At 33.6% G+C, this 120,278-nt stretch overlaps 2 protein-coding genes across 11 annotated transcripts in view; both read right to left on the reverse strand.

Moving 5' to 3' along the window:
• The window catches only part of LOC118198104 (alpha-tocopherol transfer protein-like), a 14,565-nt gene extending 3,517 nt beyond the window's left edge, over window positions 1-11,048 (reverse strand). The window contains exons 1-4 of one of the 4 annotated variants that reach the window (XM_035369703.2): window positions 10,877-11,048; window positions 5,861-6,016; window positions 4,342-4,584; window positions 702-895 (exon numbers count right to left, since the gene is read on the reverse strand). In XM_035369703.2, coding sequence (XP_035225594.1) covers window positions 702-895; window positions 4,342-4,584; window positions 5,861-6,014 — 591 coding nt within the window. In that variant the 5' untranslated portion in view covers window positions 6,015-6,016; window positions 10,877-11,048. Of the gene's footprint in view, window positions 1-701; window positions 896-4,341; window positions 4,585-5,860; window positions 6,017-6,187; window positions 6,346-10,876 lie in introns of those variants that run through there. The other 3 variants (XM_035369702.2, XM_035369700.2, XM_035369701.2) reach the window with 3 other exon arrangements.
• Window positions 11,049-32,998: 21,950 nt separating this feature from the next.
• LOC118188446 (alpha-tocopherol transfer protein-like) lies at window positions 32,999-107,333 on the reverse strand. Of its 7 annotated transcripts, XM_035358882.2 has the most exons (7): window positions 77,467-77,593; window positions 74,664-74,858; window positions 70,067-70,257; window positions 61,515-61,757; window positions 55,741-55,934; window positions 38,678-38,788; window positions 32,999-33,727 (listed from the first exon to the last, which is right to left on the reverse strand). In XM_035358882.2, exons 3-7 carry the CDS (start codon window positions 70,218-70,220, stop codon window positions 33,545-33,547), a joined length of 885 nt encoding a protein of 294 aa, XP_035214773.1. In that variant the 5' UTR covers window positions 70,221-70,257; window positions 74,664-74,858; window positions 77,467-77,593; the 3' UTR covers window positions 32,999-33,544. The 7 variants fall into 7 exon arrangements, with proteins under 7 accessions (XP_035214773.1, XP_085679718.1, XP_035214774.1 ...); XM_085823592.1 differs by lacking the exons at window positions 74,664-74,858; window positions 77,467-77,593 and adding an exon at window positions 107,223-107,333; XM_035358883.2 differs by lacking the exon at window positions 74,664-74,858 and having other exon boundaries at window positions 55,843-55,934; window positions 77,467-77,618.
• Between the last annotated feature and the right edge of the window lie 12,945 nt (window positions 107,334-120,278).

The raw sequence follows: 120,278 nt of genomic DNA on the forward strand, positions 1-120,278 counted from the left end.
ATAAGATAATATTTAAAGTTACGTTACGCTGTCATTATTTTTACATTCTATTAATATTACCGAATTTATAAGAGAGGCCGTAACTAGTAATATTTTTAGTTTCTTTACAGTATCTTGATAGAAAGAAGGGGCAAACCATAACTGGATGTTACATCTCGCTATTCGCAAAGGCTAAACTTCGTAATTTAATAATTTAAAAACCTTTCAAAAGATATTTTAATATTTTGCGATGAATAAGTTTAACATACTGTTACGATTTTATATTTTTAATACCTCAAAAAAGTATTGCCAAATATGTTAATTTTTTTAGTATTTAAATTTAATTTTCAGGTTTATAACGCAAATTTTACATAAATGTGTAGTTGAAAGAATTTATATTTATATCTTGCTTCGTTGTCTTCTGTTCATGTCTACGTTTTATTTTTTTAGCTAAATAAGGCAGAGCACAGAAGACCATTAGCCTAAAGGGAGGGAGACCATCTAAAGAATTTCTTCAAGGTAAATTTGTTCATCTTTAGATTATACGTACGGGGACAATCATCAAAATGCCCATGCTATTAGATCGTTTGACGGATTTTACCATTTATGCCTAAAAAGCAAACTAAATAAGTTAATTATCATTTATGCGGGGACTGTCAATTTACTAAGAGTTGAAGGAAATTAGAGTTAAGTTAAACTAATTACAAAGAAAGGGATTTTACCTGAACTGTATTAACAAAGCATTTGATATCGTGAATGGTAACTTGAAAAATGTGAGACCAAGAAAATCCTTTCATATCTGCCAGAGTAATCTGACCACACACTTGCGTTATGGGGTTTGTCATCTCTTTTTCCAAGCAAATCAAACCAAATCTTGTTACTTCTTCAGAAGAGAAAACACTAGTATCCCAACTACCTTCAGATAATAAATAAGATTAATATAATAGATTATTTTAAGTAATAAAATACTTGAAACTTTAGAATGCTCTATTATTTATTCATTTCATTGTTACCTATAATAAAGTTTCTATACGTTTATTTTTTTAAGGGAAGAGTGTTCCGAAAATACACTATTTTCAGCTTATGTAGAAGCTACATGATTTTCAGATGTAGAATTTGAGTTTACAAATGTAACTTTTTTTGTAATTTAAATTTGGTTATTGCATTATGAGCTGTATCTATACATTTAAAAGAAACACTGACAACGTTGAATGAGTCCACAAAAAAGTCGATTTATTCAAAAAAATTCGAACTTTTACTGATTTCTGTAGTTAGATAGTTATCAACCACGGTATTGATAAATGAATTATGTTGAAGGTAAAAGTTTCCTTTGATACATCATTGTCTTTTATGAATAAAGTTATCGAAAATTTAAAATTGTTGTTTTTATTAAATTCAAGGAGCTCAATCTAATAATTCAGTTTTGTTTTATCGCAAAACAATGTTTGATAATCATCAAAAGACGATGGCTTCAGATTTTCCGGCTAATGCATTTAAAGTATCTAATGCCATTCTTCTGTGATGTAGTACTATGAACTAAGAATTGACTGAATTCTTACTTCAAGTGTTAAAAATAAGAAATGGTTTTGTTTATAGTAAATAACTAATATTTTCTCATTTCTCTAAAATATGTGACTGCTAGTCGTGATACTGATACATAGTGTTCGTAAAATGTTCAGGCGTTTGATTCAGTCATTAGAAAAAGTGCGACAATTACTGAAGATGCAAATTACTGCAGTTATCGAATGCATTTTATGTGTCCACTGTGTAGTGGAAATATCTTCGGTCACTGAAGCAAGTATTTGTCTGATGAAAATGAGGTTATACAGTTATTTTTCAAGAGTTTGAAAATAAGTTTATATTACACACGTCATTTTACTTAGTACATATATTTTCATCAAATGAAGAACAGGAATAACAATAAAACAAAAAACAAAAAAAAAAAAAAAAAAAAAAAGTATATGAATGAAAAGGTATCTAATGAACAGAATTCTATTAAATGACAATATTCTGACATTCTGGAGATTTAAGGATGTTTAAATAACTGAATAACAATTTAGTTAAGAATTTTAGATTAGTTTAAGAATGTTTATGTTACTGTACAGAAATAAGAAAGGGATCCAGCGACTTCAGAATTTTACAGAATGTCCGAAAGTGTCATCTACAGCCTTCATTTTCTTAAATATTGTTCTTAAACACATATCTACAATAACAAAGTTTCTCAAAATAAATAAGCAATTTTATGTGTACATTTTCATCACTGGAGATAGAATAATTCTAAAAATACAAAGTTTAACGTTTGATACAAATTCCGGAAAGAAAAGAGTCTAGTTAGCAAACTGTATTAAACTCTAGTGTGTGTGTGTGATTATGGCAAAACCTCGAGGGCTATCTGCCTAAGGAAAGGGATGCCTTCACGGAGGACTTTCTAAGGGAAACTGGCTTGTATATACGTTACACATGGGGAAAGCCACGAAAACGCCCATGCAGCCAGCCCATTCGCGGGATTGAAACTCGCACCGAACTGCCAGTGTTCAGGGACTTTACCGCTCGGCCACTGGTGAGCGTATTAAGTTCTAGAGAAAAACGGTACCTTTTTTTTGAAAAAATTGGAAAGATATCTGTAAAACAAATTGTTTGTTTTAGATCACTTTCCGATGCATGTCCTCATCCGAAATTAAATATTCCCGAAACTGCATGGAAAAAAACCTCAGATTTTCTATAAACTTAACTAAAGAACTGCAAAATGAAAATAGCTCCTATTGGCGATTAATAATTTTTCATTCTGTAAAAAACATTAAATATTAATTTTGTAGCTGGTGCTGACAAAATATTGATTACTGGTATCTCTCTAAATATTGCACTTAACGCTGAAGAATATTTTTCATTTAATTTATTACCGAAATTTTATTACCAAATCAGAATTTTAGCTGTACGGGGATCATACAAAAGTAAATTGCATACTAACAAAGCTGTATTATACTCAAAAGCTGAAATGTTTTCTTATTAAATTTTTTATTTTGTTTTGGGAAACTTTGTGGTTGGAAGTATATATCTGAGATCATTTAATTTACATTTTGATAACATGTTGTGTAACTATACCATTGCAAAGTCGATATTGCTAGATTATAATATAGCTGTTATAACTTAAAATGAATTCTGCTAGCTATTGTAAATGTAAAAAATCTTAATATCAGAATAATTCGCATACGTTCTGAATACGTACGTTGGTTCGAGAGGAAAGATTAAGAACTGTGATTCCAGTAGTAAAATATTGTTGCGTGCGTACGGGTTCGTTATGAAATGAATGCACAAGTCCGATGAAAAATGAACAAGAAATTTATTATTATCTCAAAATGCTTAAATTCCCTGAGATATTCTTTCAGTTTTACAATATCTCACAGTAGTTATCTTTTAACTACTCAACCGTTCAACAGAAGTTAATTCAAAACAGCTAAAGAAAGCTAATCCGCGAATTCGCTACAATCAACAAGAGCAGTTTTCTAAACAAACTCTTAAAACAACAACAAACTAACTAAAATCACTGACTAACTGAATTTAGAGGTTTTCCTCCTTTTTATAACATGTTTAAATCACGCGCGAGAACTTTCTGGAACTCTCTCGAAATCAAAAAGAGATATTTATTTATTAAATGTTAAATGCACGCGCTCTTGTATTTTTAATCTTCCGGCTTAGCTTTCTTTTAATATTCGTCCCGCGCCGCACTGCGCGGGAAATAAAACCATTTAATTTTTAATTTACAATTCATATAACGTTAATTATTTAATGCCAAATTCGTAACAATATTAATTCAAAGGAAAATATCGTTACTTTACCTTACTTACGTGTTTTAAACATTACGCGAAAATATTAAGCATAATGCTGTTTAAATATAATTTTTTCAAAGTTTAATTTGTTTAAGTCTTAAAAAAAGAATATGCCTAAAATATTGTCATTTATTACTGAACATCGCCAGAATTTGAGACCCGATCAAACTTTGTTCAAGGATCTTATCCGTTCCGCCATTGGAAGGGGCCTAAATTTAAGGTAAAAAAAAAAAAAATTAAAATTTTCTATATTTAGCGAAATTGTTTAAACTGATTTGAGCTTTTGTCTTTAAAAAGCTATAATCATTAAGCCATTTGTTTTCTATCGAGCATTTGCATAATGCTCCATAGGAAACAATGGATAATTTTTAAAAGAAATTTAATAATTTTTACTTCAAAATTTTAATTAATTTACTGAACGTCTTGTAATAGATCCCAAAATTGCAAATAATCTGACTTTGCAAATACTGAGCTACAAATATAGTAAAGAGTTTAGAAAGATATCATGTAAACTACAACAGACTAAGATACTTACCCAACCGAGGGGCCCAGACAGCAGCTCCTTCAGCTGTTCGTAAAGGCAAGTAATTCATGAAATTTGCCTTCAGAATTTTATGACAGTGACTGGGAGTAAAATTCTGATACAGACTTGGATAAATTTGCCTGTTTGAATAATAGTTCTTCAGAAGTTTAAACGCTGCATCAAGTCTGAATTTTTTAACCCGTAGGAAGCCCAGAAGGAAATTGTCAGAAATATCAGCATTCAGGTTCTTTTCTTCTGCAAGAAAAATTCTTCTTGAAAATTATTAGCAAAAATTTATTTGTTTAAAAGTTGTTATAAATACCAGGTATGAAATAAAAATGTAATTGTTTTACCTCTCAAGAAAATCAAAAACTCAGTTCTTAAAAATTGATTTTGATGTACTGTTTTAAATGTATTTGTAAAATCTTTGGCTGTAAAATTTGGGAAAGTACCGATTTTAATATTTTCCCAGTTAGTAGAAGAGCTTTATTTCAAAAGTTATTGATTGATTCACTTAAATTATACTGTATTATAATATGCTCACTGATTTTTCAAAAAACCATTCATGAAGTATGGAAACAAACTACGAAGCCCATTTTGGAAAACTCATTCAAGGATATATTTCACAAGATATTTCGGAAAAAAGTATATGCTCTTTTCAGTAGAACAGAAAATGAACTATAAACAAATATTGATATCACTTGAATTCCCTTGGTAAACTAAATTCAAACTTTTCAACGCAGAATAATACTTAAAATTAAATGTTCAGAAAATATTTAAACCAATATTTTCTTAACAGTTACTTGGAAGCAGTTATTGACCTACATAAGTCGTCTTTGTTCCGATATTTAAATATTTACGAAGTTTTACTTTTAAGAAGTATAATGATGTATTTTAATATAAAAGTATTTTTAGGGCATCATCTTCTATTATAGGCTATTAAACACAATTTCTAATAGAAGTTTGTCAGTAATATAATCGGAAGATTGAGAAATGGATATTTATTATTGGTAGAAAACTTATACTTGAGTCTCAAGATTAAAGGGATAAAAACACTGAAATACAAATCCTTATGACAGAAACCAGCTTAATATTTTTAAGCAATAGTTAATGTATTATTGTATTTATTAATTGTTGAACTTGAAAAACTATTCAAATTAATAAATAGCTAAATAACTATAAACACAATTATTTTTATCATTTTAAAGTGATTATAATATTATAACATAATTATAATTATTACAATAATGTATAGTGTCATTTTTTAAGATTATTGCATATTCCTAAAATTTTTAGAAAACCTTAAGAGTTTACCAAACTTGTTTCTGTACCTTACATCTATTAAAGACGAGAGCATTGCTAATGTAAAGATTTGAAAACTGATCAATTTTAACTACATCTATCTCCTGCGAATAAAACAAACTCATATAAAACTGGATGTTTTAAGATTTGAAGCAACTAAGAGTTCGGTTTCAAAGTCAAAATAATTTTCCTAACGCGTGCAATAACTTTCTTAGACAGAAATACTTACTTTTAATCAAATTTTTAAATTCCTGCAGATATTCTTTTCGCTTTTGTTCTGTCTCTCCCAATTCTTCTTCAGCTCTGTGGAGAATGTTTTCCGTTAGTACTGCACTTTCCAATGAAATAAAGCTTGAGTCTTTATTTAGAAATCTGGACTCCATTACTAAACAAAATAACAGTTAAAGACAATAATATTAACTAAAAATATAGAAATTCTCTGAATAAATAAAATCGTATTTTAAGAAAATTAAAGTTGTGATAATCAAGAGGTTGAGTTACGTCTCATGACTAGATTTATTTATAAGAGATTGAACATTTTTTCCGCACGTCGTACCTTTACATGTTTGTTCTCTTGCTTCCTTATTTCTTCTGTTATTAAAGTTGCAATTTTGAAACTAGCATGTCGAAACTTTCGACATTTTTTCTTTGCTAAGCAATTAGACTTCTGTCAAAGCTCTTCCTCCCGCTCTGTGGTATTTTCTTTTTGTATAGATTTCTCAAGGCCTCAAGACAGACCAGGATGTCACAAATTTTCCGAAAAATGAAAACCGTAATGATTCGTACCTTGCTACTAAGCTGGCCATTCAAAAGTTGGCATGCTTTCAGTTCAGTAAATATTTACGTTTTTGGTTCAGTAAATACTTATGTCAGATGTTAAATTGCACCGAAGCCCTAAATAAAAAGGCTGCAGTTCTAATTTTATGTAAGCGAAACACAGTTTCAGTACACAAATTTTATTTTAAAAATAAGTATACTTTTAAAATCGATTATAACTTTTGAATTCATACCAGTTTTTCTCTGGGGAACAAATACTTTGACGGAGGTTAAGACTTTTAAGGAAAGAAAAGCCCCATCCACATGTCAATTTATTATTCAGGTAGTGCAATAAATTTATGAAAGCGGATAAAATATTTTGTTTCCCAGAGTAGTAACAGTGATTACTTGGTTTTCCACGTCCAATGCTAGTGCTAGTCACTACAGAGCTCCTGCAGACTTGAACTATATAACCAAACACGAGGAAAAAATTGTCACGAATACAGACCTTACATTTATTCTCATGTTGTCATCGGATCGGATTCAGGGAGAAATTTTCTGCCCAGTCGCATTCTGCCTCCCAGCTGTAATTATATTGGCAGGGCATCGCGCTCAGAAAGAGTTGTAATCTTTCCTCTTTATTTCCGAAGGTACAATTCATCATTATAATTTCTTTCCATACTCTCATACTGTTTTTAGCATTGTCTTTGCTTTTATTAGTGACGCTTAACATTTTACTTTTCCAATGGTGTGCTAGAAAATGAATGGAAAAGAATAGTGGTTCCCCACCCCTGCCATTGAGATGGTATGTTTAGCATCTAAATTCAATCGGAGGCCGGCTGAGCAATTTCTTTTTTTTTTTTTTTTATGAAATTAGAAGTCCAATCGGAGCCTCAAATAAGACGAGGTCCGATATTTTATTTCTTTTATTTAACTATTTATCATTAATTTATTAAATTTTTATTTTTATCTTTATATTTATTGAACTTCAATTTTGGTTTAATTATTAGTTATTTTATTTATTCATCTTCCCCTTTCTTCGAAATGGCCTTCCAGAGAGCTCCGGCACTTCTCATTTTAAAAATTAAGCCCTGCCTCTAAGGGCAAACTAAATCTTTTTAAACGCAAATGAATTTTGATTAAAATCTTCATTTTTTTAGAAATCAGCATCCATCAATACTTTATCAGTTAGTCTTCTTATTTTTAGCACCTTTCTAAAATGCATAAAAAGATGCATTCCATTACAGCCGATAGTTGATTTTTAAGATCCTCTTTCTTATTACTCCTCTAAATTTTTTACATAATTTATGCTCCCTTTGAATGGTAATGCCCCTTAAACCGCTGGCAAAGAATGCTCATTCTCACCCTTTTGCCCCAAATATGAAGCCTTGACCTCGACAGTCTGAGGGTTTATTTTTATTTTGTTTCGTTTTTCATTTGTACTCTATCTTACTTAACCACTAAAGGGAATTCTTTTGGTGCATCTTACCTCTTAGCTAGGATACTTCACACGCTTCCAATGAGTTTTTAGATTGCAGTTCAATTCTATTTGTTCTCTTCTGTCCTCTGGAGCTCGGAAAGTTTTATAAATTGGTTAGTGACACTATCTTTAGTCTTTATTCTAATTCATTCTTAATTTCTATATGGAATCTTCCGAAAGGAAGCTTCGTTTTTTTTCCTTATTTTAACATCAAGATTCAGAACAGTCATGTTAATAAAAAAGCCGTTTTTAGTGCGGTTGGAGAATTTTTGCTATCTTTAAATTTTCTAATAATTCCAACCAGTATGCACATTTACTTTTGAGGCAAATGAAAAGCAAAAATTGTTTGCTAGTTTACAGATTCCCAAATTGCAGGATTTCTAACTGCGATCCTCCAATAGACTCTACAATTAAGCCTATACATATTGATGTATTCTAAACTTTCTATCTTGTCGTCTTCTTCTCACAAAGCTTTGGTTATCAACATTCTGGTGTGCGAAGTTCTTCGTAATTGTGGTTCTCGCTTTATTCCATGGCTTAACTGAGCTAGTACAAATCAACGTGCCCTTTAGAATCTGCTAATAATAATGTTTGCAATTCAGTGTTCTGCTCATCTGGTTCCGTTTGTTTTCTATTTAACTCGTACCGATTTATCATACTCTTCTAAAACCGTTTTGTGCTACATAATCGGCATATCTGAATCTACGGCTCTCGCATCTGGTGTTTTCCACCCATAGCTGGGATTTTTGATTGTCATCTGAGATGATAGGGTTTTTTTTCACAAAAATACTTCTTGTTATCTGGATTTTTTTGGAAATTCTTCTAAAACCGTATTGTGCTACATAATCGGCATATCTGCTAATCGGCTAATACGGCTCTCGCATCTGTTGTTTTCCACCCATAGCTGGGATTTTTAATTGTCATCTGAGATGATAGGGTTTTTTTTCACAAAAAAAGTTCTTGTTATCTGGATTTTTTTGGTAATTTTAAGTCAAACCTTACTTTTATATCTTGAAAATACAATTAAATTTAATACATTTAATAAAAGTTTGAAATTTTCTTAATTGTATATTCTATCAATACTGCTGGTTGTTTGCAATATTTCAAGTGATTGTACAAAATACTAAAAATGTAAAAGGATTAAAGTGATTATAAACTTATATGAATATTGCTAATATAATGATTTGTCAACTGACAACTTTTAACTACCATCTAGCTCCTGTGAATAAAAGAAACTGATATAAAATTGAGTTTTTGAAGAGTTAAAGCAACTAAGACATTGATTTCAAAGGAAAAATTTAATTTTACGCGAAGACTGATGTGCATTGTAATGCCATATTGCAGTATCATAAAAATTTAAAACATGTACTTCAGTATGAGTAAAATTTCATTTTTATGACCCAAATGATATAAATATGTTATCTCCCCTAATTATCTGTATGATTATAGTATCAAATGGAATTCTTAAAAACACAAAATTAAATTTCTAAAATCACCAAAACAAAATACAGAATTATTTTCATAACTTTCTCTAAAGATAGCAACAAGTTCATTTCCATCGATATCCAACCTCACAAACAATAGGGAAGAAATATTCAAACAGATCAATCAATCAGTTCCTTAATAATAAAAAATCAATAAATTCACTTAAAATTTAGTTACTACATCGGGAACCTTTATTAATCAATAATTATCTCAATTTATGGCTAGTACTAAGATTTAAATTGTATTTTCTCAAATAAACCTAAAATCTCGTAGGACTCCCTGTTTTTAGAACCTTCCCATTAAACAAATGGAAGGACTATGGTAAACTACAAAATAATAGTAATACATGCAAGAATTTAACAATTAAACTCTTTTATTAATTTTCTCTAGTTTACATAAGCATTCTGATGACTGGGATAACTGGATCCAGGTTTCTACATGATCTCTTAAAAGACTCACATTCTAAAGGCACATTTTTTTTTCTGGATACTGAACACTTTTATACTTTTGAATACCTTAACAAATTTATGTATATTTAATATGTATTTAATTTAATATATGTACAGGTATATTTAAGTCATTATGTCAGTAAAATTTTTAATTTTTACATATTCCTCTTTCCACAAATTTAAGGCAGTTCAAACATTAAATTTATATTCCTTTCATTAATATTTAAAACTATTTAAGCACTCTCAGTTCTTATATTAACTACAAAATTTGGAATTCTTCTGTACAAATCAATTTTAAATAAAAGTGAACTATCCTCCCTTAATAAGGAAAAACAAATACAATAGTATGGGAAAAGGCACAGATCAACTTATAGGAGGTTGATGAACTCAACTAACGTCAAAGATCAACTAATGTCAATGATGTCAAAGAATTCGAGAGGGAAAGGGGAATTTAACTAAATCATAGAAGCGTCCGAAATCTTCATTGCTACCAAGGGCCGTCTGATGATTGCCTCCTCTTTGCTATCAATTAATAAATTCAATTACACTTTAGCATTCGCTCACGACAGTTTGTTGAGTCGTAATGATAGTTTCAGCTGCCTCACATTGCTTCAGCACTCAACGAGGTCCAGCTTTTCATGAAGATCCCAAAGCATGAAAATTTTAGTCCCTGAACTTGAACTCAAACTAAACCTGAACTCAAAGCTAACTACGACGAACTACGCTAGAAAACCGTAAACATTCGCAGTAAACCTACTGTTACTATGATTACTATGAATTTAAATTTAAAAAAAGAACTTAATGTTACGTGATAAGAATATCAATTGCTCACATTAGACTTTGATCAAAGTTTGTGAGCGATACGTTCCTTAGATATTTTTTTTTTTTTTTGCTGATTTCAGTGTTTTTCATTTTGCGCTTAAAAGCGATTGTTAAAAATGATTATGTGTGCATTAGAATTATTAAGATTTTATGAAAAGTTATGAATATTTTAGAAATCGATATTTTTATGAAAATATGCAATATTTCATGCCTACTCGAAAGAAAATTAATTACGCTATAATAACATACATACCTCTTTCTCATTAATAATCTATTTGTGGGCGTGCGAATTATAAAAATATCTCGTTTTTCTTTTCCAAATTAACTTTTGATGCGTTGGCACTCGTTAACGTAACGTTACTTAAAGCCTTCCATTCTTATGGCATCAGTCCAATAACTGTGATGTTTTCCTTCTCTTTCACTTCGATATCATTCCCCCCCCCCCACACACACACATACAAACGTCGCACGGAAGAAGCGGAAGTTGAAAGACAGGCATATGAATTCAAGGTTCAAGAAAGACCAGACGCAAATGAAAGCAAAATTTAGGCAAAACAGCAACCTCGTGTTTGGCGTACATTTTTATTGTTTCCAAATGGAAACCGCACACGAGATTACTGTATTGCCTACTTTTAAGTACAAGGTTATTTCAAATAAATACGTTTTCTTTCCTATTTTCGTTTTTCAAATTTTTACAATATCTGTATGCGTACTTTTTCGATTTTTGTTCTTATAATTTTGATCTTAAATCTGGAAACATTCGAAAAACATTTAGATAAATTAATTATATTTAAATAATGCGTAATAAACCATTTATTTCATTTATTGTACGTCAGGGACTGATTTTTTTAAATAACGTTTATCAGCGAATAAAAAGGGTTGTACAATGATTTTAACAACGTTTTTGAAAATCCTCAATTCTGTTTAATTATTGGTGTGGAAATTACAGAAACTGAAAATAATAAAATAAAAATTCAATACAAAATATTGCTTAATGGCGTTTCAGAGATTATAACTTTATGTACGAGCAGTACAAAGGAAGCAAATAGTCAAACACAGCTGTTGGTAATAGAAATTTCCAAATGAGAAAGTGAAGAAACGTGTAAAAACGTGTTTTACGTTCTTAGTAGTCTGAAATGGTAACTTCTGATTGTGGTCTGTCATAATGAGAAGAGCTATAAAAGTACTTTTGAGTGGAAAGTTACAGAAGTGTGAAGAGTTTTCGGTGAATATTTTTAGCGTCAGAAGTGCGACTGAATGCCGGTGCAAAAAGCGATCGAAAAGCAACTAAAACAGCTGGTGATAGCCTTTTCTGCATTCCAAGAAAAGATGGAAAGGGTCGTCAAGTCCTCTAAAGAAGAGATTAAAGTGAGCTGAGAAATAATGGAAGAGGCCGTCTAAGTTACAGAAAAGGCATATTGAAGCAGGTCAAGAGGAAATGAAAAAGAAATTGCTTCCGTAACAGAAAACATATTCGAGGCTATAGAAGGCAGAATAGATACATTTGAAAATAAAGCTGGAGAAAACGAAGAAAGAGTTTCTACTTTCGAGCAGCAAACCGATAACAGAGTTTCTGCTGCTGTCGCCAAGGTAGTTAACAGCTTGAAGAAATCCATAGTAAGAACTGGAAACGACGGCTTTAAATCCTGACTATGTTTTCTCGACCCTATTTAGAGCTATCCACGTATTATGGAAAGACCTCCTGGCAAGTGTACAAAACTGAATTTTCGATAATGGCAGACGTAAAATGGGCTGGGTTCCGACACTAAGGCTCGACATCTTGTCACTTCTCTGAGAGCATACGCAATAGATATCCTTCATACTCCGCTCGAAAGCGGGAGGCTCGACTTCGAAACTCTAACCGACGCGTTGGAGCCTTTGCTGCATCTGGCGAGAAGCATTTAAAAGATTATTGCAAACTTCAATTGAAATCTTGCCATTTAGAGAACCACGGAGACACTCCAGGAAGTTAATAGCATCCGGGATCCTAAGATGCAAAAAGACCAGCGAATAATGGATGTCAAAGATCTGAAAAGCGTTTTAGTGTAGCCCATGAAATTCAAGGCAGGCCAGCAAGCAACACGCAGAGACGGATCCACTCAGAGTTGCTTATGTTCAGGAGCCAGTAGGTCAAGCTTCTGCTCATTCAGACATTTTAAGCCGGCAGATCAATGTTTTGAGAAGAAATATGAATGACGATGATAAAGTTCTTGAACCGCGGCAGTGAAGGCTACATACGAAGGAAAAGTCGTAAGCAGTGTTGACTCGTAAAGTTTACTTACCACATGGTTATGAAAAACCTTTTATAAATTACAGGGGAACCGCAAAGATTTGAGAAAAAATTTTATTAGCTATATCACGAGTTAAATGCATTTTATTTAAATCAATCAGATAAAAGAGTAGAAAACATATTGTTACGAAATGTACAGCCGCGGTAAGATGGCTTCCCGGCAAAGCAGTTTAGCGTTGCCATAAAATGGAAAGGGAAAGGAGAGAGGCCACATTTGGCGAGAAATCGCCCATTTGGCGAAAAAATTGGTGATATGCCATGGACGGATGGAGAACCATTTGGAACGAATTCTTACCGGCTTAGCCCAGAATGTTCTCGAACACAATCCGAAAGCTATATAAACTCTTTGCTGGCCCGCAGTCAGTGTGTGTGTGTGCCTCGTCTAGATTGTGAGATAGTGTGTCTCATCTAGTCAGTCCGTGTGGAGATGATCCAGTTGACAGCCGGGCAGCGAGTGCCGAGTGGGTCGCCGAGTGCATCGAAAGAGTCTCTTTGTATATCGCGGTTAGTGCATCGTCGAGAGAGCCTGTTCAGCTCCCGGAACGACTGAACCAAAGCGTCGGGAGCTGTGCTCTGTGTGTCGTCGAGTGCATCGTGAGTTGTAGCGTGGAGAGTACGTGGACTTCCGAGAACGACCGAGTAGAGTCGGGAGCTGTACTCTGGTGCTTTACAGTGAAGCTGTCTCCACCATTATTGCCTGACAGTGTGAAGACGGTGTCGCTAATTGTTCCAGCGTGTATATTGTAGATCTTCGACGTCTCTAAGAGTGTCTTGGAGCAGTCTTGATTAATATTGGTAAATAAAATGTGTTTCGATACTTCATCAAGTGTCATCGTTGTTCACTCCAAATCCACACGAACCCCATACGAACGTGAAGGAAGAAAATAACGTAACAACTGGTGTCAGAAGAAAAAACGTAACAATATAGCAATCAGTAGTTGCGTTTATTGCTTGCAAATAATTTAATTTTTTAATCAAAATTAGTTACCTTAAATTTGAATAACAAGTTAAATACTTTATGCTTATTGAATGATACCACCTGTAGTGTAGAACATAAAAAGAAGTATTTTATTTCGGGAAATTGAAACATATTGCTTTTAAATCGCTTTTTTAATTGACTAAATTTGAAAGAAAAATATCTTAAGGATGAATTTGCTAGTTAAATGTTCATTATGTTTTAAAAAACATAAAATATAATATTAAAAAAATCTGAAGTTCAAACTTCGCTCTTCGAAGTGCACATGTTCGAGTGCAGACTATGTGTGTTAAAAATTGCTTGGCTCTAAATATCCCCGTCTTTCCACAGTGCGATAAAAACATACAGATTTTTCATTTTTCAATATGCAAGCCGACCACAAAAACAAAGAAAAACAAAGAAAAAATATGCCGATTTTAAAGTGTTCAAGTAACGTAATTTCCCGGGTCCAGCAAGTAATTAATAATAAAAGAAATGAATAACTGCTTTTATTGCTTTTAAATCGCTTAATTTGTTTAAAAGTAATGGATCAAATTAAGAAAAAGATTATATATCATTCGTTTTGACGAATGCCAACACATTGGCACGTGGAAGTTTAAAACAATTTTATTGCGAGTCAGGGAAAGACGTTTCTTCTAAATTATTGCTGAATTTGAAAGCAAATGTTATACGTCTTGTTGAGTGATAAGACATTTAATTTAAATCGCTGGTTTTTCCTAATCTTCTCGGTTTTCTGTTTAAATTTAAAATATGTATAGCTTACACCGAATGGTAACGCATTGCTTTTAAAATGCTGAATTTGTCAATCGGAATTTCATTAAATTAGCACAAAAAATATAAAATCAAAAAAGAATCAAAATTCAAATTTCAGGTTATGAGATGCAGATGTTCGGATGGAAGACTTCTTTATGTGCTCTAAATCTGATGTAGATGTAAGTACCGTTTTTTCATAATCCGAGGAACATATACAAATGTATACATACAGATTCATCATTATTAAATAATAGAGACAGAAATTAGAATACATATTTTCCATTTTATTTCATGAAAATTTGATTTGAGAATTAGAATTAGTTTCATTTTATTTCATGAGGGTAAGAAGAAAAACAAATGGATTAATACAAGAAAACATTTATAAATAAACAAATGATATAATGACAGAACAAACGTCATGATAAGACTACATATTTTCACATTAAAATAATGATTCTTTAACATTACAGGAGAACAGAAGAAGTTAAAAAATTTATTCTTCGACTAACCATTAAAGCCATAAAATACTTTAATAAATATATTTATAAAAATATTTTATCATCTTTGTTATAATAAATACTTCTTCAACTTCTGTTATGCAGTACACATCTACGATGTACTCGAATGCTATAAAAATAGGTTATTTGTATTACAAGCAGAACCGTAGAAAATGTAATAGTTAGGGTCGAAAATTTTATTGCGAATATAAAGACATATCTTAATAGACAGATAAAGGATTTATCTCAGGTTGAAAGTGCGAAGTTGGGCTTAAAATGACAGATTCTTATCAGAGATGAGTGTAAGACGGGATTCAATAAATTTAATTGATAATATTGTTATTTTTCATATAACAATATTATCAATTAAATTTATTGCCAATACTGATAAATGCATTTTTATCATTTCATAAGCATATTTATATGTTTAGAAGTGCTTTCAATCTGGTGATTTCTGAAACAGTAGCTGAATACTTTGAAACTTAAAACAGTTAAATGTGTTAAACGGATGCATCATAATTATATATCCAGAATGAAAATAATATAATAAACATATTTTCGAGAGCTAGGAATTTATTAACAACCCTTCGCTGAATTAAAAAAAATACGAATACTGATACAAAACGATTGTTTCCCATTTTCTTTAAATCAAATACCTGAGGCTGTTGTTAAACACTTCTGAAAGAAATCTCTGAAAGAAATACATGTATACTCTTTTCGATTCTTTCGATATCCTAAATGCTATTACTAAGGAATAATGTTATGCTGGTTTATAAGAAAACATATGCAGTTTAAATATATCACTCTGGTATTTAAATTTCCAAACTAGTGTGAAATGTGCGTAATCATAATATTTTACCCATTTTTAACATTGTTTCTTGTTTCACACTCTCTTTTACACTTCTTTAATAGTATTTAAATTTCAAATTTAGTGACATACTGATTTAAAAAAAAGGAATCAAACATATGTACAGTGCGTTACTTAGCTGCCATGCTATACCTAAAAAATCAACAATCGATATTTATTTTTAATTACTTGCTCCACCGTTAGGAACTATACGGAAAGGATTTTTTTTGGATTATTCAATTATGGCAAAGTACACGAGGGCTATCTGCTTAAAGAGAGGGACGCCTTCGTGGAGGACTTTCTTAGGAACACTGGCTCGTATACACGTTACACATGGGAAAACCACGAAAACGCCCATGCAGCCAGCCCGTTCGCGGGATTCGAACCTCGAACCGAGATACCAGTGCTTAGCGTCTTTACCGTTCGGCCGCTGGTGGGCCTAAACGGAAAGGAGGAATGAGCCGTGGAGGATTTTTTAAGGGAAATTGGTTCATATCCACTTTGCACATGGGAGAAACCACGAAAATGTCCATGCAACCAACTTGTTCTCGGCAGGACTCGAATCCCGGAAGGAACTACCACTATTCAGCGTCTATTATCGCTCGGCTGCTGGTGGTCATCAATCGAGATTATTCATTACTGTTGATTTCGTTGACTTCATGTCAAAAAACAAGCATTAAAAAAATAGAAGTTGAAAATTCCAATAATTCCTTTTTCCTCTCCTCGTTTCCAATAAATTTTAAACTTTTAAAGTTTATAATCAATATAAATTCATGCTTGACGATATTTGCATTTCAGGTAGGTCAAAAAACAGACATCTTATAAATATGAAAGAAGTTGAAAATCGTAGCATTTTTTCTTTCGTTCACATTTCAGAATTTTTGTTAAGTCTGCACAGTTTTTTTTTTTTTTCGGGATAGGGGGCGGGACGGTTTTTATATCAAAATTAAATGCATTTTCATTGTCGGTATCTTAGGTCAGAAAGATTTTGCTAAAGCTTATATTTAATGTATGGGCTTTCTTTCAAGCTACATAAGTTTTGCTTTTCAGCGATGAAATAGCAGGTAAGTTCATAATTGAAATGAAGGTAAAAATCTCTTACAAAATTGTGACATACATAATCGTGATAAATATAATGAACTAAATGTAAAGTTATTTACCAGTTATTATTTTAGAAGTGGCGTTTCTAAAAATTTGCATCATATTAATGATATAAAAAAACTCTTTTAACAGATCTTAAATGCTTAAACAAACCAAAATATTTATAAGAATAAAGGTGTTTTCTTTATAAAAAAAAGGGAAGGAAAAAAAAAGTATTTTGACTTTATTTTAACGAAATTTTATCTTGGAAAATACCTCTCGAGCATGCAAATGCTTAAAAACTTGCAAATGATTAACTTTTCCAAATCTATGTATGAATAAATGGAGTTACAGAGCATCGCAACTGATTATCCAGCTAGAATACAAAAAGAAGAAATTTCAATTTCTAAGATATTCCATTCGAAATTGATTCCGCCTATTCACTTCGACTGTAATCGTTTCTCGCAAAGGGTCATACGCACAGTATGAGCATATGCTATCAATTAAAAAGGGACGTGTAAATGGACTTAAAAAGTCAAATTGAAAGCTCTTTCGACATTTTGGGTGAGAAAGTGATTGACCCATGGCAGAGCAAAGCGTCAAGAAAGAAGCGGTCGATCTAGGTAGAAGAAAAAAGGTGAAGAAACAGCGATTATGAGAACGGCTCCTGAAGTACTGGATTCACCATCAAAAACGATAAACGTTCTTAGACGTATTGTTGTACTAACAGTTCGTGCAGGGACCATTGAAAGCGACTCAGGAAACAGAATCTTTGTTCACGACGCGCATTGCATCGATTATCTTTCATCTGTGTACACCGACTAAAGGTTTTGCAGTGATGCTGGACTATTTTGACCTATGAGCTCTCTGACTGGAGTCAAATTGTCTTCAACGATGAGTTCCGTTTTTAGGTGAACCATGACGACCAGAGAAGATTTATCTGGAGGCGTCCAGGACAGTGGTGCTATACTTACCTGTCTGTCCCTGTCACATAACCCGACAACAAAGAGTATGATCTTGAATGCCATTTAATTTCATGCTAGGACCCCTATGATTATAAGAGACACGCTTGCACTATGGCAGAAATCGGCAATATTTTGTACCCTATTGTGTTGCTCTTCTTTTTGAGGCATGGCGTACTTACATTTCAGCTGCATAATATCCAGGCATACAGCATTTATTTCGACTCATTGTCTTCGTGCTTGCCAAACTTTTCCATGGTCAGCTAGGTTCGCAGATTACTGCTTAATAGAGTACGTTTTCGGGTCCGATGAGCAGGCAGCTCTGACCATCTCATGATGTTGCCGATTTTAGAATTAAAAGGAGTTTGACAAGAAATGCCACAGGAAGTCATCCTCCAAATCTACGACAAGCCTGATAACAGTTCACTTAAGAACAAGAGGTGGCATAGTGCTTTATTGATTTATTTACTATACGTAGTTGTATCTGTTGAATAAAAATTTAAATTTGTGAAATATTAATCGCTCCTTATTCCATACATGTACGGAATTTCGTTCCATTCGGATTACCGTTCTTTTTGTGCATCGTTTTTGGTCTTAGAGTGACTCAGAGTGTATCATGCAAACAAATTTATGCCCTCTAAAATGTTGCAAAAATTAATTATATTAATCGTAATTGTTTGATGAATTTAGCATCATCAATGATTACGGCATTAACAACAAGAATGAAAAAATATATATTGCTCGCACTTTGCACGTTAATTTATTACACATAGTTTTGCATATTTTTCATTAGAAAGATATTAAGAACTTCGAAGCATCATTCGCTTCGATATCTTGACGTCGTGAGATAACTTTTACTAGAACGGTAAATTTTTTCAAGGTGATAACAAATTCGCATTTTTAAATTTTAGTATTAGTTTTTCTGTACGTTTATTTGAATGTAAACGAACTGCAGCTTTCCATGGCAAAACAGCATTTTCTTTAATGTGAAAGACAGAAATTGTTATACAGGCTAGGTAAGCGATTAGCAGTTGTTACTAATTAGGCAAAACTTCGGACAAATCAACGTATTTTACTCCTTGAAAATTTCAATGAAGTAAGTAAATTCTGATAGAATATTAAAACTACTCTCTTTTCAGCTTATTTAATTTTTCTCATTTATGATACAAACTTGAATTAATTCTTTTGAAAATCTTGCCATTTGTATATTTTTACTTGATTTTAGTATACAAAAATTAAAAATTTGACTAGCTCATGAAAATGCTGCGAATGTAAGTATCTTTTTTTTTAACAAGAATTCATAATACATGAGAATGAAAAGAATAAAATAACTTCTGAATTTATGATATGCAGTGTTTGAATTAATTTTGCAAAAATGTGTTGAAATACGCCATTAATATGTTTTGTCTTTATTTATCTAAATGCTATGCTAATATTTTCCCAATATATGAAGAATCTGGAATGAAAGTACATAGCCTTTATAAAATTTGATAAAATCAAAAATCTGAAAATACATTGAGTTTAATACCGATCTAGTGATCCTGGCGATTGAGTACATACAAATGCTTTAGGTGCAAATATTCAATATAACAAAATTTTCTCATTTTTACCATTCTTGTAAAAAGTTGCATTGTAAGGATCTTAAGTTTTACTAACGTTTATTTTATTTTAAATCTTTACTATCACTTCTTATTTTCTACTTCCGGCCAGAATTAAAAAAAGCGTTAACTTATTTATGCAAAATTTGTCTGGCGAACGCCAAGTATTTAAGTTGTGGCTTTTTGCCAAGCGAGAGAGAGGAAGGAGTTAGTCGAAGCAGGCTGCTTACCTTAGAAGTTTTACTCAGTTGCTGGTTGCCTTCCAGGCCAGAGGTTTAATCCTCTTGATAATTTTAAACGTATTGTAGTGTTAACAGTTCTCTGTACTACATACGGCTTCCTGTTAGTATAAGGCCAATCTTCCACGTTTATTATTTCAAAGTTAAGTTAGAGTTTATTTATAATTTTATATTCTTACGTTTAGACCACAAGTAGTGGGTCTTTGTATTCCGAAGTACGGAAATTATTGTAAAGAGAGAAAAATAAAGGGTTTTGTATACCCTTCTTGTGTATCCTGTCTACTTCCCACAGTTATTGAACATAGCTTTAGTAAGCTCTCTGTTCCGAGTCAGGTCCTTGCATGTTCCCAAATAAAGTAAGACGGAACATTGAACCTGATAGTGGCGCCCAACGAAGAAGAATAACCATGGCCGAGTTTCAAGAAGAACCTGTGCTGCCTGCAGAAGCGGCTCAGAATCCAGAAATGCCAGCTGCCGCCCTGGAAGGATTTGGTTACATCGTCCAGACCATGCGCGCTTCGATGAAACCAGAAGCAACATTTAATGGAAACTCACCGGTAACCAGTTTTTTGGAAAAATTGGATGACCACTTCATGCTCTACCCCGTGCACGAATTTCAAAAAGTTACCTTAGCTACCAGCGCTGTGAGGGACCAAGCGCTTAACTGGTTCAAATGTATAGGCAGAAGTCTCTTGGGTCAAGCAGGAAGTCCCACCTATACTTACGAGAATTTCAAGACTGCCCTAGTAAAAGCCTTCCCTGTTGTAAGGGATCGTGCGAAATTAGAAACGGAACATTTCAGTATATATCAGCAAAGAATCGAAAATCTCTCAAGCTTTATTTTAAGAAAAATTCACGTCTTCAAACTCTTGTATGGAAACCGTCCGGATCCTGAGATAATTCAAGTGATTTTGCCGAGGTTACTGTCCCAAGTGCAAGACTTTATTGAATTAAGAAATCCGACTACACTGGAAAAGTTATTTGAGCTAGCAATCCAGTTTGAAAGTAGAAGAACGGCGGACATTGAAAGAAGACGCCAATATCAACAGCGAAACCAATTTGGTGCGCCAAGACTACAGCAAACTCAAGCACACGGCTACGGAAGCAAAGCGAATCAGTGGGCAAGGAAACCCGAGCATTCAAAAACAGCCGGCGAACGTCGACAGTTCAATAGCAATCCAGGAAAAAAGTCTCAAGGCCAGTGGAAAAAGAAGGAAAGCACGGAAATGAAAAATAATTTAAACTAAAACGGATTTCTGCTGACGGGAGGGTGCGGAAATCCGAAGGCCACGAAAACCCTCTTCCTTCAAGTTAAATACAGTAATGGTGAAAAATTTGACTCTTCCGAAGATTGAAGTGATGGTGAATAGTATCCCAGCCACCGCACTCCTGGATACAGGCGCGCAGTGTTCCTGTGTGGCAGAAGATTTTTTTAGGAAGTATTTTCGTAAATATCGTATATATAATTCGGATAATACGACAGTGTTAGCTGCGCAAGGAGAAAGATGTAAGTGTATAGGTAAATTACCGCTGTATGTCCGTATCAAGGACGAACAAGTAAAGGTTATGTTTTTCATAGTAAAGAATCTGCAAGCACATATTATCTTAGGAATAGATTTTCTTTCAGAGGCACAAGCAACGCTAGATTTTAATGAAGCGTCCGTTAAGCTGACAATGAAACCAGTTCGAGAAGAAAAGGCTGAACCGCCGATGTTAAACCTTGACCACCTGCCTAATGAAGAGCAACGAAGAATCCGACAAGTGGTAAGTGAATTTGCTTCGTTATTTAGTGATATTCCAGGATTTACTCAGGTTACTAACCATAGTATTGACACCGGAGATTTAATGCCAGTTCGCCACAAAGCATACCGGTATGATAAGAATAAGGAAAAAATTATAGAATGGCATATCACCGATATGCTACGTAAAAAGATCATAACGCCCATCTCAAGCAGTTATGCTAGCCCGGTGGTTTTATGTAAGAAAAATAATGACTATCCATTGACTCATCCAAAAAGGTGGAGATTCGCAATTGACTACCGTAAATTAAACTCCATAACTAAATATGCGGTATATCCGTTACCTATTATTGAAGAAATTCTAAGGAACATAACATCCACCAAATATATGACTACTTTAGACTTAACGACTGGTTATTTTCAAATAGGGGTTAGGCCTGAGGACGTGCCTGAGACTGCTTTAATAACCAAGTCTGGCACTTATGCATTTCTGCGTATGCCGTTTGGCCTTTCAGGGGCACCGGCAACATTTCAGCGATGTATGGACATTGTGTTAAGGCCTGTTCTTGGAAAGTCCACATTTATCTATTTAGACGATATCATTATTACTAGTGATAATCTCGACCAACATGTACAGGATTTAAGACAGGTGTTTTCTTTATTAAATGAGGCCGGTCTAAAAGTTAATGTCGAAAAGTGCAAATTTTCAGCCCCTGAATTAAAATATTTAGGTTACAAAATATCTCAGAAAGGAATCGAGACAGACGAATCAAAAATAATCGCTGTACAAAAGTATCCGACTCCAAACACGGCGAAGAAGCTCTCTTCTTTTCTAGGACATTGTTCATATTATAGGTCCTTTATAAAAGATTTTGCAGCTATTGCTGAACCTTTGTTAAAATTAAAAAGGAAAAAGGCAAGATTCTCGTGGACGGCCGAAGTCAATAGTGCTTTCGAAAAATTAAAACAAGCATTAACGCAAGCCCCTGTGTTGGAATTTCCTGAAAAGGATGAGAATTTAGAAATTTCAGCGGATGCTTCGGATTATGCGGTAAGAGCGGTACTTTCGCAAAATCAGCAGCCCGTGGCATTTTTTAGCCGAACTTTAAATCAAACACAAAGAAACTATTCCGCGACCGAGAGAGAGAGGCACTTGCAGTTCTGTTAGCAGTGCAAAAGTTCCGAGTCTATTTTGGAAAGGCGCCAATAACAGTATACTCTGATCATGCGGCGGTAACTAGATTGTACTCAGGGAAAAACTTATCCCCAAGGTTAATAAGATGGGCACTCAAGCTACAAGAATATAATCTGGTAATCAAGCATACCCCCGGAAAGGAAAATATCGTAGCAGATGCCCTATCCAGAATTAAAATAGATGAAGAAGGTAATACTGTAAAGGTGGCAATGCTCTCAGCATGTACAATAAATTCCCGAGAAACTGTAATAACCGAACTGGGTAAGGATCCTGAGTTTGAAAGCATTTATGAATATTTAAAGGATCCTGAAAATTTTAGCCACCAAGATATTGTGGCGATAAGAAATAGGGCGGCCCATTACGAACTAATAGATGGTCTATTATTTTATACAAAAACTACGAATTCCAACAACGAATTTCGACCTGTTATCCCAGCTAGTCTTAGATTAAATATCCTGCAGGAGCTCCATGACAGCCCTTTAGCTTCTCATGCTGGTATTCGAAAAACTATCTAACGCGTACGCGAGGCAGTCTATTTTCCTGAACTGCAAAAGTTAACAAGGGCGTATGTCCAGTCCTGCCCAACATGTCAAGCAGTTAATTATATTAATTTCCGCCCGGCCGGGTTTCTAAATAGTATTAAATCCGAATTTCCAAATGAAATAATTGGCATCGATTTATTGGGTCCTTTCCCAAAAAGTCAGTTAAATAAAAGTCGTTATCTCCTTGTTATGGTTGATCATTTTAGTAAGTGGACCGAAATTTTTCCCTTAAAACGAGCCTCCGCGAAATTAGTTACTGATTCTATTTTAAATAAATATATTTTAAAATACGGGGCGCCCCTAAAAGTTATATCGGATAATGGTCCTCAATTTGTAAGTAATGTATTTGAAGACATGTGCCAAAAACTGGGCATACGTCATTTAAAAATGGTCCCGTATCGGCCGCAATCAAATATAGCGGAACGGGTCAATAGAAATATAGTGAAAATTATCCGTAGTTATGTTAAAAATTTTCATAAAAGCTGGCATAACTATGTCAATGAATTTGCTTTCGCCCTTAGGACCGCAAAACATGATACAACGGGCAAAACTCTTGCTGAGTTATTTTTAGGCAGAAAGATTATGACGCCGTTAGATAAATTATTTTATGTGCAACAAAGAGCCCCAGAATTTAAAATGGGTGATATAGAAAAACTAATTAAAGAAGCAAAAAAGAATACTGAAGTAGCACAGAGAAAACAAAAGCTGTATTATGACTTGAAACGACGGGGAGTAACTTATAAAGTAGGGGATGAAGTATTAAAAATTAAGCATTCACTTTCTTCAGCACCAGAAGATAAAACTGCCAAACATTTTCCACGATTTGAAGGACCATATGTCATAGAAAAAATAACTCACGCTGTAGTAGTGTTAAAAGCCAGGAATGGTGAAACCTGCTCCGCAAACATTGATCAAATCAAACCCTACTATGATCGTAATAAAATGCAAATATTTACAGATCTTTTGCAGGATCCGGCACGGCAGACACGGCAGGCACAAGCTCCAGAGGTGGAACAACGACAAGTACAAGGGCAAGCCATTAAGAGGCAGGAGCAAGTGAAAAGAAAGTTTCCCCGCGGGAAAATTGAAGGTAACAAGAAAAAGAAGCCGTTCCACCGTCCAGAAAAGAGAGCTCACGAACACGCCCAGAATGAAGAAGGGAGAAGGACGACGTATGCAAAGAGAGCCAGGAGAAATGACGGCAACTATAACCCGGCTCTAAAACGGAAGATCTACTCATCCGACAGGACTCTCCGCAGCAAATGTCGCCGAACTGCGGAAGGGCCACAGCGGCGGAGCAAAAGTTACAAGGAAAATTTGAACGGCCAGCAACGAGGTCCAAGCAGGAACGCGAAAGAAGTTTCCCGGTTCCGCCAAGACCAGCTGCCATCAAACGGCCAAGACCACAGGCAGAGGCGAAAAAGAAGGTATTCAAGGGGGACCGAACTGGAGAAAAAAGAAAGCTTCTAGAGGAAGGCACTGAAGGGCGAGCCCGCACACGAAGGAGGATAAATCAAACGAGAATCTACGCTACCTTCCAAGACTGGGCTCAGAAAAGAATGTCCGAATATCACAAAGATAAGTAAAATTATATGTTACTTTGCAAACTTAAGTTAATCTTTCATTCTTACTGCAAGTGGCAGATTTCAAGAAGTTTTACCTCATGCGAGGTCTACCTTTATCGCCAAAAAGGCGAGAAATGAGTTGTTACCGATTTTGGTATTATGTTTTTCAATTACTCGCGCGTAAAACTAAAGTTGATGTATAATAGCGATGTGTAAATACTTAAATATTGTAAAAGTTATTGTATAAATTTTATTTAAAACATTCTGGCAAGAAAGAAGTTTTAGTCTGAAAGACTTTTTGAAATGTAGTATTTCAATGTAGAAGAATTGGCACTTGCTTTGAAAAGAATAGAAGTTAACAATGTACTACTAATGTATGTTTTCAAATGCGTAAAATTAACGGCATGTTAATATGTTCGTATATACAATGTGAACTGTTATTTTAAATGTTAAGAAATACCGTGATATGGTAAAAGTGAAAGTAATGTTAAAATTTTTTTTTTATTCGTGTGACTGTAAAAAGACCAAATCATGGTGAATATGTGTTAAAGGTTGAATGAATGTAGTTAGGCTCTCTGACGCTACACTTCAGAGTTAGCCACTTTCAGAATAGTAGGGTTTAGAGTTGAAGTGTTACGAGGTCTTGGTATGTTGAATTTTAACACGTTAGTGTTTTGATTGTAGGAGGAAGTGTTGAACACGTATACATAAACACATTCGTGTTTTGAGTTCTTTTACAACACACGTCACGGAGCACGGGGAGAGATAATTAAAATAGTCATGAATGAAATAAGAATGTTAAGAGAAATACAAATATGCATGTTACTTGCCATTTCATTGTGTAACATTTCATTAAACTAGTTTTCCTTCCAGATCTCTGGTAGGAACCAGATTTGAATAAAAGCTCCTGTTTAGATGCAGTACAGATGAAAAATTGCGTGTCCTTGGAGCTGCTATTGTAAAAACAAATTTCTTTTTTTTAAATTTCTAGTTTCTAGTGAGAGATGTTTGTAAAAGATTGGCCTCGCGTTAGATTCTAGTGCTAAAAGTTTTCAACAAGGTCGTTTTAGACCTCAGTTTCAAACTAATTAACCCTGGCGGGAAGTATGTAAGGATCTTAAGTTTTACTAACGTTTATTTTATTTTAAATCTTTACTATCACTTCTTATTTTCTACTTCCGGCCAGAATTAAAGGCGTTAACTTATTTATGCAAAATTTGTCTGGCGAACGCCAAGTATTTAAGTTGTGGCTTTTTGCCAAGCGAGAGAGAGGAAGGAGTTAGTCGAAGCAGGCCGCTTACCTTAGAAGTTTTACTCAGTTGCTGGTTGCCTTCCAGGCCAGAGGTTTAATCCTCTTGATAATTTTAAACGTATTGTAGTGTTAACAGTTCTCTGTACTACATACGTCTTCCTGTTAGTATAAGGCCAATCTTCCACGTTTATTATTTCAAAGTTAAGTTAGAGTTTATTTATAATTTTATATTCTTACGTTTAGACCACAAGTAGTGGGTCTTTGTATTCCGAAGTACGGAAATTATTGTAAAGAGAGAAAAATAAAGGGTTTTGTATACCCTTCTTGTGTATCCTGTCTACTTCCCACAGTTATTGAACATAGCTTTAGTAAGCTCTCTGTTCCGAGTCAGGTCCTTGCATGTTCCCAAATAAAGTAAGACGGAACATTGAACCTGATAGTGGCGCCCAACGAAGAAGAATAACCATGGCTGAGTTTCAAGAAGAACCTGTGCTGCCTGCAGAAGCGGCTCAGAATCCAGAAATGCCAGCTGCCGCCCTGGAAGGATTTGGTTACATCGTCCAGACCATGCGCGCTTCGATGAAACCAGAAGCAACATTTAATGGAAACTCACCGGTAACCAGTTTTTTGGAAACATTGGATGACCACTTCATGCTCTACCCCGTGCACGAATTTCAAAAAGTTACCTTAGCTACCAGCGCTGTGAGGGACCAAGCGCTTAACTGGTTCAAATGTATAGGCAGAAGTCTCTTGGGTCAAGCAGGAAGTCCCACCTATACTTACGAGAATTTCAAGACTGCCCTAGTAAAAGCCTTCCCTGTTGTAAGGGATCGTGCGAAATTAGAAACGGAACATTTCAGTATATATCAGCAAAGAATCGAAAATCTCTCAAGCTTTATTTTAAGAAAAATTCACGTCTTCAAACTCTTGTATGGAAACCGTCCGGATCCTGAGATAATTCAAGTGATTTTGCCGAGGTTACTGCCCCAAGTGCAAGACTTTATTGAATTAAGAAATCCGACTACACTGGAAAAGTTATTTGAGCTAGCAATCCAGTTTGAAAGTAGAAGAACGGCGGACATTGAAAGAAGACGCCAATATCAACAGCGAAACCAATTTGGTGCGCCAAGACTACAGCAAACTCAAGCACACGGCTACGGAAGCAAAGCGAATCAGTGGGCAAGGAAACCCGAGCATTCAAAAACAGCCGGCGAACGTCGACAGTTCAATAGCAATCCAGGAAAAAAGTCTCAAGGCCAGTGGAAAAAGAAGGAAAGCACGGAAATGAAAAATAATTTAAACTAAAACGGATTTCTGCTGACGGGAGGGTGCGGAAATCCGAAGGCCACGAAAACCCTCTTCCTTCAAGTTAAATACAGTAATGGTGAAAAATTTGACTCTTCCGAAGATTGAAGTGATGGTGAATAATATCCCAGCCACCGCACTCCTGGATACAGGCGCGCAGTGTTCCTGTGTGGCAGAAGATTTTTTTAGGAAGTATTTTCGTAAATATCGTATATATAATTCGGATAATACGACAGTGTTAGCTGCGCAAGGAGAAAGATGTAAGTGTATAGGTAAATTACCGCTGTATGTCCGTATCAAGGACGAACAAGTAAAGGTTATGTTTTTCATAGTAAAGAATCTGCAAGCACATATTATCTTAGGAATAGATTTTCTTTCAGAGGCACAAGCAACGCTAGATTTTAATGAAGCGTCCGTTAAGCTGACAATGAAGCCAGTTCGAGAAGAAAAGGCTGAACCGCCGATGTTAAACCTTGACTACCTGCCTAATGAAGAGCAACGAAGAATCCGACAAGTGGTAAGTGAATTTGCTTCGTTATTTAGTGATATTCCAGGATTTACTCAGGTTACTAACCATAGTATTGACACCGGAGATTCAATGCCAGTTCGCCACAAAGCATACCGGTATGATAAGAATAAGGAAAAAATTATAGAATGGCATATCACCGATATGCTACGTAAAAAGATCATAACGCCCATCTCAAGCAGTTATGCTAGCCCGGTGGTTTTATGTAAGAAAAATAATGACTATCCATTGACTCATCCAAAAAGGTGGAGATTCGCAATTGACTACCGTAAATTAAACTCCATAACTAAATATGCGGTATATCCGTTACCTATTATTGAAGAAATTCTAAGGAACATAACATCCACCAAATATATGACTACTTTAGACTTAACGACTGGTTATTTTCAAATAGGGGTTAGGCCTGAGGACGTGCCTGAGACTGCTTTAATAACCAAGTCTGGCACTTATGCATTTCTGCGTATGCCGTTTGGCCTTTCAGGGGCACCGGCAACATTTCAGCGATGTATGGACATTGTGTTAAGGCCTGTTCTTGGAAAGTCCACATTTATCTATTTAGACGATATCATTATTACTAGTGATAATCTCGACCAACATGTACAGGATTTAAGACAGGTGTTTTCTTTATTAAATGAGGCCGGTCTAAAAGTTAATGTCGAAAAGTGCAAATTTTCAGCCCCTGAATTAAAATATTTAGGTTACAAAATATCTCAGAAAGGAATCGAGACAGACGAATCAAAAATAATCGCTGTACAAAAGTATCCGACTCCAAACACGGCGAAGAAGCTCTCTTCTTTTCTAGGACATTGTTCATATTATAGGTCCTTTATAAAAGATTTTGCAGCTATTGCTGAACCTTTGTTAAAATTAAAAAGGAAAAAGGCAAGATTCTCGTGGACGGCCGAAGTCAATAGTGCTTTCGAAAAATTAAAACAAGCATTAACGCAAGCCCCTGTGTTGGAATTTCCTGAAAAGGATGAGAATTTAGAAATTTCAGCGGATGCTTCGGATTATGCGGTAAGAGCGGTACTTTCGCAAAATCAGCAGCCCGTGGCATTTTTTAGCCGAACCTTAAATCAAACACAAAGAAACTATTCCGCGACCGAGAGAGAGAGGCACTTGCAGTTCTGTTAGCAGTGCAAAAGTTCCGAGTCTATTTTGGAAAGGCGCCAATAACAGTGTACTCTGATCATGCGGCGGTAACTAGATTGTACTCAGGGAAAAACTTATCCCCAAGGTTAATAAGATGGGCACTCAAGCTACAAGAATATAATCTGGTAATCAAGCATACCCCCGGAAAGGAAAATATCGTAGCAGATGCCCTATCCAGAATTAAAATAGATGAAGAAGGTAATACTGTAAAGGTGGCAATGCTCTCAGCATGTACAATAAATTCCCGAGAAACTGTAATAACCGAACTGGGTAAGGATCCTGAGTTTGAAAGCATTTATGAATATTTAAAGGATCCTGAAAATTTTAGCCACCAAGATATTGTGGCGATAAGAAATAGGGCGGCCCATTACGAACTAATAGATGGTCTATTATTTTATACAAAAACTACGAATTCCAACAACGAATTTCGACCTGTTATCCCAGCTAGTCTTAGATTAAATATCCTGCAGGAGCTCCATGACAGCCCTTTAGCTTCTCATGCTGGTATTCGAAAAACTATCTAACGCGTACGCGAGGCAGTCTATTTTCCTGAACTGCAAAAGTTAACAAGGGCGTATGTCCAGTCCTGCCCAACATGTCAAGCAGTTAATTATATTAATTTCCGCCCGGCCGGGTTTCTAAATAGTATTAAATCCGAATTTCCAAATGAAATAATTGGCATCGTTTTATTGGGTCCTTTCCCAAAAAGTCAGTTAAATAAAAGTCGTTATCTCCTTGTTATGGTTGATCATTTTAGTAAGTGGACCGAAATTTTTCCCTTAAAACGAGCCTCCGCGAAATTAGTTACTGATTCTATTTTAAATAAATATATTTTAAAATACGGGGCGCCCCTAAAAGTTATATCGGATAATGGTCCTCAATTTGTAAGTAATGTATTTGAAGACATGTGCCAAAAACTGGGCATACGTCATTTAAAAATGGTCCCGTATCGGCCGCAATCAAATATAGCGGAACGGGTCAATAGAAATATAATGAAAATTATCCGTAGTTATGTTAAAAATTTTCATAAAAGCTGGCATAACTATGTCAATGAATTTGCTTTCGCCCTTAGGACCGCAAAACATGATACAACGGGCAAAACTCTTGCTGAGTTATTTTTAGGCAGAAAGATTATGACGCCGTTAGATAAATTATTTTATGTGCAACAAAGAGCCCCAGAATTTAAAATGGGTGATATAGAAAAACTAATTAAAGAAGCAAAAAAGAATACTGAAGTAGCACAGAGAAAACAAAAGCTGTATTATGACTTGAAACGACGGGGAGTAACTTATAAAGTAGGGGATGAAGTATTAAAAATTAAGCATTCACTTTCTTCAGCACCAGAAGATAAAACTGCCAAACATTTTCCACGATTTGAAGGACCATATGTCATAGAAAAAATAACTCACGCTGTAGTAGTGTTAAAAGCCAGGAATGGTGAAACCTGCTCCGCAAACATTGATCAAATCAAACCCTACTATGATCGTAATAAAATGCAAATATTTACAGATCTTTTGCAGGATCCGGCACGGCAGACACGGCAGGCACAAGCTCCAGAGGTGGAACAACGACAAGTACAAGGGCAAGCCATTAAGAGGCAGGAGCAAGTGAAAAGAAAGTTTCCCCGCGGGAAAATTGAAGGTAACAAGAAAAAGAAGCCGTTCCACCGTCCAGAAAAGAGAGCTCACGAACACGCCCAGAATGAAGAAGGGAGAAGGACGACGTATGCAAAGAGAGCCAGGAGAAATGACGGCAACTATAACCCGGCTCTAAAACGGAAGATCTACTCATCCGACAGGACTCTCCGCAGCAAATGTCGCCGAACTGCGGAAGGGCCACAGCGGCGGAGCAAAAGTTACAAGGAAAATTTGAACGGCCAGCAACGAGGTCCAAGCAGGAACGCGAAAGAAGTTTCCCGGTTCCGCCAAGACCAGCTGCCATCAAACGGCCAAGACCACAGGCAGAGGCGAAAAAGAAGGTATTCAAGGGGGACCGAACTGGAGAAAAAAGAAAGCTTCTAGAGGAAGGCACTGAAGGGCGAGCCCGCACACGAAGGAGGATAAATCAAACGAGAATCTACGCTACCTTCCAAGACTGGGCTCAGAAAAGAATGTCCGAATATCACAAAGATAAGTAAAATTATATGTTACTTTGCAAACTTAAGTTAATCTTTCATTCTTACTGCAAGTGGCAGATTTCAAGAAGTTTTACCTCATGCGAGGTCTACCTTTATCGCCAAAAAGGCGAGAAATGAGTTGTTACCGATTTTGGTATTATGTTTTTCAATTACTCGCGCGTAAAACTAAAGTTGATGTATAATAGCGATGTGTAAATACTTAAATATTGTAAAAGTTATTGTATAAATTTTATTTAAAACATTCTGGCAAGAAAGAAGTTTTAGTCTGAAAGACTTTTTGAAATGTAGTATTTCAATGTAGAAGAATTGGCACTTGCTTTGAAAAGAATAGAAGTTAACAATGTACTACTAATGTATGTTTTCAAATGCGTAAAATTAACGGCATGTTAATATGTTCGTATATACAATGTGAACTGTTATTTTAAATGTTAAGAAATACCGTGATATGGTAAAAGTGAAAGTAATGTTAAAATTTTTTTTTTATTCGTGTGACTGTAAAAAGACCAAATCATGGTGAATATGTGTTAAAGGTTGAATGAATGTAGTTAGGCTCTCTGACGCTACACTTCAGAGTTAGCCACTTTCAGAATAGTAGGGTTTAGAGTTGAAGTGTTACGAGGTCTTGGTATGTTGAATTTTAACACGTTAGTGTTTTGATTGTAGGAGGAAGTGTTGAACACGTATACATAAACACATTCGTGTTTTGAGTTCTTTTACAACACACGTCACGGAGCACGGGGAGAGATAATTAAAATAGTCATGAATGAAATAAGAATGTTAAGAGAAATATAAATATGCATGTTACTTGCCATTTCATTGTGTAACATTTCATTAAACTAGTTTTCCTTCCAGATCTCTGGAAGGAACCAGATTTGAATAAAAGCTCCTGTTTAGATGCAGTACAGATGAAAAATTGCGTGTCCTTGGAGCTGCTATTGTAAAAACAAATTTCTTTTTTTTTAAATTTCTAGTTTCTAGTGAGAGATGTTTGTAAAAGATTGGCCTCGCGTTAGATTCTAGTGCTAAAAGTTTTCAACAAGGTCGTTTTAGACCTCAGTTTCAAACTAATTAACCCTGGCGGGAAGTATGTAAGGATCTTAAGTTTTACTAACGTTTATTTTATTTTAAATCTTTACTATCACTTCTTATTTTCTACTTCCGGCCAGAATTAAAAAAAGCGTTAACTTATTTATGCAAAATTTGTCTGGCGAACGCCAAGTATTTAAGTTGTGGCTTTTTGCCAAGCGAGAGAGAGGAAGGAGTTAGTCGAAGCAGGCCGCTTACCTTAGAAGTTTTACTCAGTTGCTGGTTGCCTTCCAGGCCAGGGGTTTAATCCTCTTGATAATTTTAAACATATTGTAGTGTTAACAGTTCTCTGTACTACATACGGCTTCCTGTTAATATAAGGCCAATGTTCCACGTTTATTATTTCAAAGTTAAGTTAGAGTTTATTTATATTTTTATATTCTTACGTTTAGACCACAAGTAGTGGGTCTTTGTATTCCGAAGTACGGAAATTATTGTAAAGAGAGAAAAATAAAGGGTTTTGTATACCCTTCTTGTGTATCCTGTCTACTTCCCACAGTTATTGAACATAGCTTTAGTAAGCTCTCTGTTCCGAGTCAGGTCCTTGCATGTTCCCAAATAAAGTAAGACGGAACATTGAACCTGATAGCATAAATATTAAATAAAGCTTTTAAAATTGAAAATATTCTAAAAATAAAAAAACAACAATTACTTTTATTTCTTACAAACCTTTTAAGATATAAATATTTAATATCCAGGAGACGAATCTAATGCCAAGCCACTTGGAAACCACTAAGATTAATTAGTAACTTGATTAGTTATCCATTCTAAACATTATTGTCAGATTCTTTACATTTCGAAAAAATGTCCATCATAATTTCTTTCCAAAACGTTTCATGCAGAAAATTCAGCATACTGCAGCAATCAACTCGAACTACACTCACAAAATAATTTAACAGATGACTATAGTTATAATCAAACTAATATCAGTTTTCTACCTATTTCCAACCGCAGCATAGTTGCTCAAAGTCTTTGCTTATATTTTATGAACGTAATTGATTCCGTGTGGTAGTAAGTACACAAGATATCACTTTGCTGAGTAAAATTTATCCATCAGTCATCAATTTATATAGTAACATGATATAATACTGTCAGAGAGTCAGATATTCACTATCACTTTTAATTTGTTCATATTCAAGTACGGCAAGTTTCACACATACGTAAAATGCTGTAACATTTCTCAGTTTTTAGAACTAAAATATCCAAATTTCTGGTATTGTTGAAATTCTTCTTCATTGGCCAGTAAGCATTCATAAAATTGTTCATTTTCGAACGAGCCCTGTGTTCCACCAAATTCCTCAGGCAGCATTTGAGGTGGAAGAAACTGATGTAAGCTACTCAAGTTGTCTCCATGAAAATATATCTAAAAAGAAAGGAAATGATTAAAGAATTAACTTATTTTTTTAAACCAGATTTAGAGTTTTTGTGAAGCAATTGTCTATTTATACTCATGTAATTGATGAAAACTAAAGCAGCAGGAAAGAGCAAAAATATGGAATTAAAATTTAAGAATTATTTGTAACAGCCTAATAGAGATAAAAATGCTAAAAAATAATTATACTTTAATCTGAAAGTTTCGAAGGTCTACTATGAATAAGCAAGTGTAGGTGATGTTTTCTATGTGGCTTTCCAATATGTTAAACAAACAACAACAAAATATAATCTCGAAAATAGATATCTGAAGTTTATTTCAAAACATGACTAGAGATTTTAAAGATGCATATATAGAAAATTCATTTAAAACTGTGACAGTTCTTTAAACATACTTCATAGCTCCAACTGAATCTCTCCAATCAATTATCCCATCTCGTATAAATAATTAAGCGCCTATGAATGAAAAAATGTTTCGATATAGGGATATTTATAAAATAGGTGATAATTCTCTTAATTCCTTCTTCCCTGTTAGATAAAGAATGCAATTCTTTTTCTAAATTTAATTTATAACAATTTCTTAACAACTTTTCTAACTGCAATTCTTTTTCTTAAGAATGCAGCGCTTTCTAAAGAATGCAATTCCTGCAACCGATAAAGGTTCCAGGAATGAGAAAATAAATATTAATGTGTTCAAATGTTGCCAAAAATTAACTTTTCTTTCTCATCACACTTAGTATTCATTTCAAATAAAATGTTTAATTGCATTTCAAGAGACTAATGAGAAGTCTTCGTATTTCAGCGCTTGTTCCCTAACTCATTTAAGTATGTTGACTACAAATTTTTAATAAAATACAATTAAAAAATATTTTAATACATTAAGCTTGGATTTAAAATGGCTATAATAATTAATTCACGAAAAGGAAAAAAGTAATTTATTGTACTGTTTAATGGAAATAATATATTAAATAATTCTGTTTACAAAATTTATCTACAACTAGCGGGCAAGTCCGCCAAATGAGCGGGCTTTTCAAGGAAACAACGGATTCGTAAATACATTTAATTGTTGCCAATATAACGTTTTCATAGTTTTTAATTAGTATCTCGGCTGAATAAAATCGTACGAAGATGATAATTGTCGAAATGCCTTTCCACGAACGTTTGGAATTTGGGGGGGGGGGAGGGAGTACCTCTCTCAAAACTCAAGTCCTCGTCGTAGTGGAGGAGATGATGTTACAAGTAAAGGAACAGAGAGACATGCACAGATTTTTATAGATGAGCGGTCGGTGAAAACTTTTTGATGGTCCGCAAAAAAACTGAGACATTATTTATATCTTTATTAAGATTCAGTTTAAAAAATGAGGAGTAACAAAACCTATTGTGGAATATGGATTATACTTTTTGTTTTAAATTTTAGCTACTACTTTTAGAGAAATTCCTTCTGAATTTAGCGACTTTTTAGCTACTTTTATAGGTGTATCTAGCGACATTTGAAAGTGAGAGTTGGCATCCATGGATATGATGCTGTTATCAATAACAGCGCGAACTGGAATTCTATTTCTTTTTGAATTACAAACATATACTACTGTAGTCGTTAACAATACAGTTTTTCTCCGCGTCAATAGGCAACTTGATGGATTTTTATGAGAACCATCTGCGTTCTTGTTTAATGCTGCTGAACACCAAAAGCTTCGAAATTTATATTAACAAATAAAAATTAGAATTATATATATTCGTATTACTATGTTGTTTTTAAGGTCTGATTTAAGGTTTCTTCCTTTTTTTTTTAATTCATGTTAGTGGTCCGCCAAATATAAAATTATATATGTAATGGTCCATGAAGCTCTAAGGGTTGACATCCGCTGGTATATATTTTATATCGCAAATAATAAAAGTTTTGCGAGTCCATAATAAATTAAACGATAATGGCTTATGCATTTTACGGGGAAAGTGCAGAATCGTCCACCGCTTGGCGTGTTTTTAATAATTGCACATACTCGGTATCCATGTATATAAACATGTATATCACTTAAAAAAAACCTCTCAGAACTGCGCAAAAATGGCATTGTGCACTCCATTGACTTTCGTCAATGTACACATCGACCTATTTTCACTTAAGAAGTCAAAGAAAATTGACAAAATTCCAATTCTTCTTACTCTTGTAAAAAGCGCCAAACAAACGCCAAATAAATAAGTGGACGATTCTGCTCTTTAGACCATTTTGCAGTACAATTTAAAAAATCCTATTATTTAGGCGTTGTATGCTTTTATTATTCGCGATGTAAAATTATAGATGAATCCTTTAAATATTGTTATTTAATCTATATATTATTCCTATTAAAATGTATGATAAATTATTTTTCTGTTTTAGCGCATTATTTATCATATTCATTTTAAATAAAAGTTTATTGTATAAAAACACTTTTTAATTGTATTTTATTTCCTCTTTTTTTTTTCAGTCTACATTTCACGTTATTTTCAGTGATTTTTATAATACAATCAATATATTATAAGAAAATTATGAAATAAAGGAAAATAAAGTTATTCAGATAATCAAGAAACCACTTTGGATATTCAGTTTGGGAAATTGGGATATAATAACAGTACCGCTTATTGAGCATTTTACTTGAAGCTATAATGAGGAAATGAACATAGCCATCTCGTAATAATATAGAAGAAAAATTAAATTATAGAATTTGCTTCAACATATTTATTTTAAATATAAATACTTAATTTTCTTTAATTAAAATCCAATCAAATGTTATGTTATTCAGCTGTCAATAAAATACAGTTTTTAATAAAAGAAATAAAGCGACAAATATTTGGTCACGTTAGTATAAAGTGCGTATGGCTGATTATATCTTATAAAATAAAATAGAAAATTTTATATCACAGGACTCTCTGTTTATTGGAACAACAAATTAGACCTTTATTAAAAACTATCAACGGAAAGTGATACTTTGCTTAAAGATCGCTGCTGTTTAAAACATGCAATTTGCGGTAGGTTAGGTGGCAGCCATATCAGTTTTTTTATCACTGGGCTTATGATCTACTTAATGATTATGTACAGATCAAGCTGATTCTGTCTTTGGGTTTAGTTATCTTTATCTGTAATCATTATAATGAAATACTTTTAAAGAATAAGTACACTTTTGATGCGGAATTGATAATCGTGTCATCACGAAGTCTGTACAATACTGTCTTCAAATCCACAATAGTATATTCAAATACGTATAAGAACAAGAAGCTCTGTGTAAATTATCAAGTAATTACTAATGCAAATTTCTTTATTATACGTTATAGCTGTAGCATTTAAGTTGTCAATGGCCAAGTTATAAACATATATATTTAATAATTTTGGAATGTCTGAAAAGAAAAATTTCACATATACTATTGCTGAATTGACAACATGAGCAAATTGGTTTCATAATAAAAAAATGACATAATAAGACTATATTTAACGAAGTGAATACGCGTATGTTTAAATATCTCTGAAATGTGACATCAGTCTACCATACAATTAGCTGCTTGTTTTTAGCCATTTCAAACCTCATGGAATTTTCATTCCGTAACTATGCGGTTCGAAGGACATGAAGATCTTACTACAAATACAAATACAAATTCTATTTCAAAATAAATTGATGAAATCAAATTTATAAGGATTAAGTTAATTTTTAACTAATTTCGACTTAACCGACCACGCCAGTGGGGAGTACTGCGTTATTGAGTGAACACGGGCAACTGCATTCTGCTGAAAAAATGTCTAATGTAAAAACCGAACAGCGAATCAACATCAAGTTTCTTGTGAAACTTAAGAAATCAGCCACGGAGGAAACATTTCAAATGTTAACGGAGGCTTATGGAGATGAAACTTTGTCTCATGCACGTGTGTTTGGATGGCATAAGCGGTTTTCAGGGGGAAAGGACAGTGTGGAAGATGATGAACGTGCTGGGTACTCCCATGGGCTCCCAGCACGTTCATCATGATTTAACGGGTTCCCAGTGGTCAGACTGTTACTCAACACTACTACATTGAAGTACTAAAAATACTCCATGAAAAAATTAGGGGGAAAAAAGCCACAGTTGTGGTGTGATGGATGGCTGTTACACCACGGCAATGCACCTGCTCACACGGCCCTATCTGTCAAGCGGTTTCTGAGCAGCAAAAACAGCTGTGATGGGGCATCCTACGTATTTACCTGATTTGGCTCCATGCGACGTTTTTTCATTTCCTAAAGTTAAAACCTACTTAAAGGGAACCCATTTTACCTCAGTTGAAAAGATTCAGGCAAAAAAGGAGAATTTCCTGAAGGGCCTTCCAAAAACCTCGTTCCAGAACTCTTACCATCAATGACAGCATCAAACCCAGAAATGTATGAATGCTGAAGGGGACTATTTTGAAGGTGATAATGTTACAGAGAACTGATTCTGTAACTACAATGACTTTATTGTACCAGTCTCGTTTTTTTGTGTCACGCCTTGTATCTTGTTCAAATTTTCAATCGATAATAAAATACTTCTTAGTCATCCACTCAAGTTCAAACACATTTTTTAAACTTGTAGGGGATGACACTTGATGTTAATACAGTTTTTTCACATATTAAAAATTAAAAAAAAATTTTATTATTATTATTATTATTATTATTTTTTGGTATTTAAAAATTTTTCTTTTTTGACCTAAGTAGGAATTTAAAGTTTTTTTTTAATATTACTTGTTAGTAAATAAAATACTTTTGTAATAGATATTTCTTAATGAGTTGATATACACTATATAAGATAAAATTTACTGAAATAAGATGTAGTTCTATAATTTTAGGATTAGACATTCTAAATAATGGCTACAAAAACTGAGACAAAAAATTTTGGAAAAAAATAATGTATGCATGGATTCCATGCGTAAATATTCATATTCATGCATGTTTAGTATGCATTTATTACTCACCCTGTTTCTCAATTTTTTACTTAAAAAAGGTTTCATGATGTCGAATAATATGCTAAAAATGCCGGGGTTATTTATAACATGCACTGCTTTATTCCGTACAGGTATTCCATCCTGTAATTACAAGATTAATAGTTAAAAACCAATACAGCATTAATATTTTTCAGATATTACATTTATCACTTTTCACTTCCTTTTGAGTAATGAAATATGTTTTTTATGTGTATTATGTTATAGTTACATCTGCATTCTATACAGTTTAAAGAAGTTTAATTAAATAATAAAGAAATAATCTAAGATATATATTGTTATAGATAATAACAAATAATTAATCAAAATAAAAAAAAACTGTCTTATTAGTCTTTATTAAAAATGTCGTACAAATAAGAGTTTGCTTACAATTATGATACTATAGTATACATAACAGTAGTAATCAAGTACTATTAGAAAATATAATTAATTAAAAAATTTGAAAGCTTTTAAATTTTATATTACACTTTTTGTTTTCCTTTACACGCACACACACGTTTCGAGAGCATTTGGGCTAATGTTTCTCTGGTTAAAAATGCTTAAAAGAACATATCTTTTACAATTTCCGATAAACAGTCTCGCGCACTGGAGATTTTTTTTTTTTTTTTTTTTCCGTAGAGTGTTGCCATTGCTCGCTTTGAAATTGTTGAGCTGGTTCATCAAAAATGCGTTAAAGTTTTACAAACTATGAAATAGACAATAAAAAAATTCGATATTCAAAATTTGGGCCTTCTAGGTACCCACATTCTGGTGGAGGACAAAGTTACTCAAAATTTAATGGCTCTGGATACCGTTGTTTTTTCACAGTACGAGTAACATATATATATTCATGCAGGTTCTTCATTATTTAATTTCTTTAACTGTAAATACAGGGCGATAATATTTGGTGGCAACAATTTGAAAAGTGAAACGGACATTTATATTGAACGGACGCAAAATGCCATTTCGAGATTAACAGGTCTTCCGGGCTAACGCCCCTTTATGCTAAAAATAAACTAAACATTATGAAGAGTAATAAGAATAATAGCCATTTGTTATATTTGTAAAACTGATCCTTACAAAATACGATTAAGAAAGGTAACTATTCTCACGAAGAAATTCGATTTAATTTTCACAGTAACTCATTTCTAGAAACAGAAGGAAGCTTATGTAATGCAGTGTAAATAGTTAAGTTCATAATTTATTTCCAGATGCATTTCGATAAAACACAGAGAGAAATTCTTTAACAAAGAAAGGAATATTTTCTTTCTTAAAAGAAGTCTGAAGCTTGATAAAAGCGCTTGTCTTACCTGCAAGATTTAGAATTATCAGCTTCAAAAAGCAGAGGCAATATTAACAGGCTATTTGCAACCAATCAGCCTATTACCGTAGATTACAGAAATTCCGTATGAATAAATATTAAAATCTCTGCTCATAGAAGCAAAAGTTTTGAATCCTTTAATATAAACGTTTGATCCAAATAGAAACTATTTTCAGCTGTTTGTCAAATTAATAAGCTTGGTGAGAAAATACATGTTCCCTCTGAAAAGTATTTCTGTGTTTCAGTTTTCGTTGGTGTTCAATCTTTTATAATCGATTCGAACACACTTTTAAGCACTTGGAAATTCTTGATTAATATTATTTTAATTGGTGAAATAATTTTGTTTTAAGAGCTATAATCAATAACGCTGTTGTCAGCATTACTCTAGTCAGTTACTTCTACGAAGTAAAGAAGGTATTGTAACCACGAAAAATTCCGAGTGTCATATTTCAACGAAAATATCCATTTTGACCGCTATCGAATGCAACTTAACAATGTTTTTGCTTGGCATAAGGACATAAGAAAAAACTCTTTTTCTCAAACAGATTATAAAATTGATTTAAAATGGATTCAGAAGAGATTTTTCCGTGACGTCTGTCTGTATGTATGTATGTATGCATGTATTTTGCATAACTCAAAAAGAAGTAACCTGAGAACGTTCAAAATTTGTCTATAGGACTGATAAGATGTAGTTCCTGCACTTCCCTTTTTGGTTGAAATCGGCCGAACCAAATTTATATAAATATATATATATATATATTTTAACAAACATGTATATATGTAAAAAGCAAAAGTTAAAATAATTAAAAAAATTTCAAATATATAAAAGATTTCTTTTTGATTGATATGCATATTCGTGTCGGGGAGGTTTCTGTAGACAAAGGTTTCTAAAATGTATTGGTTTCTAAATTAATTTTTCTGGAAAATTTAATTTTTTAAAAATTTAATACTAGACTTTACCTTGCTTATTTCTTAAAATACTTCATTATTGGTATTTTCCTTTTAGAACTTTAATTTTTAATTGCTAATTTCTCAAGGTACCACTTTATTGGTATTTCTTTTTGGACATTCTTCACTATGTATTTACTTTTGGTTTTGACTTTTACCCTTGTCTGCATGAATGACGAAACACGAATTGAATGATTGAAGAGTTAGGTTTGGAGGCAACTTCCCCTTGATAAGTCTGTCTCCTGCCTGCTCAACAGTCGTTCACTTATGCATTTTTTTTAAAAAAAAATTTAGATTAATTTTAATTTGCTAAATTGGTGAATTTATTTTCATGGTTTGGTTTTGCACTTGATTTACTTATGATATCTGAATTTAAATGATGTTGTAGATTAGTTCGAAAATTAAATTTTTTATATCTTTGCACATTTTTTTAATTATTTTAACTTTAAATTTGCTTTTTACATATATAAATGTTTGTTAAAATTTAAATTTCATTCCTTGCAGAAATGGCGCAAAGAATTAATTAAATTTGTATTTAAATTCAATTTATTCTTGTATCAAAAGAATAAATTGAATAAAGAATAAATTGAATATATATATATATATACCCACTCTGTTACTCGGCTCGGTGAGATCAGTTTTTTAGTCTTATATGATGGTAAATTGTGCAGTTTTTGCTTTAGAATCATCGAATTATTTTATTCTTATCTTCCGGTTAAGGTTTTTATGCCTTTACTTAATCTGTATACAATAATTGTAGAATTAACAACAGTTTAAAAGTTGTTTAACTGCGGCAAAGCCTAATTTTTGTTTAGCATAGCAGCCATAGTTTCCATATTTAAAACTCAGCAGAATAATGAATTAAGTCATTTTCTGAACTAACTTCAGTGCCTTTTTGCCGGATGCGACCAAAAGTAAACTTTCAGTTTTGTGCACCGAAAAGTCTGCCTTGTTGCCCACTATCCGAATTGCTTGTTTTTGAGTAGAAACGTTAAATTTAATTGTAAAAATTATTTTTTAATTGTTTTAACAGTATTTGGTGTTTTATTGTTTTTTCTATATTATTAAACTTTTAATGAAGATATTTTGAGGCTTTATGTATTTTTGCATTACCGCGAAGTGAGAACTGAATTAACTGAATGGGAAATCTATCTGTAGTGAAATTCAAGGAAATAAATTTAAATTAAATGCAGTAAAAATGTGTAAAATTTAATATTTCCTATAAGGAAGTCATGTAGTGTCCACATCAGATTTTTTTTAATGATCGTTGACTGTTGAAATTTCCTTAAAGACGACAGTTTTTCTGTCGAAACGCAAACAATATGATTTTTTGACTAACGTTACTCTAGCACAAGTTTTTAAAAATACTTTTCCTCTCAAAAGGGAATTTTTTTTATCATTATTACTCCAGTGTTTATTACCACTGCAATATTTTCTCCTTGATTTATTTGGTGTGCTTTTCTGCACTTTTATATTTCATTACAATAGGATCAAATGGCTCCTATTGTAATATATTGCATTAAGAGCAAATAATTCAATAGACACAGGATTTTCAATATGCTCTGTATATACAGTTTTCTGGTATAAGAATATGGACTGTATGTATAAGATGCTCTGATTCCAAAAAGCTTACAAACACCTAATTTCAGAATTTAAATGTTACAAGAACTATTATTATTATTAGGTCTCGGGCAGTCTAGTTAAATTGTGTCGACATTGTGTATAAACTCAATTAAAATGACGCATCGAAAATTATGATACTTTAAAATGTACAGCAATATTTTACAGTTTTAGATAGTCATGAATGGTTGATTCGTATCATCTATTCTTCTAGGCAAAATCTACAATTGAAATGATGAATATACAATTGAAAAATTTGAAAAGAATAATTTTCAGTTATGAAATTTGTAGGGTTTATATTTATTTTAACTAACATTTATTTTAAGTTTAAACTATCTTTCCTGTCAAGCCTTACTTTCCTTTCCCCTGGAACTGCCAATGCCAGAATATGTAAATTTGAGTAGAACGCGCAAGGATTCAAATTATCAGCGGAAGTATTCTGATTTAAATAGAAGGAAACGAGTTCGGTGTGATATTCTTACTGCACGAGCGCGGAGGTAGTTATCGAGAATTGAAGAACCCCGCGTTGCGGCCTATGTGCTTGGCGGGAAGTAGTGGTAATCGTTCCAGTGAGCTTCAAGTCTGCTGAATTAGCAGCGGTATTGTAAAACGCGGTGAGTTAGTTATTTTAGAGAGCCTCGTAGTTAGAATCTTGTCTTTACTTTCTTTTCAGGTTATTATTTTTATTTGACTGCCAAGTTGGCACAGTCTGTGAGCGTCAAGAGCACGCAATTGTAATTTTATTACGTTGAATAAAAAGGGACTTAACCCCTTCACAAGGCTCTATCTTTTATACAAGTTTTCACAGTCACCTCTTGGTTGCGTGCAAGTTGGAGGCGCGCAACGTTATATTGGCGCCCGAACAATTATCGAACTGAAATGGCCGAAAATTGGATGGAAGCCGCTGGACAACACCAAGAAATGACAACTCAGTTAGAAGGATTTGGATACCTGGTCCAGACTTTGAGAGCATCAATCAAGCCAAACGTCCATTTCGACGGAAAAAATTCGGTGGCGGTATTTTTAGAAGGTCTAGAAAACCACTTTCAGCTCTACCCTGTGCCTGAAAGACAAAAAGTTGCCATCGTCACATCAGCACTAAGAGGACAGGCCGCGCTATGGTAGAAAAACATAGGAAAATTTCTACTAGGTGAATTTGGAATCCCGACATATATATTTGACAATTTCAAAAAATCGTTAGTAAAGGCCTTCCCCATAGTGAAAGATCGCGCACGGCTGGAAGCCGAACTATATAGTTTCTACCAACGGGATACAGCAGAATTGACGGACTTTATTTTACGAAAAATCAAGCTAACGGATATGCTGTATGGAAAAAAACCCGATGCGGAGATTATTGAAATAATATTACCAAGATTGTTACCCGCTGTCCAAGACTACTTTGAAATTAGAAACCCAAGCACATTGCAGGAACTTTTCGAATTGGCGGTGAAGTTTCAAAATCGCAGAATAGCGGAAAAAGCGAGAGGGGAAACATATTCTCAACATACCCGAAGGAAGGAGGAAACCAGAAATGGAAATCGCTCATATGGGGGAAAGAACTATCAAGCTAACGCATCGAAACTCGAAGGTCAAGGCCCAAAAAGAAAATTTGAAAATAAGCATCCGCGTACCCAGAAGACACAGATTGAAAGGAAAGCTTTAAACGACTAGAGGGGCCTGTGAGAGGGAGGGTCCAGACCCCGGAAGTTTTAAAAAAACCCTCAAATAGACATTTAAACACGGTCATCGTAAAAAACTCACAGCTACCAATTATACAAGTCCTGGTTGGCGATGTACCAGTAGAAGCCCTCATCGATACAGGAGCAGAAGGAAATTTTATGAGTGAAAAGTTCTTCAAAAAGAATTTTTATAGGATACGACTATTTAAAACCAGAAATACGGAAATTATAGCGGCGCAAGGAAAAACATGTCACTGCATCGGGAAATTATCATTAAACTTACAGGTAAAAGAGGAAAATCTCAAAGTATTAATTTTTGTGGTGAAAGACCTACAACACTCTCTTATTTTAGGTATGGACTTTTTAAGGGCCGCGAGGGCCAAATTAAATTTTCAAGATAGTTCCGTGGTGTTGGAGATGGACCAGAGGGTGGTGGAACCTGTGGAGACACCTGAAGTGGATCTTAGCCATCTGAATGACCATGAAAGTAAAGCAATACAGCAAGTGGTGAGTAATTTTTCTCATTTGTTTTCAGAAAAACCAGGAAACTGCCAGATAGTAACTCACAAGATTCAATTAAATGCCGAAAAACCTTGTAGGACTAAACCGTATCGTTATGATAAACAAAAAGACCTAATCATCGAAGAACATATTCAGGAGATGTTAAAGAATAAAATAATAACGCCCATAAATAGTGAGTACGCGAGTCCAGTCGTACTATGTAGGAAAAAGAACGAGTTTCCTCCTTCGGATAAAAGGGCTTGGAGGTTTGCTATTGATTACAGAAAACTAAATAGTATTACTAAATTTCCAGTTTACCCTTTGCCGGTTATAGACGAGATCATTAGACAGATCAAATCGACAAGATATATGTCTACTTTGGACTTAACGTCTGGCTACTATCAAATAGCTATGAGACCCGAAGATATACACAAAACCGCGTTTATAACAAAATCGGGCACTTATGCATTTTTACGCATGCCCTTTGGGTTGTGTGGGGCCCCATCAACATTCCAGAGAGCTATGGACATTGTTCTAAAGCCTGTCCTAGGAAAATCAACTTTAATTTATCTAGATGATATAATTATAACGAGTAGTACGTTGGAACAACACATTAATGACCTCGAACAAGTTTTTAAATTATTAAAAGAGGCCGGTCTTACAATTAACGCCTCAAAATGCAAGTTCGCAACTAAAGAACTTAAATATCTGGGTTATAAAATTTCGCAAAAGGGTATAGAAACGCAAGATTCAAAAATAAAAGCTATTAAGAATTTCCCACCGCCCAACACCGCCAAGAAACTTTCATCTTTCCTTGGGTTATGTTCTTACTATCGATCTTTCATAAAAGATTTCGCTAATATTGTTGAACCACTCTTAGTAATCAAAAGAAAAAAGAGTAAATTTACGTGGACAGCGGAAGCTAACACAGCTTTTGAAAGATTAAAAGAAGCGCTTATTAATGCCCCTGTTTTAAAATTCCCTGAGGGGGACGAAAACCTGGAAATTGCAGCAGATGCGTCAGACTATGCGGTGGGTGCGGTTCTTATGCAAAATAACCATCCGCTGGCATTTTTTAGTAAAACATTGAATCAGACACAAAGGAATTATACAGCTACAGAAAGAGAAACATTAGCCGTATTAATGGCTGTACACAAATTTCGAGTTTATTTCGGTAAATCGCCAGTAACAGTCTTTTCGGATCATGTGGCTGTTGGTAGACTTTACTCGGGAAAAAACCTAACGCCGAGGTTAATAAGATGGGCTTTAAAACTCCAAGAATATAATATCACAATAAAATATAAACCGGGTAAGGAAAACAATGTAGCTGACGCACTTTCTCGTATAAAACTGGACGATGAAGGAAATGAACTTAAATGCGCTGTGTTGACTTCAAAAATTTTAGATTCTAGAGATACGGTTATTACTGAACTGAAAGCTGATCCTGAATTTGGAAATATCTATGCTTATTTGAAAGACCCCGAAAGCTTTGAGCATACAGATATCGATGCGATAAGAAATAGAGCAAAAACTATGAAATAATAGATAATTTATTATTCTATACGAAAACAACAAACGAAAATCTTGAGTATAAGCCAGTCATCCCAGCCTCGCTTCCATTAAGCATTTTGAAGGAGTTGCACGAAGAAAAAACAGCGGGCCACCTCGGGGTCAGAAAGACTATAAAAAGGGTACGCGAGGCGGTATATTTCCCGCAATTATGCAAAATAGTAACGGCGTATGTCAGGTCCTGCAATCAATGTCAGTTAATAAATGATATTAATTACAGCCCGGCCGGTTACTTAAATAGCATTCGCGCTACATTTCCGAATGAAATTTTAGGCATAGATCTTCTTGGTCCCTTCCCCCAGAGCGAGTTAAATAAAAATCGTTTTCTTTTAGTAATAGTAGATCATTTTTCAAAATGGATAGAAATTGTTCCACTTAAACGCGCGTCAGCCAAAACAGTCGCAGATGCATTCTTACACAGATACATTTTAAAATACGGTGCACCGATAAAAGTCATTAGCGATAACGGAAAACAATTCATTAGTCAAATATTTGAAAACATATGCAATGGACTTGGCATACGCCATATCAAAATGGTTCCGTATAGACCACAGGCTAACATAGCAGAAAGAGTTAATAAAAACATAGTAATAATAATTCGCAGTTACATTAGCACACATCACAAGCGCTGGGATGGCTACATAAATGAATTAGCTTATGCTTTAAGAACGGCACATCATGATACTACGGGAAAAACTCCAGCAGAATTATTCTTAGGCCGAAAATTAATTACGCCTTTAGATAAATTATTCTTTGTGCAACAAAGAGAGCAGGAGTTTAAACAAAAAGATGTGCAAAAGCTAATTGATCAGGCACTTAAAACCTCGGATACGGCAAGAAATAGGCAGAAACTATATTACGATAGAAAACGCCGTGAAGCAGATTTTAAAGTTGGGGATAAAGTATTGAAGCGGAAATTTTCTTTATCAAGTGCCCCAGACAATTTTATGGCAAAGCTAGCTCCAAAGTTTGAAGGCCCCTATGTAATTCAGGAAATCAAAGGAGTAGTCTTATATCTTAAGAACGAGAGAGGGGAAATCTGTAAAGCAAGTCCCGACCAGGTGAAAAAATACTATAATCCAAATGATTTTGAAATCCTTAAAAGTTTCTTGCAGGACTCAAGTCTAAACGAAGTAGAACATCCAGAGACTACAACAACTATTCCACCACCCAAGAAACAGAGAACTGAAGAGAGACCTAGCACTTCTACAACCCGGACGTCGGTATCAAAAAGAAAAAATAATTTTCAAACTCCAGCGTTTAAGAAAAACAAAAATACAGATGCACCGGGTAAAGAAACCGTGGTAAAGAGAAAAACACCACCTACAAAGGATGGCAGGAGAAATTACACATCAAGGAGAACGCGCACACGGCCACAGAGTCAGGTGCCAGCAAGGCCGCCGTTCCGGAAACTGAAACGCCAACAGGAGGCACAAAAATACGAGGAACAGAAGAAATTCAAGAAGGACTCCAGACCGGAGGACGTCAAGACCAGCCGTCCCAGGGATAAACGGAAATGCCAACAACCAGACGATTACTCCGCCAAGAGGCCAGCATGTAGAGGACGCAAAAGAAAAAGTCAGGTGGACGACACTCGGAGGGCAGTAAGGAGAAGATTAACATCCATGAAACCTCTAACTTGGGTCCAATTCTGCCAAAAACGAATGACGGAGTTTCAAGCATCGAAAACTCAAAGATAAGTTAAAACCTTCTATAATTTTTTTTTCTCTTTTGTTCCGAAATGTTATGCATAAGTACGAAGTTCTATGTTTTGACGAAAAGTCAATATGTCTCGGTTGAGACTTAGTTTTGTTTTACTTTATTTAGCTAAGGCAAAAGTATTATTTTCTTTAAGTGTAAAAGCTAAAAACAAGCATTTTCTGTTGGTTGAAAGACTAATTCTGTTATGTTAAAGCCAAAATTTGGCCGAAGATAAAAATAACTTCGTATTCTTGTATTAATAAGAATTTTACTTTCAGTGCCGCCAGCTTGGCGAAGAATGAGTAAAGTAAAAATTTATTTTCTCTTATTCATTTTATGGTAAATTGTAAAAAGCATATGTATTAAAAATTTGTAAATGTATGTAAATACTTGAAGGTTATGTAAAAGCATAAAATTGTAGATGCTAAAAGTGAATGCTTAAAAGCAATGAAGTCAAAATTTAAGTATTAAACTGTAAAGTCATGCTTTAGAGCGAAAGCCTGCATGTTTAAAGATGAATGAGGGGGAAGTTAGAATGAATGTGTTTTGTAGGGTTCTCCACCTACATTTGAATTTTTAAGACTATTGAAGTAGCTCATTGAGTTGTAGAATGTCGAGTAAGGTGTGTCTATTTGGTCGTTGAAATCTAACAAATCATGGTGGTTAGGGGAAGTGTTGTAAGACTAAAACACGAATATTCCCGTTTGACACCACACACGGTGGAGAGCCAGGGTAAAGTTAAATTAATGCTTGAAAAATTGAATGAATGTGAAGTAAGCAATAACTAAGAAAAACGAATCGTTAAAAACAAAAATTTATTGTGTCAAGAAAGTGTAAATTATAATGTATGTAGAAAGATACTGATACTTATTCCTTCCAGATGCTGGAAGGAAAGACCAAGATTGATTGATGAAGTCCAGGAAAAGTTGCTGTAAGAAGAAAGCTTTGTAACGATCAACAGAATTTTAGTATACAAATGGTTACATAAGATATTTTTTTTTTTTTTTTGTGTAAACGAGGTTCTCGCCAATTAGTTCAGAATTAGAGAAACTTACAACAGGTCGTTTGTAGGACCTGCTTCCAAGTTTTCCAAATTCTGGCAGCGGCAAATGTAGGGTTTATATTTATTTTAACTAACATTTATTTTAAGTTTAAACTATCTTTCCTGTCAAGCCTTACTTTCCCCTGGAACTGCCAATGCCAGAATATGTAAATTTGAGTAGAACGCGCAAGGATTCAAATTATCAGCGGAAGTATTCTGATTTAAATAGAAGGAAACGAGTTCGGTGTGATATTCTTACTGCACGAGCGCGGAGGTAGTTATCGAGAATTGAAGAACCCCGCGTTGCGGCCTATGTGCTTGGCGGGAAGTAGTGGTAATCGTTCCAGTGAGCTTCAAGTCTGCTGAATTAGCAGCGGTATTGTAAAACGCGGTGAGTTAGTTATTTTAGAGAGCCTCGTAGTTAGAATCTTGTCTTTACTTTCTTTTCAGGTTATTATTTTTATTTGACTGCCAAGTTGGCACAGTCTGTGAGCGTCAAGAGCACGCAATTGTAATTTTATTACGTTGAATAAAAAGGGACTTAACCCCTTCACAAGGCTCTATCTTTTATACAAGTTTTCACAGTCACCTCTTGGTTGCGTGCAAGTTGGAGGCGCGCAACGTTATAAATTTAAAAAATAAAACTTGCAAAAAATTTGTTATGCAATTTTAAAAATAAACGTGCTTAAAAAATTGTTATATATCAACTTAAAATTTTCCACTAGGAAGTACAGAATTGCTGAAAAACAAACTCTTTTCCTTTAAGCCGTTAAGATAACAATTCTTAGCTATTCATTAAAATCCATCAAATTTTTGTAATTTTAAATCTAGGCCTAGCTATCCAGCAGGGATTGCCGAGGTGGACTCAAATATAAATCACAAATTTATGATTTATGATTGAATTTTTCTCAATAAATCGTGAAAAATATTCGCTGCTTTATAATTTAGGAGCCTTGATTAGCATGCTGGTATAAAATAATTTGCTTTTGTAGATGGACGATCGAATACAAAACATTTTAAAATTAAAGCTCATCAAAAGTTGCATTTTATAAATTATACGCAAGTGCGTTAAAATCTTTGGTAAAATGAAGTAAGAAACAATTTCAAGGCATTTCGTTATGTTATTAATTTAATTTTATATTAAATGTTTTCTATTTTTTTTTTCAAGTATAGTACACTCATGGGCAATATTTATGTGTCATATTTCATACGGAGTATTTATTAACATATTGCTCCAAATGTAAGACCGATATATTCCAAATACGGCGGAGATAACATAATGTTTCCGTAACTAAAAAGCCACTTGAATATATATTGCATAACTGTTATCACACTCTTGCCTGCAGTGCTATGACAAAACATATGACGAAAAAGTTACTTTCATTGAAAAATTAGGAAATTCTACTCTTCATATGTATATATATATATATATATATATATATATAATATGAGATTAAACAAGGATTATTTTATCCTCAATTCTTTGTCGTAACGATAAACTTGCTAAAATACAAAAAATCATTTGCTTTAAACTTGCATAAAAGATCTTCTTTTTATTATTCGGAAATTATTATGCCTATAATTCACTATCTTTTGAGTCTTGATCTTTCCTTCTAACTTCGGCCTCATTACTCATCGATCAGGCTATCAGGAAAAAAGGACAGATAATAATATTTTTAAGTAACCTGTTGCTCTCCTCACTTGAGGAAATATTCTTCACGCATTTTAATGGCGAAATATTATCTTTAATTTCTCAAGGTTGCCGATTCTTACATTTCCGGTTTTCAGTTATGTAACGTTCCGGTGCAACATATTTAGACGCTAAAAACGCCTTTCGTAAAATACAGTGTGCTGATATACCTGTAAATTATAATGTCCTCCATCTTGATGTGAAGCAGAGGAAGAATATAAAAATTTAGAGACATTCAGATATAGAAAGTAAGAAACTGGAAATACTAACTGGACCATATAGATTACAAATAGGTCGAGAATTTAAGTTTGAATATCTTCAAAGAAATATTTTATTAACATAATTAAACTCAATAGTTGACACTCTACGCGTTCATTTACATCACATTTGCTGAACTCTTAAACAACATACCACAAAACTGAATTTTAGTTCTAAAGATACTGTGAAAATTTACTTCTGAATTCGGAGCGTGTGCGGCCATGTACAGGTTTCTGTGAAGCTCTTTAAGCAATTAATGTATTGCTAATTGTGGGACACCAGAATACCAAATATTCATGGTCATCCAAATAATAACAATAATAATGTTAATAGTAACAGTAATAAAAAGCAAATGCAACAAGAGTTAATAAAATATTGATCTCAAATTGGATTCAGATTAGTTTAAAGAAATTTACTGTAAATTCACATTTTTCACTAATCGAATATTAATATTAATGTGGATTTCGTCTTCACTGAAATTTAGCAGCATACTACAGCTTTAAAATCAGTATGAAAATATTGAATTAAGAAGTAGATGGAGGTGATCTCTGGTCCCCAATCTGAGGCCACAGACGGATTAATTTTCACCTCGCAGTCCCCTTCTTTTATCGGTCCATGTCCGCTTCTTTGCTACATTGGGATGCTTTGGGCGTCGCTGATATTCTCGAGAATAATTTTGGTGTTTTTAAAATTAAAAGGATACGATGTTTTATTGTTTTTTTGTGATGTTATTGTTCTAAAAGAGTAATAAAATATTGTTCAGAAAGAGCATCATGAAACAAGTGTTTAAGCATACGTCGTTTTTAGGCGTCCGCCGAAAACATGGCGAGCGAAAACGTCGCGGAGAAAACAACGAAAAGCGAAAATGTCATTGTAAAAGGAATCGTGGGAGAAAAGAAAGAAGGAGAAAATATGGCAGTTCTTTGAATTATCATAGTAATAAAACATCGTCGTCGAAAAAAAAAAAAAAAAAAAAAAAGGTTTAAAAAAATCACAGTTTTAGAACATCGTAGTGGGAAATCGCTACATATAGCGTATAATAAAAGAAAGAGTCTGTGTCTTTCGTTCGTGCTTGCGCGTAAGCTAATAGACACAGGGCTACGAAATTTAGTATATAGGTGCATGTAGACAATAGCCAGTGCACCTGGAAGCGATTTTTTGAAAATTCGAATCAGATTTTTTAAAATTTTATCTTTTCGTTTTTATAGCATCATTTTGAATAGTTTCATTTTTCTAGAAATGTGGTTTTGGCAACAGTTTTTCATTCAGTTGTGTACTGGACTGCTTACTGTTGAAAATCAGCACTGTTGCCACTTGAAAAATGAGGGCGATAATTCTGTGCTGTTTTTAAATTTAATGTTTCTTTTGGATACTGGACTTTTGTTGAGAGAAGGCAACGGAAAGTTTTTTAATTTATTTATTAGGATAATTAATATTTATATTAAGGAATATTGCTTATTTCATTGTAATTTTGTTATATGTAATACATTATTTATTTATTTATTTGATGAAGTTGTTCTGCAGAGTAAAATTCTGCGCATTTTTTAAATTTAACGTTTGGAATTTTCCGGTACATTTAAAAGCCAGACGAAGGCTGGCTGCGTAGCTGCTAGTATCTTAATAAAAAAAAAAGCATCTACAGATCATCGCATTACGATAACATCGAGGACATGTGCTTTTCAAGCTTTAAAAGCTATAAATGTATAGTCGCATGTGAGCGCAAGAAGGAATAAGGAAAACAACAAAAAACTCATGCAATCATATTATTCACAGATCTAATTACTAGAATTCAGCGATTTTACCGCTCGGAAGATAGTATTAACGGAAACTGGTTTGTTTTTACATCAGTCAATGAGAAGACTGAAATTTAAAATTACACGCAGAAAATTTAAGTGAAGATTTTTTTTTTTTTTTTTTTTTTCAGAAACAATACATAATTTCAGTGAACTGTCGACGACGATGTCCTTCTGACGACCACCAGAGTTTCTGAGAACATCGTGTTCTGCCTGCTTGAAGGCCGCATTGCTAACTTTAATTCTTTCGATTGGAATTCTACGGCGCTGAGTTATTATTGTCATTAGGCTTGTTTACGGCAACTGCGGTCAGAGCCAACTTGCGCGCTAGTTATACTATGAAGCCGTTAGGCTGTATTTAAACTTCATTAAATTTAGTTTATTTTAGTTTCCTTCAATAATTCTGTTGATTTTGAGAACGATCAGATACAATTCTCTATTCTTTAGGCATAAAAAAAATTCTGCTGAAGTTTGTTTTCCCCTTGAAAACAAAATTCTTTTGAAAACATCTGAGCGAAATCATGGTCACTTTTTCATCTAATTTTAAATTTTACATTGGCAAGTTCTCTTCCAATGACGGCTATCCTTCGAATATTAAGGATAAGGGCACAATATCGTTCAAATAGTTTCCAGACACATCATGAACAGCTCATAAATTAAATTTTGTATTTAAGATACCGTGAACAATTCATAAACAAACTTTCTCTTTTTCCTAATTAAAATTTTGTGGAAGTACCTATACACGTGTTTCCAGTTATATTTATATTAAATTAGTTAAATTCCATTTCTATTTTTCTCATCCTTTTATGTTATCATTCGGTTAATATTTCCATGGACAAACGTAATCACATTAAGCGTCGCCTATTGTAGCTGTAGAGATGCAACGAGATAGATGCACGGATAAAAAAAAACCACTGGAATCATAGAATGGAATCGTCTCCAATTTTATCGGAAGAAGCGAATAATTTTATATCAATTAAACTTTCAAAGAAACAAACAAATAAAAATCAAAGGGTTGTCGAGAGCTGGAACTTTCCAAAGTAATTATTAAGCTGTGTATTTCTGGACTGCTCTTGTGTACAATGACAATTTAATGGACAACGTGGATCAAGGAAAGGGATTTTGACGAAGGGCACTCGGTATTTAGGCAAATGTAATTAGAACGTAACCTTATGCAGTTTCAAAGAACGTTGGAACAAAGTAACACTGGAACAAAACATCTGAATATACATAAAATTTAGATAATACAATATCAAGCCATTTGCTCTAACTTTTCGTTCAATCCATTCCTCTTCTTCTAAAGAATGCTTGTAAAGATATTTAACGAAATCGATGCTCCCACTAAATTTACGATTAGGTCTGTTTTACAGGCCTTAATTTCTAACAGTAGAAGTGCAGCAGCCTTATTGGAAGGCGATCAAGAAAGAGGTATAAATATAAATAAATAACATAGCTAATAAAATAATTTAAAATTAAAATAGCTAAATAATTAAAGTTAATGTCCAATAAAATGTAAGCAGATAAATAAAATTTAATAAATTATAAAATTAATGATGAATAGTTAAGGAATAAAATAAAATATTGTACCTTGTCTTGTCTTATTTGAGTTTCCTGAATATACAATATAATATACTATTTGAAGGCATTATGGAGACTAAAAACGTTCTTTCTTGCAGTATACCAATGAAAAAAGGTAAACTGTTTAAAGCTTCACTGATGAGAATAAAGAGAATGTTAGAAACAGTACGAGGAAACAGAAGCGAGTTTTAACGGAGATGTGTAGGCATAAAAATTAAGAAAGAAGAATCCGACACCTTCTGACTGCTATCTCCTTCTGACATAATTCTAGCCGTCAACTAGAGCATGACAAGGGGTAAAAATTTGTCTTTAATCAGAGGCTTGATCTGTAAAATGAGATCAAACACAAGATTGTAACAAGAGCGCAAGAACAAGTAACAATTATGTGAGAGCAAACGCAAGTAACAATTTTAACTCCCCCTCCCCGAATTTGGTTAAAATCGTTTCCAAAAGTCTGCATGTGCTCTTTCCCTGTGGGAATTCAATAACGTTGGATGGGCATGACCAGGATGACCGTACTTTCAGGAACGAACAATTTATTTTCTGTCATAAATTCATTGCACTTCTCAAAGAATAAACCTTCCACATGTGGGTGGAGATTTTTCTTTCTTTAAAAGTTTGAACCTCCATATAAGAGTTTGCTTCATAGAAAAAGACAGGGATGCATTCAGAAGTTAGAATCAATATCTAAGCCTTATTTATTATTAAAATCAAATTTTTAAGCTCAAAAGAATTTTCTGCTGAAATTGTGGTTCAGTTACCTAAGAGAAATGCCCGAGCCTTTTAATTAGGGCTAAGGTATCCTCTGGCTACATTTACGATTTATCACAAAAACTGAGGAGTATTTCTCGGGCTATGGTACAATTTAAGCTCGGTTATATTTCTTCAAGCTGAAGCAAAACTTTGCTGTGGATTCATTAAATTGCATAACTATGTATAAATGATGCCTGGAATTTCAAGAAAAATGTGCATGATGATATAGAATGGAGAAGAATCTGGAGGTTTCTCTCAAGTTGCTCAAGTTAACAAGGCGACAATAAGTCAAGGTCATGCAGAAACTGGTAACGCGTTATGACAAAAAATTTAAAGCATGAAAGCAAGTGCGTCGAAAAATAAAATTAGTAATCATCTAACTTCTGCATAAATTGCAACATTTTTCTTTATTTCCATTAAAAAAGTTATTTACTTATTTATTTTCTAGGTATATGCAACTTGAATCTTACACGAAATTTTACCTGAAGTAAACTACAGTTACGAATCAGAGGTTTCCTATCATTTTTTAATATCTTAATACTGTGCACAAAACATTGCATTTGAATTATTCGCTGTTTGTAGTTTAAATGAAATTTGTTCTTACTTGAACTGTATCCACAAAGCATTTTATTTTAGGTATAGTAATCTGAAAAAAATGGGACCAAGAAAATCCTTTCATATCTGCCAGAGTTATCAGTCCACATACTTGAGTTATGGGATTTCTCATTTCCTTTTCTGCACAAAGCAAACCAAATTTTGTAACTTCTTCAGGGGAGAAAATATCAGTATCCCAAATCCCTGCAAAGATTAAACAACGCCATTAGAACGGTTACGTATCTACAAATGCATTGGTTATTTTCAGTCATTTCGTTATTATACACTGCAGAGACATTAGGTATTTTTTTGGAAGCAGGAAAGATGAAAAAATTAGCAAACGCCTCCCCGGGAATCGAACCACGGACCTCTCAAACGTACTGAGCGTGCAGACCACCCCACCACGAAGGCATGCCAAGAAGGCCGGAGAAATACCTTATAGAGTTCCACTTTTAAAGGCCGATTGGGGTTTTAGGAGATCCAATCGCCAAATCCTGGTTGAGGAAAATCATCATCCAACACCCTTTTAGTTCGGGCGCCACTGTAGAGACATTAATTTTTTTGAAGCAGGAGAAGTGAAAAATGAGCAACACGCCTTCGCCGGGAATCGAACCACGGACCTCTCAATTACACCAAGAAGGCGGGAGAAATACCTTATAACACAATAAAATATCTGTTATACACAAATTTAAATAATTTACTTAGTCCCTTTCATTGTTATGCACAAAAAATTTCTATGCTTTAATAAAATGATTTCGTGCGATAATTATTTTATCAGCAAACTTACTTATAACAAAATCTGATGTGTACACCACACGACTTCCTTGTACAGAACATTAAATTATACGCATTTTTTCATGCACTTAATTTAAACTTATTTCCTCGAAATTCATTAGAGATGTAATTCTTATTCAATTAATTTTGTTTTCACTTCGCGATAAGGCAAAAATACATAAAACCTCAAAATATCTTTAATTAAAATTTAAAAATATAAAATACCAAATGCATTTAAAACAATTAAAAAAGCAATTTTTACAATTAAAATTACATTTTCTAAGCAAGAACAAGCAATTTTCGGCCAGCGGGCAAAAAAAAAAAAAAAAAAAAAAAAAAAAAACAGATTTTTCGGTGCACAAAACTGAAAGTTTACATTTGGCGCCACTCGACAAAACAGCACGTAAGTTGGTGCAGAAACTGACTTAATTCAATTCACTATTCTACTAAGTTTCAAATGTAAACAAATATGGCTGCTAAAAAAAATTACTCTTAGCCGTACTTAAACAACTTTTAAATTGTTGATAGTTCTACAACTGTTACTTGCAGATTAACTAAAGGTATAAATACCTTAAGGCCTGTCTACACGAGTACGCTCGCGACGTAATTGCAGCTTTTATTTTTTATTTATTTTTTTTTTTCGCTGGCGTAAATTCGCATTACGCAGAGGACGTAAAACTGAGTTCGCTAATGCTCATTTTTCTTGCCTGCGACGTGAACGAACACCCAGTAGCTAACTGGGTTCTTATCACTGGCCATAGTCGGGAAAAACTTCTTATTTACACTTTTCAGTATGGCGTCTGAACCACATAGTGGCGAGTTTTTTTTTTTTTTTTTTTTTCCAAAGAGATCGTAACTGTCCACAGGAATAAAATAATCAGCATTGTTTACGGCATCCTCAATTCTTTCAAACCATATAGATTGGTATAAATTTCAAATTCTCATTAAGGGGGGAAAAACTGTATATTTATAAAACAATGATCTGACCAGTATATCCGTATGCTTCACCTCTATGTAACACGGTAAGTAATAAGAACTTAAATAAATTACAGTTTCTAAGAATCAAATTTTCTGCCTTACAAAATTCTCCTTAATTATTACAAATGTTCGTTATTTCATGTGTTACAAGAAGCTTGTATAACTATCCCAATATTAATACACCCAAATACTGACTTCAAAAATGTAACAACTTTTAAAATAAAGCAGTTGACCATGAAAGAATATTCATTAAAATAGTTTCGAAACACCATCCATTTTCGAGGACAGATACAATTTAAGTCATACGGCACTCATTTATTGAATATTAATTAAATTATCTTTGCGGTAACTTCTACTTGTTACATACATGGTGGATGGTGTTGTCTATAAAAATAACCAAGTGTAATATTCTTTTGACCAGATTACGAAACAGAAGATAAAACACTTTAAACTTGCAGCCTTCTATGAGTGTCACATGATTTTTTTCTGCAATACTTCTATTGGTTAAACGCAGACCTCGCTCGCGTCCTCGTTTGGACGACTTTTCGCCAGCGACCTGCGTTTTGTTGTGTCATTTACGTCGCTAGCGTGATCGTGTGGACGCACCTTTAACCGGAAGATAAGAAAAATATAATTCAATCATTTTTAAAGCAAAAAATTGCTCAATTTACCAACATATAAGAATAAAAAAATACCAAGCTCACACAGCCGAGTAACTGAGTGAGTATATATATATATATATATATATATATTTGGGTCGACCGATATCACCGAAAAAGGGAGGTGCACAACTATATGTTGTAGCAGTCCATACAGAATAGCAACGCTCTGAGGCTACTCGTTTTTGAGTTGTGCGAGATACATGCATACAGACATACATACACACATGTACCATAACTCATCAGATATCACGAAATAATGTCTTCTGAATCTATTTAAAATCCTTTTTGCAACCCGTTTGGGGTAAAAGGGTCCTTTACTCTGTCCTTACGTACAGATGTCACGTAAACACATCATTAAATTGCACCCGATAGCGATCAAAATGGTTATTTTCGATTAAATATGATACCCGAAAACTTTCGCGATTACAATACTTCCTTACTTCGTACAAGCAAGTAATAAGCAGGGAAACCGTATGTTGAGAAGAAAGTGCATTTATAAATAATAAATATATTCTCTGCATAATAACGTCTGCCCATTAATGAAGCACAGGATCTTATATTTCAAATAATTCACATCATTTACGAAAAATGGACTCGGAAGAAACTAAACAATTTAGAATTTTAAATTATTGGAAATTCAGCTTCAAATTTATAAATTTCAGAAAATATACCACAAATCTTTTTATTTAAAAAAAAATGCAAAAATTTTCTTTATATTTTGAGAGAATATGATAAAAATTTCTGTTCTTCAAAGAGCAAAAGCAAAATCATTTTCGTAAATTTTAGAAAAACTGTTTCTTGAAGAAGACAGACATGCACAAAGCATTTCTCTAAAAACTAAGTAATTCTAATTCTGAATTTTGCATAATTTTAAAATAACCAATGGCATTTAAAGTATCTATAATTTTGGCGTATCTGAAAATATAGACTAAGCTACTGTCATACCTGAAAATATAGACAATGATAAAGTAAATTAAAACCGTAACTTAGCTGATTATTGTGGCTCGTAATTAAAAATTTCCTTACCTAGAATTTAAAAAAATTCTCAGAGATTCTAAATATTTAATAATATTTTTGTTTAAAATTGAGCGGTTTAAACCCTCCCCCCCCAAATTCAATTTGCATTAATTAGTGTTCCATCTTTTAACAGATTCCAGAACTTTAATGGGCATCTTTAAACAATTGTTATATACATAGCAATGATGAATTATCACCTGCAGGAGATCCCACTTCAAGATCCCACTTTTTATGCAAACGAAATTAAGCTTCTAATATCATTCAATGTGCTATGATGCTTCAGGTTTACAGATTGCAATGATTCTTAAAGTCAAGTCAATGGCATTAAAAGAATATTTTGGAAAAAATTGTAAATGGAATCGGAAGCTAAAAAAAAAAAAAAAAAAAAAAAAAAAACTGGAAACATTTAGGTATCAAATTGCAAGGAGATTCCGCGGAGCGGCTGTTGATTATGTCCAACATTCGTCTACCGCGTTGTTTTTCAGCGGAGTCTTGCTCGTGGCGACCTCTATGAGTCGAATCAGAAAGTGATGCGGTAGTCTCGCGTTGACCTTGAAAGACAGTCAAGGACAGAGTTTGAGTCCATGACATGAGAGCGAAATAGTTTAATCTCATTATGTGAGTAGATTGCCTCAAGAGCTCTCAACCATTCTTTAAGAACTTTTATCATTTCCTCTTTAATTTGATAATGCTGTAGAAAATAAAGAGCGAGAACTAAGTAATTCAGTAAAATTTGCAATCTGTGTCTCCCAAATAAATAGATTACTTTCCTCGTATTCTGTTTCCTTCTGTGTTTGAATAAATCATGTTAATTTGAATTTGTTTTTAAATGCCTGACAATAACTGTTTACAGAATTCGTGCATCTACATTCATTTAGAAAAGGGTCGGCAACTATTTTTGGCTGCAAATCAAAATCAGCCAAAATACGCGGATAACACATTTCTTGGAATGTGATTAAGTACTGGTATTTAACGCATCTCTTTAAGGCGACCACCTTCATAGAAAGTTAAAATCATCTCTAACGCCTTCATAGGAGAATAAAATTGTTTGGTAAACGACGATAGGGACATTTTATGGCGGTTTTACTGTATGTTTTTATTTAAACTTAATTTTCTAGGCTATTAAATTAAAAAAAGAATAGGCTACTGAATAAAAAAAAAACTTTTAGGATATTGAATTAAAAATTACTGTTATTTCAAATAAAAAAACTTGTTTATTTTCAGCCATGTATCGTTGGTTAAAGCTACGTGTGTAAGCAAAATGCTTAAAATGGCAATTAAAGAATATGATTATTGTTTAATATCTCTTGTTAAAAAATAAAATTTATTGTATTATTAAAGAATTTAGAATAGGCAGTTATATTGTCATGTTTTTATAATGTTAATTTGGCTAATATGCTGCTTCTTTTTTGGTACTGAAAGACGTTTTCAATGATTGTGTTGCGGTTTTAAAATTTTAGTTCAATATTTTATGAAAGTAAATAGAAAAAATTGCAAATGCATAAAAATTGTAACATTTTCGTAGCAGTACCCTGATATAAAATTGCTGGCACTCATATGCTGGTTAATAGGTGGTGTTCATCAAGGCCGAAATCTTTACAACAGTTCATGACATAAAAATGGTAGTATCTTTATGAAAATAAGTTTTTAATTTGAAAAATACAACCTCCTTTAAGGTATAAGGTTTATTTGTAATTATTTAAATGTAACCGATTGACTATACTCAGATCATATCATTTTCAAGTCTAACAGTTTGACTATAATTCAATAAAAAATGTATCATTAAAATAAATCTTAAAAGATTATTCAACAACGTATAGAGTCTTAAGTTCTAAAAACATACAAATATATCTTACGTTTGTGAGGAGTGTGTATATTGGTGAAATAAATGAAATAAGCCATAAAACTTGAATTTAACACAGTAATCAGAAAACTGTAATTTCTAACTTTCTCTGAATAACTCTCGCTAATTCTTAAAAAATCTCCAATCTAATTTTTAAAAAATATCGGACAAGCAAAATATGCATTCACCAAACTGAAAGTATTTTACTTCCTTCAGTAAACTGCAAAAGCAGCTGAAGGACAGTCTTAATCACTGGATAAGCACATTGTTAATGGAAGATAAATAAATATTTACTACGTGTTGTCTTATTTAACTTGAACTCTTGTGAAGGCAGATTAAAAAAAATCGAAGGTTACAAAGGAATTAACTTGAAAGCAACTGATTACTTTAAATAAAATCTTACAAAAGTACGATCATCTTTGCTGTCCTAGAAATGGGTCACCATTATGCAATGGTCCCATAAAAATTTTCAAAACAGGTATAATGAAATAACAGAAACAAGACACTTACCTAGTCGAGGCACCCAGACAGCAGCTCCTTCAGGGCTTCTTAAAGGCAAAAAATTCAAAAAATTTGCCTTCAATATTTTATGACAGTGTTTCGGTGTAAAGTTGCGGTAGACATTCGGATAAATTTGCCTATTTAGGTAATATTTCTTCAGTAGTTTAAACGCTGCATCAACACTGAACTTTCTAACTCGTAAAAAACCCAAGAGGAACTCTTCAGAAATGTCTGCATTCAAATCCTTTTCCTCTGTAAGAAGTACATAAATATTGTTGAGAAGTTACATTTTAAAGAAAATGTTTGAAAATCGTTAAGAGGGTAAAATGATAGAGATGAAAAATTGTCAGAAAGAGAAGAAAAGCAATCTCTTGATTTGTTTAATACACAGGAAAGGCGAAAAGCGAGAGTGAGGTCAGGTGAATAATTAGAAGGGATGCCATTTAAGCAACGAAAAGTCAGAAATTTCTCTTAAAAAATTATGATTACTAACTTTACACTTCGAAACACTTCAAGATGTATCAGAATACATTTTAAATAACATAATTTTTCTAGTATTATTTATAATAATTTAAAAGCGTTACATTTATAGTACTGCTTTTATTATTCATGCTTTAATGACTGATTGTTTCATTTCCATTAATCTTGATATGTATTTCTCTTCTCGCTTTTCATTTTATGTTGACGCAGCGTAGTGTCAATAAACGTAGTGTCAATAAAATTGCTTAAATGTAAATTAAGTGATTTATGTTTATTGCCTTATCGCAATCATATCGCTTTGGTGCTTTTGAAAGTCTACGAACTGGATATGAATGAACACACAGTTGCCTGCGTTTTGATGCAGCAAATATAAAACATAAAGATCCACCGAAATAGCATCCGAAGACTAATGAAGGATGCTTGAAAATAAAATCTTCCGTATTTTCAATTTCATTTTGTATTCAATTTGTTATGTAAAAGTTGCCACGCATTAGGGATTTTGTCTTGTTGTTTACGTAGGTTATTTGCATCGGAGCTTTGTACAGTGGTTTTATTGCGGTTATTTCTGGAACAGCTACATATGCAGCACAGAATAAAGAAGAGACGACACTTCAGTCTATTATCTTATTCTTTGTTACGACTGGAATGTAAATATATACGACAAAACATTACTTTCTTTTCTGAGTAGTTGTATTGCTTATAATGAATGAAACAATTATATAAATTATTTAATTTGAAAGACATTAAAGAAGGTTTAGCGTTTTGAACTTTTTGTGGAAGATTTAAGACTAGGGGGGTTGTTTAAGACAGTTATGGGTAAAAATAATAGCATTTAAAACAAATCAGTTTTAAATTATCATGTATGTTATCTGCGCGAAATTCAATACTGCATGAAAATGAAAAAGTTTGTAAAGTCTTGCAATAAAGACCTATATGTAAATGCCTACAAAATTGTCGCTTAATAGAGAATTTACAACAGATGAGAGAACATTTTTCAAAATTTCAATTTTTGCTTATGAAATATTTATTATGAAAACGAGTTAGCTTGCTTATGAAATAACAAGCATTCGCTTGTTATTTCATATTCGCTTGTTATTTCTTATGAAATAACAAGCATTCGCTTGTTATTTCATAAGAAAGCTAACTTCCGATATTTAATACTATACTTAATGGTACCTGTACTTAATGGTACTTAATACCCTATACTTAATGGTACCCTATACTTAATGATAGTACTGAACAAGAATATCAATTTAGTGATTTATTTAAAATGGTGATAGTGGATAATGACAATAGTGATAATAATGATCGTGACAATAGTGATAGTGGATAATGGTGATAGTGGGTGTATAAAACCTTGTAATATTTAAAATGTTCTTTGAACGAAATCACAGTGAAATGGGCTAAGAATTGTTTAGTGTTTAACTATTTATGAGAGGAGTTTTGAAATCGCGTGGAATTTACTGTTTCAAAGATTTACTTATAGGAGAGAACCAAAGATTTTCTTTTATCATTGTTAAAGAAAATCTTATATTTATCAAATTTTCAAACTGAAAATCCCCGTCAGATATTCACTTTTATAGATACCGTGAAAGAATATGTATGTTCTTTTGAGATGTTGGGTTTCAAGTAGAATAATTAGTCGGTACTATTTTGATGTTAACAGTACAATTTAAACCAAATTCTTCTTCCAGAGGAGGATGGGGGAAATTCTTTAAAGCGAAAGGAAATACCAGTACTTAATGACCTGTTACAATTCGTAAAATCTCATGCTAGAAGTCTAGAAACTGGTAAACATCAAGAAGTTATAAACAAAATACGAGAATTCGTTGGCTTCACAGAAACACGTACAGTGCACATATTGTAAAACCAGTCATTCAGTAATGTAATGTAATATGTTTCTAAATCTGAACGATCAGGATAGTGTTAATTTTGCCGAGAGACACAATATTTGTTTTAACTTTTAGTTCCAAATCGAAAAGTTTCGGAACTAAAAGTTAAACGAGTGCAGAAGTATCCATAAATGTAAAAAGTTCTTTAAAATCACCACACACATTATTGCATTTCGAAGGAGTTTCGAATCAGCCAAAAATTTCAACAAACAAAGGAATTTCGGTCGAGATTAGGAGTCTGTGATTTCTTTTAAGCTCTACTGAAGGTGTACTACAGTAAATCTACAGAATACAGGCGATTTAATACCACCGACGTAACATACACTCGCATTAAAGCAATGGTGTTATGCAGTAAACATTTGTAGGATGTTAAGTTGAAGCTTTGTGATATTCTGTGCGAAATTTCAAAACACTTGTTTTATTCTTTGTTGCTTTAAAGTGGAAAATGAAGTGCCAGAGAAAAGAGCAGCTGAAGTGCTGGTAATTAAACATATACTCAACATATTTGATATATAAAATATCCTAAAAGGTGGTTAATTTTTTTTCCAATGGCGGGGTCTAGTCGTTCATAGGCGTTGGCCACTACTAAGCCCGGAAGCAGTGGTCCCTTTATTATAGAGGCACGTGATAGGTGGGCCACCGTTGCCTCCTATGAAGGGACGTACAGATTACATCCTTACCTTCTCCGGGATTTGAATCAGGGTCTTTCAGTACGGCGGTTAGAGTCATGAACCAATTTTCCGTCTACGCGGTAAGTTAGTTAATACCAAATATCCTAAAAAGGGATTATTCGAGACCTTTGTTCTCTTTATTCAATATTTATCGACATAACAAGAAAAAACACATTTACAGATCAGATTTTCGTGTGGAAAAGATTTAAATTACCCTTATCAACACAAAAAAAGAAACAATTTTCTTGTTTATAGTACAGTAATTTAACTATGAAGTTCGATAGTAACAATGAATAAAAGGGTTAAGAAGTTGTCGTTTTGCTGTTTATAAGGCAGAATTTTCTGGAAAATGAACGATTGTAACAAAATAAGGCTTAATTTAGATAAAAGAAAGGCAATTTCAGAAGTTATCTTAAATATTACCGAAATTTTGATCAGATTTCGAGAACAATATACATTTGAATATTTCCATGTTAGTTACTTTATCAGTCTTTTTATATGAGAATGCTTATCTCCGCCAAAGGCATTGAAAATCTAATACGCAGAGCACTTTAGATTGTAGTGATTGGGTTCTACGAAACGTTAGTTTTGAGATCTTGAAAGGTTTTCCTTTGTTTAGGACATTTCTTTTGAACTGTATCATAATTTGCTAAATTATTTCTTATGCAATATTTAATTTACAAACAAAATATTAGCATAAATTTTTTTTTCTGAAAAACCATAGAGAACTGATAATGCAATAGAATTCGATTTATCAAGACCAGATTTTAGGTATCAATGTTAAAATTATCCAGACCTTTTTTTCAAGGTAAAATAAAATAATATTTTCTGTTAATTTATTTAAGTGTTCCATCGTGTTATTTTAGAGATTTAGCCGTATCCTTATATTTCATATCCTGTTGTTAGCTTTTTCGTTAGTTTGAAAAATACAAAAATGACAGCACTATACAAGACGTAAGGTCAATTGATCTCTAGAGACATATTATTTTTTAATTTACTTGAACCTCGAGATCGATCAAAAATTCTTACAACAAACACTTATATTCTTGAACAGAATACAAAAAGAGTATCTGCTTAAAGATCTCGTGGCAAGTTGTCTCGAGGATTTTAATTTTTCGTCCTTCGCGATTCTTGAAATACGTATTCAGAAAGCTCAATAGTTTAAAAAAATCCTTTCATCTGACAAATTATGTTTTCCCAAATTTTACATTAATTTCTCGTTCTCTGCTAGTGAACTACAGGCTCTTGATATGGGATATTAATTAAATCACTTGAAGTGAAATGTAAGAAAAATATTGGAGTATTTAGAAACGAAATATGATATTTTAAAATTCTGTGTTTTGCAATGTATTTCATTGCAGTATTCCCATCTAACACCATAACTTTCGTAGCAAGTTCAATGCAAATGTTTTACGGGTGTTTCAGAAACTCTCGATAACATTCACAGACGTAAAATACAAGGAAGCATTTCGTGTCAGGAACGTTCAGGCGAAACGTTGTGAACCACGTCTATATGTTACAATTCTAAAATGGACAATTACATGTCCAAAACCAGGGTTAGTTCCACTCTCATGTAACATGTAAAGAACATCATTACACATCTTTACATAAAAATAATAAATAATTTGATGTTTGCCGGAAAATTAAACAACTGTTGTAATTGTATCATAAGTAAAACGTACTTTATAGCACATGCTGCAAAAATGTTGCAAAAATAACCATGTTTTTCTTTCACATATGCTAAGTACTCGGTTATAACATGCAATAATTTAACAAGACATGAAAAGCATTTTTATAGCATATGTTTTCATAATACAGCATATTATGAATGTTTCGAAAAGTATCCTTTTGTACACTGAAATGTACGTCCTAAGTGTAAAATTATAACAGGCACAGCTTTAGTTTATCATGTAGAATGTACTTTATGGTACATATTGGAAACGTTTCAAAAGGTAACAGTGTTGCAAGTTGAAATGTGTTTTCTAAGCATACGGATGTCACTTAAGAACTTCTTGGAGAACGTTCTAAATGCACATCACTTTGTCACAGAAAGAAGGCAGGCTCACTGACTATGCAGTTAACGTTCTCGTGCTGCTTAGGCTTTGAAAGCAATCTTGAAGTGTCATTGTACACCGTAAATAAATAATTGCTTAACAAATTCTGGGAGGATTCAGATTTTAACATTGCACCATAAGGTTTGTTAAGATTTTTCATGCTTTCGCTGACTTCGCAGCTTACCACTCTATTCTTGGACTCAGACTTGCTAACACGACGCTTTTTGTCTTTTCAACTTTGTTATTAAACATCATTCTGCACACTTGCACCACATAAGATTCAATAGCAAAATCATAACACTTTTAAAAGCAACATATGTTTAGGTTTCCCGATATTGTGTTAACTGCCGAATTACTACTTTTTTTGGGTGGGGGGGCTTTTCTCAGTTTATCATACTAATGTTCAACTTGTGGGGTTTTCCTTATTTTGCATAAGAAATTTATTTTAAGTGTGATTTCCTGTTCTAAACTTTTCAACTTCCCCTCACTAAAGTTAACTGAAGTGCTATTTAAACGTGTGAATATCTTAGTTTGTTCAGAGTGTGTTTCGCTTGCCAAGCGCACGATTCGTTGTTATTTTGCGGTCACGCTCGTACATCTCTTGGCCTTAATTCTATTAGATCACGCCGGTTAGATTTCTGTGAGTCCACCTCTTAGGCGTAAACTTAAGTGCGCTCTTGCATTATTTATTTCAGGTTTGACTTGTATTATATTCTACGTTTTAGTTCCCACCGCAAGTAGACGGTGTTTTTGTAACCCACGAAGTCCGTGCCTTTCTGTTAAATTAGTTTGGATTAATAAAGGGCTATTTTTCACCCTTCTTCTGTGCTGGTAATTTATTCATGCTTGTGCGAGAATTCGCCAGATTCATTGTAAGATCTAATTTAGTTTATGTGGAATAACAGAGATAGGTCTTACAAACTTTCTTAGTAAGACGGCTTTACTTACCTTTTTGTTACTAGGCCGAAACAGCTAATAATCTCGAACTTCAATTTTTCGTCACTTTCTATGTCCATATAACGTTTTATATAAAGAGATACCATGACAATGGTTAACTGAAGAGGACAACCATTTTTCACGTGAAAAACGACTGAGAATACGTAACAACAATAAAATGAAATCAGAACGAAGAAGACTATCGGTTCAGAAACCAAAAACGACCTAAAAATGCATAGTTCGAACGTTTATTGTCAAATGAAGAATTGTCATCGCTGATAAACAAGCTCTCTTGCGTGACGTAAAATATGAATCATTTCAGATTTTTTTTTAAATTAGATTTAATTTTTGTAATCTTTGTTTTACTATAAGTTTATTTATTACACATAATTTTCTTTGCATCTTCGCCACATAAAATTCAACCGCAAAATCACAAAATATTTAAAAAAACATAATATCTTTAGAATTCCCAACAAAGAGTTAAGTGCTGCCATATATTTATTAATGTTTGATATTTCATTTCCTTAAAAAAAAAAAAACATAGCAATGACATTTGGCGACGCCATTTGAAATGTAATACGAAACTAAATTGATACGGACAGTAAAGTGAGGTTCCACATTAACAGTCTCCTCCGGGGCTAAAATAAAAATTGGACTTTTACTACAAAGTGTAACCGAATAACATATGATAGGCTATCTGTGACAATGAAACGGGAAGAAGATATTGTTCAAAGATGAACGTAACTAATTATTAATTACATGTAGAGCAATTTAAAAATGTTTGTATTGTTGGAGGGTATTATAATAACAATTAAGGCTCCGTTTTCGATATCTCAGAAGCATAAAAAATCAAATGTAAATATATATGCATTATATAGACTAGAAGAGAAACACGCTAATGTGACAATCAAAATCGTACGAAATTAACAAGTCTTCAATAGCGTATCATAGTTGGATATTTAACCATAATTTTGACTTTGGGTCTGCAAAAATTATCCAAAAGGCTTCTTCCATATGTGAATTGGATTTTCTTGAGGTTTTTTATATTCACAAAGATTTAGCATGTTTAGTTAATGATTTTAAGTCCAATCCAGTCCTTCCTAATGCCTTTAAAATTCTACTATCTTAATTCAGTTATTTTTGCCGATAGATGGCGTTACCTCCTCGCGTTTGGAACTACCAGAGGGTATAAAAATCCGTTTAGTGGTTGCTTTCCATTATTCGAAGTTCAGATTTTGAGCGTGAAGGTGCAGTTGCCCCTCGCTCCCTATTTTTAACTTCGCTAATTTTTCTTGTCCTTTGTGTTACATGTTTGATCAGATAGCCTGGCTCAGTAAAAGTAGGCGGCCAGTGTAACTCTGATTAGAAATCCGGTTATAACCACGTGCAATGCTGATAAGGACCACGTGTTTCTGAGACTCCTTCCCCTTTATTTTTCTTCTTTCTAGGTATTTCTTTCTCCTGATGAGGAGGGACCTTTAGCTGCCCTCGAAATCGATTGAGTATTTCAATATACTTACGCTAAATACAAGGTTGTTTTTACGATTTTTATATGCATTATATGCTGCAAACTCACATTTTGTGCATTGCTGCATATCATTCACATTTTTTTCTACAATATACATCGTGCAAATATCGATTTATCAGATTCTTCCATCTTGCAGCTTTAATGCCCAGAAGTGTTGACAACAAAATGCATATCCAGTGAATTTATATTTGATTGTTATAATTAATGTTTGAAAGCAAGATGAAATCAGTGAAATAAGCAGTATTTGCAAGCATAGACTAGAAGAGAAACACGCTAATGTAACAATCAAAATCGTAAAATCAACCTTGTATTTAGCGTAAGTATATAGAAACACTTAATCGATTTCGAGGGCAGCTATCGATTGAGTGTTTCTATATACTTACGCTAAATACAAGGTTGTTTTTACGATTTTTTGATCTGCAAGCATATTCAAGAACTTATTAAAAATTAACTATCTTGCTTCTGTTGAAAAAAGTAGAGTTAATAATAATTCACAGACTTTTACTCTGATATCTTTTCTTGTGGGTTTTACCTACTGTTGACGTTATTGTGGGTCCATTTTATCAGATAAACTTGAATTTTTATAATAAAATTGAATGGTAAATTTAATACTTAGAATTCATAGAGATTTCGAGCAGTTACCAGAAATGCATAGGAAGATTTTAAAACTCCGTAGTATTTATTTGCGATATTGTTTGAATTCAGAAATAAAGTAAAATACTTAGACAGTTTTTTACAACTTAAAATAATAATTAAAGTTTGAAGTTGATTTAAATTTTGTTGCGTCCGATGGATTGCGAAAAAGCATTGCACGGAAAGACTATACATTTTTCAGAATATAGTACCGCAAATTATATACTAGACAATATGTAAAATTTACCTGTAAGTAAACGAAACTACAGGTATTTCAGGCTTATTTCTAAGTGATGTAGTTTTATTCTTGTTATATTACATACTATTATTGAAATGAATTTTAGTGAAATTTTTATAAATTACTTACCTTCAATCATTATTTTAAGTTCTTGAAGACATACTTTCCGTTTTTGTTCAGTCTCCCCTAATTCTTCTTCAGCTTTACGGATAATGATTTCGTTTAGAATTGTATTTTCCAAGGGCATAAACTGTGATTCTTGCATTAATGTTTTGCAGTCCATTACTCGAAAAAAGAAGATCTAGAACCAATGATGCTACCTAAAATTATAGAAATAAATCCTAATGATATTTGAAGGTAAGTAACCAAGTAGAAGGTAAGATAAGAAAATGTGATCTATATACAAAAGAAATTAAAATGTTTTAATGAAAAGATCAAACCGTAACTTTTTCTCATGTCCAGATGTTTCAGATTCGCAGAAGAAAACAAACATATGTTTTCTATATTCTATTCTACATAAAACAATTTTAGCCACTTGTATTAATGAGATAATGAGAGTATAATCAGACGCATCTCAAAGTAAAATGTCTTAACATTTTCTTCAAATTTAATATACTGTTAGAGAGGTAGATACAACAAATTATTGGGAAAATTAAATGGTGTTTGTCTCTGTAAACAATTTCTGGCAAATACATTAGGCAAGTAATAAAACCCACAGTAAAAAAGTAATTAAAAAATATCAGTCTTTAATCAGTTTTTAAAATAAAATTATGAAAAATATTTTATATCCGTCAAAAAACATTCATTTCCTTTTTAAGAAGCGATCGATTCGACTTAAGTCTAGCACATATTTTCTTTCAGCAAATTTGATACTCGATTGATAAAACTTAATATATTTATTAAGTTGTTAAGTTGCAATTGAGCTGGAGATAGAAATCAAGTCTTACAACCCCACTATGACAAAGACTGCTCAAAATTTTAAATAACCTTTATATTTAATCTTTAACATTTAACGTATAAAGCGCGACTCATGCCAGCAGACAAGAACCACTACTCGTAGCGATGTAAATAAACAATATCAGTCAAGTAACTTTAAACCTTGATAAAGTAGTATATGATTAGACAAACAAATAAAATACCGGCGCTGAAGCTAAAAGTATCGGCTGCGAGAGAATTCGAAGACGAGGTAATTACGCTTAGATAAAGTTGGCAAAATTCTAACAACGCGAGTGTTAGAAACTCTCTGACTAAGATTTAAAAAAAAAGTCAGCTTTCGTACATTAAAAGATAATTTGCATTCTGGTGAGACATAATGAAGGAAGAAAGCATTGTAGAGATCAAAATCATAATAACTGATTTATTAACATAAAGTAGGTTATAAACTTAGATCTCTCTAAGGAAAAAAGCTTAAGGAGATTAAGAATAATAAAAAGGTTCAAGTTATAAAATTTAGTTCTTTTTGCTATTATAAATTGTAACAAACTCTGTTAGATAGACTAACAGACAATTATCTTATTTTTTTCTGAAAAATGTATAGTCTTTCCGTGCAATGCTTTTTCGCAATCCATCGGACGCAACAAAATTTAAATCAACTATCTAGTCTAAAATAACAACTGAGCCTTGAGAAAAGTGTTAAATGACTCTTTATTTAAAACTAAATAAGAACAGAAGCCACACCTGGTGCTTACAACTCAACCAGAACTTATGGCCAGATAAATTAAATAACAGTAAGTTCATATTTAAAATAAGTTAATAGTCAAAGGGTGCACAATTCAATTTAACGCGAAGTTGGCTCGCAAACTTAACCGGCTTAAATATTAAACTATCAGCAATTATAATGCAAGGCCAAGTACTGCGAATATAAATGAGCTAGCTGTAACTTACGAACGTGATCGTGAGAGGCAGAATAAACTGTCTTCTAATCTAAAAACCTCAGTTTCAATCTACGCGAACTGACTTTTATTCTCGCTTGGAAACGGAAGGAAGACCTAACACTAAAGTTTTAAATCATAAAATAATCAGTTAATTATCGTAAAGGAACACCACAAAGTAGTGGCTTCTTTAACATCTAGGAAGGGAATGTATGTGCCTGAAACTTTCTCTTTTACTTTCATTTTCTAGGTATCTAACGTATTTCAGAGGTTTTTTTTTTTTTTCCCATTAAATTATCTTTCTTTTATTTTCTGCCAAAAGTTTCCTGTTTTTCCTTCTCATAATGTTTTCTTCTGTACAATAAAAAGATTTTATTATTTCTTTGTCCACGTAAATAACGCGATATCTTCATATTACAATTGTTCGCACAAAATCGTATTACTATAATTGCGCTTTTTTCATTCTGTTCACACTTCAGTATAAAGATTGCATTGTTAAACAGCATACAAACATTACTAGTGGTTTATACATCAATAAGAAATATGTGTATTTTTAGCATAGCAGTTATCTAGGCATCCGTTCCTATATACACAAAACAAGAATCAGCGAGGAATAAAGTAAATTTCAAATCTTTAAAATATGATAGGTTAGAATATATATATATATGATATGATAGGTTAGGAGCTTTCTAAATGAGAACAGTAAATATTTTCTAAGACAGTTTTCTAAATTTTGTTCAGTTTCATTTTATTCTTTATTTTTCTTTATTATTATTATTATTATTATTACTATTATTAAGTTGAATTGATTTTCAAATTAATGACAATTCATCTTGAGTACACGTGTTAGAAAATGGCAATGAAATTTCATTTAAGAACTAGCTCTTATCTGTGATATAGGCCGAAAAAGTGATAAAACAGAAAACAATAGTTTGTATCTCCCAAGGATAATAACCTTGCTTCAGAGATTAAGGTGGCAACTGTTTACACGTGAGCATATTTTTATTCCATGCGAGTATATGCTGTGATTAACTAAATGAGAAATTTCTATAAAAAATATACTGTTGCCGACAGTGAATGATATTTTCTTTCTGAGAAAAGCCGTTTAGAAATATTTGAAGGAAAATTAATTTGAGAGAAAAATTAGAGTGACAGCTTTGCTAACATAGTACCTCTTTTTTTAAAGAATTAATGTAAATAAAATCATAAAAGAATTTCTCTGTTTTTTTTTATTTTTATTAATAACATTAATCTTTTAAATTTTACTCAGGGAACCTGCAACTTAAATTTAAAAGGCATTTAGAAAGTTTAAAGAAACGTCTTTTGAAATTCAATCTCTGAAGTTAATTTGTAAAGTCTTTCAACTGATATCAAACGAGTGATATTGAACATTAATCTGTAAGACAAAAATGCGTACATCATGATACATCAATGCTTAAATTGATGCAATATTTTCCAACGATATATACCACAAAGATATAAAATTCTAAAAATAACGTTGCAAAACTTTTATCACAAATAAAAAATCAAAATATGCAAAAATAAACTACTAACAAAAATAACGATATTTATTCCAGGGTTTTAAAATAATACGTCTTGGCTAAGTCTAGACAAAAGCAACTAACTGATAAAATACTTAATCTCTTAACCATAATTTGAAAGATAATTAATCACATATACTTTCATGTAATTATCTTGACATAGACATGAAAAACTACATAAACTATCTAACTAATAGGATTATGATGATCCTCTATCCAGTTAATTAATTGACAGGTAATTTGATATATAGAGTTTGCAATATTGTTTTAGTTTATTAAATTAATTAAAAATTAATTATAAATTAAAAATTAATTATAATTAAAAATTAATTATAAAACTAATTTTTTTCTGTAATTTTTGTACATTTTAGAATGAAACAAAAAGAATTCAATTAAGTATTAATAACAAGCAAATATTTTCTTTTAGGAATTATTAGCCCAAAGGGCAATTTGTCCGGAAGGGCTATTAATTTGGTTTTGGCATTTTGCTTTGATTCACTTTAAACTGCGAAACATTTTTTAAATTGTTGTTACCAAATATTAGAACCCTGTATTATATTTAAAGAAATTAATGAAGAATCTGCATAAATGTACGTATATTTCTCGAACTGTGATAAAACAACAATACCTAGAGCCATCAGATTTTGAATAACGCACGTCTCTACCCGAATATGGGCATTTGGAAGCCCAAATTTGGAATTTGGAATTTGTTTTATTATCTTCATATTTTATAAAGTATTTATGAGTTTTTAATTAAGAAACTCAACGATTTCAAAGTGAGAAATTGCAATACTGTACAGAAAAAAATTGTTTATATGCAGCGCGCGGGACTGTATATCAGAAATTCTAAAGCTGTGCTCTTTTAAATATTTTGTGATATTGCTGTTGAACTGAGTTTCATGCTTTAAGTGCGAAGAATATGATATTTAATAAATATAGGTGACACATAAAACGTTAAAAAAACGTCCCTTAGGGCGTAATATAAAATCTGAAATCTTTCAAATTTCTTTTTTTATTCGTTAATTTTATTATGGAATATTTAAAGTTTGGAACGAGAATTACAGAGAGCTTCAAATTCTGATTAGTTTCGTAGAATTATTGAAAAAAAATGATATAATCGTTACTGCGTTAAAATCGAATTGAAACTATGGAAAAAAAAACCCTTAAATTGTGCTGAAGTTCTTAAATTGCTGAAATTCTAATAAAATATGCATTTTTTCCTTTTAAACACGTTTCCTTTTACCCTCAATCTTGAGTTACTCGAAATTAAACAACATAAATATACGATTAATCAAATTATAAAAACATACATACATTTATAAATCATACATCATACATTATTATAATGAATGATGTATTGATGTTAGAAACATCTGCAATGTAGCCTTTCTAATGTTCGCATTATGGTATCCTTCTGTAGCAATCTTCATTCGCATAGCCTGGCATATTAACCATTTTCATTTCAGTTTCTTACCCTGGCTACAAAACTTCCTTTGTTTTAATCATAAGCTATAAATTAAGACTTTATTAAGTACTGGGGAAGAACATTTTAAATTTAATTTTCAAATTACATAAATATGTTGCATATAACGTAGCTCATTGAGCAACTTTATGCATATCTGTTATTGATTTTACCTTATTTAAATTTTTAAAAGATATCTACTTTTTATTGTACGCAGGAACTTAAAATAATTTAAACAGGGTTTTAAAATAAACTTCCTTTTGATGGGAAATAAAATCGTACATAGTCGAATAGCTTCATAACAATATATGAAATTTCATTTCGATTGGTTAAGCGAATAGGCCGCTAACGGCTCATATATCGGGGATATATCTTGCAATGTTGAGCCCTAATGACTACAGTGTTGTTTGAATGCATCGAAGGGACTCTCCAGTGTTCACTTTCATTGTAACTTTGCTACAACTGTAAATAAGAAGGATTTTATCAGTGAATACCTAAGACAGTTGGCTTTAGAGGTAACAAATACCATTCTCAAAAATGCTATTGAGATCGTCACAGACGACAGCAAAATTGCTGACATTTATATTGAGACTCCTAGGGAAAAAATGACTGTGTCATCGTAGCCCAGATCACTATTCTGTCTTTGCGAATGAACTGATAGCAATCAATTCGAGGCTGGAGGCTATACTAACAGAAAAAGAATATTGGTGATTTATGGATTTAATCTGATAGTCGTAGCTTACAGCATATTGACAATTGGATCCTTGTAGGCAACAAAATCCTACAAACGCTGCAGTTAATTTCCCAGCCCTATGATATTCATTTACAGTGGGTTCCCCCTTATGTGCAACGAAAGGCGGACAACCCTTTAAGGTAACGAAATGGCGGACAAATTAACAAAGGAGGGCTATGATCTTTCAACTCCCTCGTTTTCTGCCCTCATCTATCTGGAACTGCACTATGTGAAAAAAAATCACAAATCATGGTGGAATGGCTTGTGCCCTTACCCATCACTGGTACTTAGTTAGCAAGCCTGGTTGAACTCTAAACACTGAGTGTGACAGGAGCTCCCAGCTCTCTAAAGTATTGACAGCTCTTACATAAAATGTCTCTCTTTCAAAGAGGGCATGAAAATCCTTTTCACATGCACCAAGTGCCGAGAACATCAGGCTTTTTATTGGTCTCTTTGGACCTCTCTAGGGAGAATTTTCATACCAGTCTCCTCCTTATGCTCGACTTTCTAAGAGTCAACGGTCTTTTGGACCTTGTCTGATCTCGTCACAATCTGTAGATAAAGCAACAACAGCAACATATCGAGAAAGACTTTTTATGACCACCCTGATATGAACTTGTTTATCTAGGAATGCATTAAAGTAACTTTTCCAGGATTAAAATTGCATATTAAAGGAATTTTCTCTAAAGAACTTTTAGCAGAAAAGAGAACAGTTTAGCATACGGAACTTTCTTTATGGAGGATGAGTATGAAATTTTGCCCATTTTCATTAAAAGCTATCGCAGGATCAACCTATCGAATCATGTCACAGTTGGAATGCCAAACTTATTTCGTTAACTTCCTTAAACATAAGTTCTATGATCGAGATTAAGTCTATGAATTATAGAACACTTAATCGGAGTTTAGCTGGAACATTAGTATCGACTATTCGAGAGATAATTGCTGAATCGTTTATGAAATACCCTCTATTACTATAAAAAATGGACATGCAGTAAAAAATGGATGAGTTCACTGATGAAATAAACATGTATACTTTAAATCAAAATTTTTCAGATTTTGACTTGCATTATAATCGTTTCTGCCATCGGTACTCTTTACTCTGAAGCATGTGGAAAGGATTTTTCCTCAGAAATATATCTCAAAATTCCTCCCTTTAAATATATTATTATTATTCACTTGCATTAATATTTAATTTTGTCATAATTTAACTTTTCTTCTTCTATATTTAAAGAAATTTTATTAATTTTCTGTTTAAAGAAATTGACTTACTTGTCCCACCTTCTACTCAGTGTTATAACCTAAAGAAATAAATTAACCGTGTTCGAATGAATATGAATGCACTATGAAAAATTACAATGCTTCAATAGCAAGTATTAGGTAACATTTTAAAGGAGGTATTGTACGCAATATGCAAGTCTCATATAACAACAAGGACATATACATATTCAGAGAGACATATGCATAAATATATATTAAAGGATGCGACATACGTTACAAAAATAAATTAAACAAAAATTTCAACAACGCTTTAAAAGCTTTTAAAAGTACTTATAGTTAGATTATAAGATATGCGAGTGTAACAATTATTTACACGATTAGCTGCCACTTATTTATTAAAGAAATACGTAAAGGCTTTACTAAAAGTATATGTAATTCGGCTCGAAATATTATTAGAAAAGCAAATTTAACTAAAACTTTATTTAAAAAACTTAAGATGCTTTATTATTAGTTACAAACAAAGAATAAAGAATTCGGCGGCGTAAGGAATAAAATTATACATAAAATACAAGGCATCGAAATGGATATTTAATTTCAATTTGAATGGAATTATACGATGCACGATACGACCATAAGATATCTATTTTGACAAACGTAAAAGAATATTATCCTCAGTAAGTAATAGTTATGAAATTACTACTTACATTTAACATTTCTTTGAATATTCTGAATTACGTATTGTTATGTTTTGACAAAAGATACTACCACTCAAATTAAAATCAAAGAACAGGTTTGCGAAAACTGAAAACACCGGAGTGGTGTAAATGTGTTATCACACAGAAAAGTTATAGCTAGAAAAATAATCTAAAATAACTCGATAACGACATTTATCAGCTGAGACGCACGAACCTTTGATCAAAGTCTAGAGTACATATGTTAATTTATTTCAACAAATTTAGAAATTCATTGCCAGTTCTTCGCTTTTATTTAGCATCGAGGGAAAGAAAACGGATTTCATAGGAACACTTTCTAAGTATGCGGCTAAAATTATATTTTCCTGTCTATATATTTACATTTATTATTACTTTTTTTAAAATGTCATTTCTAAATTTAGTCACCTAGGTTCAACTTTAAATAGTGAACACAGATTTCGTAACTAACATTTAAAGAATCAAAAGGTCTTCTGAGAAAGTACAGTATTTCCTGTTTATCCGTGAAGGATAATAGTATGTTATCAGAATACGTTTATTCCGTTAATGAAATCGCGGATGATGGAAGTTAGAATGCGTATATAATAATAAGTTTATAAAGTTCTAGCTAAAGTACGTGTCCTTGCCTACTAGAACTTTACTGAAGAGTCTAGCGACTATTCGTTGGTCTTACAACTATAAGGATAAAGTCCAAAGAAGGGTTAAAATACCCTTCTATTCACTCAAAGAAATAATAACAGTCGGCCCTTCTCGGGCTTACAGGAAAGGTCTCCACTTGGGCTTTAACTTAAGATAGAAAATAAGGAACTAATTCTAACTAAACTTTAACCGAAACTGTACAAAAATAACTAACCGAGTTAGCCCATAATTAAACCTCACCCGCGATTACTGACAGGCACGTGAAAGTCGAACGTAGTAAGATGGGCTTAAAGTAACGACGTGGCCCGAAGGCAGAATACGCTCTACTGAGAACTTCTGAGCTCTTCTACGGAAGTGACTGAACTTCCGATTAAATTCTGGTACTAATTCATTTTTATAAAACGTGATATTAAAAACTCATTGTGGTAGGAAGATGTAGGTGAGAAACAAGAATCTAAAGGAAAAGGTTTCAAAATTAAAAATAACTATTAGAAAAAGTAATCCTTATAAGTTTGTTGCAAAATATACATTCATCCGGAATTTAAATAATTTGTATTGAAATGATTATAAAAATAAATGCGATAATTAAGTCTTCTTTGTAAAGAAAAGATTTCGTTTAATAATTTTAGTGGTAATGCCAATTTTACTTAATTTTTATTTTAACGTCATCTTTTAAAACTACCTATTTAATACCGATTTTTATTTTAAACTACCTATTTAATACCGATTAAGGTATTACGATGAACCCTTAGCCAATCCGTCATTTATTAATTGCCATTCTGCCATAATTTAATCTATCAAGCATTTATTTTATAAGATTTAGTGTCTCTACTATAACAGATTTTTGTATAATGATGAGACATCTGCGATGTCAGAGTTTTTTCAGCCGTGAATCTCAGTAATGATTAGTTTTGACTTTTGTTCAATAAATTTAGAAAGTTCTTAACAAGGACTAAATAGTTGTGATCACTATTATATATAGTTATTAGCAAAGATAAGAAATATATCTGAGGGTAAAACCTAGGATCTCAGCATTCATATGATTAAATTTGAAGGGCTAAGTGTGGTCTGAAGAATTAACGAGAAAAGTTTAAAGATAATGATTTCAGTTTCAAGTAGTTTGCCAGTTTTTTAGCAAAACTCTTTTTCACTAGATTACCTGCACTCTATACCGGAGGTCTCAAGCTGGTGGACCGCGTGCGGCCTCTGATGCAGTTTTATGTGGCCCGATAAGATATTTCAATTATGGATTTTTTTTTTTTTTTTTTTTTTGCAAATACAACATTACAAAATTGTCAAGATTTTAAAACTAACGTAAATAAAGGATCAAAGAAATCTATAAATTGAGCTGACTACTTTATAATATAAAAAACATGAATCTTATTCAGAGATTTGGAAATCCAGATCTTATTAACTTTTATTCGTACTTCACAAAAAATAAATCAGTTATTAATTTTTACACTAAGAAGAATCTTTTTGTTCGAGAATACATTCATATATGAACACCTTTTTCCTTTCTTGTACGAATTAAAAGAAGTATTGTAATTACGAAAAATTCTAAGTATCATATTTCAACGAAAATATACATTTTGGCCGCTATCGAATGCAATTTAGCGATGTTTTTGCGTGACATCTGTACGTAAGAGCAGAATAAAGGATTCTTTTTTCTCAAACAAATCATAAACCTGATTTAAAATAGATTCACAACAGATTTTTTTATGTACGTACGTATGTATGTATCTCTCATAAATCAAAACCGAGTAGCCTCAGAACGTTGACATTTTGTATATAGGACTGCTATAACATATAGATGTGCACCTCCCATTTTGGTTGCAAACGGCAGCACCAAAAGTGTATAAATATATATACATATACATATCATTTTGTTACTCGGCTCAGTGAGTTCAGTTTCTTTATTCTTATATGTTTGTAAATTGTGCATTTTTTGCTTTAAACATCACTGAATTATGTTAACCTGATTAAGATTTTTATGTTAACCTTTAGTTAACCTGCATGCAACAACTGTGGAATTACCAACAATTTAAAAGATTTTTTAAGTGAGGGTAAGCCTAATTTTTGATTAACATAGCAGCCATATTTGTTTACATTTGAAACTTAGCAGAATAGTGGATTTGTTGCCAATCTAGAGAAACTAAGCTTCGCAACAACAAAGTAACGTCTTCTTTCATTATTGCAAATTAAATTATGCTTAATTCATTCTGGAATTATCATTTAAGTTATTAGGTTTTTAACGTATAAACTGCAATTTTCATTGTATAATATTTTAAAAATTGTTTTAACTGTACTTGGTGTTTTATGTTTTTTTATATCTTTCAATTTTTAATGAAAATATTTTGAATTTTTATGTATTTTTGCCTTGCCGTAACGTGAGAACTGAATTACTTAGTAGCGCATGCGCATTAGGTAAGCGGTGCTGAATTGTCTGTGAAAAACCGTTTCTTTTTTATTTGTTTAATTCCTTTTATACATCGTTTTAGATTTATTATAGTATTTGAATAGAACTTGTGGTAATTCTTCAGATGATATAATTTTTGTTCACTCAGTTATAAAATGAATGAGATGTAACGCTGTTGAGTAAACCTAGCACCGAAGTGTTACTATGGTAAATAAATATAGTGAATTTTAAAAAGCACATTTATTCTAGTGTGGTTTATGCGCTATCGACACAGTAAATTTAATTCAATTCAACAAGTTTAAATGAAATGCAGGAAAAAATGCGTATAATTTAATATTCCGTACAAGAAAGTCATGTGGTGTACCCATCCGAATTCTTTTTATACCATACCAGCCGTAATTCTTTACCTTTGAAACTTAGCAGAATACTGAATCTTTCTGCGCCTTCAGTGTCTTTTTGCTGAGTGGGACCAATAGGAAAATTTTAGTTTTGTGCACCGAAAAATCTTCTTTCTTTCCTGCTGGCCAAATTGCTTGTTTTTGCGTAGAAACTGTAGTTTTAATTGTGAAAATTGTTTTCTTAATTTCTTTAACTGTATTTGGTGTTTTATGCCTTTCAATTTTTAATGAAGATATTTTGAGTTTTTATGTATTTTTGCCTTACCGCGAAGTGAAAACTAAATTAATTGAATGAGAAATATATCTCTCATAAAATTTGAGGAAATAAGTTTAAATGAAATTCAGAAAATGTGCGTATAATTTAATATTCCGTACAAGGAAGTTATGTGGTGTATACATCAGATTTTTATTTGAGCCGAAGAAAAATTTAATATATAAGAGAAAGATACTAAGTTGTCATTATTTTTCCTTAATTTTTGCCCCACGTGGAAAATTTTGTTATGAAAAGTTAAAAAGTTTCCGTAATTACTTTCAATATTATTTAAATAAGTTATTGTAAGATTAATTAAACATGTTAGGTTATTTTAAATAAACATAAAACTGAAAATTAATATTTAGCTGTCAATATATGCAAATTACAGAGTGTAACTAACAAAAATGTCTTGCAGGCACGAAATTTTAAATTTCAGATAGAATTGCGAAATCATTAGTATTGCTTATGAAAGCTTTAAAAAACACTTAGTAAGTGAAATGTAAAATGCATTAGCCCAAAGGGCATTAGCCTAGAAGGCATATTAATTTCGTTCTGGCATTTTGCGTCGGAAACTTTAAAAGTCTGGAACACTTTTCAAAGTTTTGCCACCAAATATTGGAGCTCTGCATTATATTTGAAGAAATTAACTAATGAAGAATCTGCGTAAATGTATGCATTTTTCTCACATTTTGATAAAACAACGGTACCTCGAGCCATCAAATTTTGAATAATGTGCGTCTACACCCGAATATGGGCATCTGGAAGCCCAGTTTTGGAATTTGTTTTATTATCTATTTCATATTTTGTAAAGCGTTTATGAGTTTTTGAGTAAAATTGTGCGCGGAAGTTTTTGTTTTTTGAGTTTCTTTCATGTTATTTTTTGCTTATTTCACTGTTTGTAAGATATTGAAAAGTTTTGCATGATTTTTTTTTCTTCAACGGAAAGTTGGTTAATTTTTTTATTAGAATAACTAATATTAAGGGATATAGCTTATTTCATTGCAATTTGTTTTCTCTTGAAAATATAAGATAAAATATAATTAATTATACTTTGCTTTTCACACTTTTTTGTATTCTTTTATGTTATTTATTGCTCATTTCACTGTTTTTAAGATATTGAAAAGTTTTGAGTGATTTTTAGGAAACAATGTACTTAACCTCCTTTATACCATTTGAGTTCTTAAGATTTTGCAAAGGAAAGTTGGTTAATTTATTTATTAGGATAATTAATATTTGTAATGACGGATATTGCTTATTTCATTGTAATTTTGTTATACGTAATAACGTTTTTTTATAAAGTTGTTCTGCAGAGTAAAATTCTACGCATTTTTTAAATTTAAATTAATTTGGTGTTCCCTTCAGCCATTTTCCGGTACATTTAAAAGCCAGACGAAGGCTGGCAGCGAAGCTGCTAGTAATTTATAAAGCATTTATGAGTTTTTGATTAAGAAGCAGTTCATGTGTGCTAGGCATTTGTGAGTTGTTTCGAGGTCATTGGCAGTCAACGTATCGTGTGTATTACTTGTGTGTTTTTCATTTACGCCGTAGACTTCTACTGTACCTGCGAATTGGAATTGGAATTGTAATTATTTTGCGTAAAAAAGGCCTTAGTGCGTTTTACTGTATGGTAAGAAATTTCTTGATTCGGGATGCCGGCACCTTACTTAGGTTAGGGCTAGCTTTTCGAAGTTAAGGAGTTATGGATAAAGTAGCAAAGTTATTAGATTTGAAATCAATTGAGAGCACTATTTGTCAGTTAGGAAATGATAAAGATTCTGCACGCGCACTTAAGCAACTGCTAGAGAAAGAGCACGCAAAGCTTTTTGCTGTAACTGATAAAGATGAGGATACGATTGCTAGAATAACCTTCTTAGAAATTTCACTGCTTAAAATAAATACGCTGATTGCAAATGAAAACATGGAAAATTTAACTGTAAATTCTGATAAACCGAAAAAGCAAGTCACTAGAACTGCAAGCATTAAATTGCGGAAAAAGAAAAATGAAACTGATGAGGAAGGTTATATTTCGCCGAGAATAACGCATAAGCGTACTCGGTCGAACACTGATTATGAAGCCACAACGCAAAAGAATAAGTTTGAAAATCTTAACCCAGATGATGAAATGGACCAAGAAAATGTAAGCACAAGTGATTTTGTTCAACCAAAAAAGACTGCAGGACATATTCCCCCTATAGTCTTGGATGATTTTAATGCAAACTGGGAAAAGCTCAAAGAGGAAATTGAGGCGAAAGGAATTAAAAAAGTTAAGGGTAATATGACCGGAGATACCCTCAAAATTAAAGTGTTCGATTCGGACGACTACAGAGCCGTCACGAAAATGCTAAAAGAACGTGGAATTCCTTTTCACACTTTTCAGATAAACTCCGAAAAGCCCATAAAGGCTCTTATCAGGAAGCTCCCCAGAAATACTAACACGCAATTAGTCCTAAATGAGATAAAGGATCAAGGGATCTCTATTGAGAAAATTCGACAGCTCAAAAGCTATAAAGACGGAAATGTGACTCCGCTTCCACTATTTGTGGCTGAATGCAAGAGAAACTCTCTAGGTAAGCAGATTTACCAAATTAAAACTTTGAGAGGACTTGATGTACCTATTGAGACTTACAAATCTAGACCGGGGCCCGTGCAGTGCCATAAGTGTCAGCGCTATGGTCACACACGGCCCCTGTGTAATTATAAAGCGCGCTGCTTGAAATGCGCTGAATTTCACGAAACGCATACATGTAAATTAACTAAAGAACAAAAGCCTGCGATTTGTGCCCTTTGCGGTGGACCGCACGTTTCTTTTTATAAGGGGTGTTCTCAGCATCCAGAAAATATACAGAAAAGCATTGAAAATCGTAAAAAACTGTAGGAAGCTAAAGCGAAAGGTTTCGAGCTCAAAAATGATGAATTTCCCGCGCTACCCAGCGTTAACCCTAATGCGAAAGTGTCGGCTTGGATCAAACAGTCTGAAAACCCTCCCACTTTCTTTGATTGGATTAAAACGCAAATCCAAAAAGCGAAGGAACTGTTTAATGAATTTAAAAAGGCTAAAAATATATTAGCTAAATTGGAAGTAGGCATGAAAGCCTTCGAATACTTTACTAGTCTAGACTATGAATTTTAAAACGTCACAAAATATAAATACAGTGATCGCAGCCAATGCAGGCTTTATGAAAATTGCTTACCTCAATGCTAATGGCATAAAACATCAACTCCATGGAATTGGAAACTTCCTTGGTAAATTTCAAATTAATATCATGCTCATCAATGAGACTAAACTCCGAGTTAATGACAAGATCAAACTTCCAGGATATGCTATCGCCAGAAATGAAAGAAGGCACAATAGTGGTGGTGGTACCGCTATTTTAATCAGGAATCACATCAAGCATTCAGTTTTCCACCTCCCTGCTACTAGCTTTATTGAACATACAGCTGTTTTAGTGTATAGCACCACAAATGAGGCCTATCTCTTCATAGCAGTTTACAACCCTCCCAATAGACTTCTTCAGGTACAGGATCTTAATATTTTGACGTCCACGAATTACCGCACGATCATTGCGGGTGATCTGAATGCGAAATTTCATACTTGGCACACTAGGAAGGATAACCCGAATGGAAGAATTCTAAATAATTATCTGCTTAGGAACGATGTGAGACTAATTGCCCCTCACTTACCTACTCACATCCATAATAATGGAATGGGAGATATCTTGGACATTGTCTTACTCAAGAACATTAGTACGACTCCACTACTTGAAGTGCACAAAGAATTGTCATCTGACCACTTCCCGGTCACGTTTGATTTTTATGGAATTTATCCGCCTTTAAAAAAGATCTCCTATAAAATAAATTGGAACTCCTTCACAGAGCAGCTCAGAGATTACCCCTGTAATTGCAGATTTAACCATTGCGGTGGCATCGAAAATTAAATAATAACCTTTTTACTCACAAAATGCAGAATGCCATTAAAAAAGCTTCCTCGCCGAGGAATTCTGAAAGTCATCTCCCCCTTCCGACAAAAATTAAGGACATTATTAAGCGGAGAAATCGCATTAGAAAGCAGTGGCAATTATCCCGTAATCCCAGAGATAAGAGATTTGTTAATTATCTTAACAGGAATATCAAACGCGAAATTCAGGATTTCCACTCTGAAAAATGGAATTCTTTGCTGGAAAATATTGACTTGCAGCCAGGGACGGTCTGGAGAATCGCACGCTCGCTTCGAACCACAAGGACCAATAGCATTACTCCAATTCATCACATGGGTAACATACACCATTCTGAGACTGAAATTGCGAACTTAATGGCAGAAGAATTAAGTAAAGTTTTCCAGCCCCCCAGAAGAGGATACCGAGCATGAAAGAGAAATTCAATACTCCGTTACCTCGCTTAAATGCAGCACTCCATCTAACTATTTCGATCTCACCACCCCCAGAGAAGTTCGACAGATTATCAAAAATCTTAAAGTTCGCAAGGCCAGAGGTTTTGATGAAATCAGTAATGACGCCCTCACTGCTGTCCCAAGAAAGTGTATTGTGCTTCTCGTGAAAATCTTTAATGCCTACATACGACATAGATATTTTCCCCAGCAATGGAAGCACAGCATCATCATTACAATTCCGAAGCCGGGTAAAGACCCGAAATTAATAACTAGTTACAGGCCGATTAGTCTGCTTCCTGCTTTGGGAAAGGTTTTTGAAAGAGTTCTAAAAATCAGACTTACCAATCACCTTGAGAGACTTGACCTCATCGACAGTTCGCAGTTTGGATTTCGAAGCAGTCATTCCACTACGCATCAAATTTTAAATCTGGTTGAATATATTGCAGGCAACTTTCAAAAAAAGAAGGCAGTCGCTGCGTGCTTCCTCGATTTCGAAAAGGTATTCGATCGAGTGTGGCACGCAGGACTTATCCATAAGATCAGCAATTTCCTGCTCCCGGTCAGCTTTATTCAACTTATGATCTCATATCTTTACCGTAGAACATTCCAAGTAAAGTGTGGAAATGCAATTTCCATGAAAAAGATAATTTACAGTGGTGTCCCGCAAGGAGCAGTCCTCGCTCCCTGTCTTTTCAATATATTTATAAATGACCTCCCAAATCCCTTGGATTCCAAGATTCTAAAATACGCCGACGACACGGTCGTACTTACGGATTCTGTCAGCCCGCCTCTTGCAATGGAAAAACTGCAATTCAAAGTAAATATCGTTACGAAATGGTGCGAGGATTGGAAAATCAGTTTAAATTCTAGTAAATGCTGTGTTGTGCTTTACAGACGCTACAGGCAGAATGTAATTGTTAATACGGATATCAAAATTAAAAGCAATACAGTTCCGATGGCTGACTCCTATAAGTATTTAGGAGTTATTATAGATAGCATGCTTACCTTTAAATACCATGTTACAGCCGTAGCGGAAAAAGCGAATGCTGCGTTCTGTGCCCTTTACAGCTTGATTGGCAGGAAGTCTAATTTATCGATAAAAATCAAAAGAACACTGTATCTGTCCTTAATGAGACCGATTATGTTATACGCAGTGCCAGCATGGGCGACAGCCAACAAGACTGAGCGTGCTAAACTAGACATAATACAAAATAAAAGACTTAGAGCGATTGTGAACTCCCCGTGGTTTGTGAGGAACTCTCAAATTCAGGAGGATCTGAATGTGAAAGCCATGCATGAACAAATTTTGATCACTTCACATAATTTCTTTGAAAGCCTTAGAACCTCTTCCCACGCTTCTATTAGAAGCCTGTGCGACTATGACCCTACTGTTGAATATGTGGTCAAAAGACCCCGCACCATACATCACAACCCGTCTTGGTAGTTGTATTTATGTAAATAGTTTTCAGCTTTTTTCTATGTTTTATAATTACGACTTTTGTTATTTTTGAATGCAACTTTTGCCACCACGACCGGGAATGCCAGTCCCAAGCTCTGAAAGTTTTTACGCCTCCGGGTGACAGATGTACCTAAAGTACATCTCTTTTATTTTACTACCGTGATTGGCCTTTGGCAACTCTGAACTTTTGGTAATAACTCTGTGTAGTTGAAACCAAGTGCGAGCGAAAGGAATTGGAATTGGATTGATTAAGAAACTCAATGATTTCAAAGCGAGCAATGGCGACATTGGGTGGAAAAGAAAACATTTTGATCTCTAATGCACGAGAATGTATCAGAGCATCTAAAGACATGCTCTTTTTAAATTATTTTGCCATATTGCTGTTAAATTGAATTTTGCGGTTTATGTGCGAAGAACATGATATTTAATAAATAAAGGTAACACACAAAACGTTAAAAAATGCCTTTTTAGACGTAATATAAAATCTGAAAGCATTCAGATTTTTTTAACATTTTTTAATAAAAAATTTTAATTTGTTAAAAAAAGCTCTGGCATGTCAACTGTTTTCAGATTGTGCAGTGCACCGCAGGCAATTTGAGTTTAAGACCAGTGCTCTGCACAATGCCGTTCTAAGCTTCCAAAACACTAACTTCTACAGAGATAATTATTTAATTGATTTTTTAATTATTTATTAAAACAAACGCCAAATCTGACGACTTCCCTTCATGCAAAAACTTCAGTCTTAAGTTGCGTAATTTATTTTAACTTTCTTTTGAACTTGGATTTAATTTGAAATGAAAATAGCCTTTAAATCAATAAAAGAATAGGTATGGCCAGAAAACTGTGATATTAAATAATAAATTTAATAATTTAACTAAATGTCTGTGCCAATTAAGATTGCAATTTTAAGCAATTTTAATTTTTTATTTTTGCTATGAAAATGCTGTCCAATAATATGGGATGTTTTTCAGCATGAGATAAATCAGAAAATTGTAGTCGACCACCACGAAGTATAATATTGTTCTTGAAAAAAGGGTTAAATTGTTTTATCCTTGATTTCTTAGGGAGTGATTTTCCTGTCAACAGAGCTTCATATTCTGAAGGAAAGGATTCTTTCTGAAAGGTCTGTATCTAATAAATACGAGCTTGATTCAGTTCTGTGGCATGTAACTCATCCACTAACTTTTCTTGTTTCCTACAGTTGTGAATAAAGCGAAGAATCCAAGATGTTACACGTAACAATCGAACGTAAGAACTGCAGTTTCCAATTTTTATGATTGGTTGAGTAGATACGATGTGAAAGGTTTGAACTTTTTCTTTCTTTGCCTCGAAGTTATGACTGTAATCTTTAGAAATAGTATCAGAATGAGGAGAATATTCTAGAGATTTGACAAACCATGGAGGGCCGTTCCACCAAATTTCCAGGTTTTTTAGTGTTGATGGTGAAACACCTCGAAAAAGTTTGTCAGCTGGGTTGTCTTTGCCAGAGCAATGTCTCCATTTTGATGGATTGGTATAAGAAATAATTTCTGTTACTCTGTTGCTAACACGTTTTCTATTTGTTGGGGTCACTGCGTATCCACCCTAAGACAACTTGAGAATCACTCCGCAATGTTGCATTTGACGAACAGATGTTTGTTTCAGCACAGATATATTGCAATAATCGTGCTCCCATCAGGGCCGCCAAGAGCTCCAAACGAGGTAAGGTAACTTTCTTTATAAGAGCTAGTTTGTTGCGACTACACACTAAATTCACATTCGATTGGTCACCCTTAAAGGTAACAATGTACAGAACTGAACCATAGGCACGTTCAGATGCGTCACAAAACACATGAATAGCTAAAGGAACATGTGATTAAATGCCTATGCATTGAGGAATTTGAAGGGAGCAAATGTCATCAAGTTCTTTCACAGCTGCATACCATAAAGTTGATAAATTAGCAGGTAGTAATTCATCCCACTTGATTCCAAGAATCCATGTATCTTGGAATAAGATTTTCCCAATAATAGTAAACGGTGACATAAGGCCTAAGGGATCATAAAAACTAGCAATGCAGCGGAGTAACCATCTCTTTATAAGTGGTTTGTCTGTAGAAACACAGAGGGAAGTCTTGAATGCATGCTTCAAAGTATCAGAAGTTATATTCCAGCCAATACCTAAGACAGTTGTTTCCGTTTTGTGAGATTCTTCATGTGTTTGTAGTACATATTTGAGTTTCAAAGAGTTTGTAGCCCATTTTTCCATAAGCAATTTTATTAGAGCCATTAAATTCTTGATCTCGTGATATAGCATTATAATGCGTGATTCAGTTTCCATACTAGCAAGAAAGTCATCCATATAGAGATGTTTATCTATCATTGGTGCAGCAATTGGAAATTCTGCGATATGTTTTGCAGCCAATTCTCGTGTCGCAGCACAGAATAAAAACGGACTGGTAAACGAGTAAATCTGTAAACAGTTATTTCATCTGTAAAAGTAGTAGGTTGAGATGAATCAGATTTTAATTTGTACCAGAAAACATTTGTGACGTCCCTATCTTCTTTATGTAGTGACAACTGTAAAAAGGCTTGCTTACCATCACATGTAACAGCGAATTCATGCAATCGAAATCTTAGTAGACAACCAATAAATTCAGGAAGAAGATTCGGGCAAGCTTCCAAGGTATCATTTAGTGAAATCATTCCTGGAGCATGCGAGGAAGCGTCAAGCACAATTCTCCACTTGGTTTGAGATTGCGTTTTCTTTCGTACAGCATGATGGGGAAGGTAATATACTGGCTTCTCATTGGATTCATCTATGGAACAAACTTCAACATGCTTTTGTTCAATGTAATTCAGCATGCATTTGTCATATTGTGTCTTTAACACGTCACTAGATGCAAGTGTTTTTTGAAGAGAACGAAATCTGTTTTCCGCTATAATTTTGTTTGTAGGCAAAGGTGTGACCAATGGTTTTCTAGGCAGAGACACAATTCTTCGATTGCCTTCAGTGCTGTAAGTTTTGTGAAATTCTGATAAAATTTCTCCATCTCGAGTAGTCATTCTTCGTTTCTGCGCATCTTGTATCCCTATGGAGTCTAATTCCCAGAAGCGACGTACCTGATCATTTAAACAATCAGTTTTAACTTGCACACAATCTGGATGGACAGAAGTCTTCTCAGCGATTGTAGTATTTGTTCTTGTTTCACTAAGAACCCATCCGAACAGTGACGGTACCATAACAAAAGATTCTGAAAGCTTGATTGGAGATTCTGCGGAAGCAATTTGCCAATAATGATCACCACCAATAAGTATTTCTATGGGCAGTGAAGCGTCATCCGGAGGATCATCAATTCTCAATCTTTTCTTCTGAGCAAAGTGAACTATTTCTGGTGGAGCAGTAGGATGTGTAGTATAGGAATTGGAGCTTTCAAATGCGGAAATCAAAAATGCTTGGTTGCTTCACAAACTTGAAAGTGACAGTTGAACACATCTACGTTGTTCTTGTGAAGTAAAAGATTCAAATGCTTGAACTGAAAGTGAGGCAGAACTGACAACTTTAAGCTTAAGTTTTTCAATGAGGTTTGTGTGAACAAAACTTGCTTGGCTATCACCATCTAAAATGCAGCGTGTTGATTTAGTAATGCCTGTGGGGCCAGTAACACACACACGAGAAGTTTGCAAATGTGTGAAAATTGTTTTAGGAAAGGTTATGTGATTTACAGCACTGTTAGTTATCCGCAGTTGATTGTTTTCAACAGGGGGACAAATAGAAACATGATGCCTTTTCTTGCATTTAGTGCACCGTGCAGTATTTTTTCTTGGGCAGTTTGAAATTCTATGACCACGGTTAGTACACAGAAAGCACGATATGAAGTTTAAGTTTCTGAACACGAGTATCATAGTCTGTAACAGCTTCACAATATTGACGCCAATGTCCTGTAGTATCACAAAATGAACATAATGGTGAAATTTTCTTACGTTTGTTTACTGTTTTGGAATTGATATTAAAATTTTCTACAGTGCACTTTACGGTGTGATCAGAAAAAGATGTACCCTTAACTCTTTGTGCTGCAACTACACCTTCCACTTCTTCTGCCAAGAACTGCATCAATCTAGTAATATTACCTTTGTTTAGTTTTTCACGTTTGGCATAGATAATCCAGCGGCAACAAATATCATTGGGGAATGCACAAATAATTTTTGGGCACTAGGATTCTACCGATTCTGGGGCACTAGGATTCTATCTAAATATTTTCACCCACAGCAGTTAAAGCTTGAATTTTTCTATTACATTCTATGTAAAGATCATTTAGATGCGTAGGAGATGAGTCTTGAATAACATTTTACTGTTCTAAGTAATGTAAGTGTGATTGGATACTTCTATCTTTATTTCATATCTTTACTCCAACAATTTTTTGGTGTTTCATAGGTGTCTCCTATTACACTAATTCCATAAACAAGGCGTTTAGCTTCACCATCTAAATAACCTCTGAGGAAAACATGTTTATCAACAACATGTTTTCTTCAGAGGTAATAACATGTTTTCTTCAGAGAATAACATGTTTTCATCAGAGAATAACAGAAAGATGTGGATTGGCATCTATAGAAGATTTAAACTGTTCTCAAAAACATTGCCACTGTTCAATTTCTCCTGTAAATGATTGTAGTTTAATTGTTGGCAATTTAACTGGGTGAAAATGTGCTTTAGCCACTGCTTGGCGATTTTCAGTAGCGGCGATTTTTTGAAAATCGCCAGTAAAATCTCAGAATACGTTGCATAAACAAAGTTGCGAAGGCGGAGCTATGTAACGTTCATAGATGGGTGGGATAAGATTGTGACGTCACAATGTATTCTCTACAGATGTAGAAATAAGTATACTATATTTTTTGTATTTCAAACTAATTTAATGCGGTAAGTGAATTGTAATAGTTACTAAAACTGTAAACAACGTCGCAGTCTCTCATACAGGGTGAATATTTTTAAGCTTTATTATTTATACAAATAAAAACAGATTTTTTAAAATTTTAATTTCATATTGCGGAACATTTTAACTTTATCATCTTTACAAAATTACCTTATTGCTACGCAACGACAGCATCTCTTACATACTAGTAAGTAAACAATCTTCATTATTTTCTAAAAATTTTTAAGCTTTATATTAATAAAAAAGAAAAATATTTATTATTGAATATCAACATCATACACAGCTTTCATTTCCCTGTTTCTTAAATTCCTAAACCACGTTCTATACTTTCGTATTAGAATTTTTCACATTAATAAATTAAAAAAATCTAATTTCTCACAATGAAAGAAAATATAAAAAATAAGCAATTTTAAAAAGAAAAAATATTTTCACATACTTACCCTTTTCAGGAAAATAAAAAGTCTTTTTTTTTTTTTTTTTTTTAATGTCGTGGGAAAACCTCCCTAGACCCCGTCTTTAAGAAAATTTACTCCGTTTTATCGTCCGTTTCCGGCGGATAAATCTTTATGATTGCCGCTAAAAAAGGCACGATAATGTTCATCACTTAGTGAGTGGTTGTGCTATTTTCGCTAAAATATGAATCAAATTCGCCATCTACGTGGTTTGTATTTCGACGTAAATGACGTTTGATTCCAGACCAAGTATCCTCTATGGAATTAGTGTGCGCATTCGACTCGGGATCACGGAAGTACAGACTGTGGATGACAGTCAGATGGCCATAACCTAAATTTTTTAGTCCACCATATGCCTTCCAGCAGTTTGAAACCACAGTTGATCCCGGCAACACCCATTCAACTATCACTCTCTCCAAACTCTCCTTTGATCTATTGTCAACCTCTCTAAAAAAACATCTGTTCGTTCCTCTTTCTATACCACCAATTACCCAATGACCGTACACAGACTTTCCTCTTCCATACTTCATTTTCCCGAATTTGCTCTCATCCACTTCAACTATCACTCCTCCACCACAAATTGGAACCCTATCATTTATCACAGTCGTCATACACACTTCTCTGCAAAACATAAATCAATCAACAACAGCATGTTCATGCACTTTCACTTCTTGAATCACAGATTCATTTCCCATTTTCAAAAACCAACACCTCGTAATTCTCAAAATATCAAATATATTCAAATGGCTATGACTAAACCATGAACCTTTCCTTATACTCCTACAAACATCATGCGCATTCACTTTTCCTTGCTTTCTACATCGCCATTCAAATCCATCTATACCTCCCTGGTACTTTTCCGTTTCGCCGGCGCAAATCTCGCCAAGCAGACTTTATTGGCGACAACATACAGTATACACCAAGGAGGTTTACACATAAAAAATGTTAACCAATGTTAGTTCTAAGAATTTTTTATTTTGAAGGCATAAGCATTTTAATATGGTTTAAAATTTTGCAAAAAAAAAAAAAAAAAAAAAAAACAATAAATAAAGACAGTAAATGAGTAAAAAGACATTAATTTAAGAATTTACTACGCTTTCATCCTGATTCGCCGGTGCATATCACGTGACCCCAAGTGATCTTATCTCATGTAAACTACGCTACAAAAATATAATTCTCTCAGTAATTATCTACATTAATTTCAAGTTAAATCTTATGGAATACAAGTTTAAATGCAAGAATTATTTTAATTCGTACGAATAGCTTACTCAGAAATTATGTAAAACCGCAGTGCTTTACTTCGCTCCCTTGATTTTGCCTTTTCTATATCTTTGTCTTCAGGTGAGTGGTGTGATTGCATCCTAATTAATTACCGCGAATGGTCTTAGGGCAAAAAATTTAACTATCTTGTAAAAATTCTATGTAATTGTATGTCAGTATTGAAAGAAACAATCAATCTGATAAGAAATGGCTGCGACTTGTTTTGAAAATGAAGGGTAAAAGGTTGCCAGCGAAGATATTCCGTTTGGCATCAGTTATACCATTATTGGCGACTTTATCGTTTGCGCCGGCAAAACGGAAAGTACCATTTCCCTTTCTCTCACAAAAACGCATATTTTCACCACATTTCGAACAAACAAAAAAAGTAGCAATCAAACCAACTTTCATACACCATTCAATGACGGCATGTTTCCCTTGTACTTCCAATAAAGTAATAAATTTACATGTACATTCACTCACCTCTCTCAGCATCACAGATAAATCCATAGCGACTGTTTATTTAACGAAATATATGCAGAAAAATGGCAAAAACACACAGATAAAACCACTCGATTGATAACTACCACATAAGAACATACAAACGGCAACTGAATTCACTGCTCAAATTACGAAGTAAAAATTCCAAAAGAAATCGTTTGCTTGGAAATTCTTTTTAACTGCAAGTATAGTTTTGAAAGCATAAATTATCGTCTGCTACTTAACAATTTGTCTTCAGACATTTGCGCTCTCTCCGAAGAAATTTATTCATATCTAGTTATTAGAAAACGCTGTGAAAGCTATGGCTTTTCGATATTTAAAGCTACGACAGGTAATATTATCAACGATAAGAAATCTAAAAAAAGACAACAAATATAATGAAATTAAAAAACAAAATAAAATCTGAAATTTAAGATTTTACAGTACGCCCCAAAGGTGCGTTTTTTTTAACACTTTGCGTGTTACCTTTATTAATTAAAAATCATGTTCTTCGCACTTAAACCGTAAAATTCAGTTCAACAGCAATATCACAAAATAATTTTAAAATAAGCATATCTTTAGATTTTCCGATACACAGTCTGATATACACGCTGGAGATAAAATTTTTTTTTTGTAGAGCATTGTCATTGCTTGCTTTGAAATTCCTCAGTATGTTAATCAAAAATTCGTTAAAGTTTTACAAAATATGAAAACGATAATAAAACAGATTCCAAATTTCAAATTTGGGCTTCCAGATGCCCATATTCGCAGGAGGATTACGTTATTCAAAATTTTATGTTTCTAGGTACCGTTTTTTTATCAAAATGCGGGAAACATGCATACATTTATGAAGATTTGTAATCGTTTAATTCCTTTAAATATAATACAGGGCGATAATATTTGTTGGCCACAATTTGAAAAGTGAAAAAACGTTTATAGTGAATCATCGCAAAATGCCGGAACGAAATTAATAGTCCTTCTGGGCAGATTTTCCCTTTGGACTAATAATTTAAAACTCAATTTAGGAAGTTTAAAACACAAAATACCATTAGTTTCGCTTAAAAGCTACGTGTAATTCACAACAAATGCGATAGGTTTAAACCTCGTAGAAATTACAACATTTTCATTCAAACGTGGAAGTTTATTTCTCGCAAAATGCATGGTTCATGCGAAGGATTCATTTGTTAAAATTTATCTGCGTGCATACATATTTTCTTAGAGATATCAGTCACTATGCATACCAGAAAAAGTGTATAGAAAAGCCTGCTATACAATTTAAAGTCAATTAAAGGAGATTAAAAACACAAACTTGGCATTGCGCACTGCCTTGGCTTTCCATGTGCAAGTCGATCTATTTTTACTTACAAAACATTAGAGGATTGCACAAACTCGGAATTGCGCTCTACATTGGCTTTTCCCATGTACACATCGATCTATTTTCACTTAAAAAAAATCCCAGAATTGCACAAACTCGGCATCGCGAACAACCTTGGCATTGCGCACCACATTGGCTTTGCCCATGTGCACATCGATCTATTTTCACTTAAAAAAAATCCCAGAATTGCACAAAATCCGCATCGCGCACCACATTGGCTTTGCCCATGTGCACATCGATCTATTTTCACTTAAAAAAACATCCCAGAATTGCACAAACTCGGCATTACGCACCACATTGGCTTTACCCATGTGCACATTGATCTATTTTCACTTAAAAAAAACATCTCAGATTTGCACAAACTCGGCATTGCGCACTGCATTGGCTTTGCCCATGTACATATCGATCTATTTTCATTAAAAAAAACATCAGAGAATTGCACAACGTAAGCTTTTCCAATCTTCTAGGATTGAGCCAAAAAGAAATAAAGAAATACAAAATATTAAAAATAAGCAACTTTAAAACGAACCATACAAGAAAAGTTTTTTCACTTACCCTTTTCAAGAAAAATGTAAAGTCTTTTTGAGGGGTTTTATATATGAATTTATCTCAGGGGGAAACCCTTTTGGATCCCCCTCATCTTTAAATAAATTTACTAACGTTTTATACGCCGTTTCCGTAATATATGCAGAAAAAATCTGATGTGTACACCACATGACTTCCTTATATTGGAATATTAAATTATACGCATTTTTTCTTGTATTTCATTTAAACTTATTGGACTGAATTAAATCTACTTCGCCGACAGCGCATAAACCACAATAGAATAAATGCATTCTTTAAAATTCACTCTAGTATTTGTTTACGATAGCGACACTCTGGCGCTAGATTCACTTAACAGTATTAATAATTATATAACAGTTAACTTATATAATAATTTTATAACGGAAACTAAGTTAACTGTTATATAATCCAATAATTATATAACAGTTAACTTATATATTTCGTTCATATTATAACTCATAATGAACAAAATTTATATCATTTAAAGAATAGAATTATCTAATCGATGCCACATGTTCTATTCAAATACTATAATAAAGCTAGAATGATGTATAAAAGTAATTAAGCAAACAAAACAAAAAAGAAACAGTTTTTCACAGACGATTGACTATTTCTCATTTAATTAATTCAGTTCTCACTTCGCGAGAAGGCAAAAATACATAAAAACTCAAAATATCTATATTAAAAATTACGAAGTAAATCTTAAACGCTTATTTCTTCGAAAAAAGTTCCAGAACGGATTAAAATAAATGAAGAATAAATAATAAATAATAAATGAGGGCGTTATCTTTGTTGTTGCGAAGCTAAGTTTCTCTAGATTGGCAACAAATCCACTAGTCTCCTGTTTCAAATGTAAACATCAATGGCCGCCATTAAAAAAGGCTTAGCGGCAATTAAACAACTTTAAAATTGCTGATAATTCTAAAAGTATTGCACACAGATTTACTAAAGGCATAAAATCCTTAACCGAAAGATAAAAACAACATAATTCAATCATTTTTAAAGCAAAAAATGTACAATTTACCAACATATAAGAGTAAAGAAACCGAGATTACTGAGCCGGGTAACAGAGTGGATATATATATATATAAATATATTTATATACGTTTGGTGCGGCCGATTGCAACGAAAATACGAGGTGCACATCTACATGTTATAGCAGTTCTATATACAAAATCTCAACGTTCTGAGGCTATTCGTTTTTGAGTTATGCGAGATACGTTCGTACAGACGCCACGAAAAATTCTCTTCAGAAATAATTTTAAAGCAGTTTTATAATTTTTTTGAAGGAAAAGAGTATTTTATTCTGTCCTTACGTACAGATATCACGCAAAGACATCGTTAAATTGCATTCGATAGCGGTCAAAATGGATATTTTCGTTGAAATATGCTGCCTGAAACTTTTCGCGATTACAATACTTCCTTTTTACTTCGTACAAGGAAGTAAAAAGGCTAAAACCCACGGAGGGGAAAACACTCGATTAAAAAAAGAACCACCACATAAGAACATTCAAAAAAAAAAAAATAAATAAATAAATAAATAAATAAAGCTTTTAGATTTTACGTTACGCCTAAAGGGGCGTTTTTTTAACGTTTTGTGTGTTACCTTTCTTTATCAAATATAATGTTCTTTACACTTAAACCACAAAATTCAGTTCAACAGCAATATAGCAAAATAATTTTAAAATGAGCATATCTTTAGAATTTCCGATACACAGTTTTGAGCTCTTGCACGTAAAAATGTTTTTTTTTTTTTTTTTTTTCCCTGTTCTGTGTTGCCGTTGCCTGCTTTGAAATCTTTTGAGTTTGCTAATCAAAAATTCGTTCACGTTTTACAAAATATCAATCAGATAATAAAAGAAATTCCAAGTTTGGGCTTCCAGATGCCCAAATTAGGTTGGAAACGTATGTTATTCAAAATTTTATGGGTCTAGGTACCGTTGTTTTATCACAATGCGAGAAACATTTATGCAGATTTTTCAATATTTAATTTCTTTAAATATAACACAGGGCGATAACATTTAGTGGCAACAGAATAATACACAGCTTAAAAATATCGGGTTAGCTATGTTGGCGCGTTTATTGCCCATTGAAAAACAACCGCCAAGCAGTGGGCTAAACCGCATTTTAAAGTTTAACTGTATATGGTTGAGTCATAGGCACTGTAGTAGGAGGGTCGCTAAATGTCATCGCTAAATATTGGTATCCATATTCGAAGCAGTAACATTATTTGGAGTTGGCGATAATTTATTTTGAATAATTTTTCGTGCTTTGAAAATCGTGGATTCACCAGTATCTATGTGGTTTTCACACTGCAAATTATCACTTTCATATTCATCGTCAGAAAGGAAGTTGTGAATTTCGTTATCTATTAGTTTCATATCATTTAAAGCAGTTGTTAAGCGATTACAAATATATTCAACTTTCTCAATTGAGAAATCATCGTTCAAAGTATCAATTTCAGTAGAAAAGCAAGAAACATTACTTCGCACGGCTTTCCGCTTTCGTTTCAGTTGCGTCTTTTTGTCTACAGCTTCATCGGTCGGCGCCATTGCTCAAGTAGTAGAAAAGAACAAAAACAAAACCAAGTTTTAATGTCGAAAGTAAAATAATTCAGGAAGAATAATCCAACAGTAGGAAGTGTAAGTTCAAGGTCCTGTTTCGTAAATGGTTTTTTCGGCACAGGATATTAGGAGATAGTATTTTATACTTTTATTTCCTAACATAAACATGAAGTATAGAACAAGCAAAAGACATATATAAATACTGTTGCGTGCGTACGGGTTCGTTATGAAATGAATGCACAAGTCCGATGAAAAATGAACAAAAATTTATTATTATCACAACAAAAATGCATAAATGTTCTCAAATTATCATACAGTATTACAATATCTCACAGTAGTTATCTTTTAACTACTCAAATGTCCAATAGAACGTAATTCAAAACAGCTAAAGAACGCTAATCCGCGAATTCGCTACAATCAACAAGAGCAGTTTTCTAAACAACAACAAACTAAGCAACTACTACAAACTGAGATGTTTTCCTCCTTTTATAAGATTTTAAAATCACGCGCTAGAATTTTCCAGTACTTTCTCGAATCAAAAAGAGATATTTATTTATTTAATGCACGCGCTCTTGTATTTTCAATTTTACGGCTTAGCTTTCTTTTAATATTCGTCACGCGCTGCACTGCGCGAGAAATAAAACCATTTAATTTATAATTGAACTAACATTAGCTTTTTAAATGCCAAATTCGTAACACTACCCCCTTCCCGAGGACTGCACGGCCCGGGCAGTACAATCCCTGGACAGGAAGCCAAACGTACAATTGAGGCATAAATGCAACTGAGGCATAAACATTACATTACAATATCAAACTACATGAACAATAAATGTAACAGATAACTTAAACAAATCAAATACTAAATGCATATCAAATACTAAATACGAATCAAATCAAATACACATTTAAAAACAAAAAGGACCACGGTCTTATACTATTTACAGTTATTTACATTACACACTATGGCCATAGTAATGAGCTAACCTGTCGCAATGAGCGATTTTAGGTTTAGAGTTCCGACGGATCTGAACCACGACGTCATTCAGCCTGTTTAAGACTGTGTGGTGACCATCCCAAGGTGACTGTAATTTAGGACTGACTCCTTTTCGGCGAATCGGGTTCCACAACCACACCTTGTCTCCTTTGTTGGATCCAAGGAGGTTAGAATAGACCTCCTTTGTTGGATCCTATTCTAACCTCCTTGGTTGGATCTATGTCTAGTAGCTCTTGTTTCGTATCTGGTCTTCACTTTCTCCGTCGCCAAGTTGACTCGCTTTCGTGCAGAACGGTGCATCCCCTCAAACCGGGCCTATTCGCCCCAAACCAACACCTCCTAGAGTTCTAGGAGGTGTTGCCCAAACGCCTATTCTATGGTCACTGGATCTGTCTACAACTTAAGCGAACAATATTGACTCAAAAAACCGGTATAGACAGCTTCTAGGAATATTCTCCCATTATTTTACTAACTCACACGCTGCATTTGTAATTCGAAAAAAAAATTGCACAAAACAGTATTATGACCAACACGCAGCAGAATATGCTGCTGTGTTATGTGAAGGAAAATCCTGTTTTTTAAGGGAAAAGTTAACGCAGGAATTTAGAGCTAAGAAATAAAGAGTGATATGGGATACCACGAAAGCAATGGTAAATAGATAAGAGTAGATGAATTAAGCTTACTTCAAATCCTTCTAGAAATAAACAATTTTAATCATTTAAATTTATAATATGATTAATTTGCATTACAATCTAATAGCAAACTAAGTTCTTTTTTTTTTTTTTTTTTTTTCCCCTGCTTACATTAAAACTGTTTTCTCGCAATTTATTTTACAGTTACTATTGGAAAAATATCTCTTTAAATATGAAATTAGAAAGAAAATATTTCTTTCTTAATACTTCTTCCCTTTTTTATTTTCTTTTTCTATGAAAATTATTTCTCTCAGGAAAAGAAATAAAATTCATTCACTATGGCCTATTGCTGCTGCATTCAACTATCACACACGCATCAAAATTCTTTATTTTAAATAATTTATTCTATAATTAACATGAAAGAAAATATTTTTTCAATATAAAATATATAACCAAAATTAAACTAATCTATCCTGTATGTGTGATTAATTCGTTTTGCAATTTTTGTCACACAATTACTAATACCTTTTTTTTAATATTACATTGCTGTTATTTTAATTTTTATATATATATATATGAACTACTTGCTCAGTTTAAATATTCTTCCTTCTCAAAAGATTTTATTCTGTGAAAATAATTAAAAGATAGTAATATTTTCACAATGCAAATACTAAAGTAAAAATAATCAGTGTACGTCTCCTGCAGTTGAAGTCCTTGTCAAACCAGCGTTTCGACTCATTTTAAGTAGAAAACTAATACAGTCAAAAGTCGTTAATCCGGACTCGTCGGGACTTCGGCGATTCCGGATTATCGATTTTTCCGGATTATAGATCATCAGTTTAAATCTGGTAAGATGGCATGCAGAAATTACAAAATTAAAAATATGAAACCGTAATTTATGAAATAAAGAACAATTATGATCTAAAGGGTATCAAAATTTACAAAAAGAAAAAGCTTAATATTTATTTGTTTACTTTATTAAACATTTCCTTCAATGTAAGTTGCTTCGTTTCATGTGATAATACTTTCTCTTTAATTCTATTAAACAGACATAATTTCTTGTTTAGTTACAAAGTTCCGCTGTTCAAGTCCTATAATTGCTGTGTTGAGAATACCGACTAATTTGTCAATCGAAATGTTTTCGTTTTCAATAACCTCTGGGTCACTTTCCTCACTATCGGAAGCGAATTATAATGACGAGGAACTTGATTTAAATCATATCAAAGACGGAGTATATCGAGATGAAATACTACACTTAGTACGGAATTATAAACCAAATAAAATAAAAACATCTGCTCTGAAGATAAGGATAGTGCTGACAGATCAACTTCCAATCCGCAGCGTGAAATTGATAAACAGATTTCGGATTTCAAAACATACTTTCGCTTTGTAGATACAAATTAGATATTAGTAAATATATATCGGAAATTCTATTTGACATAATCTTTCTAATCTATCATAATCTAATAATGACGTTTCTGCCCACCCCCCTCTGCCGCAGAGCAGCGTGAAATTGATAAACAGATTTCGGATTTCAAAACATACTTTCGCTTTGTAGTAAATATATATCGGAAATTCTATTTGATATAATCAAAAGTTCAAGCTTACTTTTATAAAATTGCTCTAACAGTCTGCAAAAAATAATAAACCGGATCCAATTCGAAGATTAAGGAACAACGCAATCTGCAACATTAACTGAATTAGATAACTTTAGCTCAGCGTATAACTCCGTTACACATTAAACGCGCATGCGCACAAACATATTCGCAGCTGTAAGGGTCTTATGCGCTCTCGTAAACGCCTGTGCGCATGCGTAAACGCGATGCATACGCAGAAAGTTTGTAGCTTTGAGGTCCGGATTATAGATCATTCCGGATTATGGGTGTCAGAATTAACGAATTTTGACTGTAATAATCAATATCTATTTTACTATATAAAAATGAGAATGCTATGAACAGTATTTTTTTTTTTTTTTTTTAAGTTTGCAAAGAAACGATTATTTTTTAATACTATAATAGGTTACAAAAGTACTATTCCATGAACAAAACCCCTCAGTCTTATAGCATTGTTACTTTATAGCATAATACAATAATAATGCAATATAATTCTACTAACAAGCCCACCAGCCGCCGATAGGTAGAGTCGCTGAACGCAGGTAGTTTGGTCCGAAGTTCGAATCCCGCGAACGAGCTGGCCGGCGTTTTCGTGGCTTTCCCCATGTGTAACGTGTATATGAGCCAGTTTCCCTTAGAAAGTTCTCACTTAGAAACCAGTTTTAAACATAATAAAATTACACACACACACACACACACACACACAAAAAAAAAAAAAAAAAAAAAAAAAAAATTCTGAAAGCCTTTAGATTTTATATTACTCCCAAAGGGCCATTTTTTTTTTTTACTTTTTGCATGTTACCTTTATTTATTAAATATCATGTTTTTCGCACTTAAACCATAAAATTCAATTCAACAGCAATATCATATAATTTTAAAAAAGCATATCTTTAGAATTTCCGATACTTAGGCTTGCGCACTAGAGATAAAAATGCTTTTTTTCCTCTTTTTTTTTTTTTTTTTTCTTTTTTCTTTTTTCCTGTACAATGTTGGCATTGCTCGCTTTGAAATCGTTGGGTTTCTTAATCAAAAACTCATAAATGCTTTACAAAATATGAAAATAGATAATAAAACAAATTCCCAGTTCCAAATTTGGGCCTCCATATGCCTACATTGGAATGGAGGATTATGTTATTCAGAATTTCATGGCTCTAGGTACCGTTGTTTTATCACAGTGCGAAAAACATTCATACATTCTGGAGATTCCTCATTATTTAATTTCTTTAAATATAATAGAGTGCGATAATACTTGGTGGCAACGATTTGCCACAAAATGGCAAAACGAAATTAATAGGCCCTCTGGGCTAAAACGTATTATTAAAAGTATCACACTAGTAGTAGTACAGCTACTGAAAAAAATATTATAATGCTATTTTATAGTTTATAATTTTTTTTTATTTTTATTTTTATTTTACAGTAGTGTGAATTTCGCGTAATAATGAACGACATTCCTTTTTGTGTTCACAGTATTATTCTTAAGGTATTCAACTGTTAGATTTTAAAGTAAACGTAATTCTTGCTGTACATAAATCGAGTAGAAGCTTATCGGATGTCTATATTTGTATTAAATGAAGAAGGTTTATGTGCTTGATAAACTTATTATCTTCTACATTTTTAAAGCATACAATTGCAATTTATATCTGTAATTTCAGGAGTAGTATAACCTTTCTTTCAGTAGAAATTGCGTTCTTGTTTTCTGAATGTGGCTGCAAATACTTTCTCAGTTCATCGCAAATTAAAATAACTATAAATTTTGGCAATCTGAAATACGCAATGAAAACATCTTTTGGCAGAGCAAAAGCATCAACATATTTCCTATAAATTCGCCATCGATTCAGAGATCTACGACCGTATTCTTCGTTTAAATATGAAAAAATCAGCGGCGAAAACACATACAAAGCCATTGTCTACTTAGTACGTCAACTGCACAACTCTGATTGACGACGCGGCAACACTTTTTCACTCGCTTTCGACAACTTCCGTGCTCAGAGAATACAGGATGTCGAGCAGACCTGTTTTTTACTAGCAGCGACATCTGGCGGCCCACAACTTGCTGTCGACTCTCGTAGCGTAGAATAACCGTCCTGGACATCTTGGATGTGTTCCTCAGGCGATGAAGGCGCATCCGTATGGCGACCAAACAGGCGGTCACAAGGCAGACGAAGGTCTCGACCGAAGAGCTTCTGGGATGGAGAATAGCTGGTCTTTTCGATCCTAGCATGATTTCGGCGGCTTCCCGAGCTGGGTCTTTCGGACAAGGCGTCGGCGTTTCCAGGCGATGATCCCTTTTGAAAATGGATAGTTACGTCATCAGATGCTGAAAACAGTTTGTTGTTTTTGAAGTCTAAGGAAAAATTATGTTTCCTCAAAAAGTCCAATCCGAGTATGCATGGATCTGTAATATCCGCCACATATGCCGTGTGATGGTAGGCGGCACTTCCAAACATGATGTTCACGTTTAACTTCCCAGATATGTCGATCTTATCACCAGATGCAGTCTGAAGGGTAACACAGGATGTCGTCCAAATAAGTTTATCTTTAAACTGTTGAGCTAAATCTCTCCGAATGATGGTAACATTAGCTCCTGTGTCAATGATCATATTGCAAGGAACTCCATCGATATGCCCATTGATGGACAGTCCGTTACTGTTGCCACCCACTGTAGAAATCTTGAGCGCTTTAAAACAAGGTTTTTCATTCTCTGGCAACCTCCGTTCCTCGATATGGTCATTCATTTGTTTCCTGCGTCGTTGCTGAGAAATGGTCTCAATTTTCGTACACTGGGGTGTTCTGCAATTCTTTCGTACGTGGCCTTCAGTTTCACAGTTCCAGCACTTTGGTTTCTTGTCAGTCCTTTTCCTTCCCGTGGCATTTAATTTTCTGTTTAAACCGTATGCCTTATTTTCCGTGCTCTGGAGTGTTCTGCAGTTCCTTCGTAGGTGGCCTTCAACACCGCAATTCCAGCACTTCAGGGTTGGTTTCTTTTCACCACTATTCCGTCTAAAAGCATTCATTGGTCTTGTCAACTCATCCGTTTTATTATCCGTGCCCTGGGGTGTTCTGCAATGCCGTCGTAGGTAACCTTCAGAACCACATCTCCAACACCTTACAGCCACTTTGTTCTCACTGCTACTCCGTATCAAAGCATCTACTTGTCTGGATAAATCATCTAAACGAGCCATCAGTTGATCCACTGGCTCGTGGACTCGCACAGCTCTGACTGGGTAGCTATCTCTACGTGTTGCTTGCTGGGCTGTCTCGACTTTTAAGGCGTACAACAGAGCGCTTTTTATGTCCTTCACATCTGCCATTCGCAGAGCTTTCTGTATTTCAGTATCCCGGTTGCCGTCGATGAAATATTGCAGCGACAGGATTTCTCTTGTTTCTGTCGGGCACTCCGAAAAGGCGTGATGTGACAGCCTTTCAACATCCGTGGCGAGCTCCTGAAGTGTTTCGGTGGGCTTCTGTTGACGGGATTTTAGTTGAAGCCTGCTGTACTCTTTCAAACACTTTTCGCCAAAGCGCAGCTCCAATGCGCCGGATAGAGCTTCAAAGTCTAGTCTCTGGTTTTCGGGAAGCGTCTGCAGGATATCCGCCGCGTCTGCTCTCAGACAAGTGGCGAGATGGCAGGCCTTAGTTTGGGAATCCCATCCATTCGCATCCGCAACGACAGAAAACTGGGTCTTATACACTTGCCAGGATGTCTTCCCATCATATGTGGATAGCTTCAGAGACGGACGAGCAAGCATCGGTAAGAATTTAAAACCATCACTATTGTTCCCTGCCGTCTCTACGAATTTCTTTAAAATATCCACTTCTTTGGCTACTGCAGAAACCCTATCATCAATTTGTTGTTCGATTTGGTGTTGGACGACACAAACTCTTCCTTCAATTCGTTCCTCCACAGCAGAAACTCTCCCTTGTATATGTTCTTTTACAGAAGAAACTTTTTCTTCTATTTCTTCTTTCACCGAAGAAACTCTTTCTTCAATTCGATCTTTTTTTACGGAAGAAACTTTTGTCTTCAATTTGTCCAACTTTATTTTCAACTGTGTCAATTCTGCCTTCTATAGCTTCAAATTTATTTTCTATTATACAGGTAATTTCTCTTTTCATTTCTTCTTGACGTGCTTCAACCTTTTCTTGACCAGCTTGAACGGCTTTCATTTCGTCCTTAACGGATTCCTGGCCCAATTTCATTTCTTCCTTAACGGAGTTGACAGCTCCTTCCATCTTTTCTTGGAAAGCAGCAAATGCTGTCATCATTTGCCTGAATTGTTCTTCCATCGCTCTTGTAATTGGCATTCAAAATCCCACCGCTGCCACCAAAAATTGTTGCGTGCGCACGGGTTCGTTATGAAATGAATGCACAAGTCCGATGAAAAATGAATAAAAATTTATTATCATCATAACAAAAATGCTTAAATTTTCTCAAATTATCATGCAGTATTACAATATCTCACAGTAGTTATCTTTTAACTACTCAAATGTCCAATAGAACGTAATTCAAAACAGCTAAAGAACGCTAATCCGCGAATTCGCTACAATCAACAAGAGCAGTTTTCTAAACAACAACAAACTAAGCAACTACTACAAACTGAGATGTTTTCCTCCTTTTATAAGATTTTAAAATCACGCGCTAGAATTTTCCAGTACTTTCTCGAAATCAAAAAGAGATATTTATTTATTTAATGCACGCGCTCTAGTATTTTCAATTTTCCGGCTTAGCTTTCTTTTAATATTCGTCACGCGCTGCACTGCGCGAGAAATAAAACCATTTAATTTATAATTGAACTAACATTAGCTTTTTAAATACCAAACTCGTAACAATATAAAAACGTAAGTGATGTCATTCACAAAAAAGGTAATGTTATGTTTAATAGTTCGCTGGCTTTGCCGCAACAATATTAAATATTAAACTGTCAGATTAATTGTATTATTTTTATGAAAACATTCAACAAATATGTGAATAATACATTTTTCGCAACTTCTACTAACATTACACTATCACGTTAAAGCCTAGGCGACAGAAATCCCCTAGTATTGACGAATTCAACAATCCATATTTTCAGCTCCGTTTCATCTTTGAATAAAATGTAGTATCTTAAGTTGCAACAACAGTAGGTGATAGTCTGTCAAAGGAATAGTAGATCAAAGTAGATCAAAGTAGTTGACGTAGATCAAAGGAATGCAGTAGATACTTATACTATTTTAATCGTTTTTTAAACAACAATTTTAGTGATATAAGTGACTCGAAGGCGAACATTCTGACTCTGAAAAAACACACCCTGTAAATACGCATATACATTCTTTGTCGCTAAAACTCAATTCAAATCAAAATAAAAAGACATCTTACTTACCTGTCAGACGCATTCTCGCCTTTTATCATTTTCTCTATATTTTATTGACGACACAATTAAATACATTTACAACAAAGAGAGGCACATATAAGCTTTGGTTAATATTTCGCGTTGGTGTTACATCTTTCGCATTCATCAAGGTTCTGAACTAGTCCGAAGAATTCAAGCGCACACAGCGCCATCTGGTGCAATACAGTTTCTACAGACTGCCCCCCGAATGACCAGGGGTTCATTCAAACACTTACATTAATACATATTTAATAAAAGAAACTCTTACAATGTAAAGTTCAATCAATTCACATATTAAAGAAACTACACTTATTTACTATATAAACAAATCATTCATCTTTAAACAATTTGTAAGTTACCTACAACAAAGTATGATAAAGATAATAAGCTGACAAATCAATACCTGTAGATACATTAAAACTTTTATCACATATCAGGAATAGTCCTGTAACAATAATACAGATTAATAAACATATAATAAACAATTAAACTTATTCATTTATTTCAAGATTATATAAAAGTTGCACAGGTCTTTTAATAACTGATGTACCTGTTTTAATTTCACAAGACCTTACTTTTCCATCTCTGCCAGGAAATACTGTTACGACTTTTCCTAATTTCCAAAAATGTCTAGGTAGCTTTTCATCATGAATTAATACAATATCATTAACTTTAAATTCAGTAATTTTACCTGCAGGTTTAACACAATGAACAGATCTCAGCTTTAATAAGTATTCATTTTTCCATTTATTTCAAAACATACTTACCATCTTTTCTCGATAATTAAATCTTTTAATTAGCATTTTCCTATTAACTAAATTAGAATCAAAATGAAGCCTGGCAGGAGGCAAACTATTCACCCTGCGCTCCAATAGAATATGGAGTTAGAGGCATAGGTTCCTGTAATTCAGAATAAACATAAGTTAAAGGACGAGAGTTAAGAACACCTTCAATTTCAATAATTAGAGTTTCTAACTCGTCTCGATACAAAGTAGTTTTTCTAAGAGATTTTCGTAAAGCAAGTTTTACAAATTTAATTAGCCTTTCATAGAAGCCACCCCACCACGCAGCTTTCTCAGCGATGTAGCACCATTGGATTTTGTGGGAGGCGTAAAAGTCTTTTACTGTTGGATGACTAATGACAGTCCACATATTTTTAAGTTCAAGTTCTGATCGTTTGAAAGTTTTGGCATTGTCCGTTAAAACTTGAGAACATAGACCTCGACGAACAATGAATCGTCGAAAAGCAAGAAGAAATGTCTCTGTGGTCATGCTACCAACAATCTTTAAATGAAGAGCTCGCGTTACTCCACAAGTAAACAACACGATGTGGTTTTTCTCATCACTGTCTTTGGTATAAAGTGATCCACCGAAATCTATACCTACTACAGATAAAGGAGGTAACTCTTCTGTTCTATTTACTGGTAAAGGAGCAGTAACTTGCACACCAGGAGAAGAATTAAATCGTTTACACAGAATACATTTTCTTAAGATATTTTTAACAGTTTGTCTTCCTTTAATTATCCAGTATCTTTCGCGTATTTCTATCAAAGTTTCAGAATATCCACCGTGAAACACTTTGATGTGTGCATCCCACACTAGTAAATTCACACAGGGCATAATAATTGGGTGTCTTTGAAGGTAAGAAAGTCTTGACTTCTGAAGTCTTCCACCAACATGTATTATCCCGTCATTATTAAGAAAGGGATTCAGTTCTAGAATAGAGGAAGTCTTAGAAATTGTTTTACCCTGTCTCAAAGAAAACAGCTCTTCCGCAAAAGCTTCACTTTGAACAGTTTTTGTCCAGATAATTTCAGCCTCGTTAAGTTCTTCAGTGCTTAGTTCACCACATCGTTTAGTTTTAAATTAAATGTTGTATATAAATCGTAGTATCCAACTTGTAACACGGTATAATTTTCTTAAACTACTATATCTATTCAAATCCATTAAATGTGTCAAATTCGATTGCACTTCGCACACAAAAGACGATACTTCTTACAGTTTACTTCTTTTTTCGCTATATACTTCTGGAGAAATCTCTGGACAAATTTCATAATTAGAGCCTTTTGGCCAATCCCTTTTCTTCAACCGAAGCCATTCTGGACCTTGCATCCAAATCGAACTGGACATAAACTTTTCCACGGTAGCTCCTCGAGATATAAAATCTGCAGGATTATCCTGCCCACTACAGTGATTCCAATCAGCAGGATCAGTTCTAGACTGGATTTCATATACACGGTTCGATACAAAAGGTTTCCAGTTTGAAGCTTTCCCTTTAATCCAATGAAGAATGATTACGGAATCTGTCCACATATATACCCTAGTCACATGAAATTTAAAATTTGTTTTCAAATATTGGAAAAGTCTAGAAGAAATAACAGCTCCCATAAGTTCAAGCCTCGGTAATGTCAACCTTTTAAGCGGTGCGATTCTTGATTTCGCAGTGATAAAACTTGTATAAATACAATCATCACTTGACACGTAACGGAAGTACGCAACTGCTCCAAACGCTTTAAGAGAAGCGTCAGAAAATATGTGTAGTTCTAATTCTTTCACCAATTTCCATGGTATGGTGAAATATTTTCTTTCGATTGTCAAATCTTTCAACAGATAAATCTGAGAGTACCAATTATCCCATTTTTTCTTCAAGTCAGTTGATAGCTCATCATCCCATCCTAAACCAAGTTCCCATATTTCTTGCATTAATAATTTTATGAGAACAATAAAAGGTTATGCAATTCCCATAGGATTAAATAACTTCGAAGCTGTCTGAAGTACACTACGTTTTGAATTCTTTCTATCACAGGTCATGTCCAGTAGAGGTTTTATATCTAACTTAAAAGTAGCTTCTTCGGTGTTCCATATTATGCCTAAAACCTTCAAAGGACGTTCTTTAGTTTCTGTTAAATCAGACAAACCTCGTTAACTCCATAAATTTCTCAACTCATCCGATTCAAATTCATGTTCGCATCTTTAAGAATTTTTACAGCGCTCTGTGAAAGTTCTAAAGTTTTCTCTATTATATTTGCTCCGTAAAAAAGATCATCTACATAAAGTGCCGAGTCAAGCATTTCACAAGTTTCGCTTTGTTCAAGTTTATGTTTTCTAATGTGATATTTAATAGTCGCAGCAAGGATAAAAGGGCTAGATGTCACTCCAAAGGGAACGCGAGTCATTCGTAAAATTTTGTAAGTTTTTGAATCACTTTCATCTGGAAACCAGAAAAAACGTAAATAGTCTCTATCCTCTTCCGCTATTCCTATGGTCAAAAATGCTCCCTGAATATCACAGCTGAATGCATATTCATATTCGCGAAATCGCAAGATTACATCCAAAATTTTGGGATTCAACGGTGGCCCAGGATTTAAGCGTTCATTAAGAGATTTGCACCCATTACCTTTTCACGATGCATTGAAAACCAATCTGACTTTCGTAGTGTCCCTATCCGATCTTACTACAGCTGAATGAGGCATTTAATAAGAATTCCCTTCCGAAAGGATATTCTTCAACAATATTCAGTTTTAATTGCTCCTTAACTATATTCTTATATTCATTATAAACCCAATCATTTTCTTTCATTTTTACACTTAAGTTACGACATCTTCGTTTTGCTACCGCGAAATTGTTAGACAAGTTTTCTGGTTTACCGTCCCAGAATAATTTAGTTGTATACATTCTTAAATTACTTTCGAATTGAGAAATAAATTGCTCTTTAAATTTAAAATCTCCACTGTGAGTATCATTTATCCCCATTGAATCTAACTGCCAAAACTGCGTTAGTTTTTCATTTAATGCGGCGCAACATTCAATTTTCATAATAGAAATATCCCGATTCGCATGTAAATCTGATGGAGGGATTCGACCTTGAACAACCCTTCCAAACAGAGTATCAATCAAATACAAAGATTTATTTAATCGCTGTTTTTCTCCCGTATGAATATCCCAAAAATGCTGTGCTCCAATAAGGAGAGACAATTCATTTCCTGACGATTTACTTAAGTTTGACAACTGAATGTTCTTCCTCGAAAGTATTTGCATTAATTTGTTATGTGATACTTTAAACTGCGATCCAGAAATACAGTCAGTCAAAAGTGCTTCAATCGTTATTTTCTTGTCCGAATGACATAAATTACAAAGTGAAAACCGAACTACGTCATACGTTTTTTGTATTGGCACTCTAGAGCCGAAAATGTAAACAGCTAGACTTTCTTGTCTAATTATGGGTAGTTTCATTTCTACGGCTACTTCTTTTCTCCAAAAAAAAAAAAAAAAAAAAAAAAAAAAAAAACATCTCTGTGACGTATTATCTAACAAAATATTAATCTCTTTGCTTTTATTACTGCCTATTAATACTGCCGAGCAAGTTTCAAGTAGTATGTCGCAATCATCGGATTCATTCACACATGCTACGGAAGACTCAACATTTAATTTATTCGCGTCGACGGTCTGACGATACTCCAGAGCGGGGGAAGAAGAATAAACATTGGGTTGACCGCAAATCAATTCGTGATGCATAAAACGTTTAAAAATTCCACAAATAGATCTTTTGACACTGCTTATGTACGTGCCCCTTCGAAAGGCAAGCGTAATATATACCATATTTTCTAAGAATTAATTTTCTCTGTTCTACCGATGTGGAAATTATTTGATTAATTGATAGATGGCGCTAGCGTTGCGTGTTAACGCGACGTGCCTTCTGAATTTCGATAGACTCTCCACCGGCAGTTCGATAGATGGATGTCTGATGCTTTGCACACTATTTGATTAGGAACACTTCGGTTCCTATTTGATTTCGATTTTAGATTATGAAAGCATATAGATTTGTTTGTCAACTGAACCACCATGTTTTGATTAATGATCTGTAAATATTGTACACATTAAAAGTTACATTTTAAAGTGATTGATGTCGATTTTTAGATCTTAGAATATTTTGAAACACAGCTGGTGCATTAGGCCGTCAAGAATTGGATTTAGCACGTTGCAAGTGTGCGAAGTCAGCAAAAGGTAAGACTAAATTTTTTAATTTGTAGAGTAACAATGGCAGAAGAGTCTGTTGTTAAATTAAAATCGAAACGCAAAGTTATCAGGACCACTGTGTTCAAGATTCTAAAAAAAATCGAATCATAGTTGAATAAAGAAGAAATTGATACAAGTACATTAGAAGAAAATTTATATCAATTAATCACGAAATCGAAAGCTCTGAGTGAATTAGATGCACAGATAGAGCGTGACTTGAAATCAGAGGCGGAAGAGTTTGAAACGGAAATTCTATCTTGTATCGAATACGAAGAGAAAATTCAGTTATGGCAATTCAGAGCAAATAAAAAATTGAAAGAATTAAATAAAGTAACAAATTCGGATAATAAAAACTCTCTTAACGAAACCAATTCTAAAATCGAAAGCAATAAATGTACGCGTCTGCCAAAATTAACCATCGCTAAATTCTATGGAGATTACACCCAGTGGACAAGTTTTTGGAACTCTTTCAAGGTAGCAATCCATGATAATGAATCTTTAACAAAGATCGAAAAATTTAATTATTTAAAATCGTACTTATGCAGCAACGCTGCAAACGCGATAAAAGGTTTTTGCATTTCGGAACCAAATTAGGATGAAGTTGTCGACATACTTAAAAACAGGTTTGGCAGAAAAGATATAATTATAAACTCACATATGCAAAAACTCCTGAATCGTACCCCAGTAACCAAATCCAGTGACACTGTAAAACTTCGCAAACTTTGTGACACTCTAGAAACTCAAATACGCAGCTTGAAATCATTAGAAGTCACACCGGATAAATACAGCTATATGTTGATTCCAGCCATAATGAAAACTCTGCCGTCTGATATAACCTTAGAATTCAATCGTAAAACGGATTTGTCATCTTTTTTTAATGTTGACGAATTATTGCAGTTTGTTAGTTCAGAACTGGAAAGTCGCGAGAGAAGCCATCTTTTGCTCTCCACTCATACATCAGAAAGCACTTCCTGTGTTTATAAAGAGAAGGGTGGGAAAGGGAGTATCGTCCGTTTCACTCAGCAGCTGCTGGCGCTGGTTAAAGAAAACAAAACTACTAATTGCTATCTGTTTTGTAATACATCCAAACATGTTACTGAAGACTGTGAATCACTAACAGTTGATGAGAAGAGAAATTTATTACGTAAACATGCCAGATGTTACCTTTGTCTGAAATCAAACCACCGCCTAAATCAATGTCGAAGCGATCTCGTCTGCTCCAAGTGCAAAGGTCGACATAACCGTTCAATATGCTTTCGCGCTGAGAAAAAACGAAATAAAAAAAAATAAAAGTATAGAAGATTCGCATGTTCTTTCAGCATTCTCACGCAGCAAAATTAAAACTATTTCGCTTCAAACGTGTTGCGTAACACTTCGAACAACTACGCAGTCGGTTTTAATTCGAGCTCTACTGGATTCAGGTAGTATGCGTTCCTTCCTAAGAAAAGAAATCGCGGATAAATTGAAGCTTCCTGTTATTCGAACAGAGACTCTTTCGGTATTTACGTTTGGAAATAAAACACCCATTAGAAAAACATTTGACCTTGTTAAGATAAAATTACAGAACAAGGAAACACCGAATTTGAAAATCGAAATTGAAGCTCTCGTGACTGAACAAATTTCAAGTTCTGATTTACCACCTCCTAATCTGGATAGACACATTTTAGGCAAACAGTTAAAAGGTTTACAACTCGCAGATTCTTGGGATTGCAAAGGAAAAATTACTCTTTTGATAGGAGCTGATCATTATTATGATGTAGTAACTGGGAAACTTAAGCGTTTAAACAAACATTTAGTAGCTGCTGAAACGTTATTCGGTTGTTCTCAGCTAGGTTACACCAAAGGTACAACGTATAATTCCACAGCCTTTAATATCATAGTTGAGGAAGATATAATATCTGATCAGATAAAGAAATTTTGGGAGCTTGAAAGTTTAGGTATAAAACCTGAAAATGAATCATCCGACCCATTAGACAATACCATAATGGAAAAATTCGAATCGGAAATTTTATACAAAAATTCTCGTTACAAGGTTAGGCTACCATGGAAGTCTGATAGAAAATATGAGTTATATGACAATAAAGCGATTGCGCTGAAACGATTTGAGACACTTGTAAAGCGATTTCAGAATAAACCTGAACTCTTTTATTCGTATCAAACAGTTCTAGAACAAAACATCATTGAACCAGTTCCAGACACTGTTGATAGTGAATCTCAAATCACATTTTATTTGCCTCACAGAGAAATCGTTCGTAGTGATCGAACTACTAGTAAACTACGTATCGTATTCGACGCGTCTTCACATGGACCTGGTGAAATCTCGTTAAATGACTGCTTGCATATTGGTCCAAATTTGTATCCTGACATTTTTGAACTTCTGTTGGCCTTCAGGCTTCATCCTATAGCATTTACAAGTGACATAAAGCAGGCTTTTCTTCAGATAGAAGTAGATGAGAAGGACAGAGATGTAACGCGTTTTCTGCTTACTAAAAATCCATTCGATGATCCACAAAATTTTATAACTTATCGGTTCACACGTGTGTTATTTGGCCTAAATAGCAGTCCGTTTTTACTGGCTGCAACCATTAAACACCATTTGAAACAATATGAAAAAACCTACCTTGCCATTTGCGAATTTCTAAATGATCACATTTATGTAGATGACATCATTGGAGGACACCAAAACGTTGAACTTGCTTTCAATACCAGTTTAGGATGCTTCAACATTTTTAGAGATGCTAGTATGATTCTACATAAATGGCACACCAATTCTCAAGAACTGCGCGAATTATGGATTAAAGAAGGTATTGAATCCGAGGAATCTAGTCATGTTTCGGAAGCTAAAAATCCTCCATTGAAAGTGTTAGGAGTCGCTTGGGACAACCAAGGTGACATAATTTACTTTGATGTAAAAAATTTGATAACATTTCTATCAAAACAAGTTAATACTAAACGTTTCGTCCTACAAGCAATAGGACGAATTTTTGATCCTGTAAGTCTATTAGCACCGTTTGTACTTAGAGTCAAAATCATATTGCAGCAAATTTGGACACTTGCTTTAGATTGGGATGATGAACTACAAGAAAATTTATGTTCTGTATGGAAAACATGGTGCAAAGAACTTTCCAATTTAGACGAAATCGGTATTTCACGATATTATTTTTCTGCAATCGGTAATAGTGATGTGGAAAGGATTGAACTGCACTGTTTTTCTTACGCTAGCAAAATGGCCTATGTTACAGTAGCGTATCTGCATATAATTTCTAGCAATGAACAAATATTTACGGTTTTTGTTGCTTCAAAGACTAGAGTAGCGCCGTTAAAACCGCTCACCTTACCTAGGTTGGAACTAATGGGAGCTCTTTTATCAGCCAAATTAGGCACTAGCATCACTAAAGTTTTGAAGTTACAACTTTCTTGTTTTTTCTGGACTGATTCGAAAATCACACTTTTCTGGATAAAAGACTGTGCAAAGAAATTTAAGCTTTTCGTTAAAAATCGTATTGAGGAAATACAAAATATAACATCCCCAGAAAATTGGCATTATTGCCCCGGTAAATGTAATCCCGCTGATTTGGCTTCGAGAGGAGCTAAACTTCATGATTTGAAAAACAATCCTATCTGGTTTCAAGAACCAGAATGGCTTAGAATGTCGTCTGAGTTGTGGCCTCGACAGAATGAAGAGAAACCTGTCACTGAAGAAGAATTAGAATACCGCAAGAATATTAATGATATTTACGAATTTGTGTGCACGGCAGTTGAAGAAAGGGTAATAGACATCTCAAAATACAGTTATTTAAGAAAATTGTTGAGAATAACTGGTTGGATGAAGCGATTCATTGGTAAAATTAGGAAAACAAACCATTTGACAGGTCCATTAATGACTGAAGAAATAGTGGACGCCAAAAATTATTGGATTCGACCTGAACAAGAACGTTTTTATCCCAAAGAAATCGAGTCTCTGAAGAGAGCGAATAAAGTCGAAAAGAAATCCTCTTTATATCTTTTTAACCCATTTTTAGACCAGAACGGGATACTGAGAGCAGGTGGAAGATTAGAACATTCTAGTTTGTCACATGATGAAAAACACCCGGCAATTCTTTCAAGAGACTCCTGGCTAACAAATTTGATAGTAGAAAGTGCACATGTTAAAATGATGCATGGAGGAGTAGCAACGACCTTAGCTGAAATTCGAAGTCGCTTTTGGATCCGAAAAGGACGTCAATTTATCAAGAAAATAATAAACAAGTGTTTTATTTGTAAAAGATATTCATTGAAATCTACTGACCAGACCACTTCTCAACTTCCAGAAGACAGAATCAATGAGACACCACCATTCAACGTGTCTGGTATCGATTTTGCTGGACCGATTTACGTAAAAAACATCGAAGGAAGTCAAAAGGCTTATATAACATTCTTTACTTGCGCTATCACTAGAGCCATACATCTGGAACTTGTACCGAATCTGTCTACAGATTCTTTCTTGATGGCATTCAAAAGATTCACATCTAGGAGAGGCAATTGTTGAGTAATTTATTCGGACAACGCGAAAACTTTTAAAAAGGGAAAAAAGGAACTCGAACATATCTCTAAACTATTGTCGAATGAGAAATTCCAAGATTTTCTGTCGAATGAAAGAATCAGTTGGAAGTTTATAATAGAACGAGGGGCTTGGTGGGGAGGCTTCTATGAGAGATTAATAAAATCAGTGAAAGAGTGCTTAAGAAAAATTCTAGGTAAAGCTGTACTAACGTTTGAAGAATTGTCAACAGTTTTAGTACAAGTGGAAGCTGTTTTGAATTCTCGTCCTTTGACATATGTATACAATGAGCACAAGGAACCGTTGCCACTGAAGCCAGTCAATTTTTTGATTTTTGGAAACAAAGATTCTACATTACCTATCAACTTTAATTCCATTGTTAAAGATTTCTCTACCTAGTCCTCTCTGATCAAAAGAAAGATTTATCAAGATTTATTGGTTAGGCAATTGTGGACTAAATGGAAAAAACAATATTTGATGGATCTTCGGACAGCTCATCAATTAAAAAATCCTAACGTTTATGATGATCTAAAAGTTGATGATCTTGTATTAATTGAAGGCAACAATAAATGCAAACTTTTGTGGAACTATCGCAGAGTGATAAACGTTTTTCGTGGTCGTGATAATAAAGTTCGTTCTTGTGAACTAAAAACTGCTGATGGAACAATAATAAAACGACCAATTCAATTATTATATCCTTTGGAACTTTAAAAACATTTTTTATTGTTTAATAATATGAATATGATTGAATATGTTTTATACAATTGTTTATTTTGATAATTTAGTGTCATATGATTAGATTAAGGATAGTTTAAGTTTACTGAGTGTCAAATTATATTTGATGATTAACATACCTTTTTTTTTGGAATTTAGTATAGTGATTATAATTTGAATATATTTTCTATTCATTAATATACTTATCAATTGTTTTATGATTACATGTTAAAATACTTATTGGTATAAATTTGATTGTTGTTAGATTAATGTGAACTCTTGACAGAGTTAAGGTGGGGAGTGTGTGGAAATTATTTTGATTAATTGATAGATGGCGCTAGCGTTGCGTGTTAACGCGACGTGACGTGCCTTCTGAATTTCGATAGACTCTCCACCGGCAGTTCGATAGATGGATGTCTGATGCTTTGCACACTATTTGATTAGGAACACTTCGGTTCCTATTTGATTTTGATTTTCGATTATGAAAGCATATAGATTTGTTTGTCAACTGAACCACCATGTTTTGATTAATGATCTGTAAATATTGTACATATTAAAAGTTACATTTTAAAGTGATTGATGTCGATTTATAGATCTTAGAATGTTTTGAAACAACCGATAAGGGACAAGAGGTAGAACCGTGCTCTATTTTCGGTTTTGTGCAACATATGCATTTTTTCACATCAACAATAAATGCAGAAGTAGTAGGAATGTTCGAATTTAATTTATTTTCCCCTTACATTCAATTTTGGTTTTATTAAATCTCCCATACTTTTGATTAGATTTTTGTAAAGGGTTAAATTTAGTTTCCAATCGCGAATCTGAAGTGTTTAAATTAAAGTCTCTACTTAAGTACTCGTTACGTTCACGACACTGAATTTCAATCTTTAAAAATTCCAATAAATCAGATATTTTGTTTTTATCTTCCGAATGTGTTTTACGAGAAAATTCTAAGGACAAATCTTTGGGTATCGATTTTAACAACACTAGATACAATAGACAACTGTAACTATTAGGATTAATTCCGTTATTTTCTAATCCTCGAATATGTGTTTCGCATTCTGAGTAAAGTCGACGCAACGCTACAATGTCATATGATTTTCGTACTGGACTTAAGTTTAAAAGTCTTGCCATATGCGCATCGATAATAATATCTTTTCGAACAAAGCGTTCTTTTAATATGTTCAAGGCAATTTCATAGTTTTCAGAGCTGAATGCTCTGAAACCACGTAAAGCTACCTCAGCTTCGTCTGTTAAGTACGATTTTAAATAACTAAACTTCTCTACATTACTAAGATTCACATTTTTATGGATAGCTACTTCAAAGTGAGAATAAAATTCGTTAAACCTTAATATATTGCCATCGTATTCAGGTATCTGCAAGCGAGGAAGTTTTACTCTATTCTGCTGCTCACTTCGGGTTTCTACAATATTCGTTCTTTCAGTTTCGCGAACAACTTCGCTTTCTATCATTTTCAGGATTCTATTCGCGCGAATTTTTCAAGTAATAATATTATCTTTATATTCTTGCTGTTTTTCAATTTCCTTTTCCATTTCTTCCGTTCTGCACAGTTTCAGAATTTCCTCGTTAAGATACTTTAAATTAGCTTCTTTATCTAAAAGTTTCGCTAAAAGTTCATCAATTAAATCAACTGATCTTTCCTGTTTGTTTATTTCAGTTTCTAACAGTTTCATAGTGTCAGTTGCCGTCTGACAGGTGCTCTAATCTTTTTTAAAGCTTCAATATCCATTTTAACAATTTAAATTATTCAATTCGCTAAATACGTTTTTCAGTATTCACTTCGCAATTTACTTTATGTAAAGGTCTCTTCCGGATTATCGGCACCAAAAAAATTTGTAAATACGCATATACATTCTTTGTCGCTAAAACTCAATTCAAATAAAAATAAAAAGAAATCTCACTTACCTGTCAGACGCATTCTCGCCTTTTATCATTTTCTCTATATTTTATTGACGACACAATTAAATACATTTACAACAAAGAGAAGCACATATAAACTTTGGTTAATGTTTCGCGTTGGTGTTACATCTTTCGCATTCATCAAGGTTCTGAACTAGTCCGAAGAATTCAAGCGCACACAGCGCCATCTGGTGCAATACAGTTTCTACACACCCTGACTGAAAACATTGTCCCCCCTCCACTGTTTAATGTAAATAAACAAATAAATTAAGAATTTGCTCCATTGATTTAATCAGTATTTATTGTTCTACCATCTGTTCTGCTCTTCTTCTTATCCATTCAGTCAGTGTTTACTGTTCTACCATCTTTTCTGCTGTTCTTCCTACCCGTTAATAAGTAGTACTGGTCTAATAACTTTACATAACTAACAAATGATCAAGTAAAACTAAATGCTCTCGGATCTCACTGAAGTGCTCAAAAATCTCTCAATTTCGTAATATATAACATAAAGCGAGCATTTATAACGCAGATCAATATTTACTGATATTACAGTAGTTCTTGGTCAACTTTCTTACAGTTCATTACCGATTCCTATTTTTACGAAAAAATTTCTTAAACTAATTAAAACATTTTTTTTTAAATCACAAAAATATTGAATTCATTTGAGCAACACACCGTTATTCTGATACCATAAAATCAATTTTATTGCAAATTTTGTTCATTAACAGCCAGTGTTCCCAAAAAAGCTTATAATGTTTTTTAAAAGTTTGGAAGGATTCAGATTTTAACATAGTATTAGAAGCTTTGTTAAGGTTTTTATACTCTATCTAGGCTATATCTCGCAGTCTACAAATCT

This window comes from Stegodyphus dumicola, chromosome 9 (assembly GCF_044657685.1).
Source record: "Stegodyphus dumicola isolate Sdum_Otavi_A_Nest chromosome 9, ASM4465768v1".
NCBI classification, from domain to species: domain Eukaryota; kingdom Metazoa; phylum Arthropoda; class Arachnida; order Araneae; family Eresidae; genus Stegodyphus; species Stegodyphus dumicola.

What these genes read in the sequence shown, in the direction of transcription:
- LOC118188446 (XM_085823592.1), bottom strand. Translation starts at nt 70,220, where the DNA reads ATGGACTGCAAAACATTAATGCAAGAATCACAGTTTATGCCCTTGGAA. An exon ending in ACTTAAAATAATGATTGAAG is followed by an intron (nt 61,758 to 70,066) that starts GTAAGTAATTTA and finishes TACTTCTTACAG; the next exon opens with AGGAAAAGGATTTGAATGCA. An exon ending in TGTCTGGGTGCCTCGACTAG is followed by an intron (nt 55,935 to 61,514) that starts GTAAGTGTCTTG and finishes TAATCTTTGCAG; the next exon opens with GGATTTGGGATACTGATATT.